General features: G+C 41.8%; 7 protein-coding genes across 8 annotated transcripts; 3 read left to right on the top strand and 4 right to left on the bottom strand.

Moving 5' to 3' along the window:
• Positions 1–9959: 9959 nt before the first annotated feature.
• On the top strand, positions 9960–45665 carry ano1a (anoctamin 1, calcium activated chloride channel a; the record flags this gene model as incomplete). Its single annotated transcript, XM_080528113.1, has 25 exons — positions 9960–10032; positions 12479–12672; positions 15043–15393; positions 21264–21362; positions 24655–24806; positions 26375–26429; positions 26947–26998; positions 27324–27379; positions 27487–27528; positions 29110–29174; positions 31010–31144; positions 31578–31738; positions 31993–32075; positions 33615–33683; positions 36238–36312; positions 36862–37063; positions 37357–37468; positions 37759–37816; positions 38519–38619; positions 38862–39004; positions 43390–43542; positions 44328–44380; positions 44752–44936; positions 45143–45248; positions 45432–45665. The coding sequence occupies 25 exons, from the start codon at positions 9960–9962 to the stop codon at positions 45663–45665; spliced, it is 3009 nt and encodes a 1002-aa protein (XP_080384239.1).
• A 4095-nt stretch (positions 45666–49760) lies between these two features.
• fadd (Fas (tnfrsf6)-associated via death domain) lies at positions 49761–51781 on the top strand. The gene is made up of 2 exons (XM_080527971.1): positions 49761–50025; positions 50924–51781. Exons 1-2 carry the CDS (start codon positions 49794–49796, stop codon positions 51202–51204), a joined length of 513 nt encoding a protein of 170 aa, XP_080384097.1. The 5' UTR covers positions 49761–49793; the 3' UTR covers positions 51205–51781.
• A 175-nt stretch (positions 51782–51956) lies between these two features.
• On the bottom strand, positions 51957–55147 carry LOC308154754 (low choriolytic enzyme-like). Its single transcript, XM_080527970.1, has 9 exons — positions 55139–55147; positions 54940–55034; positions 54420–54494; positions 53964–54119; positions 53619–53736; positions 53158–53336; positions 52859–52940; positions 52610–52740; positions 51957–52101 (listed from the first exon to the last, which is right to left on the bottom strand). Coding segments are annotated over exons 2-9 (825 nt in total). The 5' UTR covers positions 55022–55034; positions 55139–55147; the 3' UTR covers positions 51957–52099.
• Positions 55148–57678: 2531 nt separating this feature from the next.
• On the bottom strand, positions 57679–60618 carry c6ast1 (six-cysteine containing astacin protease 1). Of its 2 annotated transcripts, none has more exons than XM_080528509.1 (9): positions 60529–60618; positions 60251–60284; positions 60010–60075; positions 59755–59907; positions 59299–59416; positions 58806–58984; positions 58266–58347; positions 57973–58103; positions 57679–57866 (listed from the first exon to the last, which is right to left on the bottom strand). In XM_080528509.1, exons 1-9 carry the CDS (start codon positions 60607–60609, stop codon positions 57859–57861), a joined length of 852 nt encoding a protein of 283 aa, XP_080384635.1. In that variant the 5' UTR covers positions 60610–60618; the 3' UTR covers positions 57679–57858. The 2 variants fall into 2 exon arrangements, with proteins under 2 accessions (XP_080384635.1, XP_080384636.1); XM_080528510.1 differs by having other exon boundaries at positions 58266–58338.
• A 4835-nt stretch (positions 60619–65453) lies between these two features.
• On the top strand, positions 65454–75009 carry mtch2 (mitochondrial carrier homolog 2). The gene is made up of 13 exons (XM_080530108.1): positions 65454–65548; positions 66513–66597; positions 66921–67027; positions 68361–68387; positions 68578–68634; positions 69494–69551; positions 69676–69727; positions 69814–69873; positions 70112–70205; positions 70709–70756; positions 70872–70939; positions 71124–71199; positions 73437–75009. The coding sequence occupies exons 1-13, from the start codon at positions 65462–65464 to the stop codon at positions 73521–73523; spliced, it is 906 nt and encodes a 301-aa protein (XP_080386234.1). The 5' UTR covers positions 65454–65461; the 3' UTR covers positions 73524–75009.
• A 1208-nt stretch (positions 75010–76217) lies between these two features.
• psmc3 (proteasome 26S subunit, ATPase 3) lies at positions 76218–81138 on the bottom strand. Its single transcript, XM_080528943.1, has 12 exons — positions 81090–81138; positions 80206–80286; positions 79818–79943; positions 79432–79536; positions 79208–79270; positions 78944–79081; positions 78685–78828; positions 77622–77770; positions 77389–77485; positions 77070–77215; positions 76766–76847; positions 76218–76628 (listed from the first exon to the last, which is right to left on the bottom strand). The coding sequence occupies exons 1-12, from the start codon at positions 81129–81131 to the stop codon at positions 76518–76520; spliced, it is 1284 nt and encodes a 427-aa protein (XP_080385069.1). The 5' UTR covers positions 81132–81138; the 3' UTR covers positions 76218–76517.
• An 11017-nt stretch (positions 81139–92155) lies between these two features.
• Positions 92156–93487, bottom strand: aplnr2 (apelin receptor 2; the record flags this gene model as incomplete). Its single annotated transcript, XM_080528112.1, has 1 exon — positions 92156–93487. The coding sequence occupies one exon, from the start codon at positions 93485–93487 to the stop codon at positions 92156–92158; it is 1332 nt and encodes a 443-aa protein (XP_080384238.1).
• Positions 93488–106369: the final 12882 nt, after the last annotated feature.

Here is a 106369-nt window from a genome sequence, read left to right as displayed (position 1 = left end):
TTTTGTGTGAGATAAGCTTCTGTTATTTTTGCTTTTGTTAGTTTATCGTAGCTCATGTCATCTTCCCCATAGGCTCTAAAATTTAGAGAGAGATTTAAAGATCTGACAACCGTAAGTAGTCACTCTCAATTACACAGCCTCTACACTACAAGCTCCTATAATGATCTCTGTATTTTTTGACAGTTTAATATTATTTCGTCTGATTCCATTCCAAATGACAAACACACCCTTCAGCTGGACTCTATCAGACTTGATAGACACTCTCTCTTTCTGTGAGAAAATGTCCTCACTCTCACTGTGTGAGGGGTCAGCTATCTGCCAGCTTGTTTTAATTTCAGCCTTGTCGTGACAGGATGTGTGGGGGGACAACAGGAAGAGGACAGTGCATGGGAAATAGTTAATGGACTTATTTTGGATGAGTGCTGTTGTGGGGAGGACTCACACAGAGAAACTAGGTATAGTAACGTAGCGCTGTTTGGTAAGTATTGACATACACAACTGTTATTCCCAGTTACAACCGGTGACTTTGCCACAATCAAAACATTTGTTTATTCCTTCTGACTTCATAACTGACAATTTAGCCGTCACTTCAGAATCAGATCAGTTTAAATGACATGAAAGCAATTTCACAGCATCACAAATGGGAAATGGAGATAAGGAGTCATGTTTGCGTGCTGTAGAGCTTCGTTCAGTGTGAATGTTTTTAAAATGAGGAACATCAGTAGCATACAATAATCAATCCCTACCCATCTCTTATGGTTTAACATGTTTAGCAGAACTACTATAATCCATGCAAAGTGTGTGTGTGTGTGTGTGTGTGTGTGTGTGTGTGTGTGTGTGTGTGCGCGTGTGTGTGTGTGTGTGTGTGTGTGTGTGTGTGTGTGTGTGTGTGCGCGTGCGTGCATGCATGTAATGAAAGATTGCAGGTCAGACAAGACAAACAGATGTTCACTACAAGAAAACATTTGTGAAAACGTCCAGTCCTCTGAGTGTCTGGTGCTCCAGAGGGAGTGAGAGGATTTTCCATTAAGTATAAACAACTCCTCTCCTTCTCTTCCTCTACTGTAGGCTACATGACCCAGTCCTAAAAGCCTAGGTCCTGTGACAGGCTTACTGGTCATACATACCACTCTTCCCAACAACAGGGTCCGTAAGATGACATGTCAGATGGAAAAATTATTGTATGGGTAGTTTAAGCTGCAGGAGACATGGACAAGGGAAAACGGTTGTTTTAATTTACTGGTTGTTGTGAATGGTAAATGCCAAAAATATGGCTAAACTGACAGTAACAGTGGATGACAATAGAGAATAAACAGAAGCTATGTGTCACATGAGTGCATGTCGGCAAACAGACTTCCTCACATAGTGTCATCAATAGGCCTACATCAACCTGTAACAGTATTAGAAGATACAGTATGAGCTAAATAACAGGACCTCAAATGTGTCCTAGACACAGAACAGTTAGGAAGTGAACTCCCACTTCATAAATCTTTAAAATGAAGCACTTGAGACAACAGTTGAGCCGGTATAGATTTAGATATGATTCAACTTCATTGACATTGCGAAACAAAATGTAGTTTTTGATGCAGGTATTGATGCATGTTACATACTGTATATGTAAGATGTATAATTAGCAGGCACATTACCCACACCCTTCTGCAACATCAACTTCAAGCACCTTTCAAGGACTTTCAAGACTCAATTCCCTCAAATGCAAGGACCCAACACGGCATAGTTTGAGACACACCTAGATGAGAATTTATATAATAGGAACAATCCGCTCACAGACAACAATTAAAAAGAGAGGCTTGGATGTGTGAACACTAGATGGTCTCTTGCCTTCTCTACCACAGCACAGCAAAATAATATATTGTGAAATATGTGTACATTTAAGCAATACAGAGACTTATTTACTAGTTGACAAGCTAAGTATATATTAGCTTATAAATATATATATATAGCTATATAAATGTGAATATATATATAGAGAGAGGATTACAGAGGGTTTAGAGAGAGAGAGAGAGAGAGAGAGAGAGAGAGAGAGAGAGAGAGAGAGAGAGAGAGAGAGAGAGAGAGAGAGAGAGAGAGGGGGGAATTCAAGCTCTTTCAACCCATGACCCATGTCTATTTTCAAAAACGTTTAAGACCTTGATTTTTTTTCCTCTAATTCACAAACGTTCAAGGACTCCAAGGACCCGTGGGAGCCCTGAATTAGGGACAAGTATAATAAATATGGTACATGCAAACAAGCAATAGTGCAATAGCTAAATTGAAGTCCTGAGTGTGCAGCCAGTAGAGGTATGGGGGGAGGGTACACTGATACTGGGAGTTCCTCTTGTTGGGGGCAGAGTGGGCTGGCCTGCCGCCTGCAGGGAAGAAGCTGTTCCTTAGCCTGCTGGTGCGGGAACGTAGACTCCTGTACCGCCTCCCAGATGGGAGGAGGGCAAACAGGCAGTGGCTGGGGTGAGAGGTGTCCCTACTGATGCCTCGCACCCTCCGCAGACACCGCCTGCGCTGGACTACCTCGATGACAGGGAGTTGGGCACCGGTGATGTACTGGGCTCTTTTCACCACCCGTTGCAGGGCCTTCCGGTCAGAGACAAGAGCAGCTGCTATACCACACTGTGTTGCAGTTTGTCTGAATGCTCTCAGTGGTGCACCGATAGATGTTGCCAGAATCCTAGGAGACAGATGGGCTTTGTTCAGTCATGTCTCCTCAGGAAATATAGATCCTGCTGCGCCTTTTTGAGAGGTCCGGGAGAGGTCCTCTGAGATGTGGACACCCAGGAATTTGAAAAGCTGGAGACACGTGGTGTCTTCTGCAAACTTGATGATGGTGTTAGAGCCATGCACAGGCACGCAGTCGTGGGTGAAGAGGGAGTAGAGGAGAGGGCTCAGCACACAGCCTTGTAGGACACAGGTGTTCAGGGTCAGGGTGGAGGAGGTGCGGTTGTCTAACTGGTCAAACCTGGGTGTTTTGGTTAGGAAGTCTAGGATCCAGTTGCAGAGGAAAGGTGCTGATGCGTGCGGACATCGAGTTTGGAGACCAGCTTCGAGGGGATGATGCTGGTGAATGCTAAGCTGAACAGCATCCTTGCGTGGGTGTCGTATTGCGAGTATACAAGCTCATATAATACCTCAGTTGCTGTGTTATTATGTAAATTTTGATAGTTTATCCAAATGAGTGAAACCTCTCCCATCTCTGCATTCAAATGATGGTGCCTTTTCTATTATGCCACGAGTTTATGTTGCATACAGACTCTGAAAGGCCCCCCTTAAGCCTTGTAAGTTCCAGAACCCCAGAGATGCAATATAAACTCTTGGCATAATAGAGAAGGCACATATTTGAATGTAGAGATGGGGGAGATGGATAAACAATCACTATTTGCATAATAACTCAGGGCACTCTCCTGAAATACTAGTCTTGCAAGGTATTACTTCTATTGTTTATCGTCTATTGTATTATCACACTCTATCTATTGTAAGACAATGGTGTGGCTAAAGAAAGTTCTTGACTGGCCAAGTCAGTCTTCAGATTGAAATCCAATTGAACATGCATTTTATTTCCTGATGATTTGAGGCAAAAAGATCTAAAAAAAGATCTCATCTATCTATCTATCTATCTATCTATCTATCTATCTCTCTATCTATCTAAACATGAGTGTTTCATTTGGTGTGTCTCTCCCGCCTGTGTCCTACACCCTTGGTGTCAAATGTTGTTACTGTAATCAAGGTAGGAAATGATGCTGGTGATGAAGGTCGTTCAGGAGTGAAAGGCTGGGGGTCTTCCCTCAGAGCACTGAAGCTGGCCTTTCTAAGGGCCTGCGGTTCTAGAGCGCCTCGTGCTGACCCGCCTCATGACCTCATTATTAAGCCCCTCCTCGACCAACTGCAGTTCGCCTACAGAGCCAACCGGTCTGTAGACGACACAGTCACTGCGGGACTCCACTTCATCCTCCAGCACCTAGACTCCCCCCGGCACCTATGCCAGGATCCCAGCTCTTCTCCAGGACAAGCTGTCCCAGCTGAGTGTGCCTGAGCCCACCTGTAGGTGGATCACTGACCTCCTGACAGACAGGAAGCAGCACGCGCGGCTGGGCAAGCTTGTCTCGGAGCCCAAGACTATCAGCACTAGAACCCCACAAGGCTGTGTGTCTGAACATCACCTCCACACACACACACACACACACACACACACACACACACACACACACACACACACACACACACACACACACACACACACACACAATGCACTGAGAGTGTCATTTATATTAGTTTTACATTTATTCTAATTTACAGCCTACATAATTACTGTTCTATTGCTCTTTTATATTCTATGCACCAACCTCATTCTATGCACCAACCTCACCAAGTCAATTTCCTGTATGTGCAAGTATACTTGGCAATAAAAATAATTCTGATTCTGAAAACATTGGACACGTTTGTAAATTTGCCTGAGCGCACACTGTGTTCAACGTCATAAAGGGACCAAGTAATTTAATTGGACAAGAGGCAGTCACGTGGATGCTCTGGCTCTCTTGATGGGTTGGATTTACAAACACTTTGTCAAACTACTGCACAAAGGATGCAGACTGGAGAGCTAGGCCCCATTTCACTCATAGCCCATCAATTGTAGTGTAGGAATGAGGTGTGAACACAGAGAGGTGAGGTTCACGCCTACATGTTTTCACAAGAAGTATTTTCCCCAGGGAACTGATAACATCTGATAGTCTTTTCATTTCTTATTGAGAAACCTGTGGTGAGGAGATAGAGCTGACAGATACAAGCCTCCAGCAGATACAGACGTTACTGACAATAATCAATGATGGTAATAATCAGACAATGAGCTGCTCTAAAGGAGACTGAAAACCATCCCCTTTAGAGCTATTTTTTACTCACCTTTGTCCCGGTTAGTTACAGGTAGTTAACTAATTGCATTTCTATTACCAAAGACAGTAAAAGGTCATATAATAAACTGCACATAATTGTAGGCCTGCTACTGGTTCTCCCTCTCTCAACTTTACTTATTCAACATCGGGTGTGGTCAGACACCTGACACCCATCAATATAGTGCAGGGGAAGAGACAATGGGGCTTGGGCGGAGAGGTTGGTATGTCGGGGGTTTAGCTTCAGTGGATGGTAAAAGAACACACCTAGCCTGTGAAGTGTTGAATTTCAAACATTAACATATACATGACTTCATTCACTTACACCAAAACAAATGAGAAAATATTTTGGAAACAGAACACCCTAGTTTACTGCTTGAAAATATAAACATACATGGTAGATTACAAAACAAATACATCAATGTTGTTTTAAAAGCTGCATGTAAGTAAGTTGATCCTCTTCGAATCAATAATACATTTGAACTTTGCCTCCTTTCAACATGTTAGAATGGTTTGATACTTCACAAGATAGGTAGGCTATGCTTGAGTTGCTAAAGGTTAGAGTGGTAACGATGGTGCTGTTTTCAAACAACATTAGTTACCTTTCAGTTTAGGATCAGATATGGTTCTCCTCCTTCAGCCTAAACTGTAGAGACATTCTTTCCTCTAGGCAAGGCAAGGCAAATTTATTTGTAGCACATTTCATACAACAGGGGCAATTCAAAGTGCTTTACATACAGCATTAAAACAAATACAAATACAAGAGGAGAATAGTAAACAGATAGTAAACAAATAAAAGTAAAATAATAAGAATATATATTTAATAAGACAATGAATAAGATAATATAAATGAATAAAAAAAGACATGGCTGGAAGTGTTAGGGCCGGTTTCACAGACAAGGCTTAAGCCTAATCCTAGACTAAAAAACATCTTCAATGGAGATTTTACATTGAAAGTGTGATTTAGTCCAGGACTAGGCTTAAGCCTTGTCTCTGAAACCGGCCCTATAGTGTTTAATCATAACTGTTGCAAAACATGAAGGTTTTTAGTTTAGATTTAAATATTTGTAGGGTTTGGGCCTGTTTGATTTCTTCAGGGAGTTTGTTCCAGGAGCACGCGGCAGAGTGACTAAAAGCTGCTGCGCCGTGTTTTGTTTTAACTCTTGGAATTATTAGCTGATTTGTCTCAGCTGACCTTAGGGGCCTTGCTGGAATATAGGGTGGGAGGAGATCTGATATGTAATTTTGGTCCAAGACCATTTTGTGATTTGTATACAATTAGGAGTACTTTGAATTAAATTCTCTGAGAGACTGGTAGCCAGTGTAGAGATCTCAGGACTTATCCTTTAGATAGAAGGGATAAGTGAGACATGTGAGTTCTGTCTGCTCAACATTATACATTTGACAGACATGATGTGAGTAGTGGTATAGGCTTAATGATCTGTTTATAAACCCAGTATTAGCCTTACATGCTTTACAAATAAGCAAATTCATACGATACTGTGAAGATATAACAGCTCCCTATCTAGACCCCCATAACCCTTTAGGCACACTATGATAGATATATGAAGCAACCATGTCGGGTCTCATAAAGGGCTAATGAATGCTTCATTAAGCCTTTATCTATTCTATATGTTGTAACGGGGCCAGTTTGAATAGAGTGTAGTGTTCAATGTAGTGTGTAGAACATGGACACACCAATATAAAGGATAGCCTGTGGTTATAAATGCCTGCACTTGCTTTTGTCCTAAGTAGTCTACTGTAGGGCAGCTAAACTTTACATATGGAAAGTCACTGCTGTTGCACAAACATTCGGGAGGAAAACATTCATATGACACTTCTTTTTTTTAATTTTTTTTATGTCTAATGCTTACTTGCATAAGGAGTGCAACAACTGAAATGTTCATTCAATCCCCATGTAAAATATTGACAAGATTATAGTGTCACACTCTTATTGCAGGTGACAATGACAATGAGTTATTTTGAGCTAAACTGGAATTTCTGGTGTACTTTCAGGGCATGCTTTGTTCAAGATGTATGACAGAATAGAGTAGAATCCTATGATGTGGATGATTACACTTTGTTCGGCTGCCCTCGGGCAGGCGGTTCAGGACCATGTCCGCAAGGACAAACAGACTGAAGCTCAGCTTCTACCCCAGGGCCATTCAGGCCCTGAACACAGCAAAGACCTAGGTTCTAGGCCCTGGACAATCTAGACAATTTGATGGCAGCTACTAGATTGTAATCAAGTGCAATACTGAAACACAACTGTGAACATTTCAAACCTGCAAACTGCGACACTAGTTTAAATGAATGTGCAATAATACTATGTGCAATATGACAACCCTCGTGCACATAAGGCTCAGAGATAGGAAATGTTAGGATATTTATAGCATAGCATAGAGTACAGCACAGTGTTTTATTTGTATAGTATAGTGGATAGTGTATATAGCCTTTATTTATGTAAACCAGCTCTTTTCCCTTCTTGTTTTTAGTATTTTTTTCCTAGCACCAGGGGAGCCCCCCCCTCACAAATTTCGTTGTATGGTACCTGTACTATATTAATGACAATAAAGACCATTCATTCATTCATTCATTAGGCTATGCCTGTAGGCCATATGCCCAATAATCCGTACAGGTAAAATAATCGCCGGTGAGCAGGGCTGCGGCTGATTACATGGGAGTGACGGACGATGGCACCTGGTTCACTACAGGTCTGTACGAGTCTAGACACGCCTAGAGCGGAATGTCTGTGCAAAGATGAGGTATTCTCATTCCTTATGCGCTACGTTTGATATCCCCACGGTGGCATAACCTGTAATAATAATAATGCATGTAATTAATTAATCAATCAATCATCCATCGATTTCAAGAAGCCAATTTGCTAATTCAACTGGAACTACTATTGTTTGGTGGGACGTTGAGAGAGGTGACGACAACAATTGTACATTTCCTGATTCCCTTCATTCATTCTCCAGGAGAGAGCAACCGAGAGTTTGCAGGGAGGCTAGAGAACCCACAGGTGTGTCCCGACGGGAGGTATTGCAGTGGTAAAGTGTTTTACCGATCTGGACTCAAATTGGATATAGCCTACTTTCTTCAGACCTAGTACTCGGTCGACTTCAGGGAAATCAGGTAAATCAGGTTGCAGTGGAAGTTATTATGTTTTGAGCGATTATAAGATGTATTATTTAATTTATTACTTCTTTTTTGGGGGGCTGTTTTTCTTTATAGCCTACGTTTATTGTAGGCAATTCAAGCCACAATGATGTCGTGGTTTGGGCATTATTGCCCTTATGATCATACTTGATGGTAGCTAATTCAGCGTAAAGGCGCACCTATCATTGGATTGTAGCCTACTCTTGTTTCAGATACTATTTTCATTATCAAACATCCTAAGCCTCATCTTGGCGGACGATCTTTTGATAGGCTAGCTTTCGTTGAGACTGTGGCGGGTTCACCGTGGTGAACTTTCCTGAATAAGTTTCCCCCTTGGTCCTGGAGTTATAAATGGGCAGGTGAACAACGCAAAACCATTGGTTATTGCGCAAAACATGACCTAAGATCAGAGGCCTACCATTGGCCTGAATTAAGAAATATACATGACTTGCATGTTCCATAACGACGGGTTTATTATAATGTTAATCATGTTCTTGACTTATTTAAACCTCCTAGACGGAGCCTTACATTTCCATTTGTCCAGCTATTATCCCAAAGACATGTTGCGGACGTCTTAATGTTCCATGCTGTAGCTAAAACCCTTTTTATCGAACTTCTTCAACGCCTCATCCAAGACGGTCACTCTTTGGATACCAATTGAAGAGAGTGGATCGTTGGACACAATTTGCAATGGCTTTTTCTGAGGACGAAAACATTTCCCCTGATGTCCACGGGTTCATTTACTTTATCTAAAAATCGGCAATCGCTCATATCATTTACATTTACCATTGTTGAGATTTTGGAGACGCCTTTATCCAAAATACACTTGTCGAAGTAAAGTGAGTCATCTATCCAGTCATAGCAAGAACAAGTAATCTATGCTAGGGCCATTGGCTGTCATAATGCTAGCAGAAGGAAGAATTAAGTATTTTATTATTATTATTATTATTATTTAGTTAAGTATGTGCAGTATAGAAACTGTACAGAGGGGTAGGGGATGAACAGGTCTAAGGAGGGACAGTTCTGCTGTGGGACAGTTAGGGCGTAATACTCTATTCTGTATACTTGATTATCTTATGGTGAATTCGGGTAATGTTGGACACCTGCTCCAGTGTGTTTATTTCCTGTTCAACAACTTTACAATTTCATTCCAGACATCCATGTTTACTGTAAACCTAGAGTAAAGTCCTGTTGACTAGATGTTGTTAGAACAGGAAGTAATCACAGTATGGCAGTTTAGGTTACCCGAATCCACCCAATTACGCGCAGATCAACCCTCCAGCAGCCGGGTGGGTATAGGTCAAATAGTCATTTAATTCCTTGAAAGTACATTAGCCGACTGTGTATTGTTAGCTGGTGCCGTCTTGCGCCTCAAACCAGTGTAATAATAATAATAATAAATCATGTATTGGAAGCATGATAGATAGCACCGTCTAGGAGGTTTTGCCGGAGAGCTTCACACCTACCTACCCACCGGAGGAGCGTCAGATCCAGGCGTGGGCGGCACCGGCTGCTGTCTCTGGTTGCGCCTCGAGTTCCCTACATTGACCATCATATTCATAGTGATGCATGCACTGACTGTACTGAAATGTATTAGCTATTTGGCACGACGTGCGGTGGGAGGGCACACACAAATGCGTATGCATTTTCGCATAACACACATTAGAGCTCGCCTAGAGACCAGGACTTTCTCTCATCACAGCCAGTGAATTAAGTCGCCTACTAAAGGAGGCAGCAGGGAGACGCTCCGGCAGACCCTACTACGTTTCCATGCAACGCCAGAGCGTATTGAGCCCGCGGGCGCACAGGAGATATTGACAGTGGGCTGAGATGTTTTCACAGAGAGAGAGGGGGGGATAGATAGAGAGGGAGGATATTGGTTGGAATCACTCGGTTTAATAGTCCGTTTCAATGGAGAGACATGGGGATGAAGATGATCCGATGCAAATAAATAACAGTCATGATAATAGCCCTAAAGATTCTGGTAAGCTTGCTGTTTTTGATGGTTGATTTGGCTTGTTTTCAAAATATTGACACTCAGATAAAAAAGCGCACCAGCTGAGTTGCATAAGAATGGGAGTACATTTGATGTACTGTAGCCTATGTATGCATAGAAAAGTACCCTAAAATCATTATTTACATTTCAGTAAAAGCCCACATTAATATTTTTGGTAAGAGGATTGTTGTATTTTGATATTATTTAATTATGTTTTACATATTAGTGTTGGAGAATATAGCCTACAAGCTCACAATATCGCATGACCGTCTTTCTTATGAATACCTAGTGTTTTAACAGTTTTTATCATGATTCCCATTAACTGTGATGTTCAATCTTGTGAGCTTCTGTTTACCTGAAGCGTTTTCCAAGTCAAGTGTTCTGTGTTATGCAGAGAAGCTGGACAGTAGGATACACTAGCACTGACGGATATTCATACGTGAGCACGACTTTCTCTTTAAGCATTCCTCATTGAAGTCACCTCAAACATTTTAAGCTGAAATTATAACTGTAATTATAGTAATGAAGATGGAACATTTTCTCAATAATTATAGTGAGTTTTGGTTATTCTGATTGATTGTCGATAGTATTTACCAAGAATAATATGAGGAAGAGAGTGACTGTGGAAAGGTGTTCTGTTGATAAGCAGCCCACAGACAGCCTCAGACATTTCCATCTGATTGGCATACAACTTCCTCATGTTGTATTTGTTTCCCAAATTCACTCTAGCTCTCGGTAATGGATATGTGTGGATCAATCAAATGAACATGTTAATAAGTCAAAACAACAATGTTCATGTTTCACAGCTATAAGGCATTTAGTGACAATATATATGTTTACTGAAAGAAGAAAAACCCAACTTACAGTAACAGTCAATCTTGCACTGCTTTTTCCTCTTACCCCATAAAGCGCATAGCACGACATTGGTTCGATTGAATGGAGCTTTCAGTGTATTTATATAATACTCTAGTCCATATTACGCTCCTGTTCATTTCATTTCAGCATTTTCCTCCTAAAGTGCACCCACAGGCTCCTTTTCATCAAAAGGTTTATCACAAGGACCTCAGTCAGAATCTGTGCTGGTCAGGCTGCCCTTAGCACTGCCTCAGGAGAGGTGTGTTATAGTACTGAAACAACATGAGAATTGTTGTGAATCATTTCCAAACAATAAGCAGATTCTTGATGGTGTCCCGCATCGTTTCCCCTCTTGCGTGCATAAGCAAACAATTGCACATGTGTTTGAATATTTCTATTAAAAAGGGCAAACTAAGCCAAATCCAGGATTACTGCATGTTGAATAGGTGCATTCAGTATCTTCCCAATGTATAGAAATATTCTCATAGAGGTTTATGTGGGATGACATAAATTCAAATCCAAACCATAAACGGGGACATTTAGCCTTTAGGCGATGGGATGGTCATGGACCACATTGACACTTCTGGAATTTTCCCACTAGAGACCGGGTCCCACTGCAGGTTCTGAGAACTTGGGAGGAGCAAACTTGACGTTGTCAGAAATGCGTGTCACCCTCAACCCAGCATGACACAATAAATGAAACAATACACCTGTTAATTAGGGGCTTTTTGGGGGGGTTGTTCTCAGAGATGGAAATCTGATGCTTTGGGCCACTTACCGGTTCCAAAAGTGACCGTGGAAAAGCACCACGATCCTTTTTGATGAGCCCTTTGGGAAGAAGACTCTCACAACATATACGTACAGCATGTAGAGTGCAGATTGTCTCAAAGAAGGAAGCACGGGTCAGATTCTCAACGAGGTGGCGAAGATGTCTCATAGACATCTCTTATGTAAATTGATTTGCCATTATTCTCTGACATTACCCACGGAGGCACTAAGAAATAAATACCCACAGCATGTTGGAGGCTTTCCTTCTAGTGTCAGCCCTTTGAACTTTGTCTCTGTCAGAAGGGAGACATGAGGAGACCACATGCTTCTTCTCATGCTTCATCTGGGAAGCATCATCCCAGCACCTCCTGACCTGAATGATATACAGGAGCATTCATTTCTCCCTCCATTACTTTGGCAGGCAGAGCTGTCCATGTCAAGCTGTTGCCCCCCACCCCCCTGCCTATACGAAGCCTTTCAAATGGTTTCAATTTAACATTTTGGTATCAGCACTGCAGTCCTGTATGGTGTTTTTTTTTCGCTAGGGGAAAGACTGATATTGCGGGAGATGTAGGTTCTGTTTCTGTTCTTGTTTTCACACTGACCGACTGCATTTGCTTGCGGTATCAACGTGGCTCATCTGTAGCTTTATTTACTGCTTCATGTGAATGCGGACTCATGCATGGGCTTCCGTCTTACTTTATCATGCACATTTCTTTTACACTGAATATGATTATAATGTGTCTATGTACTCATAAACCATTAACCCTTCTGCTCCATACTAAACTGATCTCTGTCCTAACCTCCACAGATTCGCACCTAGGTGAGGCCTTCCTAGTACACAACTCCTCTGGCGACCACCTCCTCCCTGAGTCGGAAGAACCATCCGGAACAATGAGGAGGAATGACAGTAGTTACATGCCCGTGCCTGCCGATGAGAAGGCACCGGACATAGGCAACACAAACAGAGACGAAGATAACAAATACATGCAGTATGACTCCATTGTAAGTTGTCTCCACCGTACTGGGAATTCAGAATGAATGAATGAATGAATGAATGAATGAATGAATGAATGAATGAATGAATGAATCTTTATTTCGAACATGATTTAAAAATAAAAAGAATAAATAACTAATAACTAATATGCAGAGTACAGTCCTATCAATTGTTCGAAAAGGAGTAGGAAGAAGCCTAGGCTTATCCTGTCCTACCCCTGTTTATACGTAACAATTTTACTTATATTATATAATCCAATTAATTAATATCCTTTCCCTTTCTTCTTTTTGCTTATGATCAAAGCATATCATAATAATTGGAGTGTAATAATGGAGAGTGTGAACTACTGATGATCTATCTAGTCTTTTGGGATCCCCTTTTTGAAATTCTGGAATAGATGCATAATAATGTTTTTATCTATGTATAATTACTGTATAATGATAAACAATTCACAACAGACCCTGAAGCCAGCACAAAGTAATTAATTCTCATAGAAAGTCGCCCTCATGAGAGCTATTGAGGGTCAAAATGACAGTGTTATTATTGTATTTTTTACTGTCCCATTACTGTGAAGACTCTATAGAGTGTAATTTAGTTGACACAGCTATACGCATTCAAAGCAAGCCGGCAAGGCAGGTCAAGTCTATTGAACATGGAATTAATTGATCATTCAGGGACCGTGTGGGGATGTATCACTGCTAAAACAGATGACCCATTGATTTGCTGTTGTGAGGATGGGACTTGAAATAAGAATGATGAATCATATAAGATATCTGCCGAAATAGCTCTTACATGATGTATTCGTTATGACCGTAAAATTAGCTAGTGGTGTTGTTCAGCTAATACTTACTGAACCATACTTGGTGAACCTATGAATATGAGGTTGGAACCCATCCCTCAGGATGTTGCTGCGAATGTGTTTGCGAATCAGCAGGACTTGCTCAAGTAGCTGTTCAGGCATGAAGGTTGATATGCAAATCTGTCAGCTACTGTATTCATGGCCCCCTGGATTAGGGCACTTTTGGCTGAGTAATAACAACATTGATATGCACGCTGCCGTTGCCTCTGCTCGCAGTAGCTCCGTACCGTAGGAGGTGGGTGGTTGACGGAAGGGCACTGGATCTCTCAGTTCCTCTATGTGAAACAGTGCTCCATTGGTTATTGATACTACACCACATCCCTATTCCTCCTTTGAGAAGTGACCTTTGCTGTGGCTTCCTGCTTCTGAGGGGGTTGAAGCTTGCTGTCCAGTGGGATGGTTGAAGAGGGATTTCTCTCCAACAACAACACCTCTTTGTCTCTCTCTGTTAATAATGTGTTTATTTTCTTTGAGACGAAAATGCCCTGTGTGTATATTCTAAAGGGATGCTCGATTTAGGATTGAAGGATTGTAAGCAAACAGCTGTAATTGTGGAGCAACTATTGTAGGTAGTGTAGTTATGATATCAGATAATGGAATAAAACATTTGAGGTGAGGCATTTAATATGCAAACACATTAAAGTGGTATTTGAACGAGATATCTTTTTTTGTGAGTTTCCCCTGAAGAGTATGAGTATTTCAGGGTTGTAGTGTGTGTTTATAACTTGTTCAGCAATATAGCCTACAGCTAGACTTTTCACATAGCCATACTCAGCTAAAAGCATATATTTAATTTGACACGGTCAGGGTGGTAATTTCTTGGGACAGATGAAATGCATGTGTCAAAGAGTTTTTGATTCTGTCAGTTGAGAGCTTAAACTACAACATTCCATTTAGTTTGCAGCCAAGCTGACCAATTTGATTTAGCCTATATCTAATCTCACACTAGATTACTAACATGAACATAATCAAACAAGCATTATTCGTTTTTAGGTCACAGACCAAGGCAAATGCCAGAGTCAGTGTGTTATATTATACGTTCCTCTTTGAGTGTTACTGTCAAATAGGATATAGTTGTTATGGTCACTGGTCGTCAGGTATGCACTCGTGACTAAGATTAGGGCATGTCGTATGATGAGAAAGTGTGCCACGAAATGTTGCAAAGATGGGGATAATTTGATTATATCAATATGTTATCACTGTGATAAACTCTATAGTTATGACCTACTATAACCCCATTGTCTTACATCAGGCAACATCATTGTAGCGCGACAACGCCTCGGCTGAACTACCAGTCTTAAAAATTGTGGAACTATTCTTGATTTTCCGCTTCGGCAGACATAATGCCTCACACCAGAAAATGAATCTGCCACCCATTGCTTTCAGTGACATTAAAACCTACTTTACTGAACAAATTAAAACACTCTAAAGCTTTAATAGTAACTTGTTACTTGTAGAGGTACTTTTGTGGGAGTTAATTATTTTAATCCATCCGTTTTTTTAATCCCTCTCTCCTCAGCTCCTGAAGTCCCTCAAGCCAGAGGATGCGACGACGCCCTCGAGCCCCAAACACGGCCCTTACTTCCTGGACGGCGTGCGGCGGGTGGACTATGTCCTCACCTACCACATCCAGAAGCCCCACAGTGTGAAGCGCCAGCCCTCCCGCTTCGGAGACTACGCCATCCTCAGAAGTCTCCGGCGCAGCCTGAGCATGAGACGCAGCCGGGCCACGCCCCCGCCCAGAGAAGACCCTGAGATCGCTGCCCAGGAGCACCGACTCGACTACCACGAGGACGACAAGCGCTTCCGCCGGGACGAGTTTGAGGACAACCTCAGGGAGATGGGCCTGGAACTAGAGAAGGATGAGGAGGTGAGTTAGTGTTTCTTTTAACTGCATCTAACTTTGTTTAACTCTGTTTCAAAAGGGAGATTCCCAACAGCAGAAAATGTCAATGTGGAATCAATTAGAATATCATAGTGTAGTGGTTTTATATCATGTTATACTGAGAAATGTGAGTTTGGCGAAGCTAGCACTCAAGGAAGGCCCATTTCCAAGGTCTGTGGCGCAGTGAACAATTCTGACTATGGACGACAAGGCCCATAACTTATGTAATCACAGATTTGTATAATATGATTTGTTCCCAGGAATGGTGACCTCATGACCAAGGACAGTTCTATAAATATGAGTCCCACCATTGTTGGGGGCTTTTTGCTTCCTGCATGCTTCTTTGCTGCTGCGCTCATGTAACCATTGGCTTAATAAAAGGCCTCTTTGGAGACAATTGATCTAAGCTCTGTGCTTTGTAAGTCCTACTAAATCTATTAAGAATCAATTATATCCACAACAATAGCAATTTGACACCCCAAAGACATGAACTGGTGATCAAAGAAAGTTCTGGCACTGTATCCAAGTCCTTGGTGTGGTGATGTATTTAGGGATGCACCAAATGTTCCGCCAGCAATAGATATGAACTTTAAGTGAGCACACACGCTACACACTGAGAACAGTAATCAAACAGGCAAAGAAGGAATACAGACAACAGATAGAGTCCAAGCTCAAGCTCTGTCTAGAAAGAGGACAGTTAGGCTACAAATCCAGTTGGTTAAAATACTGTGATCTGACGCTACCGGATCGATGAAAAAGTGATTGTACGTTGTCAGAAGGTTTGAGTAAGTGCAAAAGAAAGAAACTGTAATGTTGATACTGGTGCTGTTCAGCCATGTTTGAACTTGAAAGCCAGTGAGAAGTACAGAAAGACTGTGTAAGGTAGCGAGATGAAATGGACAGGGAAAGGTATTCTGCTGACGAGAAGATGGATAGCGGTTACTAAGCGTTAAGGCAGAGGTTGTACATTGTTTCCCTTTTATACATTTATTTTTATCGTATTTTATCTTGACCTTTTCTTTTTACTGTTTTCCCCTGCTTTTATATTCATTCTATGCTTGTTTTTGTTTTTATTATAGTCACTTTATGTTCTTATTTCTGTTGTAAAGCACCTTGAGCTGCATTTCTTGTATGAAAGGTGCTATATAAAATAAAGCTTTACTTACTTACGTACTTACTCAACTCCAACAACCCAAGGCACTGATGGCAAGGTCTCCAAGTTATCAGAGACTGGAAAAAAACAGCAAAGCACAGACACAGCACCCACCCTCCCAGATGACCTAAATACATTCTATGCCTGATTTGACCGCCCTGCCAGACCCCCAGTCATGCCCATGGCTTCTTGCACTGCCCCCCCCCCCCCCCCCCCTCCCCTCTCCCTCACCACAGCCACCGCTGCAGGCCCCCTCTCCCTCACTGAGGCTGATGTCCGTCGGTCGTTCAAGCAGTTAAACCCACGCAAGGCGGCCGGCCTGGATGGAATCCCTGGCCGTGTCCTGAAGGTCTGTGCCCACCAGCCGGCAGGGGTATTCACCAAGATATTCAACCTGTCCCTCTCCCTCTGGACCATCCCCACATGCTTTAAATCCACCACCGTCATCCCCATTGCCAAACAGAAAAAAAGTGGCCAGACTTACCTCCTTAGCCAGCATGCGCTTTGAAGGACTGGTTAAATCCCTTATCAGCTTCATCCTCTCCCCCCCCCCCCCCCCCACCACCATTGACCCCCCTAAAATTTGCATACAGCTCAAACAGAGCCACTGAGGACACCATCGCCCACGTCCTACACACCGCCCTCTGCCACCTGGAAGGGAAGGATACTTATGTGAGGATGCTGTTTGTGGATTACAGCTCAGCATTCAATACCATAGTGCCCTCCAGACTCGACAGCAAACTCAAGGATCTGGACATGAACATAAATAATAATAATATATTTTATTTAAAAGCGCCTTTCTCAAAACCCAAGGACACTGTACAGGAAAAAAGGAAAAAAAGAAGTGAAGCAGGCCAATAAACAACAAAAAGAAACACAACAAACGAAAAGGCAGTTATGGGGGATAGTGTTAGTCAGGACCCATGCCATACTGTACGAAGGCGAGACTGAACAGATGCGTCTTGAGGTCTTGATCGTGTTGAGAGTATCTGAGCATCAGATGGCTGGTGGAAGGGAGTTCCACAGCTAGGGTGCAGCAACAGAAAAGGCACAGTCGCCAAGCGTGCGACGCCTAATACGGGGTATGACGAGGAGATCAGCATCGGAGGATCGGAGACCACGTGCAGGGGTGTAGGGTTGGAGTAGGTCTGTGAGGTAGGCAGGGGCCAGGCCATGGAGTGCAGAATGATTTCCCCAAGTGGGAGGAGGTAGATGGTGAACAGTAGTGGGCCAAGAATGGAGCCTTGAGGGACACCTTGTCTCACTGGTGCTGGGGTGGATCTGGACCCCCCCAAGGGACACGTACTGCCACCTGTTGTACAGGTAAGATTTGAACCAAGCCAGGGGTGTTTCAGTGATGCCGAGGATCGTCTCAACACAGCACTGTGTGACTTGATACTTGACTTTCTGACGGACCGCCGCCAGCTTGTGAAAATGGACAATCACACCTCCTCACCGCTGACCCGCAGCATAGGAGCGCCGCAGAGCTGTATCCTCAGCCCCCTCCTGTATGCCATCTACACCCACTACTGCGTGGCGACAACAAGCACAAGCCTCCAATGTCATCGTGAAGTTTGCGGACGACACAGCAGCTTTGGGTCCGATCTCCCACGGCGATGAGATGGCCTACAGGAAAGAGGTGACCGCACTGGAACAGTGGTGCAAGGACAACCACCTCTCCCTGAATGTCCTCAAGACCAAGGAGGTCATTGTGGATTACAGGAGGGGGGGGGGGGGAGCACGCACACTCCCATCGCCATCAACGACTCAGAGGTGGAGACAGTGGACAAATTCAAATACCTAAGGGTAAACATTCATGAAGACCTGACGTGGACCAGCCACACCGAAAGTGTCGTAAAGAAGGCCCAACAGCAGTAGTACGGTCTCAGGCGTCTAAAGAAATTTGGCCTGAGGCCTCAGAGACTTCTACCGTGGCACCCTAGAGAGCCTCCTGATGAGCTGCTTCACCAGCAAGGACCGTAAGGTGCTGGGAAGGGTGGTGTGTACGGCCCAGCACATCACTGGGTGTGATCTGGCCAGCCTGCAGGAACTGTACAACTATACAACCAGCGGTGCCTCAGGACGTCCCTGAAGGTCATCAAGGTCCCACAACACCCACACATACAGCCTGTTCTCCCTGCTACTCTTGGGCAGGAGGTACAGGAGCCTAAGAACATGAACCAACAGACTGAAGAACAGCTTTTTTCCCCAGGCCATAAAACTGCTAAATAAATAACACACACACACACACACTGACACACACACACACACACCCCCCTGCGCACCACACATATAAGCACACCACACACAGGCACACACACACAAACATGTACACACAAGTGCATACATTCTTCTATATGTATATCGAGTGTATACGTTTTCTCTTACCTTAAATGTATAAAATTCAATAATTCAAATTAATTTTTTATATATTTTCCTTTGCCTCTTATATTTTATTTGTATTTTCTATATGTCTACATTATTTATTAATGTTTATATGCATCCTAGGTGGAGCCCCCCCCCCAGCGAAAGTATCTCACACGATTGTACTTGTATTGCAATAATCTCATCTCTGTTCCTTGGTTTCGCCTCCCTTCTGATGTGCTCTTTCATTGCATGCCAGACAAGCTTGATAGGGTTGATGTCAGGAGTGACCTGTGTGTAACAGAAAAAGTCATGTACATTACAATACATTTTTAAAAATTGTTTATGATACATTGTTTCTAAGTGACCGCAGCAGACTGCAGAGAGTGGCCCGATCAGCCGAACACACAATTGGAGGTGGGCTTCCCACCCTCCAGGACATTTACACCAAGCGTTGCAGGGCCAAGGCTTGGAGAATAATCAAAGACTCTAGCCATCCTAACAACTGCCTCTTTGAACTGCTGCGGTCAGGCAAGCGCTACAGGAGTCTCATGGCCAGCACAGAGAGACTCAAAAGGAGCTTCTATCCCCAGGCCATCAGGATGCTCAATGACTCTCAATGACTGTGAATGAATGAAACCAAACCAACCAAACCAGACACTTTAAGCACTTTACACCATATTTAAACATAATTAAACACCACTACACCATATTTATACATCCATCAAGGGAATTGCACTTTTTTATTACTGATTTCACTTGTACTTGTATATCGTGTATTGTATAGTGTATAGTAGGTGTTACACCATACTTAAGACTTATTTTATTTTATTTTATCTTTAATTATTGGTACTGTATGAAGCACATTCTCAAGGGGGGGCCTGTACAGAACAAAGCATTTCACTGTACTGTACATGTGACCAATAAAAGCAAACTTGAAACTTAAACAGCAGAAACATATCAAGGATTAAGTCTTTAAAGTTTGTTCCCTCATCTGCAATGCTAACTCTGGCCGCGGTGTGCTTCAGAACATTGTGACGCATTTTAACATGACAGCTATAGCTGTAGGCCCTATTTACAATTCTAATCCATGAAATTAGGCCTATTAGAAATGCATTTCTAATGCAATAAACAAGGAATGCATTATTTAGAGAGCTTTGACTCAACTGGGAGCAATTTGGGGTTCAGTGTCTTGCCCAAGGACACTTCGACATGTGGACAGCCGGGGCTCGAACCGCCAATCTGCCAACCTTGCGATCATTAGACAGCAGCTCTACCTCCTGCGCCACAGCCGCCCCGGTTGGTTCCGTATTAGCCTACTCAAACAAATTACATAGAGACATAAAAGAGACGCAGCAAACACGATTGCTGCAAGAATCAACACCTCTGTTTACTGAGAGACTGCCGGCGTTCACGTGTTAAACGGTGACCTGCATGTAAGGAGAAAGTAAAATTAGAGAGAGGATGAGCACTGCACAGTAATAACAATCTTACAGTGATTTTAATCCCCGTCTGATCCCTCTAATCCCTTTTGTTTACTTTGAATTTAGGATCACTTTACTTTCCTTTTAAGCCTTCGTCCATGAATGATTTTTTTTCTCTCTTTTTTTTTTTATCAAAACAGAGAACCCAGGAATAGAATATTGGCGAGTTTGTCTCTGCTTGATATTACACTGCAGTGTAATGCAGTCTGCCACAGTGTTCTCAACAGACGGGTCAGAACCCTCGAGTGGGCTGAGGGGTGTAAGGAAGTGGGTCGACAGGAGTGTATAAGAGGGCCTTGCATAACCGTTGTTGTTTTTTTCACAGGAGATTGTGGAGAGAGAAGTTACAGTATGTCTCTCTACTGTATATATTAGTCTGTGATACGTTGTTTTGTTCAAGTGGATACAGCAGTGGATAGCCTTTGGCTGAATAACAGTGTATTACAACAATGTCATCAGGGATAGCGTTGAGATGTAAAGTAGTGATGATTATACCGATGCTAGGACTGCAGTATTTTCAGGTGTGAAGGAAACTATAGTAGCCTGCATTGAAGTGAGCTTTTACTGGAGGTTCAGATTTCACATCATAAAGAGGGAAAAACGACAAAAAAGCAGACATATTATACACTTCATAACTGTAGCTTCTCTGTGGGGGAGGCGAGCATGTCTCCGCAGAGGTGTGTGATAACGAAAGGTATGTGTCCCCAAATGCGAAGCAACAAGGCCATTTATTTGGGGGTTCGTGACTAAAGGTTGCCTGGCTACCGGAGGGAAAAGAAAGGCCATTTGCTTAGTCTTTAGGTGGATATTCCTACCCTACTTTGTTTTCAGCGTCACATTTTCTATTTTTCTAGACCAAAATCCCTGGGATGGGCTTCCTGAAAATCCATGCTCCCTGGAATGTCCTCTGTCGGGAGGCCGAGTTCATGAAGCTCAAGATGCCCACCAAAAAGGTAAAGGCCTCTTTGTGGTTCACACTATCAGTTAAACTATGAGTCTGTTGATGCACTAGTTCTCTTTCAGTCGAGTCGGTTCAACCTCTCATTATGGGACACACACATTGTGTACCTGTCTGCTGAATCCCTATTCATTCACACCTGTACAGGCTAAGGGCGCTCGCAAGCATGTGTCCTAGTGGCCAGCCTATAAAGGCTCATGCATAACACGCTCGTTTGTTCTTTCCACTCTTCACTCGCTGACTGCCCGCAGGTTACTATAGTGCATTGCTAGGGCTAACTAGCAACTTAACTTAACTGTTCCTAGGATTCTCCTGGGGAGTTAGGTTGTCTTTACTCAAACCCTATGGGTGTGTTCGTAAATTCACTCTGAGAGTGCCGGAGCGCACACTGGGTTCAATGTCATAAAGGGACCCAAGTAATTTGATTGGACAAGAGGCATTCCATGAGTGGGTTCATGCAGGAAATATTAGGGCCATATTTGCAGGAAGGTTTGCTATTTTGGTGTTTGTAGTTCTTATATCGCTATAATTCCTAGTGTATAATTCCTGTGTAGGCTTCGCTAGGTCCCTCATGTCAGCTACGGCTAACCACTTGGACAGTTGGCTAGGTCACGTGTTCGTCATTTAACGACTTCAGCACATAGCTATTTTGACAGTTGCTAGAACATTCTCTTCGTACAAACAGAACTAGCACCCTCTACTGCTAACCTTAGGGCCTGATAGCAGCTCTGCCTATTGCACTCAGGCAACTGGAGCACTAGCTATCTTCCACCATTTTAGTGGAGCTTATTGCTGCACTAGTTTGTGTGTGGGCGAGATAGTCATTGCTGGATTTGAATAATATTTTATACCACAATATTTTATATCCACTATGTGAAAATTAGGTCAGAGGTGAAAATGCAGCGGGGCTGTTCCCAGACTGCTCAGGAGAAAGTTGATCAATGTTGGGTGGCCTGATGGGGAGTGTCAACAACTGTGATTAGGGTTGCCACCTGTTCTGTTTTTGCCAGCATTGTTCAGCTCTTTTTTCAGCAGCTGCCCCGGAAAATGTATAATCTTTTCAATGTGTGGATTTTATATGCTCCTGTGTGTAAAATTCTTTTGTTGTTAGGTAGGGTCTGAGGAGAGGTGTATGGTCTGAGGGATGTCGCTTTGATATTCCTTATCCTGAAATAAACCTTTAATCTACGAAAATGTGCTTAATGTGAGGTTCCTATTGATATTTGATATTGATACCTGGTGGAAACACACACAACGCAGACATCAGATATATTTTGTTGACATTAAAGAGCCAACAGCGCCACGCTATTTTGTAGCTTGTGTCAACTCATATATCTACCACTGTGTTTCCTGTTTTATTCTCAGGGAGAATGCACTAATGGCTCTGGTTGTGCTTTGTGAAAGTCAGACTTTCACCAAGTCTGCCCACCAATGTTTTGGGCTCATCCTGCAAGCATTGCGCTCTGCTGGATGCGGATGTTCTGAAACACAGGGTCAAGTACCTGAAGGGTGTAATTTCTGCATATTTCGGCAATGCCTCTGAGGGTGAGGCTCCGCATGACTCCTTTGGACATGCCCCCATTGTCTCTTGCTTAGTTGCTTAGCTCATCTAAGGGCCCCCTCCCTTCTGCCCAGTTCTCTACAGGGATATGGGAAATGCAGGGTGAAGTGCCTTCCAGACAGACCTTCCTGGAGGCTGGCTGTCCACAGAGCTGCCTCCAAGCTCCATCTCAAGCTCCTCCGGGTCCGGGTTCTTGACACCAGCCAAGAGGATATGGCTAAATGGAATACCCTGCAGGGGTCTCTCTGTGGTGGTAGAACAAACCCTTTGGCTTGAGAACAAAACCCCTTGTCGTTTCATGGGATCGTGCTGCTTTCGTCCACTCTGGGACCTGTCTCTGGTTCTTTAGGTGCTCACTAATTCCAATCTCTACAGACTTTGGCGTCAAGATGTTGTCTTAAGATGCCTACGCACAGCTCCTACACACTACACCATATAGGAGAAAGTCCCATCTCATGATACGTGACTTTCACACAAAACAACTTCATGCCTTAGAACATCGGGCATGAGTGTAATGCCCAATAGGCAAAATCAAATATCTATTTTTATTTTGTTCAGCAGGTCACGTGTTTGGAGAATCTTTGATATTATTAGAATTTCATCCCTGATTTGTCCAGAATATGGTGTTTCGACCAAGGCATTCAGGGTCAGTTCTGTGTACTGTGTACACCGCTTTACAAGACCACACTGTTGCTTGCCCTGGCCGCAGACAATTGTGTGCGTGACTTGCGTGCTCAATAGTACCCAGTTTGCCCCTGGCCCTCACTAAGGTTACGTTACGCTCTAATGCAGCATTCATTTCCCCGGTGTACCTCAGTCAAGCTGATGTACTGCTCCCTTTCCATCCCCAACCCTTTTCCACTCTCTGGGACAGGAGCATATCAACACCCTCTGTACAGCAGTGTTTCTCAAACCTCTCCTCGGGGAGCCCCAGCCGCTCTTTTATCTGTTCCACCACCAGCACACCTGATTCAACTAATCAAGTACAAACCATAATTGCTTTGTACTTGGTTAGTTGAATCAGGTGAGCTGGTGGTGGAACAGATCAAATATGTGGAGCGGCTGGGGGTCCCCGAGGAGAGGGTTGAGAAACACTGCTGTACAGTACACTCTTTGGTCAGGATGGCATCATTCAGGATCTGATCAGATTGTTCGTCTGCTTTTCAAACCCTGCCAAGGGAAGGGCTATGTCTTCACAGTGCCTCTCCCATGTTATTGTGAGGGCCATTGTTGAGGCTTACAATTGTTGTTGTGGCCTCCTGTGGGCGTCCTGGTGCACTCCATCCGTGAGTTGGTGGTGTCGTGACTCATGAGTCTTATCCGTGAGTCTTGGTGTCTGTCTCAGAGTTGTGGAGCTGCAGCCAGCTGGGCTTCTCCACTTGCCTTTTAAAGGTACATCTTTGTATCCATATGGGTTTCTCTTCACACCAGGCAAACAGGGGCGTATTGCGGGGTCCCAGAGTGAGGGGTTGAACCTCATTGGCCCTCTCGCACGTAGCTTGTGAAGTGGATTAGCAGAATATATTAGCACACTTATGCATAAGCCTTTATAGACTGGGAACTAGGCGGGGCTATGTGCCTGCAAGCCTCCTCAGTCTGTACAGTTGTGATTTGAATGGGGTTTCAGCTAATAGGTACACAGAGTTTAATCCATGTAACCTGGATTACATTTGTAATCCCTAGTTTCTTAAATCACATTCTCCTCCTTTTTTCCTTTTCTATGCAGGTTTACGAGGTGAAGCAGGGGAGTAATCTGGTGGAGAAGATCAATCTGTTCATCCACAAAGTGACGTTGCCACTGCATCCTAAAGTGGAGCCCAACAGGCCTCAAAGCGTGAAGCCTCTGTCCCACCCGTTCTCCAGGGAGAAGCAGCACCTGTGAGTCCAACAGCATCACTGATCTGAGACCTGTGGCTCCTAAATTTCGTTGTTTGGTACCTGTACTGTAGCAATGACAATAAAGTCCATTCATTCATTGGGTTCAGTGGTTCACACTCGAAATAGACTATTATGTACTGTATGTCGTTCTGTCATGGTCAACGAGACGGAGCTGAAAGCTTCATGGGTTTACTGTTTGGCTACTACTACCCTACCAATCAGTAATAAACTGTTAAAAATTCATGTTGGCTTCAAATAGGGTTGTAAAAGTGACATATAAATAATACAATAGCACATGCAGTGCCCTGTGTATGTAATGGCACTGGAGCATTTTTTTTCTTGGTTTTATACTCCCCAAAAATACTATGAGGTTAAAGTAAAGATTGTCAGTTGGTCTTTGAGCTTCGACAGCTCTTTTATGCCTGCACAAATTATGTCACGGATCACACCTGACTAATCAGAAACCCGTAGTAAGTGTCCCCCCCTGTTGGTGCCCTCAAATAGGGGGACTAACCTACAGTATGTATACAAAGTGCTGTCATTTCTAAATGGTGAAACCATTATGTACACATACCATCGAATAAAAGCTGATATGATGATTGCTACGTTAACCTCCATAGTAATGAGGTTAACGTAGCAAACATTTGGAGTTTAGAGCCAAAAGAAGAAATGCTTCACTGTCCCATTTCTAATGCAGGGCACTATACGTTGTGTAATGCAATTTGGGGTTAGCAATGTTCGCAGGTGGAACAAATATCTGTGGTATTATGAGAGATTGAGGTCGTGAGCCACTGTGTATATGCTATTATGATCTGCATCAAATCTGATTATATATTTATGTAATATGCTGCAATCTACAATTATTCACATGGCAATAGATTTAATACCCCGTATTATATTACAACCGAAATAAATGGAATTGAAATGGATGTGCTATGCCCGCAGCCCTCACTATTCAGGTGTCCTTTGTCATTGTGACATAGCTAATGCCACTACTGTGCTAGACGGAAGTAATACAGAGGTGCTTTGAACAGCCAAGATGCAAATCATCTTTACTGTGATTACATTTTTTCAGAAGGGTTACAGATATGGAGATATCTGCATTTTGGATGCGAGTGCTTGAACCAACACATTTTGTACTGTATGAAAGGTTCGATATTTGAAAGTGTTCAGAGCAACACTCGTAAACAAGCAAGTTTTATTCCAGAGAGTGGGCAGAGAGGGCAGGGGCTATTTTGAGCTTCTGACTCCCTGCGAAAGGCCCTGTGTAGGCCCTGTGTAGGCCCTGTGTAGGCCCTGTTAACTAACACAAGCTACCAAGACATTCTCAACCGTCTTCTCCCTGTTATCACCCTACTTGTCTGGTCTAGTAGCTAGTGACAACATGACCCATGAAGAAACACCTGGAAAGGATTGCAGTCCCGATACAGTAGGCTATTTGCGACTGCAAATAACCGCAAAACTTGAGTTTAACGGCAGTTACAGTATTGCGCAGTACTCTCATGGTGGAATGCTTAGCCCTAGAAAGAAACCTCTTCTTACACAAGGCTGTTTTTTTGTATTTCCAGGTTTGATCTCTCAGACAGAGAGTCGTTCTTCGACAGCAAAACCAGGAGCTCTATAGTAAGTGCTGGATCATCTGCATGACCGCATGCTAATCAATACGGAGGCATACTGAGGCCAATCAATACGGCAGTGCTTCACACCGCTACTAAATGAATGATCTGTTCCTAATTAAGCTCTTATTGGATAGGACACCTCAATTAAGCTAGATGTTATTTTCCCTTTGAGGATTTCATCTTTACCTCTCACCAGAAGAATCAATAAGAAGCTAAATGGGTTTGGAGATGGCTTTTCAGGTTGAAAAGGTTGCAGGTTGTCTACCAGTGCATGTCACGTTTTATCTTTCTATAGTCGAGTGCAAGAGGTCCATTTTATTTCAGGCTTCACGGTGCAGCATAGAGTAATTACCCTTTTTTAATTGAATTAGTCAGTCATAAAAGCATCCAGGCTGAAAAACTCCAGATGCATTCTGGGATTCAATGTTAATTACAATACACAGTTTATTGTGTGTTAGACATTTCCAACATTCTCCAGTTATACAAGCCTTTACACTGGTCTTTTCTTCTCACCCATATAGGTATATGAAGTGTTGAAACGCACAAGGTGTACTAGAGCCAAATACACCATGGGTAAGCCATCCCCTCTCTCTATAAGGCATACTTGCTATGAAGTGAATGTGATATTCTTTTACCCCAAAAATTTACAATAAAGCTTTTGAACTTGAATATGTATATGCGGTGTACATGTATGTGAATGTGGTTTAACCATAAAAACAGATGAACAAAGCACCATTAGTGATATCTCATGTCCTATCATCTCATCCTAAGACCATTACAAAATACAGACAACACTTGCCCTCCAGTAATACAGCAGAACAATATTATCAAATCAAAATAATAGTATTGTTTTTTTCATTTTGCTGAGTAATAAACCTCTTCGAAATTACTGTTACAGGAATCACCAGTCTCCTTGGCAATGGCGTTTACACCTCTGCGTACCCTCTGCATGATGTGAGTATTATGACAATCTTCAATTCACATACATTACCGACAGCAGTTTTACCTTCAGGTTCTGGTGCTCTAAGTATTGAAACAGTGTGTGGTAATTTGTATTGCAGGGGGATGTCGATGGCGTGTACGCAGAGGCTAATGACAGAAAGGTGAGAGGAGTTAATTATCTATTTATGTCAATAAGCAATCAGTAAAACACTAATTACATGCCTATTCCGTTGTAGCTAGCTGTGAGTACATTCAATTGTCATGCAACAGTTGCATCTGCTTTCTTTAGGGACAGAGAGAGTCCAGTGGATAAGGGAAAGAGTATTCTCAGGGATACTCGGGCATTGTTCTAAATCTGTCTGAACATGAGTCTACAGCCACAGCGAGGGGGGAAAGCTCTCTCTGCTTTCCAACAATTATCCTGTATGTGTTGAAAGTGTCACCATGGCAACCGTATTAATCCCATCTCCTCCATCCTAAAGCGTTGTAGGAGCAGTCTGATCAAATTGGAGTGAATTACTGTAAAACCCAGAGAACATAGCCAACCTGAGAGAAAGAAATACAACGCTTAAAGCTACTGCATGGTGTAATAAATTGGTTTGATCAGAAATGGGCTGTGTGATGGTGCACACAATATATTAGAGTCTCTCTGTCTATAGTGAGTCACAGCAATCACCTAATTGTTTCTCAACAGAACCTCTGTTAGGGAACAGTGCGGTCAGACAGACAGACAGACAGACAGACAGATGTTTTGTAATAAACAGGTCTTGATTATTATTGATCTCTGACTGTGCTAGGCCCATCAGTTGTCCTTTCCCTGAAGAGCTTGACATTTTATTAATAGAAGATCCTGGCTGACAGAAATAGGGATTCCAGGACATGACAGAGCTGCCTTGGGCAGCGGGTTGCAGTGATTAACCCCCCCCCCTACACACACACACACACACACACACACACACACACACACACACACACACACACACACACACACACACACACACACACACACACACACACACACATACACACACACAGCAGATACAGCTCTGCTTTCAGATGAGGGCCATTGATTAATATCTTCTAATCCTCTCCTAACAGAAACTCTGAACCGCACTGATGTGGATTTCAAGTGTTTATGCCCACCATGAGGGCTATCCATATATCATAGTGCTCGAGGATGAGCTTGTCACCCCACCTCCTCTCCTGCTCTCAAAGGGTGTAGAGAGTGGAGACTGCAGCACCCTACGTTCTCTCCCTATGCCTTAACGGCACATTGTTAACCGTATACTTAATCACACTCTGCATGCGTTGCCTTGGGCGAATCCCATGCTGCACTGTGTCATTGAGATCCCTGCACAGCTGCAACACGTAATGGGAAAGCGATATTTCATCTTCTGTTAACTGAAGGGTTTAGCGTTGACACCTAATTTCCGTTTTCTTCCATTTTTCAATGCCACAGTTTTCAAAATGCATTCCCCTTTCATGATTGCCAGTTTAATCATTCATTTCAAAAAAAAAAATACCAGTCCATATATCTTTCTCTCTGTTCTACAAACGAAAACCCTAACCCTGAAGTCAGATAAGAAGCAAGACGAGAGGGTATAATTAATATGCCATATCTGACGCTGTTTCCATTACCACGGAATGGTCAATGTATGATGTATCCAACCGTGTGCGTCGGGGGTTACCTAGCGTTCTGTGTTTCATTGAAGAAACCTATTTTCTATGACTTATCTTCACAGCTCCTGTATGAGGAATGGGCCAGCTACAGCGTCTTCTACAAATACCAACCCATAGGTCTGATCAGGTGAGTGACCTTGCTTAATCATACAGGCATACGGTAACAGTATGACATAGAGAGAGGTGTGTTTTGCGTGCTTGAGATACTCTGAAGGAAACCTGTTAGAAGAATAACAGAACACATACTGTTCAAGGTTGTATTGTCATATTACTGTACTGGGATACAGGTTGACAGTTGATGGCTTGTCTTGGCAATGTTTCCCCCACTGATTTCGCAACGCAATATAAGCACCATGGACAGCGGTCATGAATGATTGATGATATCACTATGGACAAAACATTATTTTTGCAAGCATATATCTTTTTGTGCCTGTGGCTCAGATAATGCCATTGACATTGATGCAATCCTATGGTTTATTTAAATGATAGAGAGGACACTGGCTATGGTAAAGAACAGGCTATTAAGTTGTTATTTAAAGCCTAATAAAAATGACGAGATTCCCAGTTTTTATACTTTACTATCCAGAAGGACAGCCTTCAAAATAAAGGTTGTATAGCCGTAGAACATAGAAATTCCTGAGACAAATCTATCTTGAATGGAACCTAAATGAGTTTCTCTTGGCCATCAGAGTGGGGTGATTTTGAAGCTAATGGTGTTTTATTTATTTATTTATTTTTATTATATTTTTTATTCCAGTATAGATGTCATGTACATTGAAAAAGGCATGAATATTTTCTGTTTTTCTCCCTGCCCTCCACCCACCCCTCCCTCTCAAACATGTCTGCATACATATATACATATAGATCTGTCCATCCAGTCACACACACATATAAACAAGTTACCAATTTTACCAACAATTTAGTGAGTAGATAAACAAAAATATATACATACATATATATCTATCTGTATGGTCGTAAAAAAACATTTAAAAAAACGTTAAGTAAAGAAATAGATTAAAAAAATATATATAAGAAATTATATATATTTTTAAATATATTCATACATACATACATACATACATACATACATACATACATACATACATACATACATACATACATACATACATACATACATACATATACACGAACAAATTATAATAATAAAATGTAGAAAAAATGGGGGGGGGGAATAATATCATAAGGAATTCTGCTAGGTTGTATAAATGATGTAGTAGGAGATTGCTGCTTACAAAAGTCATATTCAGGCGTCAGATCACGAGCTACAATATATTCATAGGTAAGTTAGTGTCAGTTTTATTTGGAAATGTCATGGTCTCAGAGGCCAAGGCAGACAACAAACTGCTTGGTTACAAAAGCATCAGTTTGTAGGAAGTGCTGTCAGGTTCTCAAAATATGTAATGAACGGTTGCCAGTGCAAGTAGAATTTTTTTGTTGAACCTCTAAGCGTGAACTAACTAAGCTTTTCTAACTTTAGGAAGTGCATTATGTCTGTAAGCCACATGGCTATTGAAGGAGGAGTTGGAGATTTCCATCCTAGTAAAATTCTACGCCTTGCCAGCAGTGTAGTAAATGCTACTATATTAGAATCTTTGGTGGTTAGGAGACTGAAATCTTGTGGAACTCCAAATATGGCTATCTGGGGTGAGGGTTCGAGATTAACAGAAAAAACCTCTGTCAGTATCTTAAAGATAGTAGTCCAGAAGGTTACCAGCCTAGGGCATGACCAAAACATATGGGTAAGATTGGCTGGGGATAAAGGTGGTGTGATTTTTCATGTGGATAGTCTGGAACGACTTCTAGGACTGTAGATGAAAATGTTGTTTGTCATTTACTATATCTGAGCCTGAGGTTAGATATTAAGTCCTGCTGTTGACCAAACCACCATAACTGAACTGTCTCCTTATTCACTCTAAACCTTTCTTGGCTCCTCCCCTCCAGGAAATACTTTGGGGAGAAGATAGGCCTGTATTTTGCATGGCTGGGGGTGTACACTCAGATGTTGATACCTGCTGCCATCGTCGGGGTCATCGTGTTCCTGTACGGCTGTGCCACTGTGGACGATGACATTCCCAGGTCTGCTGACCCCCTTTTCCACATACACTTTCAGTGTCCGAATCACAGACCCCAACTTAATGTATTGCAGGTGTTCAAGATCAATCGTTTTTCTCGTACGGCAAGAAAGCATGTTCAGTTTGAACACTTAACGTAGTTTTTGTTTCACACTGTAAACATTATTTAGTTTGGGACATGAATTCACACATTCTTTACTGCAAGATCAATCATGTTTTTGGTATCTGCCATCAATGGAACCGGTACCATAGAAACACTTTTGTGATGTTTTTTTTTCTTTTTTTCAAAGTTCTTCAGGGCATGCATGGTATTTAGAGATTTATCTGTAAAGGACCCTGTACAATGGCTGTTATCTTCACAGTCTGTTTGCCTGAGTCTAGGTGTGTCTAGGTCACTCTCTCTCTCTCTCTCTCTCCCTCTCCCCGTCCCACCCCAGCATGGAGATTTGCGACCCGAGGAACAACATCACCATGTGCCCGCTGTGCGACCGTGCCTGCAGCTACTGGAAGCTGGTGGGGGCGTGTGGCACTGCCAGGGCCAGCCATCTCTTTGATAACCCTGCCACCGTCTTCTTCTCCATATTTATGGCCCTCTGGGGTGAGCTGCCCTACACACGCCCGCACACACACACACACACACACACACCATGTTCTGTCCTCATGTCATGTCCTGCCAACACACAATGCCATCTGCCACCAACAGTAGGGGTACCGCCATGTACAGCTACAGGGACATTAGTGTCAGTTGCAGTTTGAAATGGGCATTTGATGTGACGTGTGGTGATGTGTAGTCGTTGTTTGGACAGCGACATACTGTAGTCATGAAGGATGAATTATGTTTTGGTTTTGTAGCGGCCATGTTCATGGAGCACTGGAAGAGGAGGCAGATGAGGCTCAATTACATCTGGGACATGACTGGCTTTGAGGAGGAAGAGGTGAGATCATGTCCTTGTGTGATGCCCCTCGATGTCACTATAAGAGGGAACCTTACATATTGAATTGATACAAAGTTCACACAGAAAATATCCTAATATTTAATGTTCTGATAATAAAGTTGCTGCATGTTGGGATCATTCACAAAATATTGTTTTGAGTTTGCAGAGGTTAGTGTGATGATATTACATTAAATGTGTACTGAACTCCCCCCTGTCTATATACCCCCTGTGAATAGGCCATATAGTGTATATAAGCATATAAATGTACACAATAGATACATTCTCAGATTCCTACCGGTCACTTATCCCCCTATTTATATCCCCCCTATGTATGTCTATGTCTCATTCTTGTTTTTTATTATCTTAGGACTGTGTTTGATTGTTAGCACCTAGGGCTTGCATTTTAAATTTCGTTGTACCTGTTACAATGACAATAAAGATCATTCATTCATTCATTCAATTAAAAGGACATACCTACATCACGTCTGTTGTGATAACAAAAAGGTTTTGTTTGTCGTTTTCCCTATGTTTTATATTATGGGGTTCCCTGAAGGATGCGCACAAGGTTTGAAACTGATTCCTGTATTTAATTTTCTAAATACTGCTACAGCGGCTGTTACCTAATGCCTTCTTCCTAGGGGGTTCATCCTAAATTCTCTCTGTCTCTCTCTCTCTCTCTCCCTCTCTCTCTCTCTCTCTCTTTCTCTCTCCCCCTCTCTCTCTCTCTCTCTTACTTCCTTCACTCCCACTCCCCCCACTCCCCCCCTCTCTCTCATCTCTGCTGTTAAGGTGTTTCTTCAACATGCCCTCTCCCTGACCTGTTATGCAGCGTAGGCAGCATCTGCTGGTGGTTGCAGAGTTAACAGTCTGATGTGTATCTACTGTACATTACCCCCAGCCAGGGCGTCTGGGTGTGCTAAGCGCTCATCTGCTGTTGCACCTCTCTCTCCTTTTGTCTGGCTACATCCAACCATGGAGCTTGGTCTGGCTAATTAAAGAGACACCTGCTAATTAATCCTTCTCTCTCTCTCTCTCTGTGAGTTATTCACAGTGACGGCCTGCGGTTGTTGTCTGTTGCGTTCTACACTGTAGGGATTGCTTGTTGATCTGCTGCTTGTTGTACATGAGGGTTTGTTGTTGTTGTATTTAAACAGACAAGAGAAATAGTTGTGCTCCTAATACCACGTGCATGTGAAATCCGGCATCCTCTGTTACTGTTATTGCCAACATTGTCATATTTCCTCGTACGATAGATACTGTATTTTCATCCTCTAAGATTATATGATGAGAAATATTAGTGGTATATACTGCAATGCAGAAAGCTAAAACACCCCACCTTAGCGGATGACATGGTTTTGTGTGGGTGTCGTTGTTTGTTTTTGTTTTATGGCCACAGCACCGCAGCATTGGGTACTTGATAATAGGAAAGAGGCAATTTCACCCAGATGATGGCAGCTTCGTCATCTTGAAGGAAGTATATTGGCCTTGGCTGATACTGGTGACAAACTATGGTCATTAATGTGTGTCATTTTCCCTCAGGATCACCCGAGGGCTGAGTATGAGTTCCGCGTCATGCAGAAGACTCTGAAGAAGGAGCATACATCGGCGGTAAATATTCTCCCTCTCTCCCTCTCTCCCTCTCTCCCTCTCTCTCCCTCTCTCCCTCTCTCTCTGTGTGTGTCTCTCTCTCTCTCTCTGTGTGTGTGTGTGTCTCTCTCTCCCTCTCTCCCTCCCTCCCTCTCTCTCCCTCTCTCTCTCTCCCTCTCTCTCTCTCCCTCTCTCTCACACTCTCTCCCTCTCTCTCCCTCTCTCCCTCTCCCTCTCTCTCTCTTTCTCCCTCTCTCTCCCTCCCTCTCTCTTTCTCCCTCTCTCTCCCTCTCTCTCTCTTTCTCCCTCTCTCCCTCTCTCTCTCCCTCTCTCCCTCATGCCTCTCATCATGTCATTTTTGATATCCATTAACATTCTCTGTTCATTGTCTCAGTTAATTTGTTCTGTTTTTACTCATGTCATATTTTTGCTGCATCATTGTGCAGCAAGTGTCTTTCTACTCTGTCTTGCTCTGTCAGATATGACACCACCATGGAATGGAAACAGAAGTTTCCTCTCTTCCCTCTCTGCAGATCAGTGTAACTCTCATTGTTATCAGTGGTGGCTGGTGGTGATACTGAGTGGGGGGGCTAATAAATCCATTAGGCCTAGGGTCTATACCACGGGTGGGCAATTAATTTTCACAATTGCCACATGAGAAACCGGACTATTGTGGAGGGCCGGACCAGTCGGCTGAACTTTTATCGTTTTATAAAAAGCAGTAAATGAAAATGTGGAGTAGGTCAATCATTTAAACACAGGGAAGTAAAAGTAATAGTAAAAGCTATAGTTTTGACCTTTTGCAACATCAGTTTGTGCCTATTATTTATTAACATTACCGGTACATACATACAACATTACGAGTCGCAGTGTAGTATTTCTACCTTCTGAAATGATGGCTAGGACTGGTGATATCAAGCGAAAGGTTCTTTATATACAAATCTGCTGACATACACTTTCTTTTTCTGACTTTTATTCAGAAACTATTTTTTTCCAGACTTTTATTCTGAACCTTTTTTTTCAGACTTTTATTCTTAAACTTTTTTTTCGGTCTTTTATTCTGAAACCTTTTTTTTCGGACTTTTAATCTGAAACTTTTTTTTCTGAACATAAGTTGAACATAAACTAAACTATTTAAATGCTGCTATTGTTTGCACATTTTTTTCAGAGGATGCAAAGTTATAATGTAGCGTAGGCTATGGAGATGTTGTAGTTGATCCCAAAGTCTGTTCAAACCCAGGCAGCGAGACCAGCAGGAAAACACAACTAGATCTTCTATAATTCTAACTGGATAGTACTTTGTTTCCAATCATAGTTAGCTAGATTACCTTTACTTATCAAATGTACATTGTGATATAAATGCAGTGCACACACACCGACAATACATGTCTAGCATAGGCACAGCACATCGCCATAATAGCGATTTTTTTGTTTGTTATGCTTGTTGTAAATAACATTTTTATATTTTAATATTTCTTTAATGTAATAATTTTCTCATATTTATTGTAAAAGATAGGGGGGGCTTAGCCCTGCTAGCCCATTGATACCAGCCGTCCCTGATTGTTATGCTAACTCATGGCTTGAGTCCCCCCTCCAACTTTTGTTCTCACATGATATAACGTTACATTTACATTTTTGGCATTTAGCAGACGCCTTATTCCAAAGTGATTTACAATCGATACATTTGACTAAGTAAGTGAATCGTTCAATTCACCAGTCGTAGCAGGAAGAGTAATCTAGCTCAGGCCAGGGGCCATTGGCAGTCGTTGTGATAGGAGAAGAAATAATGTTTTTGTTTGTTTTTTGACACAGGAAAAGGATGGGGGGAGTTAAAATCTTAGGAGACACAGTATAGGGAGAAGCAGGTGTCTCAGGAGACACAGTGCTGGGGGGTAGTAGATGTCCCAAGAGGAGCAGTTAACACAGTGTGAGTGACAGCTAAGTGTGAGTGACAGTCCAGGGATGTATTTTGGTGACTTTTAAGTCACCTAAGAATGCAAATCTAAACTCAGCCCCTCATGCATAGATTACCTATATTCCACTATACTGCCTATACTGAACTTATCCTTCTAATATAAAGAACCTGTGTCCTGGAGTCACACACAAACACACACACACACACACACACACACACACACACATACACACCCTTACACACCCTTAACCGTCCCTAGATGCTTTCCACCCGTCCCTGTCTCTGTTTACAGCAGTTATCACGTGTTGGCTAGCCCATGGCAGGGTGGTGGTTTCTGCCTCCAGTCCTCTGCCATAAATGTCAGCTTCTCTCTCCTCACAGCCAAGAGGTTATTACATAGCCTTTTTAATCTGGAAAAACAGGCTGAAGTCATTGACCCACTTTGTTGTACATTTAAATACGATTTGACAGTACGATGTTGAAGGCACACATTATCTGTGCTCGGTTGGAGCGTCATCAATTTGCCAGAGGTGAAAGACGCCCAGGCTTGTTGGAAAATGTGGGTGTCAACATTGAGGACTCACTGCTGAGGTAACGGTCGCTGTCAGATTGATTGGATTCTCTAATTTCACTGTGTGTATCGCTGACTCTCTGTTTCAGAATGAAAAGGTGAAACTGACATGTACAGACCGACTGCCGGCATACATGACTGCCTTAATCATGATGTTTTTTATGGTAAGTATTTTTAGTTGCCCACATAATGAGCCCCATAGATTGTCAATCTGTGCTATTACAGTGTGTTTGATGACAGTGTATGTTCCACAATTATGTTGTATTTACTGTAAATGTCACATGATATCACTGTACTGAAACATAGCAAATGCAACATGTTACTGGATGAAACGGGCTAGCAGTTTCAAGAGGTGAATCTGGTGAAAAGGTCTGCATGTGGCCAATTCTGAAGTCGCGCAAAGGACCAAAAAGCTTCTTTATTTTAAAAAAAAGTGTTTTCGATTTTTTTTTTCTCCATATAATGAAAGTTGATTCAGAGCGATTTTCTCCGGTATTTAGTCTTGAGTTGTACCAGCTTTCAAATAAGCATATCTTCTTCAACTCAGATTTCCATGTAGGACACATCATTTGAAATCTTACAATCCTAGTCAGAATCTGTAAAAAAAACACAGAAAAATGACCATGTCCTACTTGAGGACATTTTCACCAGACCCTGTCACATACTAGCCACTCACATGGTCAACGTTGTATCTTCTCCTGTCGTCTTTGCAGGTCACTGTGACCTTCTCCATAGTATTCGGGGTCATCCTGTACAGAATCTCCATCAAGGCGGCTCTGCACATGAGCTCCAACCACGTAGCGCGCTCCAACATCAGAGCCACGGTCAAGACCACCGCCGCCATCATCAACCTGGTGATCATCATCATCATGGACGAGGTCTACGCTGCCATCGCCCGCTGGCTTACCACTCTGGGTTAGTCTTTCACAAGCAGAAGGCATGCTCTGATCAGTCTACTGTACACTAACCCTTTTCGCAATGATCTTACTGTACAGGAACTTGAAACTTGGGTGTTACCCACCCAACTGTATTTACACGTTATTCACAAAATGCTATGTGACTTGTCAATGTCAGCTACTGTAGAAAAGCTAGTTAGATTTTCAACAGTTCTGAATTGAAGCCTTGACCACTGACAGTAGGCATAGCCAGTACATTATGAGTCAGGAGATAACAAGTATGTGTTTGTGTGTTTGTTTTGTGTTCCCTAGAGGTGCCAAAGACAGACAAGAGTTTTGAGGAGAGACTGATAATCAAGACATTTGTCCTGAAGTTTGTGAATGCGTTCACCCCCATCGTCTACCTAGCTTTCTTCAGGGGCAGGTTGAAACCTTCTCTCTTCTTTTTGACAATATCCCTTTGTACGACTCAATTATCCCTTTGTACGACTCAATTATCCCTTTATACGACTCAATATCCCTTTGTACGACTCAATATCCCTTTGTACTACTCAATATCCCTTTGTACACATGTGCCTGTGTGCAACTCAAACACATACAGTGTACACAGCCATCCACCCAGGCAACTGTAATTTTACTATTTGGCCTGTCGTATAAGTGTGGCTTATGACTATTACTGTATACATAAACCTTTTGAACATGCTTTGTTCACAGACTTGTTGGACGTCCTGGAAGTTATCTGTATGTTATTGGATCGTACAGAATGGAGGAGGTAATGTTTGTTAATCTGTTCTCTTCTGATCTCTTTTAACATTACCTGAGAAGCCTAATTTCATTCATTTTTTAAGTGTGTGAACATGTAGTCGAGTACATGAGTACTCTTACCTGGACTCATAATCGATTAGGAAAAATCCCCTACTCTAATCCCGCACTACTTTGAAGATGTAGATGAGGGAGAATGTGAAATGCAAATTTCTCCTCAGCTGTGAGAGAACACAAGAGGGAGGGGCTGGTGCGATCACTCACTCACTCACACACACACACACACACACACACACACACACACACACACACAGCACTGCACTGGAGGAGAAAAAAGGGAACGGAGAAAGATCTTTTTTTTTAAATTATTAGTTTGATCAAAATCGCTATAGATTAGATTATAGATATGAATACTGAATGATGCTCAGAGGGACATATGATGGCAGACTCTGTACAGAGTTGGTAATTTTCTCGGTTGGTCACAGAGCGGGTGGTAACAGTTGGTGTTGTAGATGATAACATCTAAGCTAACCAATCAGTGAAAACAGACGTTTACTTCTCTAACCTTTAAAGGTCCAAAAATGCCCTCAGTGTGTGAGGCCCGTTTAATCTGAAGTCTAACAACACGACAATGCAACCTGTTAGGCTAGATAACGGCCTGTTATCTGTTATTTGACTGGTCTGACCACATCTATTTTTCTGTTCACGCCAGTGTGCCCATGCTGGCTGCCTCATGGAGCTATGCATTCAGCTCTGCATCACCATGCTGGGAAAGCAGCTGATCCAGAACAACCTGTTTGAAATTGGCATACCGTGAGTACAGAGCAGACAGACACCCTGCGGAACCTCACTGACTGACTGCCTTAGGCAAGACGCAGACAACCGTGCCCAACAGTACATGCAGCCGTCCACACACACACACACACACCCACACACACACACTTTACGGTTTACACACTACCTACAATCTGCCAAGTGCTCTCTAAAAGAAATGCTTGTAGGACTAATCCTGTTCATTACCGCCATGCGCCGTGCTCTGTCCCTGCTCGCTGCAGTAAACTGAAGAAGCTGATCAGGAGAAGAAAGTCCGACATGGACTCGCAGCAGGAGGAGGAGCTGATCAAGACCCTACCGCGCCACGAGAAGGACCACTTCCTGGGTCCCTTCGTAGGCCTCAGCCCAGAGTACATGGAGATGAGTGAGTCACACTGTCCCCACGTAACGTAAAGCTACTGACAGCTGATTGGAGATCAGCCATCCCTGTCATTTTCAAAATACTGTGACTGAACTGAGGTTTGGTGCATATGAGCATGTCTGTTTTTCATTTCATTTCATTGAGGTCAAATTATTAGCGCGTCCGATTAATGACATATTGTGTACACAGGAGGGCACTGACCTGTGTTTCGTATGACCAATTATTTTATCCTCTCGCCGTCACATTTACAATAGGTCAGAGCTTTGTTTGTTGTTACTCAGAGAAGACATGGCTAGAATAGTGTTACGAAAATAAAATTATCGCAATTAACCTTTGATTCTTGCAATTAACAACAAGCAAGCTTATCCCCATCCCCAGTGAGTCCTTTTTACAGAGTTATCCCCTTTCTGGCTTGATGAAAATAAGCCTCTTATGGAATTTCATGCCAGACAAATTATTAGCTACCAGAGTCAGATTAATTGCACACCCTCTGATGTGGACATCTGTAAAATGCCTTTTCACATTTTCACATTCCTCTGAATATTGGTTAACAGTTCCATCAACACACACTTTTGGCTGAACATACCTCGTGTAATGTTGATGAGAGTAACCGTAATGTTCATCCAAAGACTATATTATGTTCTGATTTTCAGTAATGGCAGAAGTTCTGATATGTATTTGACTACTGGGGAGACGCAGAGAGTGGTTATGCATACTTAAGTAGACTGGATTGACCTGGTTTAACTTCATTCGTTAGATGTCCTCGTTGGTGGGGGCGCAACATAATTGTATCATCAGGCCAAATAATAAATAAATAACAAATAAATATCTCAATGTAGGATGAAAACAGAGAATGTTGAAGCCTTAACTGTTCGTAAATCTCAGTGCTTGCATTTAGCAGACGCCTTTATCCAAAGTGACTTACAACAAATACATTTGACTATAAGTGACTGGAAGTGAATCATCTATCCACCAGTCATAGCAGGAAATAGTAATCTAATTTTAATTAATACATTTTAATTTTGCCATTTAGCAGACGCTTTTAATCCAAAGCGATTTACAATTACAGGGACATTCCCCCTGGAGTAACTGAGGGCTAAGTGCCTTACTCAAGGGCACACTAGTAGTGGTGTGGTTTCAGGCGGGATTTGAACTCACAACCTTCCGATCACAAGTCCAACTCACTATCCACTAGACCACCACTACCCCCCACTTGCCCAATCTATGCTCGGGTCTGGGGCCATTGGCAGTTTTCATGCTTATTGTTATGACACTGTAACTAGAAACTGTACAGGGGGGTAGAGGGTAAGTAGATGTCTCAGGAGGGACAGTTAATGTGTAGTGGAAGATGGGGAATGATTCTGCAGTCCTGACAGGAGTGGGAAGCTCGTTCCACCAGTGGGGTGTCAGACGTGACCAGGTAGTGTGACTGCTGCAACCGCGTAGAGGCGGTGGAGCCAGTCGGCCAGCAGAGGTGGAAGAGTGGAGTGAACAGGCTGGTGTTTGACCATTGCTTGCAGGTAGGAAGGGGCTGTTCCCTTTGCTGCCCAGTAGGTGAGCACCAGGGTCTTGAATTTGATGCAAACTGCTATCGGGAGCCAAAAAAGGGTGCAAAGGAGGAGGGTAACATGAGAGAATTTGGGGAGGTTGATTTGAATTTGGGGACCACACAGGCGGCAGCATTCTGGATGAGCTGCAGAAGTCTGATGGCGGAGGCGGGGAGCCCAGCCAGGAGTGAATTGCAGTAGTCAAGGCGGGAGATGACCAGTGTCTAGACCAAGAGTTGAGCTGCAGAGAGTTCTCTGGTGAGGCATATCCTTCTGATGTTGTAGAGGAAGAATCTGCAGGAGCGTGCTGCCACTGTGATGTTCGCCGCACAGGGTAAGTGGTTGTTGAGGATCAGCCCACGGTTCTTGGCTGTCTGGTAGACGGTTACCGTAGAGTTCTCTACTGTGATGGAGAAGTCTTGGAAAGGGCAGGCTTTCCCGGGGAGGAAGAGTAGCTCAGTCTTGTTAAGGCTGAGCTTTTATTTATTTATTTATTTATTTTATTTAACCAGGCAGGCCAATAAGCTTGAGGTGGTGGGCTGACATCCAAGCAGAAATGTCTGCAAGACACGTGTTGCCGCATGTGAGTCAGAGAGAGGGAAAGACAGGAACAGTTGAGTGTCGTCTGCGTAGCAGTGGTAGGAGAAACCATGTGAGGAAATTACAGAGCCAAGAGATTTGGTAGAGAGGGAGAACAGTAAGGGCCCTAGGACAGAGCCCTGGGGGACCCCAGGGGTGAGGGCTTGTGGAGAAGAAAGCGATCCTCCTCTCCATGTCACCTGATAAGAGCGATCAGCCAGGTAGGATGCAAACCAGGAGAGTGCAGAGCCAGAGATGCCCAGTTCTGAGAGGGTGGAGAGAAGGATCGGGTGGTTTACTGTGTGGAAGGCAGCAGACAGGTCCCGGAGAATGAGAGCAGAGGAGAGGGAGGAAGCTTGAGCAGAGTGGAGGGCCTCCGTGACAGCAAGGAGAGCAGTCTCAGTAGAGTACCCAGCCTTAAAGCCGGATTGGTGGGGGTCAAGGAGGTTGTTCTGAAGGAGACAGTGAGACAGTTGGTTAGATACAAAGTGTTCAAGGGTTTTAGATAAGAAGGACCCTAACCCTAACCGGTTTGTAGGACAGAAGACAAGGGTTGGTTTCTTGAGAAAAGGCTTGACTCTGGCTGTCTTAAAGGCAGCCGGGTCAGATCCTGTGGCTAGAGAGGAGTTGATTATGGTGGTAAGGAAAGGAAGGAGGTCTTTGGAAATGGATTGGAGAAAAGGGGATTAAAAAAGGCCGCTCAAAAGGCTCTGCCCTGTTGACTGTTCCCAGAGTCAGGAAGAAGACAATCGGTGAGCTGGCGTTTTCTTTCCGTGCACCAACTCTTTGGAACCTTCTTCCATTGGTCATCAGACAGGCATGCTCAGTGGAAGTGTTCAAAACCAAGTTGAAGACCCACCTGTTTTCTGTTGTCTATGTGTCATAGCGTGTGTAATTATGTGTGTTTTAACTGGAATAGTTGTTTTAATTGTTTTAAATTGTTGCTTACCTACTGTAAAGCACTTTGACGTAAGGCGCTATACAAATAAAGTTATTATTATTATTATTATTATTATTATATTATTCTTTTTTGTATTATTATTATTATTATTATCGAGAGGGCAGGTGGTTGCCCGCTTAGATGTGATCAGTTTTCGAATATCATCAGGGGAGACGGGGGAAAGAGATGATAAGCCAGAGACCAGGTGTAGTGCAGAGGGTCTGGGAGGGGTGGGAGGGGTGGGGGCAGTGTTGGCGCGAGGTGGAGAGAAGGAGCTGTTAGAGATGTAGAATGTCATCATCAACGTTGCTTTCTAAGTAGGTGACAGTCGTCCGCAGACAGGGAGGAGGAGGGGGAGGAGGTGGGTTGAGTGCTATGAAGTACTATGGGCGTATGACCATATTATAGAGACAGTCGTGAGTAATTCTTACCAACTCCCCCTCTCAGTGTTAATAGCTGCAGCTATTGAATTATTCATACACAGTAAGTTGCCATCCACAGTATTCAGTAAACAGGGTTTAGAGCAGCCAACGGATCCCCATGTACCCCTACATACTTGAACATTCACAGCATTCCCTAATATACAGAAGTCATACCTCGACAGACAGAAGCCATAAACCCAAAAATATTATTTATGTATTATTTGGCCTGAAGATACAATTATATTATGAGTTATGAGTTCGCCTACAGTGATAATGCCAGGGGCTGATCCTATTACTAGAACTGCAGAGTCACTCACCATCTTCTGCCGGAGACTGAAGACCCATCTTGTCAGGCTACACCTTAATTGCTGCTCCTGAGACACCTGCTACCCCCCAGCACTGTGTCTCCTGAGACACCTGCTTCCCCCTATACTGTGTCTCCTAAGAGTCTACTCCCCCCCCCCCCCTCTTGGCCCCAATGGTCACTTGCTTCGTCAAATGTATTGATTGTAAGTCGCTTTGGAATAAGGCAGTAAAAAATACTGGGAATCACACATCTGAGTGTTTCAGCCAAGGGGACACCTGCTACCATAAGAGATATATATATATATATATATATATATATATATATATATATATATATATATATATATATATATATATATATATATATATGCACCACCCTGTGCTCCCACAGTAGTTAGTATTGATTGCATCAGCTTGGTGGATAAACATTCCACACTACCACCTGTTGTGTTTCTCAAAATTGAGGTCAGCTACAAAAATCACTGTAGGTTTCGAGCTGAAGATTTGACATTAGCAGACAGAAAAAAAAGGGAACATTGCTGGTGTCCATAATTAAATGAGATGAATATATTTTGTTTTTGTTTTATTTCGTAGTCATCCAGTTCGGGATGGTGACTCTGTTTGTGGCCTCCTTCCCTCTGGCGCCACTCTTCGCCCTGCTCAACAACATCATAGAGATACGCCTGGACGCTAAGAAGTTTGTCACAGAGGTCCGACGACCTATCGCAGCAAGAGCTAAAGATATTGGTATGTTTACATAAACACACTTTTACAGCAGGGAAACCTAAGCCTTTGTCTATGAATGCTACAATATTATTCTATATGTTATTTTCTACTGTACTGGTCATGTTTTCTTATTTCCACAAAGGCAAGTGGTTTTGCCAGATTTTTCATTTATTCTGATGTCAAAATTGAATTAGACATAATAGGTTCGTAGGGGTGATCCTACTTACACTTGATGTAATAGGTAGCAGGAGTTTGCCATTTGAACACACAGGCTCACACACACATTCTATAACCTTGTTTGTGTGATTGTGTTATTGAGTTATGTTTACATGCCAGTGGTCTCACAGCTGGACTGTAGAGCTATCTATTTGGTTTGAGCACAATACATTGTTTCCCATTGAAAATAATGCAAATAATATTTTTTGGGCCAGCAGGATTTAAAGATCTACAGTGGCAATGTTATGAAATACTTATTTGAATAGAATCTTAAATACACCTTTCACAACTTGTTACGTGTAAAATATTCTCAAATCACTCAGTGGATGGTGCTATTGAGCTTCCTTGAGGTGTCACAATTCCTCAATTAACAAACCTTAAAATGTCCCTATTGTGGTGTTACTGGTGTATGTTCATAATTTATTATCTAATGCTATTAAATACAACCAGTGAATCAATGATTACACCAACTCCTCCGGTTTCTTTATCAAGTTGGTCAGAAAGAGTTAGCTCTCCAAGCAGTTAATTGTGTGTGAAGCTGGACATTTGGACATTTGGTCACATTATCAGTCTGTCTTCTCTCTGCTCAGGCATCTGGTATAATCTTCTGAGAGGGCTCAGCAAAGTAGCAGTCATTGTAAATGTAAGTACAATGTGTGTTCCCCGTTCGTTAACTTTGTATTCTATGTCCTCATGTTATCTGTAGCTTGTTGTTTCTGTTTTTTCCTGTTTTTCCCATATTGTCAGCGTCTTTGAGCCTCGGAAAAGCGCTATATAAATACAATGAATTATTATTATTATTAATAATTAGTACATTATCTCCCCATATATGCACACTTAAAAAACCTTGGTCTTGTTTGAGAAAACGTCACTGCACATAACAAAATTTAAAAAACATGCACAAAACATCTTCAACATTGACATTTTGTGTTTGTGACATTTGAATACTGGGAAAACACATGGGACTTATAGCTTTATGAAGTTGACCTCACAACACCTGTACCGTCTTCCCAGGCCTTTGTGATCTCCTTCACGTCAGACTTCATCCCTCGGCTAGTCTACCAGTACATGTACAGTCCTGACGGCTCCATGCACGGCTTTATCAACCACACCTTGTCCTACTTCAACGTCAGCGACTTCCAGGCTGGCACTGCCCCCGTGCAGCCCATGCACCTGGGATACAGTGTGGAGATATGCAGGTACGACCATCAAAATGGTCCTCCAAGGAGGTGTAACATAAAGATAATCTGTGTGAAGCACTATTATAATGGTTGTACTGTGTGTGTGTGTGTGTGTGTGTGTATGTGTGTATGTGTGTGTGTGTGTGTGTGTGTGTGTGTGTGTGTATGTGTGTGTGTGTGTGTTGTCATTTCAATCTCTCTCTTTGTAAATGATGTTTTCACAGATATAAAGACTACAGGGAGCCACCCGGCTCCAACGACGCCTATGAGCTCTCTAAGGAGTTCTGGGCTATACTGGCAGCACGGCTAGCCTTTGTGGTTGTTTTTCAGGTAAGAGCCCTGCACACAAGAGATAACAGAAGTCATTTTAAATATTTAATATGTTTACGCCACTTGAGCACATTCTGTCAGATATATACAGTATATATATATACCGTAAATGCCTGTTTGGGGAATTGCATGGAATTGTAAAAGAAATTACTAAGTCGGTATCCTCTTCTGCCCCCTCTCTAGAATGTGGTGATGCTGATGAGTGACTTTGTGGACTGGCTGATCCCCGACATCCCCAAGGACATCAGTGTCCAGATGCACAAGGAGAAGATCCTGATGGTGGAACTCTTCATGAAGGAGGAGCAGGGAAAGAGGCTCCTCAGAGACAACAGAGACAACGGAGACAACCAAACCACCAACCAAAGCCCTCGCCAACCTCGCTCTCGTCCTGCCTCTCACGCACACGCTAACTGCTAGCGCCCCGCTGCGTGGGTGGGCTCCATCTGTCCGTCCATCTGCTCTTGCCCAGAACCCTTGGTCCCGCTGTCTAGACTTGGACACTTCACATACACTGGCCAAAGCGAGAAAAACAGGGAGGCAGCAGCCATAGGCAGGCCTCTGCCCCTGCCACCCCTCCTCCTCCCTTCTGACTTGTAGCAAGTCATTGCCCATCTCTTTGGTGAACCAGGCATCAGGCAGAAAGCTCAAATGGGCCTTTTTTCTCTTTTGCACAAAAAAGCAGGAAATTAGTTATGTCGAAACTTTTTTGAATATGCAATTTTTGCTAGCTAATGTTGTTTCTTTTGTAAAGTTTGCCTTTTTAAGAAAGTGGGAGGAGATTAAGGAGCTTGCCATTCTGCCTGTGTACCTTGCCAAGCAGCTAAAACGTTGCTCTTTGTCGGTGTGTTTTTTTGTTGTCCTGTATGTTCTTTTACACATTGATATCGATCACAGAGAGTTTTATTTATAGTAGTACTGTTTTCATTATAAGCACAATTTTGACATTGGCTTTGTCCGACAATACCAGAAATCCAATTGGAGGATTTTCTTGTTTTTGTTTTAAGGGGATACTTTTTTCGATTAACATAAATGGTGATGGGTCCCATAAAAAGATACCCTCTTCCTCTGAATATTAGTTAACAGTTCCATCAACACACACTTTTGGCTGAACATACCTCGTGTAATGTTGATGAGAGTAACCGTAATGTTCATCCAAAGACTATATTATGTTCTGATTTTCAGTAATGGCAGAAGTTCTGATATGTATTTTTACAAATGTTATAGACCTTTGTGTCTGTCCTTTGTGTGCCATGAACACACACGTTCATTAAGAAAAACATGTACTGTGGATAGCCGAATGGAATGAAAAGGAACCTGTCCACCCAACACATATACGGAATGGACATTCATGGAATGTATTATTCACTTTTATGATAATAACATGTTCATGATATGTGCTATATTTAACTGTCTTAATGTGTTTGGACTTTCTGCAACTATGGTACAGAAATGTATCAACATCGACCTGTCATTTCATCCATCTTAGGAGGCATGGCAAATGACATGCTTAGTAATAATATATTACTGGAAGCATACCCAGGTGTTTGTATTTTGATACTGAAGATATGAGATGCGTTTACGTGTGATGTCTGTTAACATAGGCTACAATTTATTTGTAGGAATGTATAAGGTCAGGTATTTTTTTTGTAAAATACCACACATTTTATTTTCTGATGCGAGGAGACATTGTTTTTTCAATGACTTATCTCAACTATTTCTACTTTGTTTAGTTTTTATTTTCATTGTGCAGGGATGGAACATTTGGACACTAGCCAACCGGGCTAGTCCAGGTTTTGGCCATTTCTACTAGCCCAGGTGACATTCTACTAGCCTATGGTCTAAAACAATGGCTGAAGCGACAATATTAGTTTTAAGGTAACCAATATTTCAATTAATATCTGATTCATGTATTAAAACTCAAATCTACTAGACTATTTTCATTTCCCATAAATGTACATAACATTGACTGTTCATTTATGACTGCTCAGTTATGCTGTTCTTTTTGCAATTAAGACGAAAATATCACTGCCCTGACAGGCAGTTGCCATTTTTCACTAGCCAGCTCTGACAAATACTAGCCTCAGATTAGTGGGCTAGCTTAATTTCCATCTCTGATTGTAAAGTTAAGTGTGCTTAATTGGCACAACATTGACCTTGATTTAAGTTTTAACTACAGTGGCATTTACTCCTCTCTGATAGGCCTACTACTCATAGGAACCTTCAGTCATGATACTGTTACATCTTGATTTAGATTAACTAGACTAGAGCATTAGAGGAAAACTACGTGTTGAAAATGAAATTGAAATTGTGTATTAGCTCATATTAGTATTTATTTCTATACAAATGCACATGGATGGCTTTTTTTTTTTCTCCAGAGGTCAGCTAACAAAATTACATTTCGTAATGTTGCAGCAATGTTATTTAGGTCCCTGTTAATGTCACGTCTACATGACGGTCCCTCGACGTTATAACATCCCTGATGGTTCCGAGTAAGGTGATGTTTGTAGGGTCCCTTTATGTTAATTATGACCTTATTTTGTAAAATTATTTCAGACATAAAAATCTTTATGTGGGATGTGCCAATAATGTCCTCAAAGTACAGTAAGTACATTTAGGACCAGTAGTGGACCTTTAGGGAATGTTGTTAAATGTACTCATTTCGTGATATTCAGAACCGATCTTGATATGACTGAAGTAGCCAAATGTTAAGCCTATTAAAAACGTCAAAAGTATATAGGCTACTATCCAGGGACCCTACAGACCTCCCCTGGGACGTTATTACCGTAGCGGGGGACTTTTACGACGTTCTCGACATTCAGGACCCCTGAGGAACTTTATTGGAACATTCGCAGAAAGTTGCGGGGACTAGACTTGTTAGCTGTCAGCCTGAAGTCCAAATTAAAGTCAATCTCTTCATTTCTGACGATATATTATTCTATTTAGCATATTTTAATTACAATAAAGTAATACATTATAAGCTGGTGTCTCACTTATTTTTTGTCAGTGTCTGCAAATACAGGTGTGTTTGTGTATGTAGGCCTATTCATGTCATGCTCGAACAATAGGTCTACAAGAAACATAGGGGGGGATGAGGTCCGAAAATCTATTTCACTGATATAACAAAACATGAATTGGTGAGCAGTGTCCAACACACGAAAGTCAGTTATTGAAAGATGACTAGAAACTGAAATGCTCTGACATCACTGGGACATATAGAAACAGGTAAGGTGGAGCAACGTAGGGAGATGCAGTATTCCATCAACATTGCTAAAGGAAAATCTAGGCTTATTTTTATAAATCTTGAGGGATTTATCAAAAAATTCCAGGCTTATTCTGATATGTCTCGTGAGACTTTTCAATAATAAGCCTGGATTTTCCTTAAGAGACAATGATGAAATAGCCCCCTGTTCTCTGAGTTATAAAAAGCTCCATATAGCTCCATTAAGACTTCCGGTTTCACTTATCACCGTCTTTGTGGCTTCAAAATAAAATCCTGAGTTAAAACATGCATTGAAAGTGATGGGCTAACAATATTTTCTCTTTTTTTCCTGAAATAAGCACTAATTACGCAACAGAAAGTATACACCATTTTGAAAGTAATTGTGAGCTTTAAAATGTACATATTGGAGGATGTCATGTCATTTTACACATGCCTATTATATTTGTATAAACTGGACTGTCCAGAACTATTTTCACTAGATTTCAATACATCTTTGGTACCACTCTACTCCTCAACACTACCAGAATGCATATCAGTTTGAATCTAGAGCATATTATGTGGATATGATTGATGTATATTTGTTAAGATGATCAGCATATTGTTGTGGATCCCTATTTACCATGTTTAAATGCAAAATGAAGTTTAACTTGGGTGCTCTTATTTTGAAGAAATTCTCGTTTACATAAATGTACATTGACTGGAACTAGATGGGCGGAGTTCCACTATTGGAGCTCAGATATGAAAGCAATGAGGGAATAAATAAAACGACTAGTAGTAATGACATTTGAAGTCCAAGGGCTGGAATAATAGTTTTTCATTTATTGTTATTAATATATATATATATATATATATATATATATATATATATATATATATATATATATATATATATATATATATATATATATATATATGTGTTGTTGGTTGTTGTTGTTTTTTTGGGGGGGGGGGTATTGAGTAGTAGCTATTGTTGACGACTGAACACATTCATTAGATTTGCATTTAGTTTATTTACCACCAATGAAGCCACAGCAAAATGTAGTTAATAGTTGAGTTACATGTAGCGAAACTACTCCTCAAGACTGTTGATTAGGCTATTATAAATTATTTCCTTAGCCGAATGATACAACTACCTTACTGAATGTTACATTGTAGCCTTGTCGACACCCCAAGCTCAATCCAAAACGAAACCACTGACAACACTGTGGGCTGTGATCACTTCCTAGTGGCAGAGGGACTTTCGCAACTTTCTAGCCAACATGAGCGCGTTTGATGTCTTATTACTTCGGATATCCGAGGATCTAACTGTTGATCAATTAGACAGAATGAAGTTCCTCTGTCTGACAGACATCGGGAAGGGCCGCATGGAGAGGACTGACAGTGGAATTAAACTTTTCCAGCTCCTAAAGGAAAGAAACAAACTGGGACCTGGGAACACGGAGTTCCTATGTTTTATTTTGAAGGAAGTAGGTAAACTAGATCTGGTGGGGAAAATCAACAACTATGACAGTCAATCCACCGGGTCACTGGATAATGTTCCGGACGCTGAAGAGCAAGGTAACCCCAAATTGTCCTTAAATAAAACTCTTATTATGGTGATGGTCAAATGTTGTCAAAGAAAGGAGGCCTCTTTTTTCTACGAATCTTGTGACGCATAGGGGAAGTGATGACGTGGTCATTCTGGTAGGTGTCCGATGATTTTTTTTAACTTAATTTATTAAATGATTAGAAATTGTTAACCACCTACTTATGTCATAACAGCTGTTATGTATTGCAATTTTAAATACGCTATGTTGTAGGCCTATCTGTTTTTCCCTATCGCGGTGGTGTATTCCGTGTGCCGGCTAATGCAAGCGCATGTCAGAATAAGAGTCCTCCACATCACTGTTAAACATGGAAGCCCTCAAAAGCCACGTATTCATAGTTTCTTAGTCCGTTTTTCCCGTGATAACGAGCTAATTTTCTTCTTTTTTCTCAATCTCGAGTTGGTTTACCTTAGTGTTAAGGTCACCTATCAATCAGCATGGCATGTCAAGATGATTGATTGTATTTAGGATGATATTGTGCCTGATTGCCTATTGTGTTTTGTTATTGTTTTCCTTTTATTTATTTCCTAAAATATACACTGTGAATGCACTGTTGAGAGGTTGCTCGTAACAAGCATTTCATTGTACTGTTCACACCTGTGTCCTGTCCGTATGATAAATAAACTATGATGTGATAAAGGGTGATAACTACTCCGCTATACCTTTTGTGAACCTGTTGTCACAGAAAACAAACTCTACAAAGATGCACATTTTGAAGATCCTGTCCAGTTAAGTGAGGGATTAGGCTACTGTATGTAGCTTGTAGGTTACATTGGTGTTTGAAAATAGGTATTGTCCAAAATGTCTGAAGTAGGCTATTATGTTTTGTGGTGGACTACTGTACATTAATTGTATCCTCTCTTTTCCAGCAAAACTTGACATTGCAACAAGGTTGATAACTGAGAATATTGGACAGAAGTGGCGTGCATTAGGCCGAAGACTGGGCCTGAAAGAGGCCAAGCTGGACCATGTGAGAGAGAAACATCCTTACAACTTGGAGGAGCAAGTAGTGGAGCTTCTGAAGGAATGGAGGAAAATACGAAAAGCTGAGGCCAAAGCAGAGGACTTGATCAAAGCCCTTCGCTCCTGTCAACAGAATTACACTGCTGATCTGGTGCAGAACGAACTGGAAAAGGCCAATGGACAGTGACAGTTGGACAGTGACTGTGACAGTGACAGTTTATCCCTCAGGCCATAGATATGTAGTTGTTTATGACTTAATAGATGTTGTAGCAATGTAGCCTATAAGATTTGGTGTTCAGATGGAAGAGTATCACCTTATGGCCATTGATATTCATCCACATTCATCTTGACTTTGTTGTCATGAAATCTCTCTGAGCCATACTGTTGAGCAACAAAGTCATTATGAAATGCCTGTTTGTTGTCATTACACCACATTTTCTACTGAGATTGTAAAAATGCAACGGACAAATGATGCCCTGACACTTGACTTTGAGAACTCATCATATGAATATATGTTTGTCTCGAGGTTAATGTGCATCTATAATAATTTCTCACAATGGGTTCTCTGGGTGTGATGGCTATTCCTGTTCCATGATAGGATAAATTATATAAATTGCAATTGTTATGTCTTGTTTCCACTGTTAAGTTGTCAGGGAGAGAAGGTTATGTGTCATGTTTGCTTCAGGCTGTTATCTAAGTGTTTGTTGAGGGACTTTTGTATTGTATTCATCAAAATCATTGCAAACTCAACACCACCCAAAAATGACCTTCAGTATTTGTATCAGTGAGCACTGGTGTGTCAAGATTATTCATTGTACTGGTGATAATTGTTGAGCACATTGCCAAAATGATGTTGTTTTAGGCAAGTTAAATGGAAGCATATTTGGAGTGCTGTGAATGAAAGGAGGAGCACAGATGAGCTTTTCATTTCAGTTGATCAGATTTATTATGATTTGTTGTGTTAAAGACAGTGTTTTGAAAGCCAAAATAAATGTGACTAATTTGACCATTAGAGGTCAATCAACTCCTTCAGCGGAATGCTCTCGAGTCCCATGGAAGTGAGATCACAGGTATTATTCTGTTTCTAAAGGGGGCAAATGGGGGGGGAAATAAGTGTCTTTATAAGTGGTTAAGGTACACATCATTCTGGGATTAGTTGTCATTACATGCCATTTGTCATTGCAACATTGTTATTAACCTCTATGTAGGCTTTTTTAATTGTGAGAATCAAATGTATTCTTCATTGATTATGGTTGTACTCAGTACTTAAGTTGTAAAAGAAAATCAGGGGGATGGTGGATTTTATCATATGGGGACAATTTGAGCATCCCCACAGCGTCAGTGACTTCAGTGTCAGTGACTTGGTAAAAATGTCATTGCATGTGTGCGCCCACAGTATTTTACTCAATATGCGTAAAATATTTAATGTTGAAATAGCAGTAATACCACGTTCATTGATAAAATGACATAAGGGATGGAAAGGGGGGATGACAGTTTTAGAAGGGGGATGATTTTGTCTGTTTTTATTTCTGGGGGGATGCCATCCCCCCTCATCCCCCCCTCAACTCGAGTGCTGGTTGTACTGTACTTACAGTAGTAACACCTGTACAGGTTGTTGAGCCTGGTGACGTCGTGGGTGCTCATCTGGGTGGCCTCGCCGAAGGCCACGTTGCTGTTGGGAACGGGCACCATGGTGGGCTGGTTGTTCTTGGAGAAGGCATACCTGTTACCACACAATGCAACAAAAATTACCCAGTAATCATATATCGGGAATGGTAGAAGTGAATGGAAAGTTTATCATGTTTATTAATTCAGAGAAATAATAGAGCTATTTTGTTGACCTGTGGTACTGCATGACAGAGTTGTAGTCATAGGGAGTTCCCTGGTTCAGGGTGTCGATCTTGTTAAAATTGTACTTCATGTCTGGGAAAAACAATACAAAAACAAGCTTAATCAGAAGGAAATAGTCAAGACTTCTGTCAGAGCTGGAAACAAATAGGTGTTATAAGTTCTAATTTGCTACCCCGAGGAAGTTGCCCCTTGACAAATCTAAAGTCCAAAGATTGAATTAACAGTGACAAGAGAGAGGCTCAGATCTGTGTTGACAAGGACAGAAGGACAGGATAAGGATGTATCGAACCTTCAATGATGTTTTCCCAGTAGACATAGATGTGGTTGTCGCGGTCAGAGCGGGTCTGCTCGTGGTTGAAGCCCAGGGCATGCAGGAGCTCGTGCTGGATGGTGTTGAAGTACAGGCAACCCTGACGGCTCAGAGACACGGTCTGGGCATAGCCAGTGCGGCCAACGTAAGAGTAGCACCTGGTGAAAGCCAAGGGCCAAGGCGCCATTTGAGTCTCAGTTTCAATGTGGTTAAGACTTCTTATACAGAGTAAACAAGCCCATAGTGCAGTTTGCCTTTATCTGCAATAGATTGAATCGAGGCCGCAGCCCATTGTACAGTTTTGAGGAAAAATTGGGGTCAAAGATATACAGTAGGTTAATGGGAATTCAAGATTGTTGAGAATGTTTCTGATAGACTTATGAACAATTATGAACAAACAGGGATTGCAAATAATCCTATAATGTGAAAGTCAGACTCACCCACTGCGAGACTCAATGCTGATGTAGTCCCTCTCGTTGTAGCGAGGCGTGAAACGAATGCAGGAGAAGGCGGAGAAGGAATCAAGACCTTGCTGGATGAGGTGCAGCTCGCGAGATGCTGGTCATGTAATAAAAACAAGCCTCAGTTGGAATACTTTTCTGTCTCGTTACAGATTAACACATCAAAGGCTTTGCCAACTGCTGTAGCCTAGGATATTCACGATGTAAAGTTTTAAGATACCTTCCTCGATTATGTTTTTGTTATCAAAAAAGGACATATCCCAAATGTTTCATGCATCAATGTCAATTACATTTTTATACTGGTAACCTTCAGTGGATACTTACAGTAGTGGTTGGCAATGACATAGGGGATGTAGACTATGCCATCACTGTACTTTCCCCACAGACATCCATAGGAGGTGCAAGGATCAGCGTTCTTTCCATCAGCAGTTTTAGCAATAGCAATGTCACCCATCAGCTCAGGCTCGTCGATGTCGGGGGCTTGAGGTTAGAACATGAAGAACAGGTTACTATGGGGGGGGGGGGTGATCAAAACATTAACAATTGACAGTGTTACACTGGCAGAAAGGAAAAATAACAAATCAAATGTTCTCCCCTGTAGAAACCTGTACTGTAGTTGAAAATGTGTTACCCTTTAACAGTCAATGCAGATACAATACATGAAAACTCACTCTCCGCTTTATTTCCAGTATGGACACAGGGAGAAACTAAAATGACCAACAATATTCATAGTATTTTTAATTTCCATAACACGTCCCTTAATTAATGGTTCCAACTTACTCAGGTTCCTGTTAGCTCTCTCCAGCAGCTGAGAGACAGAGAACTCAGCAGAGGTGTTCTCCGCCACAACATTGTCTGTAAAAGAGTGGTCGTTGATTTCTTAAGTTAAAGCCGTGTAGATGTAATATGGTTGGAGATGTGTGATATTGTCAATTAAGCTCATTGGTGACACATATTTTGTTATAACCATAACTACAACCCAACGTTTTCAGAGGTATGTGTATTGCACTACTAGGAATGTAAGATTATTTTTGCTGTTCATTTTGATTGATCGATTGATTGACATGCAACTTAAGAGTGTCAACATTTTTTTTTTCTCACCTTCCTTCAGGGAACAAAATAAAGTGACAAAAAGATAATACATTAATGAAGTATAGAGTACATCAATAATATAGATGTTAGCAATTCACTAACAGCTGTTTGTAAAAATGTCATTGAGGTGTAGTTTTTCTGGTGGTAAAGTCACCTCTAACCTCAGGTGGTGTGATGAAGAGACCCCCAGCCTAGTGCCTTGTGTGACTCACCTCAGTTTGCTCCACACCCCAGGCTGAGGACACCAGCAGCAGGGCCAGAAGACCCACTGTGAACCTGAAAACAAACATGGCAGCCAGAAACCTGCGGGGTGAAAACCACCAAGGAAGAATCATTAGTTGTCATAGAAGAGTATTAGTCCTATTAGCCCACACTCATATAGGAATAGGAATACAGGAAGTGCTTACCTCAGATCTCCGACAAGGAATAGGTGAAAAGTGGATAGTTAGAATAACCCTTTATACTGTTTCCATAATCCCATACATGGGGGATAAGAGACCCCCAAATAAGGTGAAATGGATAATAATATTTGGGAGGTCATGGCCAAGTGAGGTTATTTTGGGACGGACTGAAGATTACTTGACACAAGGTGGGAACTCTGCAGTCACTGGAAAAACATTAACCACCTGGGAAATGTGACATGTGTAAGTTACATAATTAAGTAGTAGTAGTAGTAGTAAGTAGTTATAGTAAGTAAATATTGATGGCATGATGTAACAGGTATGTGACAGGTCTGCTAAGCAGGTGCATCCTTTTTTTGTCAGTATTACATTATTCAATGAATGCATATGTTAATGAATGAAGCCTTTTAGAATTTAGAATTATAAGAATGTTCCTGCTGTTCGTTAGTCGAAACTTCATTACAAACTAATTTATAAAAGAACCCAGTTTGCATAGAAAGTAGTGTTGGGAAAATTCATTTTCAATCAATTCAGGAAGTGTTTTGAAACTCCAATTGAAATTCCAATGGTTTTTATTTTCAGTTTACAGTATGTAAAGAACACACACAGTTGATTTGCTCACTGTTTGAAAATACGGTATATACTGTACACAGATGTTTTATATAATTGAATTAGAATTTAATGAACTTCCTCTATAGAATGTAATAAATTCCCCCCAACCCTGATAGGAATGCAGTGAAAATTCTTTATTTTTCTTTCAAGATAGCTTGTTTAGGCTACAAATATTGATAATAAATAGAGTTTCAAATGTTGAATTTGTGCTTTGGCTGGGCAATTTTATGATACTATAGAACAAACATGAACTTAAACTAGGACATAGTATCAAAAGTCGGTATAGAAGTTATTTAAGTGGGAGCCCACTCATAATAAGTATGAGCAAGAACAATATTTGTACGTGCTGAAGCAAGCCCACTAATAAGGAAGAACAATAGTTCTAATGAAATAGCACTAAGGAAATGGTTCTTTGGATTATCAAATGCAATACCAAATCCAAGGTTGGTAACTTTTCAACATAGAGTTGGGAAGTGAAAGTCATGTCCAAACACACAATAGTTTTATTTCTTGGTATTTTCTCATTTAACAAAAGTTAACTTCTTGAAACAAACCAGATTTCCAAAGGGCCCCTCAAAGTGCACTTCTATGGAATCTGCTATCACTGAGTCTCTAGTATTTCTTGCCAGACTTATGGGGCTTGGCCATTGAGTCTGGCAAAGTCACTGGCGATTTAGAAGTAAAATCTTGTTGTGCTGCTGATGATCAAAATAATGTTACTGAAATGTAGCAGCAATCAGATGGCAAAGGAATGGAGGTTGAAGAGTGGGAGGAGCTGTTATAAACCTGAGGGGGGCTCGACTCCAGGTACTCGAATCAAAGCATGATCTTTGGGGGCGTTGGTCTGTGTTGGTCCATGACCTGGAGCAGAGTAGTCTTATCAGACATGAGTGACACACCCATAACGTGCTTATTTGGATAAGATGATGGGAGTTGCTCTACTTTGCCCCACTCACTTTGCTATGGGGTCAGTGGAGGCTCTCATTCACTCACTGTATCTCTGTTCTTGTGCTTATACTGAAGTCAAAAAGACTAATGTAGTACATGCCATAGTAGAGTTGCATGATCTTATTAGGGGATATATTTAATCTATTCTGTCCAAACTATATTTAATCTATTCTGTCTATTCTGTCCAAACTGATGTCCTTATTTTTAAAGTGCTCCTCAGGTGTTGAGTAGTCTCAGAATGATAATATTGTTACAACATGTTTACGGGAAGTCTAAACCTGTTTAGGGGAAATGTGTATTGGTCCTGCCTCTAAATGTATTATATATATATATATATATATATATATATATATATATATATATAGATATATATATAGATATTCAAGACTAACAGCTTAGATATTCAAGACCTTCAACTGCAGGAGACATCAACATATGTATTATTATGAGATCATGGAAAATGAGGGATGATCTTGAGCTCAAACCTGGACTTTGTAACTGTTGATGTGTAGGAGGAGGTTGTGTGCGCTTTATTGCTTTTTTACATTTTTATTTAACCTTTATTTAACCAGGAAGTCCCATTGAGATACAATATCTCTTTTTTTCAAGAGAGACTTGGCCAAGATAGCAGCATCTAGCAACACAATGATGTGTGGTCGACTTGGCATATGTACCGTAATACAGCTCAGAGATGCATGATAGACAGAATCATCTGTGAATGTGGGTGTAGTTTTTTTCTTTTTCAAAATAACAACCACAATTCTACTTAATGTGCAGCTATTCACATGACGTGGTACATATAATACCCACACACACATACACGTACTGTATATAGACTCTTACAAATCCCCAACCCTGTATTGGGTCCAGTTCAGTGGCAGGTTCATAAGTGAAGATAATCAGCTGCAAATAGGTGATATTTACAATCACTTACATACAAAATACAAGACTGCGAATACAGATGTTTATTGTGATTGTAAGCTTGTAATATTGTAAGTTTTATGCACTAAGGTGAGCCTATGTATACTTGATATGATAGGAAATCCATACCATATTTCAAGTAATTGTACTGTAAGCATAACATAGTTTTATTTCTTGAGAATGTAAAGAAGCAATAAACTGCACAAATCCATGCCTCCACTTCTTAAATCACTCAGATGATGATCCTATGACCCTGTTTCAAACAGAGAACAAAAAAGCAATTGGTTAGAACTGAAGGATGTGAAGCTGCCTATGGTGTAGCCCAGTTTCAAAGCTCTTTCTCCCTTTCCAGCACTTACGGGTACGACAAGTGTAGAGACGATTGATGCGGAGAATATCATTGGCACTCATCTGAGTGGCCCTGCCGATAACTGCGTTGCGGTCAGGGATTGGCAGAATGGTAGGCCTTCGGTTTTTAGAGAAGGCAAACCTGAAAGAAAACAAAACAGGCAAGAAAGCCGCCATACATTTCATTGAAATGGGCAGATAGTGTGATTTCACTTTTCATCATTACTCTGATGACAGAAACATGTTTGCCTTAACTGTTATTGGTGTAAAAACAGCTTCAGCTATACCAACTATACTAATTTACCTGTCATAGTGCATGACAGAGCCGTAGTCGTAGGCAGTCCCCAAGTTGTTGGTTTGAATCCTTCGGAAGTTGCCTTGTTGTCCTTGGAGGATCATGAATCACAATTAGACACTTTCTCTTTGTTTTAAACTAGCCTTTTCTGTAACTTTGTGATATTAACATCACTCCCTAACCCTTTGTTGAAATAGTCTATGATTATATTTTATGGACAATATATTTTTTCATCAGCAATAAGTCGTGAGCTTAGAATGATAAGGTTCTATCTCCGTTTAGGGCAGTTCAGAGATATTGAGCGTCAAAGTTTTTACATTCCATTATGTTTTGTGAGATGGAACCTTTGTGTTTTATGAATTACTAACTCAAAAATGTCAAGCATTAATAAACACCTACTGGATCAGATTATGTAAAAAATAAAAAAATAAAACTCAATTTTGACAAAAATGGAGATAGAACCTTATAATTCTAACGTCACGAATTGAGCAAGTTCATAATAAGAATTTACAGCCAGTGTTCATGGAGGTAGAAAACACCGTTACTCACCATCGATGACGTTCTCCAAGAGGATGCGGACGTTTTGGTCGCGGTCGCTGCGGGTCTGCTCATGGTTGAAGCCCAGAGCGTGCAGCAGCTCATGCTGGATCACAGACTGGAACACACAGCCCCTCCTGTCCAGAGACACCACCTGGCCGTTGCCACGGCGCCCCACGAATGAGAAACACCTACAGACATGACCATAGACAAACAAGACATAAAAGTTATGATCACCTAGAGACTAGAGATTTGATTTGATTTGATTTGATTTGATTCAAGGATCCCCATTAGAAGCACACGGATGTACCTCTAGTCTTCCTGGGGCCCTGAACATACAAAATACAGATCAGAGATCTAAGATCTACAGTTGGTCATTTAGCAATATAATGATCAATAGATTCAGCACATTGTATAGATATTTTTCCTGGGTTTACAGAGGAGGGAATGACCACAGATATCAAAAACAGGCAAACAAGTGAGGTGGAGGAATGTTCTTTTTTACCCTGATCTGGACTGGATGTCCACAAAGTCCCTCTGTCTGGTTCTCGGAAAGAAGCGAATGCAGGTCGAGGAAGCAAAGGATCGCAGCCCGGCTTCAATGGTCTGTCTCTCACGTGCAGCTGCACAGCAGAATGGCACAAAAAAGTGCCAAAAAAGTCAGAAATACATGATGTCTTAAGCCAGCATAAAAGCCATCCAAAGACTATAAATGAGTACAAATGTGTTTAAAAGCAAGACAATGAACATGAAGCAATCTATCAACACATGCACTGTTGCTGTCATAAAATATGCCACTTAGCTGATGTTTTTATCAAAAGCAATTTATAGTGCATACATTTTTGTACATAACATATGATCCTAATGGAAATCGTACCCACAACCATAGCATGTTAGTGCCACACTCTACCAATTGAGCCACAGAGCATCAATGGGAAACTAAGAGAAATCACAAACTTACAGTAGACATTGGCGATGACATAGGGCACATACACGTTCCCATCAGTGGCTTTGATCCACTTGCAGCCCCGAGATGTGCAGGGGTCAGCATTCTGGAACCCAGTATCCACGGCGATGTCCCCGTACATGACCAGTGGATCATCAAGCCCTTGTCCTTGAAAACAACACCAAGTGTACAGGTCAGGTGATGGTTTGTTCAGTTCATGCTCTCATTAGTATGAAGAATAATGACCTCTGTGTATACAGGCTGCCTTACCAGCATTTGCGTTGGCCCTCTCAATCAGACTTGAAGCTGAGAGATCTGTTTCTTCGATGGTGTTGTCTGTCGAATTGAAATAAGACATAACCAATTAATTATGCATGATTATTATGCTGATGTATTATGTATTATGTATTTTTCTAAATGTGAAAAATAATGAATAGTAATAACAAATACACTGTACTTGTACTAATATTATAGGCCTACTATTTACATAATTGAGACATAATGTGTTTACCCATGTCCTCTGAACTCATTTCAAATGAATCCTGCTATAAGGCAAGAACAGAGGAAAATATTACATTAGGTTTCAAACGTCAATTCACACAAAAACTGAGAGAGAGAGAAAAACGCAGGAATTTTCCAGACATATGCTTCAGTATCGGCAAGAAAAACAGTTGATGAAACTGATTCAAGTAATAATCAAAAGTAAGGTCACTGCAGTAGGTTAAGAAAAGGTTAGATTAACTCTTTATGATTTTTTGTTTTATTGTAAACAATTTCTTCCTTCCTTACCTCTATAGAACGGCCATGAACAGAACAGAGAACAGTGATGAAAATGGCAAACCCAAAGGAGGGTGACATGATGAATGTCATTGCAGGGTGTCTGGGACCAGCCAGTGTGATCTGAGATAGATATGAGAGAGCTGCAGTTTATATACTGTATGTTGACAGATGCTGTGGTCCTTCTGCTAATGGGTAAATTGCAAAAGAGCCACGGTTATTGACCAACACTTGCTTGCAGATCTTTCTCAGGACAAACTGTGGTTTTAACTGTGATGTTTCTGTTGTGTATTTGCAAATATTCATGAAAAATGTTTATTGGTATCAAGCTTTCTGGGCATAAGGACCATGAAATATTTTGGGCATAAGGACCATTATGTAGGTCAGTGCATGTGACAACCATTGAAACAAGTCCATAATTGTGTGCTTTTCACAAGAATGGTTCAGGTTGATTAATCATAAAACTGCAAAATGCTTGTGATAATGTCCTTACCACCACTACAAGCCTGATATGTACCTGCAACTTCATGATAAAACAAAGATGAAAGCTGATAGAGAGTGCTTGACAGTGTACCGTTTCATTTTTATTTCTGTTTTGACAGATTATTATTGAAGATTATCTAGTGTGGTAGAAATTACAATGTATTTACTTACAAATCACATAGTAAATGGTGATATCACAATAATAATATTTTGATATCTTGTTATTTCTAGTTATTATATAGGAGCATTGTCATATACTGTACAAGTTATTAAACAAATACTGACAGATTCAAATTGTGAAAAATATGCCATATACTGTATAATGCTACCTCAACATTACTTTAGGTTCAGCATCCATCTAGCTTCAACCTCTTAAAATCAAAATGTGCTTGCTTTGTTTTCACACTATGACCAAACAGGAGACAATAGATACATTTTCCAATGTTATCCAAACATAGGGTAGACAGCTTTTGAAACACACTCTTGTAAAAGAAGAACCACAGCTTTCAACAGTCGTTCTTGTATTCTGAAAGAGCCTGAACCTTTCAACAGCAGACCACATAAACGGTTTCTCCATAAACACGTGCTGGACTAAATCAATTCTAATCGGTTTGAAGTGTCAATACGAAGTGGTTAATATGATGAGACGGATGTTGAAATGCTGGTGATATGTGTGCATAGTTCCATGTCTTTGTTCCTGTTTTGCCTAGTTGTGGGACCTGTTGCAAAATATTTTAAATGTTGAGGTTCAGGAGGTTCAGACACTTGCAAAGACATGCACAGATAAAAAAATAAAAAAAATAAAAAAAACATTACACCAGTTTAACATAGCAAATCATGAATAACATCATGGAATATTAATCACTCGTCTGTGGCTCAAACAGAAACAGTGTTTATTAAGGTATTTCATTCAGATAACACAGAGAGAGACAATACTGTCCTGTGTCTTGTCAACAGCAAGACTTGCCACACGACGTTGCACAATGACATTCAAAAGCAGATAATATAAAAAGTATTTTAATAATAAAATAATATAAAATAGCTTTTGTTCTTTTTTAATTTCTTTCTTACTTTTTTTTGTGAAGGACCATGTGCATTGCAAACTTTTTGTAAATGAATTGCACAAGATTTAGAGCTGGAGTCCCTGATTAGGCTACATGTCACAGCAGTTTCAGACAGAGACACAAAAAATATAGACATTTTCAACCCTTTAACCCTTTTTTCTTTAGTTATACTTTACAAATGTTTACAAACTGTTAATCTTCTTAGATCTCTACTTGTCTTTGCAGTACTACTCTATGCATGTTGAAACTGTATGCAGCTTTGAGCAACACTATTAGGTCACAAGTGTTGGTTGTATAAACAGAGCGATTTCACCACAAAATGATATGTAACAGAAATCCATCACCAGACAGGTATTTTACACAATGTTTTCAATTCTAGACCAGTTATAGTTGGAAGGAAAATCCATTACAGTACTTGAATTACTACTAATTCAGTATATGAGGAGGATGAGTGTCACCTTCATAAAATCCCCATCTGAGTCTCATACATTCCAAAATATCCATCTAAAAACATATACTTGTTATAATCCTTTCAGATAATTAGAGAGAATAGCAAAAAAATAAGAATAATGCCTACCTTTAGCAATCAGTTGTGGAGCAATCATGTCTGGCACAGCCTTTGTAACTTGTTGTTCTATGCCATTGTTGTCATGCTACACAATGTACTGTTTAACAACCACACGTATACCAAAGCCGTCATTTCATAATGTCTGAGTTATATTATCTTTCATTTTGGAGGAGATAATTATGTGTGATTTTTTACGGCCTGGAGGTTAACCGTCTCCATGTTATTTGGCCCTCGTCCAACTCTGGGTGTGGCAACTGGATTATGGAACAAATTACAATGATAGAGTATTTAAATGTATCGCTCAGCTCAACTTCAACAGAATATGCTTGAATATACTGTATAATATTATTATAGAAAACACAGGCTAGTAAACGGTGACATTTAGCTTCGAAGCCTTTTTATTTTTTCTTATGAATGACCACATCCTACCACCTTCTGAGCCAACTGCAAGTTATCAGTTTGCTTGTGAGATCAGGAGGACCTAGGGTAACTTGTAAATGTTACATGATAACTTTGTTATGAGTCCATGCAATTCAGAATGTTTATCAATTATTATCAATTAGGAGAAAACCCAGTGTGCTGACAGAATAAAGTTGGTGTTAGAGGATAGTGTCTTGAAGGTGAAAATCCAAGTCAAGTCAAGGCAAGTTTATTTATTTGTATAGCTCATATGTTCATACAAGTAAATGTAGCACACAGTGCTTTGCAGAATAAGGAAATACAAATAAAAACATGGTTCAGATGAATAAAAACATGGTTCAATGAAATGGCACACAAAACAAGAAAAACAATATAACCAATATGGTGAAACAGTGTGCAAGCGTGTGTGTGTGTGAGCGCGTCAAAATGTCTTGCAGCAAGTGACTGGGCCACTTACCTCCTGATGGTGCTGTTGTGTTCACTTATCCTCAGTTTGAGGGGTCTGCTTGTCTTGCCCACATACAGTATATGATATCACATGCACAGGTGAGCATTATACAGTAGATGACATTGGGGGAAGTGCATGTAATCCTCTGTCTGATTGGATAACTTTTCCCTATTATGTGGGTGGGAAAAGTAGTCAGTCGTGGTAAAAAAAAAAAAAAAACATCTGTTTGAAATTAAAATAGAGATGAATCATTAAAGCTATTGCACAAACGTGTCTAATGATAGAATATGCCAATGTTGTCTCACAGTCTCCTCATCTCCAATGAGGGCTGTAGGTTGTGGGGCACATGACTGAAACCTTTTGGGTGGGGGTTTCACCTGGGATTTTAAGAGTCTTCTTTCTCTTAGATATTTGTTTGCCTAATGTCTTATTCAGTACTTTCAACTTACGATTTATTTCACAAATTTACTGGAATTAAAATTATTCTGAATAATAAATGGTAATGGTAAATAGTAAATGGACTGACTTATATAGCGCCTTATTCCAAAGCGCTTTACAATGGCCTCTCATTGGGAGCAATTTGGGGTTCAGTGTCTTGCCCAAGCCCACATCCAAATTAAATATGAATGTGCTTAAGTCCCATCCAATAATAATGTATAACCACAAAAGGTAAAATCAGGGGCAGAAGGGTTACTATTCATCCAGTACACTTGTGCCAAAGCAAAATGCCAATAGTCATACTGGACAGCCAGGTGTACACCTCTGTCTAAGGCAAGACAAGGCAAGGCAACTTTATTTATATAGCACATTTCATACAACAGGGGCAATTCAAAGTGCTTTATAACATTAAAAAAATATATATATACATGGTTTGGGCCTGTTTAATTTCTACAGGGAGTTTGTTCTTGGAGCACGCGGCAGAGTGACTAAAAGCTGCTGCACCGTGTTTTGTTTTCACTCTTGGAATGATTAGCTGATTAATTTCAGCTGACCTTAGGGGCCTTGCTGGAATATAGGAATATGGAATATATATCTAAAGCGCTAATCTACACATAAACCAGATTTGTATTAAAGCCCATATATTCCTACCAACTACACATGTCTCAAATGATAGGCCTAATATTCACACAAACCAGGTGTATACTACCTGTGTTCAAATGTGCATATACTGTTAACCAGGGCTATTCCTAATACTCTAATTATTTAAGCTAATTAATTAGATAATGTATATCCATAATATGTCTTAACCTACATCTACTGTTAAAGGAATTAATCTGCTATGACTGAAGGTATCCATGTGTACAATTCAGACCGCTTAGGCTACTGTGTTTCATGAGAAACAGGGATAAACATTTTTTGAAAAAATGAAAGAATATATGTAAACTTTATATCCACAAAGAAAATATTGTTCTATTTTAAATATGTATTTGTTTAATAAGCAGTTAACAAAAAACAATAATTAAAAAAAAACATCTATACTTGTGACCACTTTTAAGAAATGATATGATGAACGTTATCCAAACTATCCTAAACACATTGACACATGTATTAATAAGTACTCCCTAACCTCTAGGGAGCTTACCAAGAACAATAGTTTTGGTGTGTAACCACCGGTGGTATTAAATGGATTAAATGAATGTTTTTGGGTGAAACATTGCTGGACGTACCCTGATCTTGAACATACCCCTAATGTACCCCTGTACCCCTGTATCCTGATCTTGAACACACCCCTAAGTCATCCAAAAAGCTTCCTCCCCTCCGGGCTGTAGTGGGACTCCTCGTAGGAGGAGAGTCCCTGGGTGCGTTCGCAAACTCCCCCTCAGATCCCCGGAGCGCACACTTGCCCCAACGTCATAAAGGGACCGAGTAATTTGATTGGACGAGAGGCGTTCCATGAGTGCTGATCAGATTTCCCACAGCGAGTTGACGAACGCGACACCCCCTGTCAGTTTTTTCACCATAATGGCGGACACGTGTGGCCAAGTACTCCTGGGGTCTGGGCTTACGGTCCTTTCCCACCCCCTCATGTACATCAAAGTTCTCGTGCAGGTAAGAGGGCGATAAGTCTATCTTATAATCTTATAAATACACACGAATGTCCGTGATGTTGTTGGCCTGGTCACCTGAAGGACAGACAGACAGGAAGCTAGGCTAGGCTAACTCATCTGACCAGCTAAGCTATGAAACACCCCAGTGGCTGAATTCATTGATTTTGAATTCACTCATTTTCTAAAAGGGCATACTTAAGACCCCAATGAAAGGATTTGAACAACTGTCAGCTTAACACTACTGTGTTTCTGTGCTTAGATGGAGGGTTTTTGGCAGAGAGGTCAAAGGTACTCGTAGCTAACCTAGCTAGTTTTTAGCTTAGCTTACTAGCTACACTTTGGGATTGACAGTTAGCTTGTAAGTGTTATTAAGTACGATTTCACACGTTCATTATTATTTACGAGGACTGGTCACATGCATAACCATACCGTTATTGACCAAGGTTGAGCCTAGTCATTTACTAAGGATGTGCTTTGACGTCCTCTGGCCCAGTAAGGTGACAGCTTAGCTGGTTCAGCTGAGATAGATCAGATCATTACTCACTCATACTAGTGCTGCACGAAAAGTTACTGTGTCGTTTTGTATCAAAGGAGATTGGAGGATCATTGCAATGTTGTACCTATGCATGCCAGCTATGAACGAGAGAGTCTCTCAGCAAAGCCAAAGGCAATGAAACAGAAAGCACCTGTCAGTCTGTCACAGTGGAGAACTTCAGTCAACAGAGACTTGTGTGATGACTGTGTGATGACTGTGTGTGACTGTGTGTGACTGGGTGAAGTGTTCACTACTGGTTGTATCTGTTAGTTAGCTGAGCTCTTAAGACACAACCATACTGTTTTTGTGGTCCACAAAGACACAACCATACTGTTTGTGGTCCACAAGGGGGGTCCACAGGGGGTATAAGGTCCACTGGTGTGTCGCTTAACTACACAAGTGGCAACCTCACTGTTGTGTTCTGTTTCAGGTCGGACATGAGCCTTTGCCTCCCTCTCTTGGAAGAAACCTCTTTGGCAGACAAGTGTACCAACTGCCTGGACTGTTTGCTTATGGTAAGGCTGGGCTGAATTGCAGTCCTCCCAAATTGAAAACATCGAAAGAAAGTGTCTGCTTCTGTTCCTTATGCCAGGTTTTCCGCAGACATAATACCAGTATACACACACCCCAGTATGACATGAATATGCTGGCCACTGTATTTATAAAACAAGACTATTGTAGTGCTGTAGTTATTTTAACCCACAGTTCTTAGAGTGTTAGCCTAAACAAAATGCTCAAATTAGGCTAGAATTGCATGTTGGGGCCTATGCGGTGATTGTTTCATTGAAGTGGGTCTTTGTTGTGGTTTTGTCTCCTTGTGTCTGTCTGTGTCTTTTAGCGAAGCACATCACAAAGATTGATGGGAAGGCGGGCCTCTTCAGCGGTCTGGTCCCCAGGCTCTGCGCTGGGACCATCGGCACCATTGTACACAGCAGGGTTTTGCAGGTGGGCCTTATTATTATTATTATTAATACATTAGACTTGTATAGCGCTTTTCTAGACACTCAAAGATGCTTTACAAACTGAGAAGATCGAGTAGTAATAATAAAAAGAAACAATAAATAAATAAAAGAAAGTATAGGGGCCTAATTAAGGTAGTGCTGGGGACACATGGGAAGGGGAGGGGGAGAGGGTTAACTGATGAAGGCAAGCTTGAAGAGGTGGGTTTTGAGGGCCTGTTTAAATGTTGGCAGGGTGTTGGCCTGTCTGATGTGGCTGTGGAGGGCGTTCCAGAGGGACGGGGCTGCGGCTGAAAAGGCCCTATCACCCCAGGTCCTGGTGGTCTTGAGGGTGGTTTGGTCTTACAGCTGGCTGTCCAGTTTTGATGTTGAGGATATTTCATGTAAAATATAATTAATAATAATAATAATAATTTTGCCATTTAGCAGACGCTTTTATCCAAAGCGACTTACAATTACGAATTACAGGGACATTCCCCCTGGAGTAACTGAGGGCTAAGTGCCTTACCCAAGGGCACACTAGTAGTGGTGTGGCTTCAGGCGGGATTTGAACTCACAACCTTCCGATCACAAGTCCAACTCACTATCCACTAGACCACCACTACCCCAAAATATACTATCCTATTGTTGTGTGTAAATATATTCCTCTGCATGAACAGTATCCTGTTACTTTGTAGTCCAGTGATATAGGAGGGAAACGTTATGACATTCTGGGTTCCTTCCGTCACCATATGATCTGTCGCTGTGTCTCACATCCTGTAACTCTAAGCACTTTGCCAGGGCCCCAGCTAAACTAATACACTGATACGCAAGCTCTGTAGGAGTCTTGTAAATAAAGCTATTTTAACTGTTTAACTATGAGCATGATCAAATATGAACATTTATATGTTTGAGACAGTTTTTGCAGTGCTGCCCATTTCTTTGGGTGTCTCTAGTCTTGCGTAGCCACACCTCAAAATCCCATTGTGATTGCATGTCCTTTGGAGGGATGGAGCATTTTAGATAAGCAGGTCTGGCTTGGATTCAACTGGACGGAGCGATGGGATTTCACCGGGTGTTTCCAAGAACCCTCCACTGCATGTCGCCCATAGAATGGTTGTGTTGTTATGCGTGTCATCTCTTCCAACCAGGACTGCAGAGAGTTGTTGCTTATCGTTAGCCTCATAGCATAATTGCCTAAGTCATGCTTCACTGGTGGTCAGCTGAGTAGTGTCAAAAATGCCTATGTCAAACAGATGACTTGGGCAGATAGTGATTTTGTGATGACTGACCATGACAGGTGTAATGTCTGTGGCGCTTATCTGTGCTTTCTATTACAGAAGTGTCAGGAAGGTGGAAAGTATGAGGTAAGTCCTAAGCCAAAATATTTCATGACCGATGATGACCTGTCTTAGGATCAAATAAAGTTTGTGTGGCATTATGCTCTAAGTTGAACTGAATGATGTAATAACTAGCCTAAACATACCTGATTGCTTTTTTATGTTACATGTACATGTTACAATGCAGACTATGGATGTTAATGTTCAATGTTTTCAGGTCTCTGGAAGCGGTCCAAAAGCTGAGGAGGGATCCCTACAGCATGTTGTAAATGAGGTATAAAGCCCTGCTGTGAGACAGATATTATTGTTTGTTACTGACTTTCTTATCTTTATAATGTCAACTTTGCCCCAGGGGCAAGCCAGTGAAGCTACTGTAGCATGGTTCCAATTGAATTTCAGGGAAGGCCACGTGGCGTTGGAAAGGCCACAATTTGTTAGGGCACTAAGGTTCATTCAGAGTTTTTAAATAGTAAATGTACCTAAAGCCAGTTGCCTGTAAATATAAAATTGTCACTGAAACTTTTTGCGTTGGGCCTTTAATAGTGGGAGATTCGGTGAGACGCAAGGACAAACTATATTATTGCAATGCCACCTGAAACCTGGACTTGTGAACCTAGAGGCTTAATTCAAGTTGCAAAAACCCAAGAGGAGTTTATTTTCTGGATTTCTTTCAAGGAGAAAGGCAAGGCAAGGCAAGGCAAGTTTATTTGTATAGGACATTTCATACAACAGCGGCAATTCAAAGTGCTTTACATATAGCATAAAACAATACAGAAAAAGGAGGATAGTAAGAAAATAACAAGACTATGACAAGAAGACAAGACATGACAAGAATATATACATATATAGAAAATAAATAGATAAACATTTAACAAGATAATAAGACAATGAATAAAAAGGATATAGAAAAAGTGTTATTACTGCAACTGTATTCAACCGCTGTCCGTCCCGATGTGGCGTGAACGTTCGGTGCATCCCGAGTTGTTTTAGTTCAAATATAAAAGTGGCTGATGAAGAAATAACCAAAGAAAACATCAACCAGTTGTGGTCTGGATATTACTCTTGTATAAAACTATCAATACTGAATACAAATTTCATGTTCACATTCTTTCTTTCTGTCTGTTTGACCACAGACAACCAAAGAGATGATAGCACGCTCTTGTGCCACCATTGTCACGCACCCCTTCCATGGTAATGTCACTTTCGCATCTTTTGAACTGTCATCCTTTGTCCTGTACTTTTGAACATATCCCACATTGAAGTGTCGCTTGAATTATATAATTTCCTTCTCTTTTTTTGCTTTTTCTTTTCAAAGTGATCACTTTGAGATGCATGGTCCAGTTTATCGGAAGAGAAACCAAATACTGGTAAGTGTCTCAGAACTTGTTAGTTCTAATATATATATATTTTTAAAGCGAGTCTTGTTTTACAAATGCTTTTATCTTCCTTGCAGCGGGGTGTTTGATTCTATTGTCACTGTCTACAAGGAGGAAGGAGTCCTAGGATTCTTTGCGTAAGTAGGAGTCTCTTTCTCTGCAGGACTTCCATGGTTTAGCAGGGGAATCCTTTACTCTTGACCTATATTAATGCTTTGAACATCAGTAAATTGAATCACTTTCTTGCGTGTCTTGCAGGTGACATTTTTTAATATACTGTTTCAACTTCAAATATGCTTTTACCTCTGGTTGTCTACCAGGAGCTCTTCTTCCCTGTGATGTTTAAGTTAGACTAATAAACGTCCTTTCATGCAGGGGTCTTATCCCTCGTCTGCTGGGAGACGTGCTGTCTCTATGGATCTGCAACATGCTGGCCCACTTCGTCAACACATATGTCATTGACGACTCAGTAAGTCACACAGACCTTGTTTGGTAGACGCGAGCCGCGGTACAGAAAGAAACTGTTTGCCGTATGAGTTTGAGTGTTCTAAATGTTAAAAGTGGCAGTAGGCAGGATTGAGGTGAACTTCCCCCTAGGTAGTACCCTTCTAATCCAAACCAAAACAATGCCTCTCTCCTCTCCCTCCATCCTCCCTCTACCCTGACGTTGTGTCATGCATGCGTGCCAGATCTTCCTCTACTCACCAAGGATCGATCGCTGCATGAATGAATATACTGTATTTTATAATTAATGTCAAAAAAGTGATGTGATAGAGATGGTCTTAGGCGATGATCTTCTGCCAGACAATTTCACTGCCAAATGGCTGCAGATACACCTGCGTCATTTGGCAATATTTGAATGCTATAAACTTTCCTTATTGCCACTTTAATATATATTTGAATATTTTGATTGCAGTTTGATTGCAATTGAATATTGCATTTAGTTTACTGCATATATATTTCTTTGCACAGATGAGTCACACAGGAGAAATCAAGAACTGCTCTCAGGCTATGACTGGGGTAAGTGTAAAACACGTCTGTCTGTCTTAATTATTAATTTGATATTACTTTGAGTAAGTGGTAGTTTGTGGGACAGGTTTAGTATGGTAGGCTAATCTGTATTTCTGTGTTTCAGTTTTTTGCCAGTATGCTCACATACCCCTTTACTTTGGTGTCAAACCTCATGGCCGTCAATAACTGTGGGTAAGTACCGGTAGCTACATGTAAATGTGTTTTGGTGTTGTTCATTACCTTGCCTCGGTCTGATCTTACAGTACCCGCCTTAAGCAAGTATTTATAGTTGTAATAAAGCTTTCTTTTAAGTGAGTGTTAAGTTTCATGTCTGATAAAGAGCTTGTATTAATCCCTCATCTCCTGTCTTTAACAGGCTGGCTGGGGGCCTCCCTCCCTATGCTTCTGTATATCCTACCTGGGTGGACTGCTGGAGGCACCTGAGCCTAGAGGTACATTATTGCTTTCAAAACCTTAAAGGGATGGTTCTTCTTATGGTACATGTTTAGATTAAATATCATCTTACCCCGAGATGTCCTCAGGCCAGTAGTGAACGCTTCCTCCTGTTCTCCGTTTTGCGTCGTCTGAATTACTTCATAATGCCATAATCTTGTCAGAGAAACCTAAAACAGTTTGTTAGAAAATTAGGCTTGACATTTTTTTATTAACGTTAATAATATACAATAGTATAATAATATATTAATAGTATTAGCATACTATTGACAGTAAAAATAAAGTCTCCATAATCGATTTGCTCAGAACTGGAACAAATGTTCCTCTTTGTGAACTCGCAGCCAGGCAAGCTTTGTGCTTTGTCATGGGTGGGGTTTTCAACTTCAACTTCAACATGCATGACAGAACACACAAGGGTGTGCTCTACAGATGTTTGAGCACGGCCAACATGCCCATGGTTTGTGCTGCGGTCAAAGGCACAAGGTGCAGACGAGCCGATGGTCATATTATTGGCATGGGAAAGTGAAAGCTAACTACTGAACCGGCTTGCTAGCTTTGTTGGTAATGTTAGCGCTAGCAGTGCTAATGGTGGATGTGTCATGACAGTTAAGATGCTTCACTTGTTTTGAGGATTATAGAGCTAGCTAAGAGAAATTCATGATGAACATACACACACACTCAATAAAGACACACACTCAATAGAAATAAATAAAATAACATATATATATTAACATGTGAGAAGTTAAATAACAATAAAAGTCAATAACTAAAGACAATGACAAATGAACAAACTTTAAAGTTTTTCTTTCAGTTTCAGCAACTTGTACAGTCATGTCATGTTTTGTCAACTGTTTTCTTTTAGCTGTCTATGAAAAAAAATACAATATTTTGACAAATAAATAGCAATGAACAATCAATATGAGTGCAAAATATTCTAAAATAAATAAAGTGAGCACTACAAAATTATTAACTATGTTAACAACCAAACAACAGGCTACTGTAGAAACTATAGCTATCCATCCTTTCACCACCATCCAACATCAGTCCTCCAAAAACACAAAAAACTAAAAGTGTGGCACCCTCTAGTGGTTGTGGCCCTAAGCGACTGCTTAGTCCGTCTATGCCTTATTTCACCTAAACATGAAAATAGGCTGAACCTGAACATCTCTTTGTAATGCTCCAATGAAAAACCTCTGTATTCTGTCACTCTCAGTAGTGAAGTAAACATTCACTACTTACTTCATGAGGTACCTTTGGCCCTTGATTAGCTATACTACCTATCTATATATATATATATATATATATATATATATATATATATATATATATATATATATTACAGTGTTTCCCCTACCATGACATGATCTGACTGCATTGCCCACAGTAATCCAATATTCAATTATAATTATGTTACAAATTGATATGGATCAATTTATACCTCTTATTAGATTATAAATACTCTGGTTGTTATGTTTGCCTTTTGGTTGACAGCAAAAGAGGGATAGAGGAGGATAGAGAGGGAGAGAATGAGAGAGAGCAGGATGGTGAGAGAGAGAGAGAGAGAGAGAGAGAGAGAGAGAGAGAGAGAGAGAGAGAGAGAGAGAGAGAGAGAGAGAGAGAGAGAGAGAGAGAGAGAGAGAGAGAGAGAGAGAGAGAGAGAGAGAACAAGTGGACAAGTGGACAAGTAGTCAAGACCACATAAGTAAGTAGCCTTGTGAAACGATGGTTCTCGAGTCTAATGGCCCATAGGGCAGGAGCCTTTCTCCTGTTTCCGTAGCGTGAGGCGGCTTAATGTACAAGTTAGTACACCCCCTGGACATGACGCTGGTACGCTCCATGCTTCAGGTTTGCTACCCCCCCAAGGCAGCAAACCTAGGGGAAACACTATATATATATATATATATATATATATATATATATATATATATATATATATATATACAGTATATGAGCTGCAACGTTTGCAGCAAAAGTGCTATACAAGTAAAAGTTATTTATTATTATTATTATATTGTAGTTGTGGTGTTAGCAAGGGCAAGCTATTAGTGTATCTATGTTTCCAAACTGTAATAATATATATATATTTCTTACTTTTATGTATTATCCTTAGGGATGCATAACATTATCCTGTAATGTAGTTAGAGCTGAGGAATGCTGTCAGTTCAGTAGACGGTTATAAATGACCAATATGTTCATATGTACTGTACCTGTTTCTCTTTTGTCTTCTTGTTTATAGGGAAACATGAGCAGAGGCAACAGTTTATTTTTCCGGAAGCTGCCGGTGGGGAAGACATATGCAATCGATCAGAAGAGATTTTTTTAAGTCTGGAGCAGAATGCAGAGTTTAATTGTTATAATATAAATTGACATTGCCTGAATGGGGTGGATGGTTGGCATCTAATCCTTTGTATGCACTTGTTTACGATGAGACTTTTCTTCTTTCTTTTTTTTTTTTCCTCTTTTTTTTTTTTTTTTAACAACCTGTCTGAGTCTGCCATCAAGTAACGATATAATTGCATTATTTTACGGCAATGTGTGCTGCTTTGATTGGAAGTGTGAAGAGCTTTATTTTAATATATAGAAATTTGTACACATTGACTGCAGTAGTATATATTGAAATTGAGCTATTTCACCTAAATCCAATAATGAAACAGACTTGATTTGTGACCTGCCCGCCTCTCTCAGTGATGCAGATTGAACCCTACATGTTACCTCTTGCCAATACCTACAACCTTTCTGAATCTTCTGTACATCTGACATATTGTGATACAGAGTGTGATAGAGGCTCTTCCCGTGATCTGTCGTGATCATGTCTTCAATTTAAGATGGACGTTTTTTGCTAAAAAAAATCTGCATGTAGTAATGTTTAATTCATGAGTTGTTGGGAATTGGGACCTCCTTGTGTCAGTGTGTTGTATTGATGTGTATGTAATCATGCTACAACTCTGAAGATGGTTCCATGTAATAGCGTATGGTAAAAATAATGGAGTCATATGTGGTGCTTAAAAGGCAACACATACACGACCACACTTTGAGTCATGGAAGAGTAGCTCGAGTTGACAAATGTCTCGTCTTTCCAAAGCAGTCAGATGCTTGTAATTAACTCATTCTGGCTGACCCAAATAAAGAGGTATGCTTTTTTGACATACTGCATTGCGTTTTATCCTTTGGTAAAATGCATTGGGTTTGATAAGCCAATGCTCATCAAAAGAATACACTTTGACATTGTGTCAGTTGATTTGCATGTAGTGAATGTTTTCATGTTAGTCATTCATATTGAGTTGATTCTTGTTTCACACACAGTAGAGTGTGTAAAGTAGGTTTACTGTCCCCCAGGTAGACTTTGCTAGGAGCAACAGGGAGGCCATGCTGTTCTGAATGTGGATGATCGATACTGTAGCTAAGGAAGTTAATGTCCAAAACTAGTCTTTAAATGTTAGTACACAACCTATTATAATTAGGTGACACACAGAATGCCATGACAACCATGTTACCACTGTCCTTGTACAGAGGTACAGAGCAGGGGTATTCAGATCTAGGCCACAGCAATGTGTTTCATCCTTGCCCTCTAATTAGGGACTGTGTTTCTATATTTCATTAGATGTCATTATTGCTTCAGATTTGTGTTCTGTTTTACTTGTTATCATGCATTGACGCTCACAATTGACTGCAGTTTTGTTTTTCTTTTCTTTTTTTTAATACACTAGGCTATGTACGGTTATACCAATTATGTTCCGTCAATATGTTATATTGAATATGTATTTAAAATACAAAATCTGGTATTCTAATGAAGTCCTGACTAAACACTATCAGTGCATTATTTTTTGCGTTGATCTAATTCAATTATTACACTTACACGAACGTCAACACATGGACGTCTTCAGACGTCACACTGGGTACTTTGGGGAGTAATGAGGGCCTGGGGCTTATAGTGTTAAGCTGCTTTTAAGAGAGCCACAGCAAGGAGTGAGGAGCTTTGCAAACAGGTCTCTGCTTTACATTTTTGACATTTAGCAGATGCTCTTATCCAAAACGTCTCACAGATTTCAAATAAGATTTCAAGATAAGAGCATGTGCTAAATGTCAGCAGATCTTATCCAATGCGAGTCACAGCAAGTACATTTGTCTAAAGTAAGTGAATCATATCAATCACATCAGTCATCGTAAGAAAATAATCTATGCTAGGACCAGGTGCTATTGGCAGTCACAATGCTAGAAGAAGGAAGGATTAGTTTAACATTTTAAATTATTTTATTATTATTAACAGTAGAGGAACTGTACAGAGGGGTAGTGGGGGTGAAAATGTCTTCAGGAGGGACAGTCAAGATGTAGCATGAAGAGATGGGTCTTCAGTCTAAGGTGAAAGATAAGTAGTGACTGCAGTCCTGACAGCAGTGGGGAGCTTGTTCTACCATCGGGGCACCAGGACAGTGGAAAATCCATGACACAGCAAGATATGCTCAGCCAGAGATGGTGGCAATGTGAACTCCAGTTTCATACAAATGGTTTAAGAGAAACGTAATTTTTCACACGGTCGATTAATCAAATACAATAGGAAATCAAATTTTCCAAATCGACTGACAGATCATTTTCATTTCACTACAGTAAACACATTTTCATCCTTGAATGCTTTTGGTTCAGATGATCAAAACACTAGCCTGTTTTTCAATGTTGATAATAATTAGCACAAGGTATTTCTTCTACATTTTGATGAGAAGAGATTTCAGTAACCCCTTTAAACTACTGTTGCCTAAAAAACACATAGGGCCAGTTTCAGACATGGGTTAAGACTAATTTTTATCAACTAGATAAAAACATAAATAATCAAATCTGTAAATAAACCTTTACCACTGCTTTCTAGTCTGATACAAGTACTTGAGTATTCAGTGTCTCTGCCTGAATTACAGTAAAATGATCTAGATTCTAGAGTTAGAGTTTCTGGACTGTACAGAAATGCATAATCATAACTACCAGATGTCAAAATGATAACCAGCAAAGAGAACAGACACACTACTGGAAAACAACTTTTATTTATTCTTGCATGGACCATAAGACAACTGGAACAATAAAGAAGCCAAAACATTAGCCTTGCCCTCACTCTGCCCCACACCAACCTCTTCACTGCCAATGACCCAGTAGGACTTAACTAAATGATTAGAGAACAGGATATTAGTGTTTGTCACACACTAATAAGAGAGGGACTGAACCAATTGCTTCATGCTTTGGACATAACTGGAGAGTTTCTCACACGCACACACACACACACTCACACTCGCTTGCTCACACACACACAGACACACACACATATACACAGTCCTCAGGCATAGTACTGCAGGTTGGCCTTCTTCTTGGCCTGCACTTCCAGGATGCCCTCCATGTAGTCCTCATGGTTCAGCTCAGTTGCTCCACGGCGCAATGCAATCATACCCTGGAACAGATTAAGATTAGACAGATCAGATTAAGTCTTGTCTTGTCTTGTCTTTCCTGAGTACTTTCGGATCACGTTTACTTTTTGTTGCCTTCACCATTTGTCTTGATGTGTTCTGAATGCAGGGTATTACTCACCGCCTCCACACACACTGCTTTGCACTGAGCACCGTTGAAGTCATCAGTGCACCTGGCCAGCTCTTCATAGTTGACATCAGGACTATGGGGAAACCAAGAAACCAATTAGGGTTCAGACCAAATCATGTCGAAGACATTTTTTCCAGAACACACAAAGCTGTGGTAGAACTCAGAGCTTTCAAGCAAGGGGGCTCCCTCATTTATGCCAATGGCCTTGTGAATCACAAAAATATATATAAATTATTAATTTAACCATATTGTATAATAGCGGTGAGTAGGGAGGAATGGTCCATATGCTCCATACCTGACGTTCATCTTGCGTGAGTGGATCTGCATGATGCGGGCCCGGGCCTCCTCGTTGGGCATGGGGAACTCAATCTTACGGTCCAGTCGGCCCGAGCGCAGCAGAGCCGGGTCCAGGATGTCAACCCTGTTGGTGGCCGCGATGACCTGGCAGGAAGAGATCCCAGAATACCAGTTCACCATAGGGTCTCCTCACACACACAGAGGACAAGTATTGATGAATTCAATGAAGTGTGTGTGTGTGTGTGTGTGTGTGTGTGTGTGTGTGTGTTGGATGGGACGGGGAGGGGGGCTCTTGAAAAAAGGAGAGCCATTCATACCTTCACTTGCATATTGGGCTGGAAGCCATCCAACTGGTTGAGAAGCTCGAGCATGGTTCTCTGGACCTCCCTGTCACCAGCTTTCTCACTGTCAAACCTGAGCAAATCAAAAGGATCACATTGTTAACGTACGCCAACATACACAACCACAGCAGACAACTACCAACTGCTACTAGTGAGGCTGGTTCTATTAGCCGGCTAACAACATCAGTCCATATGGACAGACTGCTCACCGCTTGGTACCGATGGCGTCCAGTTCATCTATGAAGATGATGGATGGGGCCTTCTCCTTGGCCAGGGCAAAGGCGTCTCGCACCAGCTTGGCACCGTCACCAATAAACATCTGGACCAGCTGCGGACCGGCCAGCTTCAGGAATGTGGCCTGTGGTGGGACAGAGTGGCACAGGATAAACCAAAGTTCACCTCTCTTAAAGGGATAGTTCAGGGTGTGTTTTTTTTATTTTTATGTTAGAGCTCATTTTCCATTTACTTGGAGCTCCGGGGCTAGCATTTAGCCGTAGGCAAAGGTTGTACAACAGGAAATACTCTCAGGGCCGGTTTCACAGACAAGGCTTAAGCCTAATCCTAGACTAAAAAACATCTTCAATGGAGATTTTACATTGAAAGTGTGATTTAGTCCAGGACTAGGCTTAAGCCTCGTCTCTGAAACCGGCCCTCAATGTTTTTGCTTAAGTTAATGACTTCTGGCCAGGGTTTTAGAACAACGTGGCCGGCAACATTTTAACTTACTGGACATTTGAGAAATGTACAGGACATCCATATGCACTGGGTGAAGTCCACCCACCGTGCTCAGAAGGACAACTTACATTTAGATTTGGGTAATGGTAACTAAACAACATTATCAGCAAATTTGTAATTTAAAAAAGTTGAATGTTGTTTTTTATGACACGTTTGATTGAAAAGCAAAACATTGCAGCCTGCCCGTTGCGTCTTCATGCATGGACCGAATTAACAGCTCTGACAGCGGAAAAGCAGTGCATATTATACAGTAGTCAGTGGCCTATCAAATAGCACAAGAGAGAAAGAGAGCAATGAAATGCAAGGTGATGGAGGGTGAACTTATTTTTTGGCTATTTGTCCTGATTCCCATTTCCCACAATTTCTGCATCATAACATTTCCAAAATCTTCACAAAACCTTCAGGTGTCTTACTGGTTCGTTAGGGTTCGGGTCTATTTTCTTATCCGAGACAATTTTGCCTGCATCTATTTTATTTATCTGCTTTACATTATCCGGCATTACTTAGCATCACTGGCTAATGTAAACTCTGTCTTACCTTAGTCTGGGCAGCGCAGGCCCGAGCCAGGAGAGTCTTCCCTGTGCCTGGGGGACCATACATCAAAACCCCCTTTGGTGGCTGAATACCCAGGTTCTCAAACTTCTCCTTGTGGTTCATGGGCAGAACGATAGCTTCCACCAGCTGCAAGTCAAGATAATAGTATCAATTTGTTACACAGCCATTACATTCACATGTATATATACACATGGTCAGATAGTTTGGATAGAAATTATAATATCATATAATAATATCAGACCTCCTGGATCTGTTTGTCTAATCCACCAATGTCACTGTATTGCTCAGTGGGGCGCTCGTCCACCTCCATGGCCTTCACTCTGGAGTCATACTCTGTAGGCAGGGTCTCCAGTATAAGGTATGAGTCCTTGTTTACACCCTAGCCGTCACAACAGGGACAGAGAGAACATGTTACACTCTTAACAAACTATCATTACGACAGTCCCCAGCTTTAGCAGAGGGAGCTGCTACTCAAGGGACTACTGTACACAATTAAAACACTTACCACAAGGTCTCCTGGCTTCAGTTTTTCTGCATCCACCAAGCCAATTACGGGGAGGAAGTATGTCTGAATATAGGCACAAAGACAAAGGGATATCAGCTTTGAGATCCAATTTATACAACAACAACAACAAATCCTAAAACCTTAAATAGCTGAGGAATATTGGAGGAACTATAACATACAAAATCCAACTGAATGTAAGAGTAGAGGACATGTTGCTGTCCTACCTGTCTGGTGGACGTTTTGATGACAGCACATTTGCCCTTCCTCTGAGAGTCCAGGTCAATGTTCGCCCCATCCTCCTCCTGATCATTGGGATCCACATCCAGTAACTGCAGAGATGATAAAACATACATGTAGTATATAGACACCCCAGTGTCTAGTGCCTGGTTGGCCATTTACTCCAAAAAGACTTCAGCACACAAGTGAGCTTTGTAAGAATGACAATAAGAGAATGGTGTACGAAAGATATTGCGACATCCATTCTTAAACATAAGTTATAACAATAGTTATAATAGTTCAGGTTCGCTCGTACTTTTAACATCAAAATATGTACGGGTAACATATGGGAAGAAAAATAATACATTTCTTCATACTTCATACGCAGTCATACCTCAATGACGTTGGAGACCAGGTAAGGCAATGTCTTGTTCACTTTGATCTTCTCTGTGTTCTCTTTGATCTTGTCCTTCATGGCCTGCAGCTCATGGGTCACCCTCAACACCTCACTTTTCATGATCTACAACAATTCATATTAATGTTATTAACACAATGCAATACATCTGTAGCTCTTTTCACAACTTTCATTCAATCTATTACAATTCGCAGCAAGCTTGACACAAAAGTGCAGTAGCAGGGCTGTGGTTTGAATCATGTTGTCTCAGTAATAGCTGCATTAAGATTCATCAAGGTTTTCAAAGTCGAGTGATAAATAATGAGAGCTGCGAGACACTTTGTGACAGTCCAGCAAGCTGACACGACCCGGTGTCTACCTACTCTACCTTGATCTCACTGTCCAGGAGACGTGTTCGCTGGACGATCTCCTCAGTAGACATCTTCAGGACCTCTTCCCCGATCCCATCCTGTTGTCAAAAAAGTATACATGTTATATTGAAGGCTAAACTGCGACACTTTAAATGAATGTGCAATACTATGTGCAATAATACTATGTGCAATATGACAACCCTTGTGTACATAAGGTTCAGAGATAGGAAATGTTAGGATATTTATAGCATAGCATAGAGTACAGCACAGTGTTTTATTTGTATAGTATAGTAGTATAGTATAGTGGATAGTGTACATAGCCTTTATTTATGTAAACCAGCTCTTTTCCCTTCTTGTTTTTAGTATTTTTTTATTTATTTTTCAAGCACCCCCCCCCCCCTAATAAATGTCGTTGTATGGTACCTGTACTGTATTAATGACAATAAAATAAAATAAAGAAAGACCATAAACACAGGTGGACACTCTATGTGGACACTCAGCCTGTCCGAATACTTTAAATATAATTGGCACAAATGAGCAATATTTGGGCTTGATTTCCCTAGCAGGGCTCCGGATCAAACTATGTATTGAGTAGTTTTAGCTAGCTATGTATGAACACTTATGAGTGTGAACAAGTCCTAGCAAGCTAAGAAGCTACTGTAGCTAACAGTTTCCCTGTGTCACCCTCCCGTCTCTCTCACTGAAGAGGCTAACTGAGCTAGGCTAACTGAGCTAGGCTAACTGGCGCTAGGCTCGCCAACCAGAGTTAAACGGTGACTGTTTCGTCGGTTAACTACGTGTCAATGAATTCAACTGAAAACAACGAACATATATGTATTCACATGTCGAATAAACCAACAGCTGAATACGTTCAAATTCTGCAAATCGTCAAAAAACAAACCTCCACCTCATCCCAAACAGATCTGTCATTCAACGACGCCATCTTTTTCTCTTTCTCTTGTTCGAATCTCACTGTTGGTGTTTAGAACCTGAGGTGCGCTAGATGTACATACTACACAGCGCCACCTATCGGAGCGGAATGTGGTCACATTAAAAATATTGTTCACTTCCAGGGGTTGCCAAATGAGGCGGGTGGCCAGATGTGGGCGGGTTACCGCCGAATGGGCTACTTTTGATCACACTGGGCCGGGAAAAAAAGCATTTGGTCGGGTTGGGCTGGATAAATAGCGTTTAGGCGGTATCAAAATGTCTGAAAGTGCCTGAACGTTACAATAATGCGTGAAGTTGAAACACGAATCCTAGAAGCTAGCCTACATACAATGTGCAGGTTTTTATTTTTATTTTACGAACATCATTGGCAACAGACATACAGTTTAGGGACAGGACATGGGCACCTGCCCAATAGTAATTAGCGGTTTTCTGACAGTATAGGGTTTGGGCTGGTTTTCGGTGGATTTAGCCGTTTTTAGAGTGTGGTTAGGCTGGAAATTGTCAATCCCATTTGGCAACCCTGTATCACTTCCCACTGCCGCAAAACATTATATTTTGTACCAGAAGGGGCGCTGTCATAGCTTGTGTATTTGTGCTGTGAAATTATGTGTGTTTTTAAATTGAAATAGTTGTTTTAAATTGTTTTAAATTGTTGCTTACCTATTGTAAAGCACTTTGACGTAAAGCGCTATACAAATAAAGTTATTAGATTTATTAGAAGTTACTTTAAATGAATGTGCAATAACACTATGTGCAATATGACAACCCTAGGGTACATAAGGTTCAGAGAATAGGAAATGTTAGAATAGGTATAGCATAGCATAGAGTACAGCACAGTGTTTTATTTGTATAGTATAGTATAGTGGGTAGTGTACATAGCCTTTATTTATGTAAACCAGCTCCTTTCCCTTCTTGTTTTTTAGTTTTTTTTCCTAGCACCAGGGGAGCCCCCCCTCCCAAATTTCGTTGTTTGGTACCTGTACTATATCAATGACAATAAAGACCATTCATTCATTCATAGATGTATGGGTGGAGGGATTCAAATAGAGGCATGTAAACACTTGAATGCCGCTTATTACTTATTCTTATGGAAAGTTTAACTTGCGGGGTTTTAACATTCGGGGCTAGAGCCCCAGGGTTCACAACGTCACTGCTTTTGACCATGTTAACATATCTAGACCCTCTGTCATGCTTTTATTTGTGGCAAGTTCTGGCAACACACCTCAATAGGGAGTGGGGGGAAGGAACACACTACAGCACTACGTTCAACCTACAGTGGAGTTCATTTCATTCACCAATGTCGCCATCTAGTGGCCTAAATTAAGAACGTGAGCCGCTAAGCTGAACGCTTCTACAGTATATTTATTTAGCTGACCCTTTAATCCAAAACGACTTACATTGCAGTGAGTGCATACATTTGTCAGTATGTGGTCCCAGCGGGAATCAAATTCACAACCTACTATGCGATATTATTTCCATGCTCTACCATCTGAGCCACAGAGGACCACATAATCAAACTCAAAGTTTAGTAAGTGAAAACAGGAGTCAGATGTCAGATTTCTTCCGATTTCTTAAATTCCAAACCAATGTCTTTGACAGGACGAAAGAAATTAGTCTCAATAAAGGACCTCAACACAATCAATCAATGTACAGTACCAGTGCCTCTACTAGCTACACATTGACCTGTAATGGTCCTTCAAATAGTTAAACCTCTCACTGCCTTTATATGTGTCCACACATGCTACAATTAAGCAGCTATCTGTTAGCTTAGTAGACAACAAGTTCGGGAAAAGCTGTCTTGCAGGGACATTGATAAGGCACTTTTTTTGAGACAATTGAGCCTTATTTTAGGATATAATAAATATATTTTTAGATATGACACTGACGAAATTGTTCATGGGGAGACCTGCATAGCATGTGAAAGTATCTTATATGGCATAGTCTATACACTCTTCATTTGATAATAACCAATTAACTGTAAACATCGATGCCAGTTGTATGGTTATAGTGCGTAGGCCATCAGTGGGTGGAGTGGGAGGGGCGTGGTCGCGATTGTCCATTATGATGTCATAGATGTTGTGTGACGCAATGTTGAGCCTGAAGCAAACTGCAACTGGGAAAAAAATCAGTCGGTGATTGATTTGCAAACACATCGGTCGTATCTTCTGTCTGTACATGCCTAATCGTGGACGAAAATACAAACCATAAGATGCTGCGGAGACGAAAGCTCAAAGTAAGTTTGGAACGGTTTCTCTGTGTTATTTGAGTCCTTCTTCTGCCACTAGAGGGCGGTATTGTTGTTTTCTCTTAGTTTCCTAGGCTAGGCCATCTAGTGGTGTTTCTTGAAAACTATCGGTTTTTTACAGTGTCAATGTTCTTGCCACATCGTTAGATATCTTTAGTTTCTAACCCTTTGAGCGACACTACCTGGAAGTTCAATTATTATCTATTATTGTTATAATGTTTATCTTTAAGTTATACAGTTTGGTGGCATGTACGATAGCACATTGTAATGATAGCACATTGTAATGCATTCAGTCTATTCTTATTTATACAGGATGCACTGATTAGCATGAATGCGATGTTCTAATCTATGTAATACCTATCTGATTAGTTAATATTAGGTCTTACATTTAATTATTTTGGAAAAGAAATTATAGTTTTGACCATAACTTCCTACAAAAAAGCGAATTAGTTTGTGTTTATTAGTTAGTTTGTGTTCATTTCAGTTTCACACTTCTTTACATGAAATCCTGTTCATTTACAACAATCGTCTGTTCCTTGGAGGATGTGATGCAAGGGAGAGTTTAGCTGACTGTGAAAATCAGATCATAATTGTTTTCATTTTTTCATTTTGGCGTGGTCTTTTTTTCCTTTGTTATTATGGGACAAGTTAAAACTTTTAGTTATACGAATGTCAGGGATAAAATGCAATACAACTGGGTAAATTGGTAGCTCATAATCTCCTCTCTATCCTAACAACCCTGATTGGTTGTTGGTTTATTCTACATCAGGCTGGGACCCTCACAGCTCCCCAGACGCCCGAGCTTGCCTGTCCCCAGAAGCCTGGACAGTGGCTTACAGCTCAGGCGGTCCCACTGCACCCCAAGAACGATAACCCCCCGAAGGTAGGATTTGTCTTAGAGAAAACTGGATTGGTAGGCTAGAAAATTAGACATACCATGTTTGTAAGGTATTGAATTTTCCCCATCCATTCTGATCGGTTCTGTGGCTATAGACAACGTTATGATTTGGTGTCAGCCATTGACTTGTTATAGAATTGATTGACTTCCATAGACCTCTCAAGTCCAGCCCACTTTCATATGATGATCATGTGTTGTCTCAGGGCCGGGTTCCGACGCCTCCGTGTGGCCTCCCACCTCTGCGTGGCCTCCATGTCTGCCGCAAGGCAAGGCCCAAGGCAGCCAGAGGTAGTCGGACCAGGCACATTAGTGGACCAAGCACAGTAGTAAGTAAACCCCCAACCCTCCCCTATACACACACACACACACACACACACTCCTCCCACCCCCACTCTGCCATCGCCTGTTTTGTTGAGTAACACCATTGTTTCTCAGTAAGTGTATTTAACGACTCTGTAGTATTGTGTGGTTAGTGTATTCAGTAAAAGTGACTCTCCATCCCAGGACATTGCTTTATTGAAGGAGCCCTGGTCCTCTTCTGACGGTGGTTACCGTGAGTATGATTAGCCAAGATACCCAGTGTGACTTTCATTGATAGAATTCTCCCTATCTATCCCCTGGAAGAATCCACCAATCACAACTTGACTTTCCTCTCCCTGTAGGACGACTAGGAGTTCTGCCACCTATCAAAACACGGATTTCAGCCCCCAGAAAGGAGACTACATGTGGGTGTTTTGGTGACCCTAGTCGTACGCCAGATATGAGGCCATAGCGTTGTTGTTGCCATGGTTACATGCTTACAGGGTGGTGTGATATCTGATTGTGTATCTCTCTTTCAGCACCACTAGTCCAGCGGCTGACACCGGAGGGTGGGAAGAGTTCCGCTCCATCTCCGGTTCACCGCCTTACCCCAGAGGTGCTCAGAGATGCTACCTCTCTGGAGGCCAAGCCTGGTCCATTATCAGCGGTGGGCGTAAGGGAGGTGTTAACAACGGAGGAGCTCCTGATGTCTCACACGTGAGTCCTACTGTGAACCTCCTTATGTCCAGTAGGACAAAAACACAGTATCCTTGTACACACCAGTATTACTTGTCAATAATGTTCACCAGTGAAATATTGTGTTCATTTGTTTTCCAGTCAGCAGAGTCTAATCAGGCAGCTCCTGAAACAGACGGTAATTCAGTGATGAACTTCTTCAAAATATCAAATTCTTGCAAAACTAGCCTTGCTTTCTACAGTATCATGAACCCAATTAGAAATGTTGTCACTTATACAGTACCTGTCTCTCTCTCTGAGAAGGTGACCATAGATGACCTGCAGGGGTGGGAACTGGGGGTCATCACCTCGGTGGTCGTTGCCTGCGTTGACGTTGTCCTCCCCGCCATGGTCCTCTACACCATGTTCGAACAGGACCGCGACGACGGACAACATGGCCGACCACTGTTTGTTCTCTCTGAGTCAAGTCACTCAGGCTTGAGAATGATTCTGAGCAGGATAGTGGATTACACCAGTGCTATCGAGGAGCAGCAGGAGGAGGAGACTCAGCTTCCCATCTCTTACCACATGTCGGCTGCTATACTGAGGAACCTGTACACTGATGTGGATGAGGAGGACGTGATCCCCAAGGTCTACCAGCTGCTCAAGGACAGAATTGGCTTGGTGTTCTCTGCTAGACAGGGGAAGTCCAAGCCCATCGACTACATGGGAAAAGTGTACCAGAGCTTGAATGAGCTGCTGTATAATTTCGCACAACAATTAGTCACTTATCTCACTTATAAAGAAATGGCCGTGCCCAACACCATCAGCCAGCACAAGAGGGCGGTGCTAGACGCCACTTGTGAGGCTCTGACCACCAGGGTGGAAGACCTTCTCCACGAGACTTGCAAGAACCCTGACATGCCCTGGGCTATTTTAATGAAAGGTACCACTACCTTCATGAGCTTATTACACAGTAACATATGTAACACTATGTATCAGTCTCCCTCAGACCTGAAATATGTTCCAGGTCAGAGAAAAATATATATCCTTCAGTTTACTGTTTTCACTTGATGAATTACATTAATTAATTACAATGTTACTGCATATGCATAAGGTCATCTTCATGTAAAAGTGTCAGTACCTAATTTTAGGGCATGCAATTATTAGTTTATATGTTTATATTAAGTCTGAGTGCTTGTCCCAAAGAGAATTCATGTTGTTGGCCAAATGTCATGTCAACTTTGTTTTGTTAGGATCGCGTTCAATGGCGGTCAAAGATAGTAAAGAGGAGGACACCCTGTCTTTGATCAACACTTCCACCATGAGTGACGTGTGCCAGGACAAAGATAGTGAAGAGGAGGACACCCTGTCTTTGATCAACACTTCCACCATGAGTGACGTGTGCCAGGACAAAGATAGTGAAGAGGAGGACACCCTGTCTTTGTTCAACACTTCCACCATGAGTGACGTGTGCCAGGACAAAGATAGTGAAGAGGAGGACACCCTGTCTTTGATCAACACTTCCACCATGAGTGACGTGTGCCAGGACAAAGATAGTAAAGAGGAGGACACCCTGTCTTTGTTCAACACTTCCACCATGAGTGACGTGTGCCAGGACAAAGATAGTGAAGAGGAGGACACCCTGTCTTTGATCAACACTTCCACCATGAGTGACGTGTGCCAGGACAAAGATAGTGAAGAGGAGGACACCCTGTCTTTGATCAACACTTCCACCATGAGTGACGTGTGCCAGGACAAAGATAGTGAAGAGGAGGACACCCTGTCTTCGTTCAACACTTCCACCATGACAGAAGTCTGCCAGGAGAAATATAGTGAAGAGGAGGACACCCTGTCTTTGATCAACACTTCCCCCATGACAGAAGTCTGCCAGGAGAAATATAGTGAAGAGGAGGACACCCTGTCTTTGTTCAACACTTCCACTATGACAGAAGTCTACCAGGAGAAAGATAGTGAAGAGAAGGACACCCTGTCTTTGACCAACACTTCCCCCATGACAGAAGTCTACCAGGACAAAGATAGTGAAGAGGAGGACACCCTGTCTTTGACCAACACTTCCCCCATGACAGAAGTCTACCAGGAGAAATATAGTGAAGAGGAGGACTCCCTGTCTTTGTTCAACACTTCCACCATGACAGAAGTCTACCAGGACAAAGATAGTGAAGAGGAGGACACCCTGTCTTTGACCAACTCTTCCACCATCTGCCAGGACAAAGACAGTGAAGAGGAGGACACCCTGTGTTTGACCAGGTCTTCCTCCATGAGTGACGTCTGCCAGGACAAATGTTATGGTGACGAGGAGGACAGCGGTGAGGAAGCCTATGACGACGACAGTGACATGAATGAAGAGTATGCTTGGAGTGACCGCCAAGAGTGTGCTTGGAATGACATCGCCGTCGGTATGGAGGACTTTAACTTTGACACAGGGTCCTCTGAGACGTCCCAGAGGAGCCTGAGTCTGACCTCCAGCCTGGAGGGTGAATGTCACCTCAGAGGGAGCTCTGTAAAACTGGCGTGCCAGTTGGTAGGTACCTCCTCACAGGTAAGAAGAGAATAGATAGATATGGATGATTATAATAATAATAGTAATAATAATACATTAGAGTTTTCTAGACACTCAAAGACGTTTTACAAACTGAAAAGATCGAGTAGTAATAATAAAAAGAAACAAAAAATAAATAAAAGAAAGTATAGGGGCCTAATTAAGGTAGTGCTGGGGACCCATGGGAAGGGGAGGGGGGAGGGTTAACTGGTGAAGGCGAGCTTGACGAGGTGGGTTTTGAGGGCCTGTTTAAATGTTGGGAGGGTGTTGGCCTGTCTGATGTGGCTGGGGAGGGCGTTCCAGAGGGACGGGGCTGCGGCTGAAAAGGCCCCATCACCCCAGGTCCGCAGTTTGGTCCTGGTGGTCTTGAGGGTGGTTTGGTCGCCAGACCTGAGACAACGGGAGGGGGTGTGGAGGGGGACGAGGTCGGCAAGGTGGGAGGGGGCCAGATTGTTGATCTGGCTTTGTGATGTTTGGTGTCTACGTCCGTAATAATTCCTCTTTCTTGGGGAGGCGGGGGGTTCCGTTGGGGGGGCAATGTGTTCACAGTTGCCCCCCCAACGGAATGTGTACACAGTTGAATACTTTACTGTGTACACATTGTGGAAATGTGTCTGGCCTCATTATGGCACAGCATGTGATTGTGATGCACTGCCTGTCTGCCTCATATCTGTATCTCTCTGAATATAATCCTGCAGTGCCCACAGAAGAATGGGATGGACAACTCTGTGAAAGAGGAGAAAAAAAAGGGAGAAAGAAATCCGAAAAAGAGAACAAAGAAAAACAAGGTAAAAGGCTTTTTTTTTTTTTTTATTATAATAATAAAAGGAGGATGAAGTCACATCTGGGTTAAAGCACTTGATCGGGGGAGCTTGTCTTACAGCAGCATATACAGTACTGTATGTAGCCTACTGTAGGCTGTAGGACAAATATCACCCCCCCGCACCAACCTACGGACCTTTGGGGACAGAGCCTTCAGCATGGCTGCACCTACCCTCTGGAACTCTCTCCCCATAGTGATCCGCAACGCCCCCACCCTGGACTCCTTCTTCCAATCAGCACTTAAAACCCATCTGTTCACCAAGGCCTCACTGGTCCTGTTTTGTTTTGTTTGTTTCTGTTTTGACCATTTCCTCTAGAATTGTAAAGCGTCCTTGGGTTTTATGAAAGGCACTATACAAATCCAAGTTATTATTATTATTAATATCATCACCTTTCTTTGTTTTATTCACAGAAACCACACAACAATATTCCAGTCCCCCCTGGCCCTGATGGTAAGATACCCGTTTACAGTATCAGTAGAAATGTCAATCCCTATGATCTTTCCTGCCACGTTCTCCATATCACACACAATGCTAGCATTATGGGATGGAGAAGCGGATACATGACGTCACATCCTGTTGTCTGTAATCTCTGCAGACACGGAGGCTGCTGATACAGCCAACAGCACCAAGGAGAAGCCCAAGAGAGCCCTCCTGAAGCGCGTCGCCTTGGCCTTCTCCAGGTTCTTCTGCCTCCCTTACAAGACTGATGCCATTGACTGATGACCTTACTACAGGGTATCCGCGGTGTCTTGAAAAGTATTAACCTCATAGGAGCCAGATGGGGATCTGAAGTGATATAAAGAGTTTACCTCGATCAATTCTCTTCATCGATATCAATTTTTTTTCACAACTTTGCATGCTATACGATGCCACCATTTTTTCCCAGAGACGGTAAACACGGCCTAAGTCACATCCAGTTTTCTCCAACTGGAGAATGTGTCATGTCCGGTTTCAACGCCGAATTTCCATACCATTGGTCGGCCAACCCAAAAAAATCCCCCCCCCCCAAAAAAAAATAAAATAAAAATCTGATACATGAGAAAGGTCAAAGGTCAAAGATGGTGCCAACATATCTCCAAATGGCCTAAACATATAGGTGTCCGCCTAAACATACCTGTACTAAAACAGGTACAAAGTTGCATTTGCTCACATTACTAGCATCGACTTTGGCACAAGTACTAATAAGACCCTGGAGTACTGATTCCTAGATGATTTGGGCTTCGTTATCAGGTTTCCAAGGTGATATTCACTGTAAAAGCTGTTGTTTTTTTAGGCGGAGACTGAATTTGAGATGTTTTATAATGTTCTAGCTCTATTTGCTCTGACACAGTAACATAGATTTTGATTCTGACACTTCTACAGCCACCCCACAGGTGTTAGCTTTCATTTGATAACAATATCATTATGAAGGCCCTTGTGATTGTGGAGATATTCTATATTAACTGTGGGCATGTCATTTCGAGCAGAAAACCAGAAAAATGAGGTGGATAAGATGAGGTAAGTTGATAAATCAGTTTTGGGAAAATCAAGACCCTTAATAAGTATTATTAAGGTCTTATCACGATTTTATGAGGTCTTGAATTTTGTTGGTATTTTTCTGAATTAGACTCTGTCCAAAGAGTTTGAGTCCTAAAAACTTTTAGTAAAAGCGGAACCGGAAATTCTGTTGTATGATAGTGGTCTAGTCTATTGCAAACTAAAACTTAAGTTAAAGGTGTCACTGATGTAAACGGTTACAGCTCGAAGTGGCGGTGAGGTCTGGAAAAATATTGACAAGGTCTTTAAAAAGTCTTAGAAAGGTATTGAAATTAACCTCAAGATTCCTGTATATACCCTGTACTACAACCAACTTGACCTCCCACTCCACCCCATACACCATTCCTCCCCCCTGTCAAACCACACATCCCGCCTCCCCTGTATCTTTCCTCCTCACGCCTCTATTCCCCCCTTCCTTCAACACAACCCTAACCCCCCCCCCCCCCCCCAACTTCCCACATATAACACCATATTAGGGCCTTTTGAGTTCAGTTAAGAAAATCTATTAATGAGATATTTTGTGTTTATTTTGTGTTGACAATTATGAATTATCTTTATGAATTTTTTTGTTTACCTTTTTGACGTTTGATGTATGTACCTTTAAGGATTGATCACCTACCTGATATTGAGCTAATTACTGTGAGGAGGCACCTGGTAGATGGCTTTATATAGGAGATCATTATGAGAGGGTCTAATGGAGCTTTCCCTAAAATGGTTACTTTGTACAATTAATTGGAGATATTAAATGAAATTCTGACTTATTCGGAAGTAAATATATATCGATATACAGCGAGTTGATGAAAACAAGCATTGTCATTGACCGAGAGACATTGAGAGACATTGATTCAATAAATATACAATTCAATTAAATGACCTATTATGATGTTCCTACACCCCAGTACATTTGTGAATCACGTTCCCTTGACAACGTTTGTAGTTTTGGGAACTATATTTCTCAGATATATATCCTTCAGCAGAAACCACTAAAATCTTTCACAAAATATTCTCTTTCATTGGCCTTTTGAAAACCTTGTGTCCTTGTATATCACAATGCACTCTCTGATATTAGCTGTTAGGATTGTTACCCCAAAATGCCGACCCTAATCCTAACCCAAAATGTAATAGGGTTGCACCCTATTTGTTCCCCGATATATTGTCTCCTTACTGTCCTTATGTGATGTGCGCTGAAGATGAAAGATCATCCTCCTATCTCTGTGTGTGCACCTTGCTGCCACTGCAAGATAAATGTGTGTGTGTGTGTGTGTGTGTGTGTGTGTGTGTGTGTGTGTGTGTGTGTGTGTGTGTGTGTGTTGCGCATGCACGCTTCCCCAGGGCTAATTTGAAAATGTGTTGTTTACAGAAACAGTGCCATGTGCCTTCATGGGAAGCTATGATATCAGTTCCATGGCTAAAGGATTTCAAGAGGAAACATTTTTCCTGCCTCCACCTCTGTGATTCACATAGCCTGCTGTTACTTATTGGAGTTTGAAAGAGAACCACTGTCCTTGATCTCAAGATATTAATTTCATAACATAGTATTTGCCAAGACAGGGATACTCAATTTAAAATATACAGTAATTATATTTTAATTAATGTTTTACATTTTAGGAAGTTGTTTTCACAATTAAAAAAAACATGGCTTTGAGCAATAAACACATCTGGGCCACGGTAAACATACTTTATATCACAAAGATACAAACAGTAAAAGTCGGCAGCCCATATTACAGATTATACATTTTCTTTGTGAGGAATGTACTTTAAGATACATTTTCAGCCTCAAAGAGATGACATCATTTATTAAGCAAGCAAAGCACATTCCCAACTGTATGTTTATTTTAGTTCATAAATCTCTTGAGAGGTTAGAGACAAACGGTGGGGGGGTTACTCATTTCCCAGCATTTCCTTCTCTTTACTGGTATCCTCCTCTCTGTGAATTGAGAATCATCCGTGTCTCTCCCTCCCTCCCTCCCTCCCCTCAGACACTGTCATGTCTCATTTCATCCTGCTCCTCAATTCCGTCTCCTGTTTCCTTTTGTGTTCCGGAAGGCATGGCAGAGCTCCGGCTGGCCTGCTCCCGATTTTCCTCTTCGTCTATAGTTCCAGCATGACACCCACACCTACCCCTGCACCACACCCACTGTAGCAGCGCCCTGCAGTGCTTACGGAAGGCTTCGTCACAACTGGCATACAGCAGGGGGTTGAGGCAACTGTTGACGTACCCTAGACACGTGGCGTAAGGGTGAGCGGCCATCAGCGTCCGGTCGAACAGGCAAGAGTAGGGCAGCACCTCCAGCTCCACGAGCATGGACAGAGTCTTGTTGGTGTGGAAGGGAAGCCAGCAGAGGAAGAAGGCCAGAACTAAGGTGACGATGACTCGCAGGAGACGCCGCTGCCGCCGGCGGTCGGGCCGAGGTCCCTGGCCAAAATGGCGGCTCAGGAGGCGGCCTAGGGAGCAGTAGCAGCCCAGCAGGATAGCCAGAGGTAGCAGGAAGCCGACCACGGTCGATTTAAGTCCCAGAGCCGCCGTCCACAGCAGCTCGGCCCTCTCTCGGTCGTCCCGGTCCAGCTCTGCTGAGATCAGGCCGGTGTAGTCCATCTCGCAGGAGGAAATGAACACGGGCACGACGTGATCACTAACCAAATCGTCCACTTCCCCGACTCCCTGCCAGTCTTCCTCATACTCCGCGCCTACCTCCACCTCCCTGACAGTCCTCAGTAGCAGAGCGGGCAGAGCAAGGACACCTGCCGCCACCCAAACGCCGCCCACTACCCACGCCGCTCTGCACGCCCCCCCGCTCCCCTGTCCCCTTCCGGATCGCCGTCGGCCTGCGATGACCCAGTAGCGCTCCATACTGAGAACGGTCAGGGAGAACACACTGGCGTACATGTTGAGCCCCACTAGATAGCTGCTGACCTGGCAGAGAGGCACGCCGAAGGGCCAATGGTAGTCCAGCGCTGTGTAGGCCGCCCATAAGGGCAGGGTTACCACAAAAGCCAGGTCAGCTGCTGCTAAGCTGGCTATTAGGGAGTCTGTGAGGGAGCGAGATGAGCCCGGTGCCTTGGCCTGGGTGAGCCTTCTAGAAGGTTCTAAAGTGCACTTGGTGCAGGTCCTCACTCCAGGCTTCCCACTGTCAGGGCGATCCAGATACGCCCACAGGACAAGCCCATTCCCCAGGGAGCCCAGAACAAAGGCTAGAAGGTAGACAGAGGGTATGATCACCCACGTTGGGCTCCATTCGCTGTAGTCACACTGGTAGAGAGGGGGCGGAGAAGGGGACGAGGGCAGCAGCAGCTCAGAGTAAGACATTAATTGGTGGTGGAGAAGGGATGAATGAGAGTCTGTGACTTGGATCACAGTCAATATTCTAGGATGTGTTGGACAATGTCTTGAGGGTGTCCTGAGGATGTTTGTCTCTGACACTAATTGTTAATCAACTGTTTAGTTGATCAATCAGTGGGCGAGCATTGTCTTTCAGATCATCCGCTGTCTCTTGTCGCAGAGGGAGGGAAATGTCCCTGTCTCTCTTCTGTTTCCTCTTGCCGCTCTTGACAACGTGAGTCAACGTGAGTCATAAAGTCTTGAAATTGGATCTGAAAAAAAAAAATAGATTTAGATAAAGCAGAGATCTACTCACATAAGCCATTGTGAACAAGGGTAAAGGTGATGTGGGTATTACATACTTATACTACCAAGAGACAATTCAGCAATCGAGTGAACATCTTCAATGACTTTAAATTGTTTTGAACTGGAGAGGGTTGATTCACCATCAAAGAATACCATGTAGCTTATCAAGAGGACTTACTGTATACAGTATATAGCAAATCTATAGGAAAAGATAACAAAATACTCTTAGCATTTCTAAAAGAACACCAATCCATGACTGAAATTACTGTTCAAATGCATGACTTGCATGATAAACACATCATATTGTGACATTTTCTAAACTTACCTTAATATCTCATGACAGGGTTTTCCTCCTATGCACTTCTTCAAAACTAGGTAAGAAACATCAGTGATATATATATGTGTTCCCAGGTCCCAGTGATCTCTTCCTCTCTTGGGAACTTGGTCTCCAGCTCTGGAGGTGTGTCTCACTAGTAGTGGTCTATGTATTCTCCTCCTGCAGATATAACATTTCCCCCTGTCCCTCTGCCCCTCCCTCTCCCTTGTTTTCTCCTCCAAGACTAGACCACCCCTGTAGAAGCTTTGTGAGACCAGCAAATACACCCCCCCATTCTCCCTGTTCCATGCTGTACACACTGGGACTCCCCTTTGCATATTTCCTGAACAATGACAGTTACACTGACTGCAAACTGAATTACAATGTGTGGCACCCAATATGTGGCACAGACACAAGGAGAGTCAACAAATAGATGTGGCTGATCAGAGCAAACACTTGGGGAAGACGTGTGGGTCAAAATCTAACACGGCCTGGGATGTCTTTATGACACTCATGGGAGTACTACTACCACAGAAAATCTGTGATATTTTCACAAATGTTCTTCATCACCAAGGTCAAGATATGACCTAGAATAACAGCCTCTGGTAAATCCTAAAACATCAGTCTCTGGTAAAGCAAACAAACTACTAACTGTACTATACTCTACTATCTACTATTGAGCATACACAAAACAGAATTGATTGTTTTGCATGTCATGCTGTTGTTGTCACATAGATTCTCCAAACAACGGTAATAACAAACAGAATTTCATATTTCAGCCGTTAAGATGAGAACACCAGCGTAGATCAACAGAAGGCCTAACATTTAATAGACCCATGCAATTATACTGAAACAAAACATTTACTAAAAGCTAAAAATACTTTTGTCCATACACATTAAATAAATCTTAATGCCTCATACAGTACCAGTCAAATGTTTGGACACACTTCCTCATTCAATTGAATGGGAAAGTGTGTCCAAACTTCTGACTGTTACTGTATATCATCCTTAACTTAACTGTCTCCAGTTATTCCCATGGGTTCATGCCCTCCACAGGCACGAAGAGTTTTTTCACATTATAATGTGTCTCTGGGGGCTTGGTTAGCATCATTTGGGAGGTTTCAATTTCACTTGTCTGTTCTGAGGACAGGACACACATGTCTGTTCCCAAAGCATTCCACATTCTTTTCAATCAGCAGTAAACAACGCAAACCTGGAGGCAACAACATACACATGGGCCCATATGGGTTCTAGAGAGTGAAAAGACAACGCAAATAGAGGGTGAATGCCATTGAGTTGAGACTGTGGGATGACGTTTGCATAACCAACGGCACAATGGTTTACAAGACGTCACTGTGACACTGTGTAAATGTTTAGTCACCACTTTCTCTCTTAAAATGTATGAAAGGGTAACAGGTGGCCACATCTTGTCCCCAATGTGGCTTCTCAGCAAAATGCAGAAACACTGCAATGCATTCTGGCAACGTAGACTGGTCAGCTTGATTAGCTGAAGCATCTATTTCAAAGGAATGTTACAAAGACTAATATCACACAATAACATCATATTTGTCTTTATGTACCTCACATTTTTAAATATTCACGTGGCTTTGGCCAAAGGCTTCACAGCATGTGGTTCTGCTCGATGGGTAACTTCATCTAGGGCAATTATGAATGCTATTTTTGTGAGCCAAGTAAAAGCCTACGCTACTGGACTTAGTTTCAGCTGTCAAACCCACATTTAACCATTTCCTTTCAAGCTATACTGTTTTTCCTGGTAACTGGCTGACAACAATGCACCCAAACATTACTACGGTCCTGCCGACATGCACCCGGTTTATTTTATTGTTTTACTTTGTTTGCTTTCACTCCAAGCTTTCTCCCTCACTTCCTTTTGTACCTTTTGTACACTACTTTTTGTACTAGGCTCCTAGGGAAACGCACTGGCATCAGGCAATCCCCCACTGCATTAACAATACATATTATGACTACTTGGTCACTACCTACTTGAACTCTAGTCTACACTGCTCTATTTTTGCACCATATTGCACACCGTATGACAGCGTGTCACATCTCACTGCAACCTGCACAGATTAGTTTTTTCACAACCTGTTATTACTTGAACCTGAACGTCCCATCTGAGGCATCCGTTGTGAAAAACGTCCACTCTCTTCATGCCTGTTTTGACCACTCTGAACCAGGAGCCTCTTTGTTTTAAGGCTTTATTTATTGGACCTCCAGATGGAACGGAGTTGTGAGAGCCTTTCCCAACCTTGCCTTGATGGGCTTTTGGGCCCCCCTGTCTCACTCAGGACTATAGGAGAGATGATGCACCCCTGTCTCACTCCAGACTATAAGACAGATGATGCACCCCTGTCTCACTCCAGACTATAAGACATGATGCACCCCTGTCTCACTCCAGACTATAAGACAGATGATGCACCCCTGTCTCACTCCGGACTATAAGACATGATGCACCCCTGTCTCACTCCAGACTATAAGACAGATGATGCACCCCTGTCTCACTCCGGACTATAAGACATGATGCACCCCTGTCTCACTCCAGACTATAAGACGTGATGCACCCCTGTCTCACTCCGGGCTATAAGACAGATGATGCACCCCTGTCTCACTCCAGACTATAAGACAGATGATGCACCCCTGTCTCACTCCAGACTATAAGACAGATGATGCACCCCTGTCTCACTCCAGACTATAAGACATGATGCACCCCTGTCTCACTCCAGACTATAAGACAGATGATGCACCCCTGTCTCACTCCAGACTATAAGACAGATGATGCACCCCTGTCTCACTCCAGACTGCACGGAAAACCACTGTATTGCTCATGATCACACTGCACTCAAAATGTTCATAGAATGTTTTTATGATTGTTATGATCTTTTATGATGGTGGTGTTTCGCTGGACACTGTGGCCTTCCCGAAGTCTACAAAGTTGATGTAGAGGGGTGTGTTCCATTCTAAGATCTGGTCCATACACCCTCTTCCCTTCCTGAAGCCTGCTTGCTCCTGTCTGGTGTCAAAGGCTGTCTCCATCCTGTTGAGAAGGACTCTGCAGAACACCTTGCTTGGAATTGATAAAAGAGCGATTCCTCGCCACTTGTCGCAGTTCTTGGTGTCGCCTTTCTTGGGGGATTTTGACAATAAGACCTTGTTACGAGGGGAGTTAGTATTGACGACTCCCCGATGCCTCCTGCTGGCGATGTGGAGCATTACGATCTCTGGACTAATTACCTGATGATTGTCACCTGTGTGTGTTTGTATGTGCTACTTTTAGGTGTGTCCCATTTCCCTGTTCCCTTGTCTGTTGTTCATACTTGTATATGTGGTGAGAACGCTTTGCTTGTCTTTGGAATAGCCTATACCTTATAGACTTTGTACAACATGTCCTGGAGGACTAATTAACTAACTGCCTGTTGCTTATCGTTAATGTTTCCGTAACCAGTTTAACTTTTTGTGCTGTGGAGTGGTTGGCCCCACGCGCAACCTCCACTTCTGGAGGGCCATGTGCTGCTCTTAGTCAGGTTTGCCCCACCCAAGGGCGATAGAGCCCTCGGGTGAGGGTCCCCCTAAGCCCCCCCACCACTACAAGGTGGCAGCACATCGGGGAGGAAGGAACTGTGGCAGAGAGGGGAGCCAGGAGCCAGGAGCCAGTAGAGAGCCAGATCAGGAGACGGAAGTGGGGATGGATTGGTCACACCCTGCGCAAACCAGCAGCTACCATCACACGACAGGCCCTGACATGGAACCCACAGGGAAAGCGGAAAAGAGGAAGGCCCAGAAACAGCTGGAGGCGGGACTCTGAGGCGGAGTTGAAGAGGCAGGGTACCAGCTGGGGAGAGGTGGAAAAGAAAGCCCAGAGCCGTGATGGATGGAGAAGAGTCGTTGATGGCCTTTGCTCTGCAAGAGATTCAACGGCATAAGTCAAGTAAGTCTGTTGCTTATCCCAGGTACATTGACTTTCTATAGTTTGTTTGTTTGTTTATCTTGTTTTTTCGTAGTCCTTTGCTGTTATAGTTTACGGAGCCTGGTTTTGCTCTCCTTTGTTTTTTCGAACTGAGTCACAAGTGTTGTTTTGTATTGACGTTATTATTTACTCGCTGTTCGGAGCCCTTGATTGCTCACCTTTGCTTTTGACCTGTGTCATGTTTTGATGATGCGTTATTATCTCCAGACTGGAGCTAGGGTTAGGTCTGGAGCTAGGGTTAGGTCTGGAGCTAGGGTTAGGGCTGGAGCTAGGGTTAGGGCTGGAGCTAGGGTTAAGTCTGGAGCTAGGGTTGGGCCTGGAGCTAGGGTTGGGGCTGGAGCTAGGGTTAAGTCTGGAGCTAGGGTTAGGTCTGGAGCTAGGGTTAGGACTGGAGCTAGGGTTAGGTCTGGAGCTAGGGTTGGGCCTGGAGCTAGGGTTAGGGCTGGAGCTAGGGTTAGGTCTGGAGCTAGGGTTAGGACTGGAGCTAGGGTTAGGTCTGGAGCTAGGGTTAGGTCTGGAGCTAGGGTTAGGGCTGGAGCTAGGGTTAGGACTGGAGCTAGGGTTAGGTCTGGAGCCAAAGACGGAGGCAGATTACAGCGGATTATTCAGTCAGATGAGAAGGTCATCGGCTGCAGCCTGCCATCTGTCCTGGACCTGTTCCACTCTAGGACCAGTAAAGGCCAATGCACACGGCGTGCGATTTTGTCGCACGACAACATTCGATTCTCAATTCTTTGAATTATTTCAATTGGTGTGAGTGGAGATTCGAATGTTGTCGTGCGACAATATCGCATCGCACGCCGTGTGCATTGTCTCATTCAAAACAATGGAAAAATCGGGGCAAAACAAAATCGGGGCAAAACAAAATCGGGGCAAAACAAAATCGGGGCTGTGCGCATTGGTCTTAAGAGAGCAGGAAAGATAATCGCTGATCCCTCCCACCCCGGTCACCACCTCTTACATATTCTAATTTACAGTCTTCTTGCTCTACTGCCCATTTCTCATATTTCTAAACAATTTTTGCTTGTATAGCGTTGTTTATTACATTGTTGTTTAGTATATTGCTGTCTGTGTATTTGTCTTATGCACCGATCACACCAAGTCAATTTCCTGTATGTGTGAATATACTTGGCAATAAAAATTATTCTGATTCTGAGATGATGTAATTCCCTAATTACTTTGAGGATGTTCTGTATCATAGTTCTATGGAAGGACTGTTTAAACTTTGAAAAGTGATGAAAAGTGGGTATTTTAAACATAATGCATTGAGGTCCTGCCTTGTGCCTTCAAGACCATTGTTTTGCAAGAATATTGGAATGTATTTTAGATGTATTCCAGTATTTCTAGACTCTACCTATAAATGACCACTAGGTGGCTCCCTTGGTTCATGCTGAGCAGAATAATAGCAGGGATGCATACTATACGTCAGGTTGCGGCTCTAGTAGTGAAATAAAAAACTGTCTTGGCACTGGCAGTGAGATGTTGGTTTACATTGCCTGTCCATATTACGAATTCCCTAGCATCAAAATATGGGTGTAGTAAAATAAAGTAGTATTCCAACAAAACAACTCTGATTGTTTAAAGATTTATTGCACAGACTGAAATCAAACGAAAAAAGACTGACAACACCCAAACAACCACAGCATGAACTATGCAATTCAAAATGGTGCATTTTTATTTGCTTTCCTGCCTTTCCTTCATATTGTTGGCAAAGCAATGTTATTTCGTAGTAAAAAAAAATGCAACAAACATAGGGCATCCTCATCCTGCCTTCAGAATGGATCTCTGTAGATCTGTCTAAAGTATGTAAAAGATTTTGAGAAATTCCAGTTCATTGAACAATCTAAATAGTTTTAATTGCATAGGTCCTGGCTGCAGCAGTTGAAGTTAAAGCTGCTAGCGACGTGTGGGAACATCTGCCTCAGCCTTTTGAAGTCGCAGTCAGAGTACTTGATGCACTGACGATATGTGTCTCCCCCTGCAGTCATAAAAACAGAAGAGTCATCACTATGTCACTGAATAAGAACTGTATACACTGGCTATCGACAGTCTACACTCAAGTGGCACTGCAATTTCAAAATGTTCGCCCTTTGCTGTGTCAGAGCCACTGAACCAGGATTTTTTTTCTCACTGATCTGCCCAGATGGACTGAATTCAACTTGTTAAGTGAGTTATTAAACAACGTTTTGTATTTGAGCTAATTTTAGGAGAGTGTGTAGACTTTTGCAAACAGATCTTAAATGTGTCCAGTAGACAAGTGAGAAAATTCCAGATTTAATGTATTAAGATTCCAGGCTCTTGGAAGAACAAAAGTAGCAATGACAAATAAAGTCCATTCCAAAAGGTGACCAAAGAGTGAGCATTTTTGAAAGGGTGTGTACACTTTCTTTAGGCACTGTAGGTGAAACCATTGATTGTCGTCAAGTCGATTAGCTAGTTCAGAGATAAGGCGAAATTCTGTAATTTAATTTAGGTTAGATATTCTACTGGAACTTCACCTCTTTCTGTCAGCGTCAGGCAGGCATCCTCACAACTGCAGTCCTGTGTTTTTGAGCAGCTCTCTGTGTTATCATTGCACTTAAAGCAACGGATAGCAGAGCCTGTGAATACAAGGAGAAACTCTGCTGATTAAATCAATGATGATCATGAGAAGTCACTAGAGAAGAGACTAGTTTTGTTCTCTCTCTCCCCTTCTGAAAAAACCCCAACAGTTTATGTTAGCCTAAGCACCGGACAAGAATGTCACTTACCCAGTCCAAATATCGCACAACAGAACACCACGCATATCCCCAGTGAGGTTTTCATTTTGATTGCTCCCTGTCAGGTCTGAAATGTGTGAAAAGGGTTGGGTCAGAGTCACGCACTGATTCAAGACTGATCTGACTAAACTAAAAACAAGAGGGGATAGAGCCTTTTCAAAAGCAGCCCCTAGGCTCTGGAATAGTCTCCCCCTCCACATCAGAGCATTGATCTCTTCTCCCTGGCCTTTGACCTGAGGTGAGCCTGCCTTCTTGACACTGCACTTTTATTTGTATTGCACCTTGTTTTTAGTGCATTCTATTTCAATTTCATTCAATCTATTTTATCTTGTTTTTCTCTTTATCTTTTTATCTGTTAAGCACTTTGGGCGGCTGTTTGTCGTTGTAAATGTGTGCTAGGCCTATATAAATAAACGTTACTTATGTTACTACTTACTCACCTATTAGTCCAGTACAAAAGCTTGAACATCGTGTATATTGATTTGTGCTAAATAAAGCCTGATATAGTGCTGATTTAGCCAGACGTCATGGGAGCAATATGAATGATACAGCTCAAACCCCATGGACTTTGAAAGGTCATTGACTTGGACAATGGTATATTTAAAATGGTACTGCTCTTAAACCATATAAGCTAGAAAGGCCAAATAACCTTTAATATGCTCAGGATAGGGTAACTTAATTTGCTTGAAAGCAGCTTTTTTTCTGTCATTTGTACGTTTTATGCTATACATATTTGGACTTATAATGTATGATTTTACATGGGTTTCAAAGGACCATTGTTTTTCTGTGGTAAACCTAAAAATGATATTGCTCTTTGGGTTTTTAAGATAGACACTCCAAACCAACTTTAAATGTTGAAGCAGACCTTACTTTGCATTACAGATTATTGGATGGATACAGAGTCTTGACAACATTTATAACTTTTAAATTATACGCATTTAAAGTTTGACATTTAGGCTACCTCTTGGAAGCCTAATTTTCTAAATGTATATTTTAATGTTATTTGATGAATCTATATATTTGTATTAATATATATATATATTTACTATCAAATTAGCTTGCTCGATAGAGATTTTCTGGTAAAAAAAAAAAAAAAACGCATCAGATTTTCACTCACCAGCTGGAAAAGCAAGCAGTAGGATTGAGATATGAACCAGGACTGTCAGAGCTGTCAACCAGGCAGGACACTCCCCGATGACACGGCTACACGCCTTTCCCTCGGGCGCTCTGTTGTTATGCCAAGACCGTAATCACCAAGTCAACTCACGTTTAGCTACGAGAAATCAATTTTGCATTCCTGGGCTCCGTTCGTAAAACCGCTCTGCGAGCGACGGAGCGCACACTGGTTTCAACGTAACAAAATATGATTGGACAAGAGGCATTCCATGAGTGCTGATCAGATTTCCAGAGCGTATTTACGAACTTGTGTATGTTTACTTTTTATGAAAGTAAACATACACGGGATTACGATGGTGTGTATATATATATATATATATATATATATATATATATATATATATATATATATATATATACTATATAGCTATAATAGCCTACCATCTGGCCATAAGCCTTTTCCTCCATCTTCTGAAATTGCGGCAAACCTACTATCCCCCTATTTGCACCCAGGGTCAGAAAACCAAACCAGAGCCCTATTCCACAAAGCTCGATAAAGTTCTAAGCCTCGATAAAGTTCTAAGCCTCGAAAATGTTAGCTTGCGTTCGGTGCCATCAATGTGGCTCAAATAATTCGCTGCTTGGTTGAGCTCCTTCTGAGTCAGATATAATTAGCCTGGTCCCGACCAGGCTAAAACACAGGCTATAATCATCCGTGCGTCAAAAAAGGCTCACAGGCGGAAACTAAACCCTGAACGAAAGTTTCTCATGTGTCTTTTAGGAAATATTAGTTCCCACTTCACACGAGATAGATAGATTAGATAGTTTGATTAGATAGTTTGACTGTGTGATAGATAGATAATTTGATATTTTGAAAGTGTGATCGATCGATAGATAACTTGATATTTTGAAAGTGTGATAGATAGATCGAGTGTAAAAAAAAAAGAAGTAATTGTCTCAACTTGCATTGCCATCATCACAGCGGTCTGGCTGGCGTAGTGGTTAAGGCTGCGGACTCGAGTTCCAAAGGTTGCGAGTTCGAGACTTGACTAAGTCATTTTTTTTTTTTTTTTACATTTAACCGAAGATTTCATGCAAAGGTTTCAAACACCATTGTAATCGTGTCAGTTCTTGTAAATTAGCCTGCACCATAATTTTATAGCCTACATACTTTTTTAGATGAGATTTTAGATTAGATTCAGACAACGAAATGCAGTAAAAAGTGCGCCTGAAGAGGGATTTGAACCACCGATATAAAATGACGAATAAATCCTATGGCAGCAGTCGATACCACTAGGCCATTGTGGCGATATGACGGTTTGTAGCCTGCTGCTGATATCACCACAGTAGTAAATATTCATTTATTAAAATATGAACATATAACAATAACTGGGGCTAGTATGACCTACGCATTTAATCGGTCAGCAATTTCTTGCCAAACCATTTCCCTCGCCTTGTTAATTGCGGCAGTATTGCACTATTATACATCTTATTTTTCCGTCTTCATAAAAAATCAATAATTCGGAATGCTGCGCAAATGTAGTACCCCTGCAGAGTGGAGTATCTTCATTTCGACAGATCGACTCTTCTGGGCTGCGTATGTCTGCGTGCACGCGCCCATATCGAAGATTTGTAAGCCTGTCTTCTGTGAACACTGATGACACAAGGCTGATCCTCATTCGAGGAATCACCTGAGGCTTGAAATCCATTCTCGAGTTCCCTGAGCGCCGCATTTATTTATAGCGCCGCTATACTGATCCACCTTTAGTGGAATGACCCCCAGTCTGGCCTGAATTGAGTCAGAGGAATAAAGGCTCACACACCAGCATGATTCTGATTCAGGTTCCTTACGATGTTCAAATGAGACCATAACGATGTTGAATAACTGCTCTTGACAGACATAAAGGCATATTTGAAATTCAAATAAACTACTTTTGTCTTACCCACAGTCAGAATTTCTGTTACAACTGAAGAAAACACCAATTCAATAACATGTTATAAAGATTGAACTAAACTATTCCACTGAGACTGAGTTTCAAGAAAGACAAACCTATTGCATTAAAAAGTAATATGTCATGGATGGGTGAGATAAGGGTTTGTTTTTAAACAAGTAGACGAGTATTAAATACCATACCACAGTTTCTTTAACTTGTATCTTTATTTACTGTGGGAGGCCTTAGAGTTGAACATTTGTATTATTAACAGTGGCTGTTTGACCTGTTTACCACTTCCTGCAAGCCATTTCCTGTTCAGTGTTAAATGATCTGATCTCAGCCTGTTGGACAGATTATATTTGTGTGTCGCTTTTGCGTCTGTTAAATACCATACCACAGAAAGCAGCAGTATGCCCGTTGTAAAAACCAGCATGTGTACCCTACCTGGGTTCACATCCCGGGGCTGATCATTCTGTCTATATGTCTGTCAGGTATAAGGTATTACCAGATGAATGAGGTATTTAAGCTCATACTAGTTTATTTCAGTCAATACCATCCATTCTGTCTCCACCTGTGTTTATTATTTATTTATTTATGTATTGTACCCACCAGTATTTAAAGGTTTTCTGGTTATTATATATTATCTCATATGTCTGCTTGAAGGTCCTTCTACTCAAGAGGGCCCTGACCCAGGTCCTTCTCCTCAAGTTTGTTCTACTACTGCTGGTAAGAGAACAATTATGTTTCATAGTTTACTCTGTGTTATTTCATGTCATGTGTGACATTGCAGGACATTAATAGTGTCTTATATGTCTGTTTAAAGGTCCTTCTACTCAGGCTGTACCTGAAACCGAGCCATGTCCCACAGTTGAAGCCAGCCAAGCTCCACCTCCTGACGCAGCTGCCAGCCAACCACCTCCTGATCCAGCTGTCAGCCAAGCTCCACCTCCTGACCCAGCTGACTGGCCCTCTGTCTTATCAGACACAGTAAGAACTGATCTTGTGAGCAGAGGTCCACTACAGCCTAAATCTGACTACACCTTCCCCAAAAGAGAAGATGCCAGAGCATGCCACTACCACTACTTCTTTAGAACATTGGTGAATGGTGAGAAAATGAGGAGAAGCTGGTTGACTTATTCCCCCACAAGCAATGCACTTTTTTGTTTTTGCTGCAAATTGTTTTCTCGAAAAGAACATAATTTAGTCAAAGGGGGGGTAAGTGATTGGAAGAATGCACAATCTTTCTTGAAAACCCATGAGAGCTCTCCTGAACACACCAAGCATATGGCAGCCTGGAAGGAGTTAGAGTTGCGTCTCAAAAAGGGGGAGACTATAGACAGGCAGGAAATGTCACTACTAGAGGCTGAGAAGAGGCATTGGAGGGATGTTCTTACTCGTTTAGTGGCCATCATCCAATCTCTAGCACAGAGAAACATTGCTTTAAGAGGATCAAGTGACACATTGTATCAGCCAGACAATGGTAACTTTTTGAAAGAGGTGGACATTCTTGCTAAGTTTGATCCTGTAATGCAGCAACACATTGCAAGGGTGCAAAGGGCAGTTGGATATCATCCACACTACTTGGGGAAAACTGTTCAGAATGAACTAATTGCAGCAATGAGTGGCAGAGTAATGGAAGAAATTGTGACCGAAATCAAAGCAGCCAAATACTTTTCAATCATATTAGATTGCACTCCAGATGTAAGCCACCAAGAACAAATGTCTGCACTCATTAGAATAGTCAAATTCAATGACATGCCAGAAATCAAGGAACATTTCATAGGTTTTCTTTTGCAGACGAAAGCACTGGTGAAAGTTTGGCAAACCTCATATTAAAAAAGTTAAAGGAACACAATCTCCCATTTGGTGACTGCAGAGGTCAGGCTTATGATAATGGAGCGAACATGCGTGGGAAACACAAGGGTGTACAGGCCAGACTCTTAGTAGTGAATCCCAGAGCCTTTTTTGTGCCTTGCGGGGCACATACTCTGAACTTAGTTGTGTCTGATGCAGCCAAAGCCTCCATAGTCGCAATTAGTTACTTCGGATACCTCCAAAAGATCTATGTTCTCTTTTCAGCAAGTGTTCAGAGATGGGCAATCCTGAAAGAACATGTTCCGATCAGTGTGAAGTCCTGGGCAGAAACTAGGTGGGAGAGCAGAATCAAAAGTGTAGAGGCTCTACGCTATCAGGCTGCAGGGGTACGGGAGGCCCTCTTGGAGGTGAGGGATAAGGCCACTGATGGAAACATCCGGCTTGAAGCCCAGTCTTTGGCAGAGGAGGTGGGCTCATACCGTTTCTCTATTTGCTCGGTTGTGTGGTATGACATACTAGCAAAGATCCAGCATGTCAGCAAACGTATGCAGTCATCTGAAATGCAGTTAGATGTAGCTGTTGATCTACTCAGGAAGACACAATGTTTCCTGCTGGACTTCCTGCTTTCCTGCTGGACTT

Source organism: Nansenia antarctica (genome assembly GCF_963989245.1).
Source record: "Nansenia antarctica genome assembly, chromosome: 4".
NCBI classification, from domain to species: domain Eukaryota; kingdom Metazoa; phylum Chordata; class Actinopteri; order Argentiniformes; family Microstomatidae; genus Nansenia; species Nansenia antarctica.
Note: the sequence above shows the minus strand (reverse complement) of the source record. Positions and strands in the feature narration are given on the sequence as shown.

Coding starts and splice junctions, on each gene's coding strand:
- c6ast1 (XM_080528509.1), bottom strand. CDS start 60,609: ATGACATTCATCATGTCACCCTCCTTTGGGTTTGCCATTTTCATCACT. Junction 60,076..60,250: donor AATGAGTTCAGAGGACATGG/GTAAACACATTA, acceptor TCAATTCGACAG/ACAACACCATCGAAGAAACA. Junction 59,908..60,009: donor GAGGGCCAACGCAAATGCTG/GTAAGGCAGCCT, acceptor GTTGTTTTCAAG/GACAAGGGCTTGATGATCCA.
- fadd (XM_080527971.1), top strand. CDS start 49,794: ATGAAGTTCCTCTGTCTGACAGACATCGGGAAGGGCCGCATGGAGAGG. Junction 50,026..50,923: donor TCCGGACGCTGAAGAGCAAG/GTAACCCCAAAT, acceptor TCTCTTTTCCAG/CAAAACTTGACATTGCAACA.
- LOC308154754 (XM_080527970.1), bottom strand. CDS start 55,021: ATGTTTGTTTTCAGGTTCACAGTGGGTCTTCTGGCCCTGCTGCTGGTG. Junction 54,495..54,939: donor TGTGGAGCAAACTGAGGTGA/GTCACACAAGGC, acceptor ACTCTTTTACAG/ACAATGTTGTGGCGGAGAAC. Junction 53,337..53,618: donor AGCATTGAGTCTCGCAGTGG/GTGAGTCTGACT, acceptor GGCTTTCACCAG/GTGCTACTCTTACGTTGGCC.
- mtch2 (XM_080530108.1), top strand. CDS start 65,462: ATGGCGGACACGTGTGGCCAAGTACTCCTGGGGTCTGGGCTTACGGTC. Junction 69,552..69,675: donor TGTCACGCACCCCTTCCATG/GTAATGTCACTT, acceptor TTCTTTTCAAAG/TGATCACTTTGAGATGCATG. Junction 70,206..70,708: donor CATATGTCATTGACGACTCA/GTAAGTCACACA, acceptor TTCTTTGCACAG/ATGAGTCACACAGGAGAAAT.
- psmc3 (XM_080528943.1), bottom strand. CDS start 81,131: ATGGCGTCGTTGAATGACAGATCTGTTTGGGATGAGGTGGAG. Junction 79,537..79,817: donor TGGTCTCCAACGTCATTGAG/GTATGACTGCGT, acceptor TCATCTCTGCAG/TTACTGGATGTGGATCCCAA. Junction 77,486..77,621: donor GACGCCATCGGTACCAAGCG/GTGAGCAGTCTG, acceptor TGATTTGCTCAG/GTTTGACAGTGAGAAAGCTG.